Below are 144,179 nucleotides of genomic sequence, written 5' to 3' on the forward strand. Positions count from 1 at the left end.
CTGCAACTCCTCAGGGGCCAGGGATTGGGAGGAGACACTGCTTCCTGCATATGATCGAGCAGGGGACTCCCTCTCTGTGGGTTCCCCACTCTTTTGTGGAACCACTGCTAAGTCCTTTTCCTCCTCCTCATTATCCTTCTCAGGCTCATCACCCTTTTGGTCTCCTGCTGCAGCTTTCAGCCAACATGCTTCCTCAAAGGCATACATGGCATCCTGCAGATGCTGCTTGGTGGACCCCTTCACAGCCAACCCTCTATCTTTGAAGAACGTCCTCAGCTTAGCCTTGCTGAGGGCTTCAGTGGGGCCAAGTCCATTTCATTGTAGTCTGCTAAGAAGTTTGAATCCATTTCCAAACCGTTAAGGTATCACAGGTGCAACAACAAAAATAAACATAAAAGTGAGGCAGGAATCAAATTTGGAAATATGACCAATGGAGAGAAAAAAGGAGAATGTAAAACTTGTAAAGGTATTAGATGTGGAATAGTAGTGTAAAACAATCACTGTATGACACTGCACAGACACAAGTACCATCCTCATGGCTGATCTCCAATGTTAGAAATTCAGGGGTATATTTACTATGATTTTGCACAGTGTTTGTGTCACAAAGTGACACAAATCAATGCAAAATCTTTTTGTACTTATTTACTTACCAGAACAAAACTTGTTTTGCACTGACTGGAAAGTCACTTAAAAGTAACACTAGCAGTGCATAGTTTTGCTTTGCATAACTTAGCACCAAGGGTGCATTCCATGGCTATTGCATTGGCATTCCCATTTTGTACGCAAAACCTTATTTACTGCAAAAAGGAAACGGGTTTTGTGTAAAAAAATAGTGCCCATTCAACTATGTGGTATCACGGAGAAATACTTTTTTTCTCTTTTCTTTTCTGATGTTTCATGGGTGCTGCACTGTACAACACACATACAAAGTGGCATAAGCTTTAAAGTGTGTCTAAGCATAGTATTTTGTGCTGAAAGGCTATCCTTGCAGTCCAAAACCTATGCTAGACTCATGCATACACCATTGTGCTATGGTGTGAAGGTGTGTGTGCGTGACGCATGGCAGCAGATTTCAGTGCCAGCTCTAGGTAGAGGGGAGAAGAGTGCTATATCTCTGTAAATATGGCACTCTCCTGCTCTCTTTCTCACGCAGCACAGCATTTTTCCCTGATGCACTGTGTTGCATGTCATTTTGATAAATCTGGGCCTGGGTTTTTGGTTGGCAAAGGTATGCACCCTGTCCAAGCAGGCACCACAATTCTGGTAGGTCAGACACACCATACATTATTCTTTGCTCAAACCCTGGTGGCTTGGCATAGAGCAGTCAGGCTTAACTTAAGAAGCATTCTATAAAGTATTTGTGCAACACTTCAAATAGTAAAACATTGAAAACACCTGTTGGACTTTTGCTTATGCAGGGTCATCCCCAGTCTTTTTACCTCCTGCCTCCTATTTTTTTCTGACCTGTTGCTGTTGGCTTTTCAACTCTGAGCACTTTACCACTGCTAACCAGTGCTAAAGTGCATATGTTCTCCGTGTAAATTGTATGTAATTAGTTTATCCATGATTGGCCTATTTGATTTACTAGTAAGTCCCTAGTAAGGTGCACTAGAGGTGCCAGGGCCTGTAAATCAAATGCTACTAGTGGGCCTGCAGCACTGGTTGTGCCACACACATAAGTAGCTCTGTAATCATGTCTCAGACCTGCCACTGCAGTGTCTGTGTGTGTATTTTTACACTGTAAATTCGACTTGGCAAGTGTACCCACTTGCCAGGCCTAAACCTTCCCTTTTCTTACATGTAAGGCACCCCTATGGTAGGCTCTAGGTAGCCTTAAGGGCAGGGTGCAGTGTATGGATAAGGTAGGACATATAGTAATGTGGTTTATATGTCCTGACAGTGAAATATTGCCAACTTAGTTTTTCACTGTTGCAAGGCCTGTCTCTCTCATAGGATAACATGGGGGCTACCTTTAAATATGATTAAAGTGTAGATTCCCATAGAGAGTAGATGGACATGTGGAGTTTGGGGTCCCTGAACTCACAATTTGAAAATACATCTTTTAGTAAAGTTGATTTTAAGATTGTGCGTTTGAAAATGCCACTTTTAGAAAGTGAGCATTTTCTTGCTTAAACCATTCTGTGACTCTGCCTTGTTTGTGGATTCCCTGTCTGGGTCAGTTTCACAGTTGGGTTGTTTTTCACCTCGCACTAGACAGTGACACAAAGGGGGCTGGGGTGTAACCTGCATTTCCTGATTAGCCATCTCTGCTAGGAGGGAGGGGTGGAGTGGTCACTCTCATCTGAAAGGACTGTCCCTGCCTCTGACAATGCCGGCTCCAACCCCCTGCTGTGTGTCTGATGCCATGCCTGGGCAAGGCAGGATTTCACAAGTAGGTGTGAGTCCCCTTTGAAGAAAGGTGACTTCAAAGACTAAAATGGATATAAGAAGGGCACCCAAATCTACAGACTTGAGAAACACTTCTGGAACCAAGAGGAACCTCTGCCTGGAGAAGAGCTGATAGCTGAGGAAGAAGTGCTGCCCTGCCTGTGACTGTGCTTTGAGGAGCTTTCCTGCAGTGCTGCTTCTGCCAGAGTAAGAGGGCAAAGACTGGACTTTGTGTGCCTTCCATCTTGTGAAGAAATCTCCAAGGGCTTGAGTTAGAGTTTGCCTCCTGTTGTTTGAAGTCTCATGGACAGCAAAGACTTCTCTCTGTCAGCACCAGGAGTCTCTGGAGAGACTCCTGCCCGACAAGTGGTGCCCTATCCAGTCCCTGGGCCCTTGAAAGGAAAGCTGGTGGAATCCAAGGAAATCGACTTCGGACTACTTCGGACCGACGCCGCTGCTGAATCCGGTAACACCGCCTGCACCTGACGCCGTGACCTTCGCTGGAACGCGACGCTCTTCGCAGGCCCGACGCAACAGCAGCTCCGCTGAAGTCCGCGACTCTGTGGAAGTCGCAGCACCACGTCGTGATCGACGCCGCTCGAAGTGCACGGATTCAACGTTTCGCACAGACGCCGCGATTCCCGACTTCGCGCATCGGCTTGTTTTCACTCTTCACCAAAGGTACTGTACTTGGGGGTCTATACGACTCCGTGTCCGGCACCGCTGGTGTCGGCTTGTTGGGAACGACTCCGTCACGACGCCGTGTTAACATCTCATCGAAGCATTTTTGTTTCTAAGCGCTATTTTTGAGTTTCATCTTTAAAAATTCATAACTTGACTTGTGTATGTGGGATTTTTGTCGTTTTGGTCTTGTTTTGTTTAGATAAATATTTCCTATTTTTCTAAACTGGTGTTGTGTCATTTTGTAGTGTTTTCATTAAGTTACTGTGTGTGTTGGTACAAATACTTTACACCTAGCGCTCTGAAGTTAAGCCTACTGCTCTGCCAAGCTACCAAGGGGGTAAGCAGGGGTTAGCTGAGGGTGATTCTCTTTTACCCTGACTAGAGTGATGGTCCTTGCTTGAACAGGGGGTAACCTGACTGTCAACCAAAGACCTAATTTCTAACATTGGTGATCAGCGGTTGGGATTTGGACTTGTATTTGTACTCGACATACAGTGATTAAGTGTACACTACTGTTTTGAGTTCAGGCCACTACGTGACCACATACTACTTGTCTTGTGATTCTGCTTTTTGTTCTCTGATGTCCTCCTGGAAGTATTGCTAATATTTTGGGACTTTGGGTTTTGGTTGTGAAGCCTTTGCAGAATGGAAGTCAATTTCTGGCACCTATTTATGTATAAAAAGTGGCAGCTTAAAGCATTCTGCATGGAAAGGGGACTGGCTGTGAACAATAAATCCAGAAGGGAGGATCTTGAGTCAGCCCTGTTTCAGTATGAATTGAAACGTTGTCAGGCAACACCACCAAATGAGTCTGAGGAGGATAACTACTCTGAGGAGGAGGACTTCTCTGAGGAGGAGGGTAGTGGCCCTGAGGAGGGAACAGAAAGAGATGATTGGCTCCTAGCTCGAATCCGGAGTCTGGAAGAGCTAGATGCAGAGCTTGAGAGGGCTGAGGAGAAGAGAGCCTTAGACCAGGAAAAAGAACGGATTACAGCTCAAGAGCTGAGCTGTGAAGAGCTGAAGCTGGAGGCCATGAGGGCTGAGTCCAGTTCAGATGGTGGCAGCAAAAATCTTGTATCCAGTACTGCTGAAGAAGTGCACATGCCCAGAGATGTGGTGCCCTACTTGAAGGAGGGAGCTAACACACGCCAGGAGGTTCAGGGGTATGAGGTAGCTCCAGTGATGCACAGGGTCCCTGAGGTGGATTGGGGAACTGGCATGGGGAGTCATATTCCTACTGGTGGGAGGGACACTCTACTGACTCTAGGTGAGAGTGACAGGGAGAGGGGTTCCCCCCAGGTAGAAGTCCTGGTTATGGAGTGTGAAGACATCCCAGAAGAGTGTGCGTTGAGTGTCAGGGACAGTCAGGTACTGTCTCACCAGTCTCAGGAGTTTGATGTGGGGTGCTTTTTCAAAGCAGAGTCACTGGATGGTTGGGTGAAGGGTACTTTGGTTAATTCAGGTGAGGGGCTGAGTGATGTAATTGCTGGAGATCATATGTCTAGTCCTTATTTTCCAGAGCTACGCCAACACCAGGTGGAGTGTGAGTTCTCTGACCCCAGGGAGCTTACAATGGAGGCAGACCTCTTGGTGAGTACCAGAGAGTCTGAAGAGGCATTTGGGGGGGCTCCTGAGAGGAGTGGTCTAGGTATTTCCCAACCAGGTGAGGTAGGGAAGGATTGTAGTGTCCCAGGTAGGTCCCAGTGTAGTGGGATGGGTGAGGGACCCCATGTCCAGTCTCTGAGGAGAGGGAATGGGGATGGGCTGAGGTCCAAGGTGCCCGAGATCCGGTCCCAGGTCCTGGAGGTTTCCATGAGGGAACTCCAGGAGGGGAGCCTAGCCTGTACCATAGGGCCATCTGTTGAGGGAGATCCCACAGTGTAAGGAGAACTTGGGGGGGGCGGCTGTAGCCAGCGTCCCACCAGTTCTGGTGTCTGGCAGTTCCACTCCTAGTGAGGGGGTGCAGAAGTCCAGACAGAGGGTTGAGAGAGGGTTGCAGACCCCAGTGGGGAACCTGGAGGGTCAGGGGTCAGCTCTGAGAGCAGAGCCCCCCAGGAATGACCTTGGTGAGACCATTTCTGGGTTGGGGGGAATCCAGACTCTGTCAGATGGGCAGAGGTCAGGAGACCTGCGCCAGCCAGACTCTTGTGTGGCCCTTGGGGACAGTGTGTCCCTTGATGGGGTAAGTGTGCCCCCCTGGATGTCCTGGTGCACCAGGTAGTGGTTCAACCGCAGGGTGGTGACTCTGGGTTGAATGATCAGGTTCAGGAGGTAAACTCTGACCTGGTGGGGGGTAAGTGCTCCCAAGGAAGTCCTGGTGCGCCAGGCAGTGGTTCAACCGCAGGGTGGTGACCCTGGGTTGGATGACCAGGTTCAGAGGGTAAACTCTGACCTGGTGGGGGGTAGGTATGCCCCCCAGGAATTCCTGGGTTGCCAGGCAGTGGTCCAGTCTGTGGGTACAGACCCTGGACTGGAGGATCAGGTGCAGGGGATAACCCTGACCTGAAGGGGGGGGGGTGGTTTGCCCAATCACCCCCTCTGGTGTGATTTCAAGGGGTACTCTCCCTGAGGGGTGGGTGCAGAACCCTGAAAGTAGGGGAAGGGGAGAGAAAGACTCACCCCTGACCCCGGAGCAATCTAAGGGTACAGACCCTGGATTGGAAGGCCAGGTTCAGGGTGTCCCCCCTGACCTGGAGGAAGGGGCTACTGCTAACAGTGCCCCTACCATGTTGTCTTCTGGGGGGCCACTCCTAGTTGGGTGGTTCAGGACCCCAGAAGAGAGGGCAGGGGGAGGGAAGCCTCACCCCTTGCCCTGGTCCAACCTGAAGGTACAGACCCCTGGTTGGAGGATCAGTTGCAGGTTAACATCCCTGCACTGGTGGAAGAATTGTGCAGGACTGCTTCTACAAGCACCCTGACCATTTTTTACTCTGGGGGTGCCGCTCCTGGAGGGAGGGTACAGAGCCCCAGAGGCGAGGACCAGGGTCAGGTTATCTTCTCTGACCTGGTGGAAGGGAGAGTGGTCAAAGGGTGTCAGGCACCTGGGGCTACTGCCCCCCACTCTCCGCAGTCACAATGCTTGGAGAGGCCTGAGGTTGGGCTCTCATCCCTGACAGTTGTCTGGGGCCACTGTGGCTTGCTGTCCTGGTGGACAGAGTTGTCCCTGGGGGGGGACGAGAGTCACACCCCGGGGGTGGAGTGGGCAACACCACTGTGTTGGCCCTGGTGGTACTATCTGCCCATTGCAATACATCTGTGAGCAAAGTAAAGTTAGGTGCTGCACAGATGGTGTCTGTAGATGTGGAGAAGGGTTCCCCATGGGTTAGCTTAGTGGTCCCTGAGAGTATGGACAGAGGGATCCAACTGGAGTCAGGAAGGCGTAGAACTGGAACATGGCCCTGCTGTTGTGGGCCTGGGTCCTTGTTCTATCGCCCCAATCAGGGAAGTACATCAAGGTATTGATTGTTCTCCCCTGGCTTTAGGCTGGTAGGGGGTCGTGTTGGACTTTTGCTTATGCAGGGTCATCCCCAGTCTTTTTGCCTCCTGCCTCCTATTTTTTTCTGACCTGTTGCTGTTGACTTTTCAACTCTGAGCACTTTACCACTGCTAACCAGTGCTAAAGTGCATATGCTCTCCGTGTAAATTGTATGTAATTGGTTTATCCATGATTGGCCTATTTGATTTACTAGTAAGTCCCTAGTAAGGTGCACTAGAGGTGCCAGGGCCTGTAAATCAAATGCTACTAGTGGGCCTGCAGCACTGGTTGTGCCACCCACATAAGCAGCTCTGTAATCATGTCTCAGACCTGCCACTGCAGTGTCTGTGTATGTATATTTACACTGTAAATTCGACTTGGCAAGTGTACCCACTTGCCAGGCCTAAACCTTCCCTTTTCTTACATGTAAGGCACCCCTAAGGTAGGCCCTAGGTAGCCCCAAGGGCAGGGTGCACTGTATGGATAAGGTAGGACATATAGTAATGTGGTTTATATGTCCTGACAGTGAAATATTGCCAACTTCGTTTTTCACTGTTGCAAGGCCTGTCTCTCTCATAGGATAACATGGGGGCTACCTTTAAATATGATTAAAGTGTAGATTCCCCTAGAGAGTAGATGGACATGTGGAGTTTGGGGTCCCTGAACTCACAATTTAAAAATACATCTTTTAGTAAAGTTGATTTTAAGATTGTGCGTTTGAAAATGCCACTTTTAGAAAGTGAGCATTTTCTTGCTTAAACCATTCTGTGACTCTGCCTTGTTTGTGGATTCCCTGTCTGGGTCAGTTTGACAGTTGGGTTGTTTTTCACCTCGCACTAGACAGTGACACAAAGGGGGCTGGGGTGTAACCTGCATTTCCTGATTAGCCATCTCTGCTAGGAGGGAGGGGTGGAGTGTTCAATCTCATCTGAAAGGACTGTGCCTGCCTCTGACAATGCCGGCTCCAACCCCCTGCTGTGTGTCTGATGCCTTGCCTGGGCAAGGCAGGATTTCACAAGTAGGTGTTAGTCATTTTGTAGTGTTTTCATTAAGTTACTGTGTGTGTTGGTACAAATACTTTACACCTAGCGCTCTGAAGTTAAGCCTACTGCTCTGCCAAGCTACCAAGGGGGTAAGCAGGGGTTAGCTGAGGAACACCCCACAAAAACACCCCACATGTGGCTAGAAAAAACAGAAATAAGACCAAAACAATAAAAAAACTTTAAGTAGGAGTTGAGATATAAGTTTTTAAAAATCAAAATGAAATATAGCATAAAGCATAAAGCACCTACAAGTGAGATCTGGTCACGCTAGACCTGATTAAGTCCAAAAGTTGAAGCTGAATGTGATGGAACATAGGTTGGATACATCCCCAGTTAAGTCCCGCTGAATTTTTACCTTTTCGTGAATTTGCCGGTTCGCAAGGAAATATTTCACTGGGAGAAAGGATCAGTAGCAGGGCCTCCGCCCGACTTCTTCCCCTCCCCTCTTCAGCGCCTTGAGACCCTCACAGGTGAGTAGTGCGCTTTACAATTCCCTGATTGATTGATTGAAAGGAGAGAGTCGCTAGTGGTGGTCAGTCAGCGGGAAGAGTCAGCCAGTCGTCGCAGATGGGTAGGATGAAGCCTCACAGTCATGAACGGTGATAGTTGATGTGCAGAGACAAACTTGTGGAAGCTCATGCTGATTCTTCAGGCGAGCAACTAATTTCCAATGCAAGCAGGCCTGTGTGCAAGGAGCCCAAAAGTTTGATTTCAGGTGTCACATAAACACGTCCAGGACTTCTGGGGGTCAGAAGCTTAATGAAGATGGGTCGAGAAGCTGTAGCAGATGAGTTGGAAGTCTTTTGTGTCCCTGAGACTTCAGAAAACAGGAGGGAAGACATCAAGCCCTTTGGTTCTGAGATGTAATGATGCAGGTCCAGTCCTTCTCACTCCCAGGCAAAAGAGCAGCAGGCAGCAGGTCAGCTCAGAAAAGCAGGTGTCCAGCATAGTAGCAGCTCTCCAAAATGGCAATCCTTGTAGCAGCACAGCAGTCCTTCTTCCTGGCAGAGTATCCACAGGTCCAGAAGTGTACTGATTTTGTGGTGCCTGAGGTCCAGTACTTATACCCAGTTGTGCCTTTGAAGTGGGGGAGACTTAAAAGAAAGGTCTTTGAAGTGCACAGATGTCTGCCCTTCCTGACCTGGCTCCAGGCTCCCTACAAGCGGGTATGCAGCTTTTTGTATATAGCAGGACACTGCCCTTTCAGGTGTGTCAGCCTTCCATCCTGCCCAGGATGGCCCATCACACTATGGATGGCCCATCAATCAGATCTAAGCTCCCTTTGTGTGTAGCTGCCTAGAGGGAATGCACAAGCCCAGCTGTCATCCCACACATGTATTTTAAGAGAGACAGCAGACAAAGTAAAGTAATGCCAACTTTCTAAATGTGGCATTTTCAGAATTACAATTTAAAAACCAACTTCACATAAGTTGAGATCTTGAATTGTGATTCCAGAGACACAAACTTGGGGTCAAATATTTTACAATTGGAAATAACATTTATAAAATATAATGAAATGATCCCTGTTGGAAAATGGTTTATTGGTAAGGGCAGGTAGGTACCTACACTTAGCAATAGGCCACCAACCTCCACTTAAGTCCAGTTAGGTCTCCGTAAATTAAACCCAGCTCAACCCTTGGTAGCTTGGCAACGAGCGACCATGCTTCACTTAGGAGACAGAGTGTAAAGCATTCAAATATCACAAAACAGTAATTAAATAAAACACAGGAAACAGTTTAAAAATCCAATACCAATTTATAACAATAGATCATATTTTTATCTTTAAAGTGACACAGAAACGAATAAAATCGGATAAGGGGAACCGGAGTTATGAATTTTTAAAGAATTATTGTTTTTTTAGCGCCTAGAAACAAAAAGCGCCAATCGGGTCATCTGGTTGCACCTCGACCGGGCAAAGTCAAAGTTTAAGGCTGACCGCGATGGGGCCCTGCTCGGCTATAGGCCGAGGGAGGCCTTGGTTAAAAGTTTACCTTCACACTTAGGTGGTCATTACAACCCTGGTGGTCGCTGTTAAAGCGGCGGTAAGATCGCCAACAGGCCGGCGGTAAAACATTTGCAATTACGACCGTGGTGGAAACGGCCAACAAAGACAGCCACTATAACACTCCAACCGCCACGACAGTACAAACAAACAGCGCGGCGGTCACCGCCAACAGACAGGCGGGAGACAATGTACCGCCCACACTATTATGACAGGCCAATCTGCCACCTTTTCAGGGGCGGATTCACAGCGGATAAAAAGACGGCAGAATGCATATCAATACATCACAGTTACACCCCCAAACCCCCAGAAGAATGCAAAGACAATAGAAAATTTGTGTAACCATTGTAATATATTAAAAACAAGTAGGTAGAAATATATATATATATACACCATGTAAATAATATATACCAAGCATAGTAGTCCAGGTAGTGCACTAAGAAAGTCCGTGGAACACTGGGACCACACGGTGTGGGCGAGGCCCACACAAGATCCCCGACCATGATGGAGAGAACATTGCAGGGGCATCAGAGAGCAACTAAACAGGCACCTCAGGGGGAGGGAAAGGAGGGGCACCTAAGCCGCTTGAGTGCACAACTCCAAATCCACGAGAGGGCCACATGCCCATTGTTCAATCCTGGGGAGTGCAAAGCCACAGTCTCTCAAGTCTCTACAGTGTTTGGGTTGCCCACTGCCACATCCTGAGGAGGACAAAGCCACAGTCTCTCAAGTCACTACAGTGGGTGGGTTGCCCAGTGCCATATCCTGGGGAGTGCAAAGCCACAAGTGGATGTCAGTCTCCACTGGGTCTGGAGGGGGCATGGTGCCCAGAGTGCTTCATCCTGCCAAGGATTGGGGTAGTGGATGCTTTTCTCCACTGGTTCTGGAGGGGGCATGGTGCCCAGAGTGCTTCATCCTGCAAAGGATTGGGGTAGTGGATGCTTTTCTCCACTGGTTCTGGAGGGGGCTTGGTGCCCAGAGTGCTTCATCCTGCCAAGGATTGGGGTAGTGGATGCTTTTCTCCACTGATTCTGGAGGGGGCATGGTGCCCAGAGTGCTTCATCATGCCAAGGATTGGGGTAGTGGATGCTTTTCTCCACTGGTTCTGGAGGGGGCATGGGGCCCAGAGTGCTTCATCCTGCAAAGGATTGGGGTAGTAGATGATTTTCTCCACTGGTTCTGGAGTGGGTTTGGTGCCCAGAGTGCTTCATCCTGCCAAGGATTGGGGTAGTGGATGCTTTTCTCCACTGGTTCTGGAGGGGGTTTGGGGTAGTGGATGCTTTTCTCCACTGGTTCTGGAGGGGGTTTGGTGCCCAGAGTGCTTCAACCTGCAAAGGATTGGGGTAGTGGATGCTTTTCTCCACTGGTTCTGGAGGGGGCTTGGTGCCCAGAGTGCTTCATCCTGCAACGGATTGGGGTAGTGGATGCTTTTTTCCACTGGTTCTGGAGGGGGCTTGGTGCCCAGAGTGCTTCATCCTGCCAAGGATTGGTGTATTGGATGCTTTTCTCCACTGGTTCTGGAGGGGGCATGGTGCCCAGAGTGCTTCATCCTGCCAAGGATTGGGGTAGTGGATGCTTTTCTCCACTGGTTCTGGAAGGGGCTTGGTGCTCAGAGTGCTTCATCCTGCCAAGGATTTGGGTAGTGGATGCTTTTCTCCACTGGTTCTGGAGGGGGCATGGTGCCCAGAGTGCTTCATCCTGCAAAGGATTGAGGTAGTGGATGCTTTGCTCCACTGGTTATGGAGGGGGCTTGGTGCCCAGAGTGCTTCATCCTGCCAAGGATTGGGGAAGTGGATGCTTTTCTCCACTGGTTCTGGAGGGGGCATGGTGCCCAGAGTGCTTCATCCTGCAAAGGATTGGGGTAGTGGATGCTTTTCTCCACTGGTTCTGGAGGGGGCTTGGTGCCCAGAGTGCATCATTCACCCCGTGACGGACTCAGTTGTGTCAGTGCCCTTGCCGCTCATGGGCCAACGGTGCTTGAGACGGCGGTGCCCTGTTCAGCAGTGCTTTAAATGGAGGTGCCCTGTGCAGCGGTGGTTGCGATGGCGGTGCCCTGTTCAGCGGTGCTTGAGATGGCGGTGCCCTGTTCAGCGGTGCTTGAGATGGCAGTGCCCTGTGTAGCGGTGGTTGCGATGGCGGTGCCCTGTTCAGCGGTGCTTGAGATGGCGGTGCCCTGTTCAGCGGTGCTTGAGACGCCAGTGCCCTGTTCAGCGGTGCTTGAGATGGCGGTGCCCATTGCAGGGTCTCAGCTGCTGGCAGTCCTTCATGACCCAGCGGGGCTTTTGCTGGCGGTCCTTCATGGCCCAGCGGGGCTTCTGCTGGCGGTCCTTCATAGCCCAGCGGGGCTTTTGCTGGTGATACTTCAAGGCCCAGCGGGGCTAGTGCTGGCGAGGGCCTCCTGAGCAGCTGGGCTGGTGCTGGCGGTGGCCTCCTGGGCAGCAGGGTTGGTGCTGGCGGGGGCCTCCTGGGCAGCTGGGCAGGTGCTGGCAGGGGCCTCCTGGGCAGCTGGGCTGGTGCTGGCGGTGGCCTCCTGGGCAGCTGGGCTGGTGCTGGCAGGGGCCCCATGGGCAGCTGGGCTGGTACTGGCTGTGGCCTCCTGGGCAGCTGGGCTAGTGCTGGCGGTCCTGTCCTGGGCAGCTGGGATTGTACTGGAGGTGGGCTCCTGGGCATCGGGGATGATGGCGGTCTTCTCCGCCGTGCTGCTCTTCCCAGGCTTGCCGGGTTTCTTGTGGCCCTTCCCCAACTTGGAAGGTGTCACAGCTGACTCCACACTCCCACCTGGACCCCTGGGAGCGGCTTTGGTGGCTGGAGTCTTCCCCCTCTCCCGTCGGGCACTGGCCAACTTCTGATTCTTCACAGGTGGGGGACTGTCTGTGCTGTGGCTTCATGCCACACTGGCTGCCCTAGTGGCCGGTGCACTCCAGATTCTGGTGACTACAGGCACCACTGGTCCCGGAGATGTTGTGGCTGAGGTGCTAGTTAGGGACCTAGGAGACGGACGGGGCGGGGGGAGGTGTGGGAAAGAGGTCAAGGTTGGACAGGAAAAGTTTTTGGGACACACTGGGACGGGTAGCTGGAGGGGGTTTGGGAGTGGAGGAAGAGGTGGTGGTTGCAGGAGGTGTATGTTTGGTGACTTTGGGTGAAGGTGCATGCGCTGGAGGCTGTCATGAGGTGGATGGCTGTTGGGTGGGTGTGTGCCTGCGTTTGTGTATCTTGGGAGGAGGCTTCACAGACACACTGGGAGAGGACACAGGGGACTGTGAATGGTAGTGGGGGTGGTGACTGCACGTGAGCGGGGTGTGGTGGTGGGTGTGCTGGAGAGGGACGTAGTGGCTGTAGAGGTAGTGCATGCAGGTGTCAGTGTAGACGAGACTGGGAGGGAGGAGGGAGACGAGGAGGAGGGGGACACAGTGGAGGCAGTGGATGTTGTTGTGTCTGCATGTGTGTGATGCTTGCGTGAGTGCCTGTGGGATATGTGGTGCTTATGTTTGCCTGAGCTTCCCTTGTGTGTTGACATGTGTGCATGTTGGTCTGTAGGTGTGCTTGGGATAGGCTGAGGTACAGGGGATTGGGTCGGGTGGAGGAAGTTGGAGGGGGGAGGCTAGAGACGGGGACAATGGCTGCCATCAGTGCTGAGGCCAGAGTCTGGAAAGCTCGCTGAAGGGCCGCCTGGCCAGAATTATTGCCCTCCAGGAATGCATTGCTTTGTTGCAACTGCCTCTCTACACCCTGGATGACATTCAAAACAGTAGACTGCCCAACAGTGAGGGACCTGAGGAGGTCAATGGTCTCCACACTGAGGGTAGCAGGGGTGACTGGGGCAGGGCCTGAGGTGCCTGGGGCGAAGGTGATGCCCACCCTCCTGAGTGAGCGGGTACGGGGCAAAGTCTGAGGGGCTGCTGGGAGGGCGGTACTGGTAGGGGGGGTGGCGGCTGTACCTGTAGATGCGGGGGGCACAGATGTTGCCGCCACCACAAGGGAGCTCCCATCAGAGGACGAGTTCGTGTCACTGGTGTCAGCTCCTGTCCCTGCCTTGGAGCTCCCCTCTCCCTCCGTCCCACTGGTGAACTCTGAGTCTGTAGTCTCGCCCTCCAGGACCATGTGGGATGCAGCTCCCTCGTGCTCTGGTGCCACTACTCCTCCGCCTGATGATGCTAATGCACTCAAGAACAGGGAGACAACAAAAAGGGGGGGAAGACAGAAGAAAGACATGTTGAGTGCGTGCATTACCGCTACCGTTGGCGGACACGACAGACACAGAAGCCCCCTGCACTACGCCGTGCTCTTGGGCTCCACTGTTCAATTCCTGGGAAATGGCCTACAAGGCTATGGACGACATCTGAACACATAGATGACACAGGGACATGACTAGGTGTACTTGGCACTCTACAGAGGTGGGCTGGGTGCCACATGGCCTGCCTTATGGAGGGGCCTTGCCTACGGAACTCGCCCTGGCCTAGGGAAACTCACAGCCCACCTCCCCTACCCAGACACCTCCACTGCGCGCAAAGTCAGCAGAATGAGAGTGTACTCAACTACTTGTGGCTGCTGTGATGCCCTCAAGCGCCCATCCAACTCCGGGTAGGCCACCACCAGGATCCTGAACATCAGACGGGCACCCCTCCCACGTTGGGAGGCCACCCCCAGCTGAGCCTCCACCGTCTTCTTGCTCCAGCGGCGAATGTCCTCCCATCTTTTCAGGCAGTGGGTGCTCCGTCTGTGGTAGACCCCCAGGGTCCGTACGTCCTTGGCGATGGCACACCAAATATATTTTTTCTGGTTGGCGCTGACCTACAAGAAATGTACAGGGGAAAAAGAGAAGTTATTACCAGCTGCACCGTCAAAGTGATTGGCCCCCATCCCTACCCTTGCCATGTGGCACACGCATTCACCGTCGTTTCATGGACGCAGCACTCTCCCCCCTTCCTTCTTACATCCAGCCCTCTCCACACAGGCATAGCCCATACAACATACTCCCTGTGTACTTACCTGTTTGTCTGGAGGTCCGTAGAGTAGCGTGTACTGGGGGAGGACCCCCATCCACGAGCTTCTCCAACTCCTCCGATGTGAAGGCAGTGGCCCTTTCCCCAGACACTTGAGCCATTGTCTCTTCCAGACCGAGGTCACAGCAGCACTTGCATTGTAGATCCTCTCCTGTCGAAGATCAGGTATCGAGTGATTGAACAGATAGAAAATGGCGGTCACGTCCGCGGCAGTGCCTACCGTCACCGCTGGCGAACATCGTCATTGGCTCCTGGGACCCATAGGGTCCAATGTTAACCAATGCAGCATTGCGCCGCGGTCTTCGACCGCCTACCGCAACAGTGTAGAACGCCAGCGCAGTTACCCCACATCCCATTGTCCCACTTTACAGGTCAGGCAGCCGCCATTTCAGGGCCCCACATGGCTTCATTTCGAACTGCGTCACACATACCTATGCCTAGACTCAACACACATACAGGCCACCTTTTATGTATGATTGGTGTTCTGGGTAAGCTGTGGGTACGTACCTCTGAGTTGTTTGACTCTGTGCTCGCTGTTGTCCTTCATAGGCACCGTCCGCTGGGACATGTGAGGAGATGGCGGCATCCTAAAGTGTACCGACCATTGGTGAACCTGTCCACAATGGAGGAGCGACATGTGATTATCACATACAGGCTTGACCGTGCCACAATCCAGGAACTGTGTACCCAGTTGGAGCCAGACCTGTTGTCAGCAATCCGCCATCCCACAGGAATCCCCCCTCAAGTGCAGGTGCTGTCAGTGCTCCATTTCCTTGCAAGTGGGTCATTTCAAACAACAGTGGCCATAGCATCAGGGATGTCCCAGCCTATGTTTTCCAACGTATTGTCCAGAGTGTTGTCTGCCCTTCTGAAACACATAGGAGCTACATCGTTTTCCCTCAGGTGGAGGATTTGCCTACAGTGAAAGGTGATGTCTATGCCCTGGGATGCATCCCCAACATCATAGGTGCCATTAATGGGACCCATGTGGCTTTGGTCCCCCCCACAGGAGTGAACAGGTGTACAGAAACCGGAAGAGTTATCATTCTATGAATGTACAGATGGTGTGTTTGGCAGACCAGTACATCTCCCATGTGAATGCGAAGTTCCCTGGCTCAGTGCATGACGCCTACATCCTGCGGAATAGCAGCATCCGTTATGTGACGGGTCAACTCCAGAGACACCGTGTATGGCTATTAGGTGAGCACCTGGAGGCAAGTCAGTGGAAATGGTTGTCTGGGTCTGGGGAAATCCCTCCAGGTTAGTGCGTGTCTAACAGTTGTCCCTCACCATTTGCAGGTGACTCTAGTTAACCCAACCTGTCATGACTACTGACCTCAGTGAGGAATCCCAGGACAAGGGCAGAGGAATGCTATAATGAGGCCCATGGGTGAACTAGGAGGGTGATCGAACGGATCTTTGGCCTCCTGAAGGCCAGGTTCAGGTGCCTCCATATGACAGGTGGATCCCTATTCTACTCACCAAAGAAGGTGTGCCAGATCATCGTGGCCTGCTGTATGCTTCACAACTTGGCTTTGGGACAACAGGTGCCTTTTCTGCAGGAGGATGATCCAGATGGCGTGTTTTTGCAGCTGTTGAGCTTGTGGACAGTGAAGACGAGGAAGCAGAGGAAGAAGACATGAACAACAGGGACTCAGTGATCCAGCAATATTTCCAGTGAGACACAGGTAAGAGTACAGACCTGCCTACTACATGTAATTTAACACTACTACCTCTCTACTGTCTGTCGTTTTCACCCAGTGTATGGTCACTGAGTTTTCACTTTCCCTTACGATTTCACAGATGTGGGTCCCACTGTGTGACATCTGCTTAGATTCCTCATGGACTAGAGCTGTGTGACATAGGTATGTTGACATTATAATTGAAAGAGCATTTTGTCACTGCCATTGATAATACACTATTTTGAAATTACAGACAGACTCCAGATTGTTTTGTGCTTTAAGTGTGTTCATTTTAGTGCTCAATATTGGAGGGCGTATTGAAATTGTGAGGGGTGATGGCAGAGGAATGTCCATGGAAGAGTCCAGTCTATTAGTCTCACAGGTGCATTGCCCAAATGGGCATAGGAAGTGGAGCTGGGGCAGTTTAAGGATGGACAGGGTGACAAAGTGGGACAGTAGGATGACAATCAGGGTGGTCTCATTTCTTGGCAGGTGTCTTGGCATTGTGCTCTGTCTTTGTCCTTGATCTCAGGGACCGTTTGCGGGGTGGTTCTCCCTCTGCAGGGGGTGGGGTGCTGGTGTGGTGGTCCTGTGGCGGGGCGTCCTGTCCACTAGCGCCGGCAGAGGTGGTGGGCAGTTCATCGTCCATGCTAGTGTCAGGGGCCCCTTGTAGTGCCACAGTGTCCCTCCTGGTGTTGAGTACTTCCTTCAGCACCCCTACAATGGTGCCCAGGGTGGAGCTGATGGTTCTGAGTTCCTCCCTGAAGCCCAAATACTGTTCCTCCTGCAGGCGCTGGGTCTCCTGAAACTTGGCCAGTACAGTTGCCATCGTCTCCTGGGAGTGGTGGCAGGCTCCCATGATGGAGGAGAGGGCCTCGTGGAGAGTGGGTTCCCTTGGCCTGTCTGCCCCCTGTCGCACAGCAGCCCTCCCAGTTCCCCTCTGTTCCTGGGCCTCCCTCCCCTGGACTGTGTGACCACTACCACTGCCCCCAGGTCCCTGTTGTTGTTGGGATGGTGGGTTATCCTGGGTTCCATGTAGTGGTGGATACACAGCTGATTGACATGTCCTGGGGACGGAGGTATGGGCCCGCTGGGTGGGTGCTGTGCTGGTGTTTCCAGAGGGGGGAAGGTATGTGGTGGCCTGTGCCAGTATGAGGGGAACCGACTGTCCTGAGGTCCCCGATAAGCTGGGCTGGTCATCTAGATCCAGTTGGACAGAGGTGCTATCATCACTGTGGGCCTCTTCTGTTGGTGGTGTGGATGTGTGTGGACCCTCCTGTCCGGTGACGTTGGGTAGGGGTCCTGCAGGGGTATAAAAGGATGGTTATTACATCTGTGTGTGTCATGGTGTGTAATGGGTGGGTGACCGTGTACCCCAGTGCTTGCATTCCTGTGTGGGACCTTGTGTGATAATGGTTTAGGGGGTTGTATGGGTATGTGCAGTGGGCATGCTTTAGTGATGGATGTCCATGCTTTGTTGTTGCATGCAGGGATTGTTGTTTGGATGGGTGGTTTGTGATGTTGGGACATATGTGAGGAGTTGGGGTGCTGGGGGTGAGGGTGGGGGTATGTGATAGCATGCAGGTCGGGTGGGGGATGTAATGATTAAGATTTGTCTTACCAGAGTCCATTCCTCCAGCTACTCCTGCGAGGCCCTCAGGATGCAGAATTGCCAAGACCTGCTCCTCCCATGTTGTTAGTTGTGGGGGAGGAGGGGGGGCTCCGCCGCCAGTCCGCTGAACCGCCTGGTGGTGTCTTGAGACCACGGAACGCACCTTCCCCTGTAGGTCATTCCATCTCTTCCTGCTGTCCTCCCGATTTCTTGGATGCTGTCCCACTGCGTTGACCCTGTCCACTATTCTTCGTCATAGCTCCATCTTCCTTGCAATTGAGGTGTGCTGCACCTGTGCTCCGAATAGCTGTGGCTCTACCCGGACGATTTCCTCCACCATGACCCTGAGCTCCTCCTCCGAGAACCTGGGGTGTCTTTGCCATGCCATGGGGTGGTGTAGGTGTTGTGTGTGGTGATAAGTGTGCTGATATGTAGTGGGGTGTTGTGTGAGGTGCGTGGATGTTCTGTGGGTGATGGTGTTGTGTGCCTGTGGATGCTGTTGTTCTTGCTGGTGGTGTCTCTCTCTGGCCTTCTTTCGGAATTTGTGGTCTTGGGGGTTTGTGGGTGATGTGGGTGTGTGTTTTATATTGTAATGGGTGTGTGGGAGTGGTGTGTGTATGTGTATCAGGTGTGTGTATTTCGAATTGTCCAATGTGGTAGTGTTTTGTAAGAGTGTGTGTATTTTGAGCGCGCCGTTGTGTACCGCCAATGGAATACCACGGTTGAAAGACCGCCACGTGGATTCGTGTGTCGTGATAGTGTGGGCGTATTTCTGTTGGCGTGACGGTGGAGGATTTGTTATCGCCAGTTTATCACTGACCTTTGGTGTGGCGGACTTGTGTGGGTGTCTGAATTTTGCCAGATTCCGAAATGTGGGTCATAATGGCTCTGGTGGAATTCCGCGGCTTTGGCGGTGTGTTGGTGGTCTTCTGCACGGCGGTAAGCGGCTTTTACCGCCAATGTTGTAATGACTGCCTGAGTCTCTTTTCAGAAAATTTTCTTCAGCAGGACGAACCTGCCAGTCCAATCCGACCTCCTGAAGCCCTTCTCCGGATACGCGTTGCGGGAATCCTCGGTGGAGATTTTTACCTTCGGACGTAGTCATTTTTTCGAGGTGAAAATCCTTTGACAGGGGTAAACCTGGATCTTGATCCGATGTCTCTGGAGCCCTCCTCGGATACGCTGGCTGGGAGGTCCTGGTCAACTTTTTACCTTCGGACTTAGTCTTTTTTTTGGAGATTTTCTTTACCAACAAGGTGGCCCAGGTACACAACTGAGCTTTGCCCTGTCTGGCACTTGCTTGCCTTGATAGTCAGGCCTGCTTGAGCAGGGCCTGAAGCACTTCCTTCAGGTGGACCAGGTGGTCCTCCCAGGTGGAACTAAATACAGTTATATCATCAGATAAGCTGCACTGAAAGATTCCAACCCAGACAGGACTCTATTCAACAACCGTTGGAAAGTGGCAGGGGAATTTTCCAGGCCAAAGGGCATCACCTTGAACTGAAAGTGGCCCTCTGGTGTGGAAAATGCTGACCTCTCCTTAGCTCCTGGATTTAAGGCAATCTGCCAGTATCCTGAGGTCAAATCAAACGTGCTCAGGAATTTGGCAGCCTCCAACCTGTCAATGAGCTCATCAGCTCTAGGTATGGGGTGAACATCAGTCCTAGTGACTGCATTTAGACCTCTGTAGTCCACACAAAATCTCAATTCCTTCTTCCCACCTTGGGGATTAGGTTTGGGCACCAGTACCACTGGACTGGACCAAGGACTGTCAGAGGGCTCAATTACCTTGAGCTCCAACATCTTAGCTACTTCAGCTTTGATGTTGGCCTTGACCTGGTCAGACAGCCTGTACAGCTTGTTCTTGACAGGCAAGCTGTCACCAGTGTCAACGTCATGGACAACCCAATTAGTCAGTCCAGGGGTCAGGGAGAACAGACTGGCAAACTGCTCTAAAACCTGTCCGCAGTCTTTTTGTTTCTGGTCTGTCAACTGGGGAGAGAGTACCACTCCCTCCACTGACCCATCTTGTGCATTTGAGGACAGGAGGTCTGGCAGAGGTTCACTCTCCTCCTCCTTCCCTTCATCAGTGACCTTCAGCATGGTCATGTCTGCCCTGTCCTGATGGGGTTTCAACCTGTTAACATGCAGGATCCTATGAGGATTCCTGGGGGTGCCAAGGTCCACCAAGTAGGTGACCTCACCCTTTTTCTCCAGAATTGGATAGGGCCCAGTCCATTTGGCCTGAAGTGCCCTAGGAGCCATGGGCTCCAAAACCCACACCAGCTGTCCTGAGTGATACTCGGGCATGGTAGCCTTCTGATCATGCCAGAGCTTCATGAGCTCCTGGCTGGCCTCCAGGTTTCTGCTTGCCTTCTTCATGTACTCAGCCATGCGTGACCGCAGGCCCAGCACATAATCTAGCACATTCTCCTTGGACTATCTGAGAGGCTTCTCCCAAGACTCTCTCACCAAGCACAATGGGCCTCTTACAGGGTGTCCAAACAGTAACTCAAAGGGGCTGAATGCAACCCCCTTCTGTGGCACCTCTCTGTAGGCAAACAGCAGGCATGGGAGGAGAACATCCCATCTCCTCCTGAGTTTGTCAGACAAATGCCATGGTCATGCCTTCAGGGTCTAGTTAAATCTTTCCACCAGACCGTTGGTCTATGGATGATAGGGGGTGGTGAACTTATAAGTAACACCACACTCATCCCACATGGCTTTCAGATAGGCAGACATAAAGTTTGTGCCCCTATCTGAGACCACCTCCTTTGGGAACCCCACTCTGGTGAACACACCAAGTAAGGCCCTAACCACTGTGGGAACAGTGACTGTCCGGAGGGGTATTGCCTCAGGGTACCTGGTGGCATGGTCCACAACCACCAAAATGTACCTGTTACCAGAGGCAGTTGGTGGGTCTAGGGGACCAACAATGTCAATCCCCACCTTCTCAAAGGGAGTCCCAACCACGGGCAGTGGTATCAAGGGAGCCTTTGACTTGCCTCCTGCCTTGCTACTGGCTTGGCAGGTGATACAGGAGCTGCAAAACCCCTTGACTTTTTCTGACATTTGGGGCCAATAAAAATGGTTGACCAGCCTGTTTCAGGTCTTGGTCTGTCCCAAATGTTCAGCTAGGGGAATATCATGGCTTAAAGTAAGGAGGAATTCTCTATACTTCTGGGGGACCACTACTCTCCTGGTTGCCCCTGGTGTGGGGTCCCTTGCCTCAGTGTAGAGAACTCCATCCTCCCAGTAAACCTTGCGGGTCCCACTGGTATCCCTTTGTTCTTGCCTGGCAGCAGTCTGCCTTAGGCCCACAAGAGTGGGACACTCTCTTTGTCCCTGGCACAACTCTTCTCTGGTGGGCCCACCTGCCCCTTGCAGTTCTGCCAAGACAGGCAGAGTTTGCAGGGGAAGTGGCCCTCCTTCAGAGGTCAGATCCTCCCCCTCAGGTTTGGATTCCTCCTGATCCTCTGTACTTGTAGGGGCTGCAAGCCAGACCTAGTGCCCTTTCTCTTCTTCTTCGAGGCTTGGCCCATTGTTCCAGGGTCCAAGTGTCCAGCACTTCCTTGTTGTGCTGCCTGTGACCGGGTCACAGCACACACCCATTCAGGGAGGTCCAGCATCTGTGCATGGACCCTTCTCTCCACCTCTGACCATTCAGATGCTTCAAGATCATTTCCCAGCAGACACTCTACTGGGAGGGCAGGAGCTACAGCTACCTTCTTAGGGCCAATCACACCTCCCCATCCCAGGCTCACCATGGCCATGGAATGGAGTTGGGTTCTGCTATCTGCATATGTTACTTGGTGGAAGACACCAGGTAAGACCTGCTCTGGAGAAACCAGCTTCTCTGTGACCATTGTCACACTGGCTCCCGCATCTCTCAGAGCTCCCACCTCAGTCCCATTGACTTTAGGCCTCTGCCTATACCTCTCCATGCTGGGTGGTAAGGTGGCAATAGTTGAAATGTCCACCACACCCTCGGATACTAAGGTGACCTCTGTGTACCCTGATCCTAGCCCTGGGCCAACTTCCACCCCCAACCCTACACTAGCAATCCTCTGGGATTGCCCACCAGTGGGGGGCTTCTTGGAGCAGATAGCATCTCCTCTTTTGTGTCCAGGTTGATGACACTCAAAACACTTGCCGACCTTAGCAAGCTCCTGAAACTTTCCTGCTTTAGCAGGATCATAATTCTTCCCCTGATACCCTGTCCCCTTAGAAGTGGAATGCCTCGGGCGCCCCCACCCTGAGAAGTTTTTGGGGACTCTTGTGAGGACTCCTTGGGCTTTTTATCATCTTTCCCTTGGTTCTTCCCCTGAGAAGAACCATGTTCTCCCTTTTTCTGATCACCCCCTGGGGTTTTCTGGTTAACCCTGGTTCTTAACCAGTCACCTGCTGCCTCCCCCAGCTCTCTGGGGTTGGTCAACTTAGAGTCAACTAGATACTGGCGGAGCTTCTCTTGGACACAATTGATTAGGAGGTGCTCCCTCATAATCAAATTGTATAGCCCCTCAAAGGTACTTACCTTGTTGCCCTGTATCCAGCCCTCTAGTGCTTTTACTAAGATGTCCACAAAATCCACTCAGGACTGGGTGCTTGTCTTTTGGGTGTCCCTAAACTTGAGCCTATACTGCTCTGGGGTCAGACCAAACGTTTTAGTCAAGCATCTCTTCATACTGGGGTATGAGTCTGCCTCCTCCCACCTCAAGGATAGGAGCCTATCCCTCCCAGAGTTGGGAACCAACTCCCAAAGAAGTGAACCCCAGTACTGAGGCTTGACTCTCCTCATCTGGTGGGCCCTCTGAAAGGCCCCCAGCCACTTATCTATGTCATCCCACTGTACATAGGCAGGAACCACCCCCTTGGGTAATCTGGGGCAAAACACCCCACCCATGGACACCTAAGCATCTTTGTCGCTGCCACCATCTCTTTTCATTTCCCTTGCCCAATGGGCCTCCAGCTCTCTTTCCTTGAGGGACAGTTTCTCTCCTCCTGAAGGGACCCCCTTCCCCCAACTAGTTTTGGGTCTGCCCCTAGTGACTGTATGTAATGAGGACCAGTCTTCCTCATCCTCACTTAGGCTCAGATGCCCTCCCTCCCCTGAGTGGTTAGAGCTGGCATCCTCCCCTACTTCTCCCTCCTCTGGAGCTTCCTCTGGGTCTACCTCTTGGGCCTCAGCCCATGCTGTCAGGGATTTGATCAGGACATGCTTCCTGAGGTCAGTGGTTGCAGGCAACCCTCTTTCAGTACACAACCCCCTAAGCTGGACTACTGTCAGTGTGGGTAGGCTAGCCAGATCAAGCTCCATGGTTCCCTAGTTTTGTGTCAACAAAAACATCTTGCAAAAATTGGAAACAAGAATTTGGAAAAATCACAAAAATTCAATAATTGAAATTAATCCAAATGAAAAATTAAAAACTAATTTTGCACTAAGACAATTTAAAGGATTTTTAATTTGTTTTCCTTAAAACTGTAATGTGATACTGAACACAAGTACAGGATCCCACCACTGCGCAATGTTGGAAAAAGGGTTATTGGTAAGGGCAGGTAGGTACCTACACTTAGCAATAGGCCACCAACCTCCACTTAGGTCCAGTTAGGTCTCAGTAAATTAAACCCAGCTCAACCCTTGGTAGCTTGGCAACGAGTGACCAGGCTTAACTTAGGAGACAGAGGCCCTCATTCTGACCCTGGCGGTCTTTGACCGCCAGGGCGGAGGACCGCGGGAGCACCGCCGACAGGCCGGCGGTGCTCCAATGGGGATTCCGACCGCGGCGGTAAAGCCGCGGTCGGACCGGCACCACTGGCGGGGTCCCGCCAGTGTACCGCGGCCCCATTGAATCCTCCGCGGCGGCGCAGCTTGCTGCACCGCCGCGGGGATTCCGACCCCCCCTACCGCCATCCAGATCCCGGCGGTCGGACCGCCGAGATCCGGATGGCGGTAGGGGGGGTCGCGGGGCCCCTGGGGGCCCCTGCAGTGCCCATGCCACTGGCATGGGCACTGCAGGGGCCCCCGTAAGAGGGCCCCTAAATGTATTTCACTGTCTGCTGCGCAGACAGTGAAATACGCGACGGGTGCAACTGCACCCGTCGCACAGCTTCCACTCCGCCGGCTCGATTCCGAGCCGGCTTCATCGTGGAAGCCTCTTTCCCGCTGGGCTGGCTGGCGGTCTGAAGGCGACCGCCCGCCAGCCCAGCGGGAAAGTCAGAATTACCGCCGCGGTCTTTCGACCGCGGAACGGTAACCTGACGGCGGGACTTTGGCGGTCGGCCTCCGCCGCCCGCCAAGGTCAGAATGAGGGCCAGAGTGTAAAGCATTCAAATATCACATAACAGTAATTAAATAAAACACAGGAAACAGTTTAAAAATCCAAAACCAATTGATAAAAATATATTATATTTTTATCTTTAAAATGACACAAAAATGAATAAAATCGGATAAGGGGAACCGTAGTTATGAATTTTTAAAGAATTATTGTTTTTTTAGCACCTAGAAACAAAAAGTGCCAATCGGGTCATCTGGTTGCACCTCGACCGGGGCAAAGTCAAAGTTTAAGGCCAACTGTGATGGAGCCCTGCTCGGCTACAGGCCGTGGGAGGTCTTGGTTAAAAGTTTACCTTCACTCTTTTCTGAAGATTTTCTTCAGCGGGACGAACCTGCCAGTCCAATCTGACCTCCTTGAGCCCTTCTCCAGATACGCGTCACGGGAATCCTTGGTGGAGATTTTTACCTTCAGACTTAGTCATTTTTTCGAGGTGAAAATCCTTCGACCGGGGTAAACCTGGATCTTGATCCGACATCCCTGGAGCCCTCCTTAGATACGCTGGCTGGGAGGTCCCGGTCAACTTTTTACCTTCGGACTTAGGCGGTCATTCCTACTTTGGCGGGCGGCAGTCGCCGCCCGCCTGGCGGGAACCGCCAGAAGACCGTACCGCGGTCAAAAGACCGCGGCGGTCATTCTATCTTTCCCGCCGGGCTGGCGGGCGACCGCCAAAAGGCCGCCCGCCCGCCCAGCGGGAAAGCACCAGCAACGAGGAAGCCGGCTCCGAATGGAGCCGGCGGAGTTGCTGGTGTGCGACGGGTGCAGTTGCACCTGTCGCGATTTTCAGTGTCTGCCAAGCAGACATTGAAAATCAATGTGAGGCCCTGTTAGTGGGCCCCTGCAGTGCCCATGCCAGTGGCATGGGCACTGCAGGGGCCCCCAGGGGCCCCACGACACCCGTTCCCGCCAGCCAGGTTCTGGCGGTGAAAACCGCCAGAACCAGGCTGGCGGGAAGGGGGTCGGAATCCCCATGGCGGCGCTGCTTGCAGCGCCGCCGTGGAGGATTCACAGGGGCAGCGGGAAGCCGGCGGGAAACCGCCGGCTTCCCTTTTCTGACCGCGGCTTTACCGCCGCGGTCAGAATAGCCCCAGAAGCACCGCCAGCCTGTTGGCGGTGCTTCCTCCGTCCCCTACCCTGGCGGTCTCGGACTGCCAGGGTAGGAATGACCCCCTTAGTCTCTTTTTTTGGAGATTTTCTTTACCGGGACGAACCTGCACATCAGGCAGGGTCGCAATTGAGGCAAGCCGGGTAGAGTTGCCGCGGCGGGTCGGTCCCTCTATGGAGCTTTTTTTCAAAATTTCTCCAAACTTCTGGGGCTTCTCTCAGAAGGTTCTTTTGGGGTCCACAGCTCACCCCCAGGGTCCAGAAGCTCTGAGATTATCCTTGGGGGTGCAGACTACAACTCACAGAATGCACCTGGCGCAAACTCCTTTTTGGCCACTGGGCAGTGGTCAGCTGGTTGATTTCTTCAGGAGTTGGTGCAGGGGACTCTGGTTAGCAATTTTTCACCTGTAGCAAACAGGGAGTCCCTCCTTGAACCAGTTGAAGCCAGGCAAAGTCCTTCTTGTGGTGAAGCCCAAGTGTGCATCTGGTGCAGTCCTTCTGAGTGCAGGTTCCAGGTGCAGGCCAGGGGTCCAGCAGGGCAGTCCTTCTTCTCCTTTGGTTCTTCCTTGTTGGAATCTGATGGGGATCTGAGGTGTGGGTGCAGGTCTGCCAGTTTTAACCTTGCTCCTGGGTGAAAAACAGGGGTCCTGATTCTCCAATCAGTTGCAGGGTCCTCCCCCCTGTGATGACCACTTCCTGGGAAGTGTGGCAAAAATCAATCCCAGGAGGCAACATTCTTCAAAAATCCATCATGGCTGAATCTGATTTTTGGAGGTTACATCTGGCTGATCCCACCCACTGGTGTGGCTAAAAATCATAAACACACCCCTCTCCTGCCCTCTCCTAATCTAATCAAGGGGGCACCTAGTTGTCTGGGGTTGCAGGATGTGGGGGTGTTGCTGGGTTGTTCCAAATGTCCTTCTATGCCTTTGAAGACCAGTTTGGCAGCCCTCCCCTTTCCTGCCTCACCATCTGCTAAGGGGAAATTCCCTCCCACAGGCACATCCGTTTGTGTGAAGCCAGGCCACTTCACACCTCACCAGGCTGCCAGAGGCTGGCCCATCAGAGCACAGCAGCAAAAACAATGCAGGGCTGAAATTGGCAACTTTTCAGGTAAAATTTAAAACTCTTTACCAGAACAAGTTATATTAAATCCCACAACTGGAAGTTGTGGGATTTATTATAACATTTAATTTGATACCAAACTCTTGGTATCCATCATTTGAGGGGACTTTAAAAATTAAAATAAAGTGTCCCCATTGTAGCCTATGAAGACCATTTACTACAATGAGGGAAAAACAAATTTGGATGTTTTTACCTCACCAGGGCTTATAAAACTATTTTCATAAGGTCCCTGCTTATAGTTACATGGCACCCAGCCCTAGGTGCACATAGGGCACACCTTAGGGGTGACTTATATGTAAAACTAAGGTAGTTTAAGACTTTGGAACTACTTTTAATTCCAAAGTCGAATTTGCATATAACTTTAATTTAAAAGCAGCCAGCAAGGAAGGCCTGCCTTTAAAATGACACTGGGCACCTCAGCAGTGCCCTCAATGGTGCACTACCTATGCTGTGGTCCCTAAACCTTCATGCCCTACCATATACTAGGGACTTATAGGTAGGTTAACTTAGCCAATTATAATTAGGCTAATTTGCCTATCCACTTTACACAGAGCACTGGCCCTTGGACTGGTAAGCAGTACCCACGACACAGCCAAGAGTCAGTAACCACCAGTACCTGTCCAAAAAGTGTGGGGGTGACCAGGGCAAAAAGGAGGACTTTCCTACAATCCCAATGTTATCCTATGGGAGAGCCATTCAGAGTTTTTCACTACCAGGACATGTAAAACTTAAACGTACATATCCAACTGTTTAAATATACTGCACCCTACCCATGGGCTGTCCAGAGCCTACTTTAGGGGTGACTTATATATATGAAAATGTAAGGTTTGGGCCTGGCAGGAGGTTTATCTTGCCAGATCAACATGCCAGTTTAAAGCTGCACACACAGGCTCTGAAACGGGATACCTGACCAATGATTAGGGGGCTACTTATGTGGGTGGCACAATCAATGCTACAGGCCCACTCGTAGCATTTAATTTACAGGCCTTGGGCACATGTAGTGTACTTTGCTAGGGACCTATAAGTATATTAAATATGCCAACTGGGTATGAGCCAATGTTGTCATATTTAGAAGAACGAGCATATGCATGTTAGCACTGGTTAACAGTGATAAAGTGATCAGAGTCCTAAAGCCAACAACAAGGTCAAAAAAAGAGGAGGAAGGCAAACATGTTGGGGTGAGCCAGCAGAGAAGGCCATTGTTGGATAATATTGTTATTATGAAATGCACTTCTTTATCTGATGAGTGTGTGTATTCTTGTTAGACCTGGCATCCTTGGTGTGGTATTCCACAACCCTTTTGCCTTCACTCCCTGAATTTCACTGAACTGGTTTATGTTGGCATTAAGACTCTGTACTCATTACCTATATTTCCCAGTGCTAAGTTGCTTGAGCTCTCTTCTTGAATCATGATAAAATTGCCTTACACCTAATTGGTATTTTAATTCATTATTAAGTCTCCAGTAAGTGGTATCCAGTGTACCCTGGGCCTGTAAGTAAAATACTAGTAGTAGACAATTGCACTGAGTATGCCATTCACTAAAGTAGCAATATGGCCTGTAGTGCAGTTTTAAACTGCTGTTTTGACCTTGCAAAATAGACCTTTAGTCTTTTTAATGTAGGCTTTAACCACCCATATGGGGAAATGTATAGTATTTAAAATGTAGGAAATGTGTGCTTCAGTTTAACATGTCCTACCAGTGAGAAACTCCTAAAATCGGTTTCCACTGTTTTTAAAGCTTATCTGTCCCATTGGCTAAAAATGGGTTAACCTATTAAATTGAATACATGCTAACTTCAGATTGGGAACGAATAAAGATACTTTCTTTACACTCAAATTAATTGGAATTTTAAATCTTCTTTAATAGTAATATTGGATTTTAGACAATAATTTTGATAATGCTACCTTGAAAGTTGGCATTTTCGTGCCCAAAATTTCTGAGGCTTTTCTAAGAGGTTTCAGCTGTCTGGGCTTGTGAATGGTTTTCCTAGTTAAGAATGTGTACTGGTTATAGTGAACAGTTGGACCTGGGTATAGCAGGGCAAGGGTCTTCCTGGCGGTTTGCCCTGCTTACATTTCATTGGACCTTGCCCATAGCATACACAAGGGAGCCTGTTATCAGGCTTGCTCTTGCCTTTGTCCCCTAGGCAGTTTGGAGACAGACCGGGGAAGGGAAATAACTGAGTTTTGTGGGTAGGTTAGGGAAGTCTCCCACACAAAGGCTGGCACCCTATATAAAACTGGGACCTTCTGAATCACCTTTCAGAAAACCCAGGACCTGTGGAAGATTCAGAAGAAGGACTGCCACTTGCCAAAAGGACTGCCCTGCTGCTTGAGGAACTTCGTTGCCCTTTGAAGAAGGAAGATTGGACTTGCGTGCCTTGACCCCAGACTACCCAGAGTGACTCCAATGGTCAGTTGCCTGAGCTCCTGTGTGAGCCCTCCTGCATCTGCCCAGATGACCAGCACCAACTGAACCTCCTTGAGCCCTTCTGATAGCCTCTCATGAAGTGAGTGCTGAACCCCAAGAGGGGCCTCTTAGGTCCTTAACCCTTGGTTTGCATCACCGAGAGCTCCTCCGCAAGTGAAGGTAAAAATCCTGAAGTTTGGGCTCCTCACAACTCTGAATGCGAAGTTCCAGCAACGACTGGGTCTTCGCTCTACAGCGACGACTGTCCGCAACACTCAACTTGCTCTCTACGCTGAGAGCCTCATCCTCTTGGCCTATGCCAAATCAAACTGAACTCTTCACACCAGACTCAAGAAGGCAACACCTTAGCAGGACTAACATAGTGCCTGTATCAGGCCCATGCTCCATCACGGTCAGCCTGAACTTTTTACTTTCTCTTAATCCAATGTGACCAGATAATCATGAGTGGGGCTGTCTGCTTTCAGGCAGTATATTCACCTAAAAATTTACAAAATATATCTCCGGTACTACCTTTTTGTCACCCTGAAATTATTTTTTTATTGTATTATACTTAATATTTCTCAGTTGGTTTGTGTTTTTTCTTGTGTTGTGTTTTCACTTTATTTCTGTTTGCATGCTGCATTCATTCTTTATACATTGCCTCTATTTTTAGGCATGTCTGTTTTTGTGCCAACCTACCAGAGGGTTAAGCAGGGAGTAATTTAGTGATGTTTGTGTTTCACCAGGACAAGTATTGTGGTTAATATCTGAGTAGGACTACCGCCCCCTCAACCAGTACTCCCATTCTTACAATGCTGATGAATTCAGTGATAACAAAGATGTCACTGGGAGAGGTGAGGAAATGAAATGTGATGCTTGTTTACGCAAGGGGTAGTTTTAGATTTGTTTAATTGTTTCCGTGCATGGACAATTTTTTTAAGAAAACCCACATTACCGTTTATGACATAACCACAATGCACCTCTCGAATGATTACACAAAATATGTTTGCCTTCTATTGGTTAGTAAAATTAAACTGTTTGTAATTCCAAAATATTTGAATAGCACTTGTGTAAGTTAGGAGGAAATATTGTTGTTAACCCAATACGATGACTGAAAAAGCTGAAATCACAAAAACATTCATCTAGAGCTTACACAAAAACAGCTGTTGCTTCATGGCTCTTGTGTCCCACATACTAAGAACAAGGTCCCCCTGACAAAAATGATACTGGGGTAGGACAGGGAAAACAAGAAGGAGAATTCAATGCAGAAACCCCACCTCCAAAAGCAGGTTCTACATAAAGAATCCAAGGTTGATAAAGAACAGCAACCTAGAAAAATATAACTCTATGCAATAGTTATTAAGAAAAACAATATTATATCAAAATTAGAACATCATACTCATGCACAATATGCTTAAACATGGTCAATAACAATTGTCTAAATTATAGCCCCCTACCCTACATAAAAACAGCATTCAAGCACCCCATTCACACTCATACCACACATCAAACAACCATAGCCAAATTTGTAATTTAAAAAGGATATGCCGCTGTGATCCCCCACATCAATGTTATACGTGAACCAAAAGATGGCTTATCATAAACTACATCCAGCATGTACAGAAGAATGATACTAAAATATGCGAAGCCACGGTATATAATGATCACTTATATTGTTTAATCATTCTCACAAGCTAACTAGGACAAGGATGACATAAATTAAATGCAAGTTCCACATGGAAATTACCACAGAGATCACCAACATTACTAGATTCTTATTAATTGAAAATGAAAAGAACTTAGTAGGGATCTCAGTGGATAACCATTGTATCTGTGTCTGACAACTGTTGTAATGTCAACATATGTTTCAGTGCCAAGTGGCTCAAAGGCCACGCACCTTCCTCAAGACACAATCAACAAAGGCATTCCAAACACTGAACCCAGGGAGGGCAGGGGGAGAAATCCCTTAATTGGAACTCTATTAAGAAATAACACAAGTTAGAAAGGGGAATGGTAACCAAAAAAGGCGAAATACCAGTGAAAAGACCTCATGCTCCTTTAGCTGTTATATAGATAAAATATGTGAAAAACACACACTGCAGAAGTGCTCACAGCTAAAGGTGAAAAGCCAAGACAAGAAAACATAAACACATACTACGATAGCTACCCTTGAAATAAAAATGTAATGCTGAATAAGGCCACTGCAATTGATTGATATAGAAAAAATGAGAGATGAGACCCAAAATGTGCAACCACAAACCAAAACTAGATTATATTGCATGACCAGAGGATTCACCGACACATTCATATGATTCCTAAAGCTTACTGGCCATCTACCTGTGGATACTGATGAATGGAAACAGCTTAGGTAAAAACTCACTGAAACCTAAGGCTCAATACCTAGCCCAAAAAAATAAAGGAAGAAAGGGCACCAATTATAACTGATAGATTGCTTCGAAAATAATTTATATTATTGATCCAATAAGCAGGAAAACCATACCCATATACAAGGCACTGGTCCTCTTCAGTCAAGAGGTGGAAGATGCACCTAAAAGAAGGGGTAAATCTTCCACGTGTCTCCAAAAGTAGTAACAGCAATAAGATGTTAAACTAGTGAAAAAGTAAAAGGCGTCAAGATTACTGTTGGCAAATAGTCTGATCACCATAACAAAGCAGTACACCTACTACAAAAGGCCCCAAATTAATTACAAATAGGATGCTCCCCCGATGCAAAGGATCACAAAGTCCAAGCATCAGAGGTGGTAGAAGAAAATCTTACTTAATGATAAACATTGATCTTGTCCTAGGCAATGGAAGTGCTGGTGCACAGCAGCTGAAGAGGAATGGCAAACGTTGACCTCCAAACCCAACTGATTTCTAAATTAATACAACCCTGGCAACAAGAAAATGAGACTCTATATAAGCTGACAAATATTGAGACCTGAAGAAAACATATTGGCCCTCATTATGACATTGGCAGTAAATCCCACTTACTGCCACGCTGTCGGCTGCCAACTTACCACTGCTGCGGCGGATATCCATTCATCATATTATGACACACATACACCAATCCATCAGTATTAAGCCACACAGCCACATACACAAATCCGCCAGCCCAAAGGTCAGTGATAACTGGTAGTATCAAAACCCACAGCGTTACGCTAACACAATATGACACATGAATCACTCAAAATGGAAACACACAAACAAAATACCACCATATTGGACAATTCAAACAACACACACCTGACACCTATACACACTACACACACCACACCCACACACCCACACCACTATAAAACACACACCCACATTACCCACAACCCTCTACTATTACAATCCATTGCCAGCAGAGAGACACCAAGACCACTGACACAACTAGAGCCACACACTATTCACACCTATACACTACTAACGCACTCCACATCACACACCCCAACACATTAGCCAACACACCCTCACCAACACACATCACACAACATCCATGGCACCCCGTTTCACAGAGGAGGAGCTAAGGGTCGTGGTGGAGGAAATTGGCAGGGTAGAGCTATTTGGAGCACAGGTGCAGCAGATTTCTATAGCTTGGAAGATGGAGCTAAGGTGGAGAATCGTGGACAGGGTCAACGTCGTGGGATAGCAGCCAAGAACTAGCGATGACATCAGGAAGAGGTGGAACATCCTACGGGAGAAGGTACGTTCCATAGCAGCAAGACACCAGCTCACTATCCAGAGGACTGGCGCTGGACTGGCGCTGGACCGCCACTTCCTCCCCCACAAATCACAGCATGGGAGGAGCAAGTCTTGGCAATACTGCATCCTGAGGGCCTGGCTGGAGTTGGAGGAGGAATGGACTCTGGTAAGTCAACTCTCCACTATTATCACCCCCTACCTGCATGCCATCACATACCCTCACCCTCACCCCATCACTCCACTACATCCCACACACCCCACCATCACAACCCAGCTATCCCAATGCCAAGCCCTGCATGCTGTACCAATGCATGGACACCCCGCACAGCCCTGCATGGGCACTCATCACTAAAGCAGGCACACCATAGAGAATTAACTATCCCACCATACACTAACTTACACAAGTGAAAGCTGGCAGGGCAAATCCAACCATAGAGAGGAAGCCACAGATGTACAATATGTAAGACACAGAAACCACAACACATCATTTACATCCCCACAGGTACCCCAGCCAATGTCAGTGGCGCCAGTGGAGAGGTGGGGCCAGAACTCTCCAGTCCCCCAACTGAAGAGGCCCACAGTGATGACAGCAACTCTGGTCTTCAGGATCTGGATGTCCAACCTGGCCCATCAGGGACCACTGGACAGCCAGTTCCCCAGGCCCATTCACACACCACCACAGAGCCTCCCCCATCAGGAAACACCACCACAGCACCCACCCAGCATACCCATACCTCTGTCCCCAGGACACGTCAATCAGCAGTGTGTCCACCTCTATAGGGACCCCAGGGCACATCTTGCACCCAAGACAATCAGGGACCTGGGGTGAGTGGCAGTGAGCACACGGTTCAGGGGACAGAGGCACAGGCCACCAGGAACACAGGGAGGACTGCTGTGCACCAGGGGCAGGACAGGCTCAGGGAACCGACACTCCAGGAGGCACTTGCCGAGATCCTGGGAGCCTATCAACATTCCCACGACACGATGGGTCAGATCCTGGACAATGTGAAGGAGAACAAGCGGCTGCAGGACGGACAGTATCAGTGGATCAGGGAGAACTTACAGGCCATTAACAACACCCTTATCTCCATGGCAGGGGTGCTGGCAGACATGGATAACATTATGAGGAGGCAGTCTCACACCAGCAGGCCTCTGCCACTAGCCAGACATCTAAACAGCCTTCCACCTCCACTGTTGCTAGTGGCCAGGAGGCCCCACCACAGGACTCACAGACCACCAGAACCCCTCCCCCTGCAGAAGGTGAACCACCCCACAAACATTCCTTTTGATCCGGACAGAAGCCAGAGACACTTGCCAAGACCCCCGCCAGGAAATGCGACTCTCCTGATTGTCACCCTTGTGTCCCACTCTGTCACCCTGTCCACCCTGAACTGCCATTGCCCCCTTTCCATTGTCTCATTGTACAAACAGACTGGAACAATACCCTGGACTTTCCTCCATCATCATCCCATCCCATTGTACTTGCCCCTCTATATATTAGCACTTCAATAAATACCCTTTAAAAAAAAACATTTGGAGTATGTCATGTATATCAAATATGTATTCATTGAAACAGGTACAAACATTGCAAATCAACTGTGCAGAGAATGAGCATATGTTAATGACCCGTAGCTGGCTATAGTGATCACACCAGGAGTATATGTCAGGTCACCATCATCTGCAAAATGAATTGCCAGGGGGAACAGTAAGTAGGCATAAAAGTGGAAAATATCAGCATGCCATTACAACTAAAGTCATTGAAATTTGAAGTAACACTGTCCTACCTGTGTGTCATTGGAAGTATTGTCGGATCACATATGTTCTGTTGTCCTCATCCTCATCCTCTGCCTCCTATCCTCACTGTCCACAGGGTCTACTGCTGGCACACGGGCATCTCCAGCCTCCTCCTCCTGCAGAATGGGACATGCTATCTGAGGGCCAGGTTATGCAGCATGCAGCATGCCACCACTGTCTGGCAGACCTTCTTTGGTGAGTAGCACAGGGAACCACCTGTCAGATGGAGGCACCGGAACCTGGCCTTCAGGAGGCCAAAGGTCCTTTTAATTATCCTTCTGGTTCGCCCTTGTGCCTCATTATAAAGTTCTTCTGCCCTTGTCCTGACATTCCTCACAGGGGTCAGCAGCCATTATAGGTTTGGGTAACCAGAGTCACCTGCAAATATTGAGGGACAACATTTAGCCACACACTATCCTATATGGCCCACACCATACCCACACACCAATATCTATTGGGTGGGAACCAGGGCTCACCTATTAGCCACACCCTGTGCCTCTGTAGTTGGCCCATCACATTTGGGATGTTGCTATTCTTCTGGACAAAGGCATCATGCACCGACCCAGGATACTTATCATTGACGTGGGAGATGTACTGGTCCGCCAAGCACACCATCTGAATATTCATGGAGTGGAAACTCTTACGATTCCTGAACACCTGTTCATTCTGCACGGGGGTGGATGAATGCAATATGTGTTCCATCTAGTGCCCCAATTATGTTGGGGATATGTCCCATTGTATAAAACTCGGCCTTCACAGTAGCCAAATCTTCAACTTGGAGGAATGCAATGTAGCTGCACATGTGTTTTATCAGGGCAGACAACACTCTTGTCAGCACGTTTGAGAACATTGGCTGTCACATTCCTGCTGCCAAGCCCACTGTCACTTGTAAAGAACCAGTTGCCAGGAAATGGAGTACTGATAGCACTTGCACAAGAGGGGGGATCCCAGTGGGGTGACGGATAGCAGATATCAGGTCAGGTTCCAACTGGGCGCACAGCTCTGTGATTGTGGCCCTGTCAAGTCTGTAGGTGAGGATAATGTGCCTGTCCTCCAGTGTTGCCAAGTCCACCAGGGGTCTGTTCACAGGGGTATGTCTCCATCTCCTATTCATCCGCAGTGGTAGGAATCTAAGGGACCAAAGAATGAGGAGCCGGTCACAAACTGAACAATGGAGCTACAACAGTAGTTTGCTTCCTGTAAACATGTAATGGATCAGTGTGATTTATCCAGTATGTGCTAATATCTCTTGTGACGCAGCATTATTCCAGGGCCTGCCCTCCCTGAAATGGTGTCCGCTTGTCCTGTGTGGAGAGAAAAGTGGAAGTGAGGTAATTCTTCTTACGTTGTGTGCCGTTGCGGGAGGCAGTCGGGAACCGCCGTGCAACTCCTCATTGGTTAACATCAGGCCCTATGCTGCTCCCCTCACCAGCAGCACCACCACTGTGCAGCCGTCCGAGGGTGCAGGGGATGAGCAGGAGCCTTCCCCCACCAGCAGCACCACCACTGTGCATCTGTCACCGCCGGCGGACGCATTGTAGTCCTGCCTCCATGGGCTGCTGTGCAGCCTGCCCCCTTCAGAACTAGTGGGCAAGACACCCACTTGACAGAGTGTGGCCCATCACTCCCCAGGATCAAGCATGGGGCAGGTTGCCCCATCCAGAACCAGTGGGCAAGTCACCCACTTGACAGACTGTGGCCTATCACTCCCCAGGAACAAGCACAGGGCAGGTTGCCCCCTCCAGAACCAGTGGGCAAGACACCCACTCGACGGACTGTGGCCCATCACTCCCTAGGATCAAGCACAGGGCATGTGGCCCCATCCAGAACCAGTGAGCAAGACATTTACTCGACAGACTGTGGCCCATCACTCCCCAGGGTGAAGCACAGGGCAGGTTTCCCCCTCCAGAACCAGTGGGAAGACACCCACTCCACGGACTGTGGCCCATCACTCCCCAGGATCAAGCACCCAGAACCAGTGGGCAAGACACCCACTCAACAGACTGCGGCCCATCACTCCCAAGGATCAAGCACAGGGCAGGTTGCCCCCTCAGAACCAGTGGGAAAAACACCCTCTCAACAGACTGTGGCCGATCACTCCCCAGGACCAAGAGCACAGGGCATCTTGCCCCCTCCAGAACCAGTGGACAACACACCCACTCGACAGACTGTGGGCCATCACTCCCCAGGATCAAGCACAGGGCAGGTTGCCCCCTCCAGAATCAGTGGTCTTATTTCATCTCCCGGCTTAGGTGCCCCCCCAACCCCATGAGGTGCCTGCCTATTTACCAACTGATGCCCCTGCAGTGTTCTCTCCGTGTCAAAGCAGGTGACAAGTGGAGCCTTGGACTTTGGCCTGTTGCCATGTGGCCCACGCAAATTGGGACTGGGCTGTGTCCCTTTTTCTGTAAATTTGTATATATCTGTTATATTGCCTAACTTATTATTTCTACTGTGTTAATCTTATTACAAACACTTTGGCGAAATTGTTTTTTCCATGCATTATTCAGACGATTTAGGGGGGTAACTTGTTTTCTTGTGCAGCTGGTTGTGTGTATGGGGTGTGTGTGTGTGTCACTCTTGTTTTCTAGGCAGCTGTACTCACCATCAGTGTCTTCGCCGGCGTTGGTGTTCGTGGTGGAGCAGAACGTAGAATATCATTGAAAAAACCTGTAGTTCCGGTTCCATGGCGGCGTGGTTATTCCCTGTGTCTCCAATGGTGAGTCCTTTCACTTCTGAGCTCAGTTTTCGTCAGGCTTTTAATGTCATTGGTACCGCCCGGAAAAGGTGGTGGTTTGCAGAGTCTTAATATGGTGGCTGTAAGTGGCTACCGCCGTGGTGGCTGTTGTTTCCGCCCTGGCAGTCGGTGTGGTACATTGGCTATCTTTCGGAGATCTTTCCGCCATGGTCATAATTTGGCGGTAGTTACCGCCAGCCTGTTGGTGGGATTACCGCCACTTTATCACCGACCGCCAGGGTCGTAATGAGGGCAACACGTGTGTGAAACAAAGATTTCCATGCAGGTGCTTACCCGGATGCAATGCTGCTGTAGCGAGCGGGCCAAAACCAATGAATGGACATACCGAAGAGCCCGTTCAGCAATCTTAGGATGCTTAAAATCCCACCACAGATGCCCGCACACCCCTCTGGAGGATGGCACCTACTGATGACAACATCACAAGGTGCCTACCCAATGGGATATGTTATCATGGAATCAGAATGGCCATGTTGAAACAATACAATTATCGTAAAGGTCATATTAAAGCAACCAAAGACCAATGAACAACGCAGTCACATCCACAAGATTGGCCACAAAAACCTCCAATGGCACAATATCTGTCACACAAGTGAACCAGTCAGGGTCAAAAATCCCCCAATGCTCTTTCAAAGTCAGAACCACAACCACCTTCAATAAAGAAGATGAGGCCACACAAAATGAGGCTATTGAAGCAACAAATCTAAATCATAAAATTGGGAGGGGCAGTCAATATATTAAGCATTTATTAAAACATTATGGTCGATCTAACCAAACCGATTGGTGCTGACACCTCCCCAGCAGTATACCCTTTACATAGGGTGGGGGGCTGTAATTGGTATTGACCATGCATAAGCATCTTGTGTCGCACATACCTTGAATTGTGGGTTATTATTAAGAGGTGCTGGCTATGTGTCATCTCAGGATGTTGTAATATTCTACTACTCCTTTCTCAAGAAAGCGTTTCATGCTGATGCTGCAGCTGAAGTGTTATTGCTACCTTTTGTGTCACAATGATGATTTATACGTGACAAGCGTGCATTGTAATGTGTGAAGTTCTAACACAGTAACTGTAAAGTGGTGCATTGATAGTCCATGTAAAGATGCATTCGTTGCAGACGAGTGATCTAATGTGGGGCTTTAGAGCTATTTTAATCTAAGAAAATTCATTGAATTTGATTCCATGTGCTTCCCCATGATGTTAAGAAATGGTTTTCTCTGAAATGTTAATGAATTTCTAAAATTAAATCTTTTAAATATCATATGCAAATGTCGAGAATTGTAGTTATTGAAATGTATTAACAAGTTGTTTCACTCTGCAAATTGATTGCGTCATGAATATTGACAAAGCTTATGGATGGTGATTTTAAAATTTCGGCGTTCATATGTGGTTTCATTAAAAAGAATAAAGTATGCCATTTTAATTATATTCTGCTTCAGTTAGCCATATTGGTTTGCTAGGAATCAGACTTTCAGATTGTGAGAAAGATTTTCCTTTTGCTAACATGTCATTCCATTACAGATGTTGTTCCCATAAAATGTTAGTTTAGAAAAAGATGTTCTATTGTTTTACATATAGAGAGCCTGATAAAGTGACCCTGAAATTGAAAAACTAAGACAATGAAAACATGGATATTTCAAAATTGTTACAAAGTTGCCTAGGAGAGCATAAATGGATGTCTTCCCATGACAGTAATAAGAATAATCCCTGCTGTTACAGATGCATATTGCCTGATGGACTATGATTGGACAATTAAACCTTCTGATTCATATGGTGTGATCGATGAACAAATCAACTTGCACTTTGGACTTTAATTTACTGTCTCCATTTGGAGTCCATCAGATTTTCCTTGGGCTTAGAGAGGTGCAGACCTCTTTTGCCCTTGCCCATTACCTTCTTAATGCCCAACTGAGAGAAGAATGTTTTCCTGACCCAATAAATGACCCTTGACCAGGCTTCTGAAAAGCTGACACCTTCCCTTTTCACTCTTTGCCAAATGTAGTTTCATCCTGCCCCAAATGTCGTTTTTTCCAAATTCTTTTTGTCCTTTATTTCCTTTTTACTTTTTATCCACATGTTTGTGACTTGTCTCTTTTATGGATTTCTTTGCTTATTTAGCTTATTTGGATTGTTTTAAATTGTCTTCATGCTTAAAGGAACTGGTTACGTTTACTCTCAGAACATCAGCTTCTGGTGCTTTTATTCTGTATTGCATCAATCTAATTCTTAGTCTTTTGGATTTTAATCCAGCTTTGGCTGTTCCAACGTCTTGGACACCCAATGTTACTTCTGTATCTTTATAGTCTTGTCTTAAATATTGTCTACATTAACCTGAATCAGACCTTGTAATAAAACCCTTTAACTTTATTCCTGACTTGGGTTTTCCTTGTTTGGCCAAATTGGTCATACTGTAAACCCTTAGTTAGAGTGAAAAGATCCATTAACCTCGTTTAGAGCATACCTGAAATGTTCCAGCACTGGGAAAGGTGCCAGTGTTCATTTGCATGCATGTGGTGGAGTGTAAACTTTATTAATAAAATTGTGTCACTAAAACATAATGTGAAATAATGTGTATTAAAAGGCCTAACTGAAAGCTATGTGTAAGAAAATAAAAAAACATGAGCTTTGAAATGTGACCACTTCGGTACCAGCCACAATGAAGTTCAACATGAAATTAAATAATGAAAATGTATTTTGTGTAAATATGATTGAACATACTGACAAGATGATTATTAACATGTACTAAAAGATTTATGGTCTAAAATTATTAGGAAATGTTTTATTCTTCATGCTTAGCACTAGTTTAAAGGCCTCACGTTTTAGTAATTTTCCAGAGGTACAATGTTTAAAATGATTTGCTAACTCTGCAGAATGTTTCTTCAAACATCCTGTGTGACTTGCACAATGGAAATTTCTGTCTTGTTCTGACTGCTGGTGTTGCATGTTTCATTGAGATAAGAACTGTTATTTTAACAAAGAGCCTCAATGCTCAATGCTGTGTTTTTAATATGTCCTGCTTAAGTTTAATTTTTGGCAGGAAGCTCATGTAATGTTTTCACATAGTTTTAAATGTACTTTTTGTACAGAAGCTGATGTCAGGAGAGGAGAGAGGAGTGACAGCGTAATCCAGTCATGGATGCAGGAAACATGAAGAGATACATCTGATGCGCAGATGATGATTATTGGCTGCAAACTAAACTACCCCATAGTCATGTCCAATAGAGGCTTAGTTAGTAACTTTTGAGGCTTTAGTATAGCAATGTTTTAGGTGATGTAAGTCAGTTGCCCATTTTCTGAGCTTCTTGTTAGTTCTATTTTTTCCGAGATTCCATTTAGCTTCAGTTCTGTTTAGATGCTGACTCGTTCTTGCCTATGATTCTAGCAGTTCAGATATACTAGGTCCAACTTTACTGAACTGTTTCCCTTCCATGTTCTGATGCTGACTAATGAAGACCTGATGTTCCTGCATTCTGCTGTAGATTCTACTGATTCTACTGATTGCTGATCCATTTAGGAGATGTATAACCAAGGTGCATTTGTGTTTTCTTTGCAGGTTTTTCTCTTCAGAAAATCCAACCACTTATTTTGGTTAGCGCCATAGTTAGATGTTTTCCAAATTATTTTTTGTCTTTTTTTTTTTTTGCATGAAGCCCATGCATGCTTTTCTAATTATAATACTAGTTGGGGATGCCTGACCTAATGTCTAAATTTGACAGTGTATTAATAGATATTGTCTTTTTCGATTGATGCATCATAAAATATTGGAAGATTGTGGATGATGCTTCCCTGATAATAGATAACAGGGCAGCTATATGAGGATTCATCTCCTTTATAAAATGTCAAGGTATTAAATACTGGATTGCATGAGTGGAACTTACCATTCATTGGAACATGAATGAATGATAAACCATGTGTGTTGCCCCATGTATGGTTGATGTCCTGAGTAAGACCCACAGTTGAGGCAGAGAGCGGGCCCTATATATTTCACCGGGTCAAAACGTCGACAGTACAGATTGAGCCTGGATTTTATTTATTTTGTGATCATTAAGGGGCAATATTGATTTGGACATTTTACCCCTTTGAAGTCGTAATATACAATGTTGTAAAATGGTCAATTAACAGACTCCATTGTAAATAATTTGTATTTTATAAGGGAAGGTGATTTGTGATCTTCTCTTTTTGTTTTGCACGAGCACTTTTTTCTAAACACTATTTTGGGTGTTTCGGGGGCTACTAACTTATTTTAAACATGTTTTGAACATGTAAATAAATTGTATAGATTTTTATATTGATGGTTTAAAAACTAAAAACTAATAAATGATTTGAATCTCAGTATATGAGCGGTATGCTGCATGGTTGTTTATTACTAAATTTGTTTGTGTTAAGTAATTTCCATTTGGACCACTGTGGTTGTGTTATATGATGTACCCAGGTCATTGTGGCTAATAATGGGTTACCCTCTGTGTATTTAATGATCATTTCCTTGATGGCAGTGCTTGAAGTCAACATGTTTATGATGTATTTCCTATTTTGAATATGAAATTGGGCCCTTGTTAATGTGCTGTCATGAGGCATGAGCGAACTATGCTTGAGCATGAGCAAAGAGAGAACTATGGTTGTAAATGTGGTCAGTGAGTGAAGGCATCAGTTGGCATTCGGTATTGGTTGTGGCTAGAACGCAGCCCCGCCCATGTTTATTGTGAGTGGCAGGTGAAGCAGTAATACATTTATTAATCTTTATGCCAACAATTAAAGTATCACCAGGCTCTTCCGTTCTTTCCGTGACTGCTATGATCCCCTCTTTTGCTACTCCACTTGAATGTTCAATAAGAACACATATAAAAAAGCATTGTCATTTACAATTTTTTACGTTGTTGCCAGAAAGTTTTATATTCCTTGTTAAAAAAAAGTTCGGGTTCAGACTGGATCATTCTACTTCAGCAAACGTTTGCCTTACTTTTGGATTGTTTAATGCTGGTTGTTCTGAGGCATCAGTACCTGGTGGAGCTGCACCACATGTGCTGTTCAGATCTGCAGTCAGCACTGTGGATAAAATGATCATTTAAAGAGCCAGGACCTGACCCTCATGCGCTGCTGAGAAAAATGTAGAGAGTGGTCATGAAGCACCAACCATTGCAAATATGCACTGGGGTCAGCAATTATGAGAATAGTAAAATAAAGGACTGCAGCATTCTTTTTATCCCCCTGTGTGCATATAGTTCACAGTCTCCTACTTTTGCACTTCTAATTACCCCACATTACATCTCTCATGACATCTTCTATGACATCATTGATAATATTGCTGCTACATTTGTAAAGAAATGATTGAACAGAAATGGTGCGTGGTGGGTTATAGTAATCTTTGGGCACAATTAAGCTACCACAGCTCAGTAAAACTAGTGAATTTCAGTGGTTTGTACATTTGAAATAATAAGTAATTTATTAGAAAAGTTACATTGTCACTTGAATTGTCACCTAGCTATAATGTTACTGTAACCATTTTTTCAGTGAAAAACAATTGTATATATATATATACATATATATATATATATATATATATATACATATATATATATATATACATGTAGAATGGTTATAGGGATGTTATAGTTAGGTTCTAGATTTATGCAAAACCATAGCAATTCAACAGTTATAGTTATTTTAAGTAACTATAATTCTCGCTTTAAGGTAACTATAACTTACACCCTTGCTATGCACAGTTTTCTTATCAATAATTTTATTGCAAATGTTGCAGTGATAATATCAAAGAGCCCATACAAGATCTCATCAATTATATAATATGTGGAGTAATTAGCTGTGCATGGTGAAGGCGCAAGTTATAGGTACTTTAGGGCACAAGTTATAGCTACTTAAAAGAACTCTAACTATAACTGCTGAGGTTCTATGGTTTGAGTAAATTCAGAAGCTAACTATAACATCCCTGTGACCTTTGATTTTTTCAGTGAGTTTCAATGATTTTTTAACATAAAGCGATTTTAATTACTAATCGTGCGCAGGAGGGATTGGTTACGAAGCCTGGCCTGGGTCCAGGCCTTGCAGCCAAGCCCTTATAACCGCCCAAACCCACTCCACGCACCTCTTTTGGCTGTGGGAGGCGCAGGGTGGCCACAGGGCCTGTCTCTGTGAGTGGTTGCATGAGTGTTTGAGTGGGTCTGAAAATGAGTGAGTGAGTCTGAGTGGGTGCATGAGTGTGTGAGTGGGTGTGTGAGTGGACACATGAGTTTCTGAGTGCATATTTGAGTGAATTAATTAATGTCTGAATTAGTCTATGGTTTTTCATTCAAATGTTTCCATATTTGTGCACAATTTGTGAAAATTCATGAATTTTCGTGAATATTATGCATGGTGACGCAACATTATTTTAAACACTTAATTTGCACCTAAAACATACCTATATCACATGTCAAATCCCTGGTGTCAGGATACATTCTCCCTGACCCCTTATGCCACTTTCAATTTGGATTTTCACCCCAGTGAAATGAAATGGTGGCCGTAATTTGGTAGTCAGGTTGTGGTCAGCCAATTGCAACGCTGCTTTGCGCACATGGATTCTAAAAAAATGTGCACATTTTATGAATTAGTCACAAAGTATTCGTGGACAGAGATATACAAACATATTTTCCCTTTAATATCTCAAAAACTATTGAACGGATTCACACCAAATAAGTGGAAGTGTAATTTGCATACCGACAACTAGCTTTCTGCCAAATTTGGTGTAATTCCGTCCAGTGGTTCGACCTGTAGTTGTGTCTGAAGAATATTGTGGGTATTAACATTGGAAATGCAGCTTTTTTTGAGTCCCCTTTTTCTCTGCCCCAGCTTGACGGATCACCCCAAAACTTTCCATGGACAACAAGACTCACCACCACAGTTTTTTTGAACATTTTCGTGAAGATTTTTCAAACGGTGCCAAAGATAAGTTAAAAACGCTTTTTCTATGGAAACATGGTCCTAACTAAAACTCCCTGGTGGTTGCAGCTACTAGGTGATATATACATCTATCTATCAAAAGAAGGTCCTTTCAGGGTTAGAGCGATGCGTAAATTATGCAAAAAAAGAAGAGAGAACTCTCTGTAGTTCTCAAGATTAGGTGGAGAACAGTCCCAGTAAGAAGCACCCTACAACACCAGCGACACTCTAGATTTGCTCACCTAAAATATCTGTTTATCTAGCAAAGTTTTTAAGCATAGGATCAGCACAGTGCTATCTACGCCAAGCTAGATACGGACAAAGGGGGTCATTCCGACCCTGGCGGTCCATGACCGCCAGGGCCGGGGACCACGGAAGCACCGCCAACAGGCTGGCGGTGCTTCCTGGGCCATTCTGACCGCGGCGGTAAAGCTGCGGTCAGAAAAGGGCAACCGGCGGTTTCCCGCCGGTTTACCCCTGGCCCAAGGAATCCGCCATGGCGGCACTGCTTGCAGCGCCGCCATGGGGATTCCGACCCCCTTCCCGCCATCCTGGTCCTGGCGGTAAATACCGCCAGGAACAGGATGGCGGGAACGGGTGTCGTGGGGCCCCTGGGGGCCCCTGCACTGCCCATGCCACTGTCATGGGCAGTGCAGGGGCCCCCTAACAGGGCCCCACAAAGATTTTCAGTGTCTGCTTTGCAGACACTGAAAATCGCGACGGGTGCCACTGCACCCGTCGCACCCCTTCAACTCCGCCGGCTCCATTCGGAGCCGGCTTCATTGTTGAAGGGGCTTTCCCGCTGGGCCGGCGGGCGGCCTTCTGGCGGTCGCCCGCCGGCCCAGCGGGAAAGTCAGAATGACCGCCGTGGTCATTTAACCGCGGTACGGTCTTCTGGCGGTTCCCGCCAGGCGGGCGGCTTCCGCCGCCCGCCGGGGTCGGAACGACCCCCAAAGTCTTTTGCCATTTGTACAGCAAATTCTTTAAGCATAGGATTGACACAGTGTCATCCTCGCCAGGCTGTAAGATGACAAAAGCTATTTACCACTCCAAGCGCAGTATTACAGCTTTGGACTGGTCAAATACCATCCAAGTAAACCTGAAATTAGTAAAGCAACCCCTGACACATGTTTCGCTCTCATTAGAGCTCTTCAGAGAGGTTTGGCTTTGTCCAGACACAAGAGAACACCCAGTATAAGTCACAACAAGGCCCTTTCAGGGTTAGAGTGATGCATAAATTATGCCAAAAAAATGAAGAGAGAACTCTGGGTAGTTCCCAAGTTTAGGTGGAGAGCAGTTCCAGTAAGGAGCATCGTGCAACACCAGCGACACTCTAGATTTGCTCACCTCAAATCTGTTTATGTAGCAAAGTTTTTAAGCATAGGATCAGCTAGCTAGGGATAAATATAAAACTTAGTGGCAGTCAGAGTAGATAGTTATTGAGTTATTGTTTGGATGTAGTTTCTATCTAAAAAATGTTTTTTTTTACTTACTATCTTTGGGGCCACTTGACGAATCTTCACAAAACATTCAAAAAAATGTGTCAGTTACGTTAGCTGTTGTCTGGAAAGTTTCAGGATGATTTGCCTGGGAGGCGGGGGGAATGGGGGGACAGAGAAAAAAGGAGGAGGGTCCCAAAACACGTTTTTAAACCACCATAGCTTTTAATACGAATATATTTTAAAATTAGCAGACATGGAAAGATAAATGCAACAAAACAGCAGCAATAGCTGTAAAACATTAAACAGCATACTCCAAGAATGATTACCAGCTGATAGCATTAGGATTTCCTAGGGACTAAATAAAAACAACCAATACATTTTGCAGAACTTATAACTCTGCGTGTTGTTATTTTGGAATATGCCAATGGCCAATAAGCAGTGCTCAACTTGAACCAATGGTTTCCAGTGCGGGGCACCGGCACCTATTTTTGAGAGCCAGATCTTATTTTTCTGCCTCAAGAATTTACTGCAAGCAAAAGACACATATAGGAATGACGGAGGAAGAGAAAATCGAAAAAGCGCCACAAATGGAGAAATCATAAAGCTGCATGAGTGAGCTGAAAGGGGCAGGGAATGGCTGTAAATGTTTTAAAGAGGACCAAGATGTCTTCAGGACTATTCTGTCTTTGTATTCCCTGCTCCTACATTTAATTGCAGCAGTCATGTATTTCTGAGGAGAACTTTGGGCACAGCACATTTTTAGTTACAAATTAACGCTGCCAATAGGTACCCCAGAACCATCACACTTTCCACAAAAAGTTTAGCAGCAACACAGACACTATCAGCCCTCTGAGTATCATGTGAAAAATCTAAGGCCTCCTTGGTCCTCTTTATTCTCCACAATAAAAAGAGGGTATCAGCTGTTGTCATGGTGCAAGGGTGCACCATGTTGTGGGGATGATTGTTTTGTGCAGGAAAGGACACCTTCCTGCTCAAAAACAATCAGTGGAGGAGTTTTTCTCTTTCTATGTGTACTGCAGAATGCAACAAACATAGAAAGATGAAGAAAAGGGGATAAATAAAGATATTTTTGCCCTATGCGTCACAGTTATGCCACCCCTGCTGTATTGTAGGCATTTGATGCATTCCCTGGATTACAAAACCTTGTAAATCTGTGAATGTGTCAAAACTCATGGATGTTGCGTGAGAACACCCACACAACACCCATGAAAACACCTCCCTGACACAAAGTGAGGCAATGCAGCATCTTGCACTGTGTTGCCTTACTCCATATCTACAAGGCCATCGAAAGCCTTGTAGATATGGGTCAGCAGCCTGAGCAGCTGATGCATCACTAAAGGTGAGGAACCGGGGTGCAGGCTGCTTGTAAATATGGGCCTTGGTGTTTTTGAGATTGCGACAGGCAATGACACTGAACAAAGCTGATAGGAAATATGGTCATATGTACAAGCAGTTGCCAGAGGATACCTCAGGGACATCTTTGGGACCCCCTGTGGCTAGTCAGAGAAACAAAGACAGCAAACAAATATGCTGGACAATTACAAGCACACTTAGGCCCTGATTTATACTTTTTGACGCAAACCTGCATTAGCGCAGGTTTGTATCAAAAGGTGTACCACCGGCTAACGCCATTCCTGGAAGACAGCTGAGCGTCATATTTAAGGAATGATGCTAGCCGGCGCCAAGGCCCGGTTAGCGTCAAAATAAATGATGCTAACCGGGTGGGGAAGACGTAGGGGAAACAGGAGGTTGTGCGTCAAAGAATGGCGTTAGTTAGGTTAGAGTCAGAAGAATGTCCCGATGGACATGACTCCTGACTAAATAAAGAAAGGAGTCATGCCCCCCCTGCCCAATGGCCATGCCCAGGGGACTTATGTCCCCTGGGCATGGCCATTGGGCACAGTGCCATGTAGGGGGACCCAAGTTAGGCCCCCCATGGCATTATTTAAAAAAAAAACTTACCTGGACTTACCTGGGATGGCTCCCCCCATCCTTAGGTGTCCTCCTATGTTGATGGGGGTGTCCCTGGGGGCAGGGCAGGGCACCTGGAAATGAGCCCACAGGTTCCCTACTGCCTCCCCTGACCCAGGCTTTAAATAATGGGGCTAAGCAGGCTTTGCACCATTATTTAAGGCCCTCCTACTCCAGCGCATGTGCATGATTTTTGAAAGGGAGAATAAATAAGGCGCTAAGGCCTTCGAGTCATATTCTTTTTTTCAGCTAAAAGCCATTAAAGCATCCGTATAAGAATAATATGATATATTCACACAATGGTCGTTAAAAATCAGGTTGAAAAAAGTGCCATACCATACGATGAATATCCCTGCCCCACCCTAAAATGTTAGACTAATATAAACATATATACATTGAATAAAAGCCCATTAAAACACTCAATAGAATCACACAATTAATTGTAGACTTTCTGCTTAGGTCCCTTAAGTTAATCTGCAATTGACCAGGTGTTTTTTCATATTTAGAGATCAGTCAGAGAGGTGTTCTCTTGATCTTACCACCCATGCACATTGGAAATACCTCACGACTGCAAAGACTACCTTATCACTTGTGTCACTTGTCAATATGCGAAGAGATGCCTTATAATTTCTTATCCCAAGAGATCTACATAAAGGGATAATCCACTTTTTCCTAAAGACCAATACGAACACTTTTTCCCATAGACACAGAATGGGTAAAAACCTTTGCTACATCTGGCCCCAAGTATCTAGCGCAATAAAATACAAAATGTGCAAGGGTCTCAGGTTGCATGGGGCAAAAATGGCAGGAACTCGAATTGCTGTCGTCCTTGCTCCAACTCGTGGTAAACGTCTTTAGCGGCAAAGTCCCTAATCTAAATTTAATAAAAAAGCTTTTAATGCAAGGAGGTTTTACGTTGTCTATATAGGTTTTGACCTTTGGGGAACATTTGTGGTCTTGAAACTGTATTGTCCTACTGCCTTGCCCCTGTTTGGACCAAATCTGCATCAGAACCATCTCCCAATAGCATTGCTTCATACGTGGTTTCACATCCTTGGTTAAGCTGCGGGGATCTCTCCACACCTCCTCCATTTTGATACTTTGGCACATATCTCTAACGCATTTAAACCAAGGAATTGACATTGCACCCTCGAGAGTTAGTAACTCTGCAGCGGCTACTTGGAAGGATACCAAATGGTCAGATGTCCAGAGGCGCACCCAATACAAAAGTGGTTTCAAAGTGATTTAGTTATGGATCTCATTTAGAGCTAGATCAAATCTAAGGGGAAAGAGGTGTGCTCATCGGCAGGCGCAACAAATTACGTATGAATCGGTTTTCAACCAATGTCAGACTCCTGGAGTTACAGTGACCCTCAAAGCTCGGCACCATAGGTGGAGGCTGCCACTGCTGCAGCCTTATATACAGTGATAGCCGGTGATATTTCCCCCTCTAAAGAGTTTTTAATTTTCTTCCCTATCACTGCTCACCTCTGCCCAAGGACAGAGGCACTCTTTCCAGTTTGTGCTGACCATTATTTTTCGTCTGCTTATCTGATCCTGTCGAGCCGCCGGGTGCGGCACGAGCTGAACATTCGGCTCAGGCCACGGCACGCGGTCTGAAGACACGCTGCGTCCCCAGCCTGCTGTGCACATTACGAGGCCCCAAATTGGGCATGGGACCACATTCTTTCTTAGCGCAATGCACTTCCAAGCAGGTCTGACCTCCCCCACTCACCTGTTCTTCTTTTCTTCTTCTTTTCCTGTCCTTCATTGTGCCTTCCTTTATGTTTTTTCCCTTTACCCATATTACCCCTCTCTTCCCAGCATGCCTTTGCTCCCTACTCCCTATGGCTCCTAGTCCATTATGTTCTATGTGTTTTTCCCTATCTAAGATGGTGTCCTTGTACTTCTGGTTGGTCGCTTCCTGTTTGTTGGTATTTAAGGGCTGTTATTCTTTCTCTCCTTGCTCTGCAACACTTTCTGTTTGGATGGTGTCTTTGCTCCTGCTTCCTCATATTCGATACTGGCTAACTTCTGTTCCAGTGTTTTTCCTGTACTTTTGCTCTTCATTTGCTTCATTTTCAGGAACCTTTCCTTTTTGGAGGTTTTTTTCCCCTTTCAGGGTTTTTTTCCCTCTGGCACTACTTCTGAAGGACACAGCCTACTCTTGGCGTCTCCATTGCCTGCAGCACCGTGGCTACCAGAAAGAGTCGCCCCTTCCTGGACCAAGGCCGAACGTTCAGGAACAAGATCCTCGCCACTCGTTCTGCGGACTCCAGGTTAAAGCAGCGTGTAAGTTGTGACAGATTGCAGCGCCTAATACTCCCGATATCGTCTAACACCATGGATGATACAGTGGTGGCTGCTGCAGATCCTGATAAATCTCTTCTGGCAACCATTCAGCAGCAGGCTCAGGAACTGCAACAATTACGCAATGAGAATGCTGCTTTACGACAGGCTTTGGCTTTACGCAGTGCAGATGTTCCGGCCGTCTCCACCTCAACTCCTCGTTTCTATGGTGAACCAACTAAACTGCGAGAATTCCTCGATGCATTAACTGTGTATTTCGCCTTCCAACCCACCCAATTCTCCCACAAGACAAAGGTGGGCTATCTTATCAGTGCGCTATCCAGTCCTGCCTTGGCCTGGGCAACCCCAATGGTATCATCCAATGACCCAGTATTGTCTGACTATCCAGCCTTCGTGAATCGGTTCAAACAGATGTTTAGTCGTCCAGGATTGGAGGCCTCTGCTGAACAAGCATTATGTGATATCCAACAAGGCTCACAAGATGTCCTCCAATATATTACCCGCTTACAAAAGCTAGCGGCTGAGACAACCTGGGTGGAACGAACTCTGGTGACTTTATTCCATAGAAGACTTAAAGAGCTGATCAGAGATGAGTTAGTACACTCCACCCGAGTTGAAGATCTTTGTGGTCTGATGGATCTAGCTCTTTCCATTGAATACCGTCTCAAGAACGACGTGAGAAAAAGTAGAGGATCCTCCAAGCCAAGCACTTCACCTGTCTTTTTGCATTGTCCTGAGGAACCTCGTCCTCCAGTCAGAGACACAGAAGTTGAACCTATGGAGGTGGATACTACTCGAGGCTCACTTTCTGTCAGCGAGCGGGAAGAAAGACGTAAGAAAGGATTGTGCCTGTATTGTGGTGCTGCGGGTCACATGCTTCGTACCTGCCCTGTTTGTCCTCTAAGGCCATCGGGAAACGCCACTTCCCGTCCTCTGTAAGAAGGAAGGGGACAGGATCATCTGCTATACCTTCCATCAGTTCATTCAAGGACAATGCCACAACTTTGTTTATGTTACCTGTGAGGTTACAGATACCTGACGGTCGTGAAGAAAGAACAATGGCTTTACTTGATTGAGGTGCTGCATATATATGGATAAGACTTGGGCCACAACACAACAAATACCAACACGACCCAAAGAATCCCGGAACAAGTTCACACAGTGGATGGATCCTTAATATCCTCTTGTCCAGTCGATACTACCACCCTGACACTAAATTTACAATTTGGGAACCACCAAGAACACATCTCATTTGACCTAATATCATCACCCAATCATACTACCATTTTAGGAATTTCGTGGTTCATAAGACATAACCCTTATGTAAATTGGGAAACCCAGACTATTTCCTTGTCCTCACAGCTCACAGTTTTGTCATGAAAACTGCTTTGCTTCAGACACATACTGGTCACCCAAGAGGTTGATGCCTCCTGACATTACTACTGGATGTTCCATCAATACTGTCCAAGGAGTCCCCGATCACTATCTAGAATTTCAAGATGTATTCCATAAACCATCCAGACCTGTGCTACCCCCACATTGAGATTACGATTGTGCTATTCCCTTGGAACCTGGGGAGATCGTTCCTTTTGGGATAATGTATTCACTCACGGAACCCGAAAGGGAAGTTCTCAAGGAGTATCTGCAAGAAAACAACATAGCGGTCTGATTGCACCATCATCCTCTCCGGCAGGGGCTCCTCTCTTTTTTGTACCCAAGAAGATGAAGGATCTACGTCCCTGTCTGGATTTTTTAGGTCTAAATAAGATAATTATAAAAGACCGTTGTCCTTTGCTCCTCATCAAGGATATTCCAGAGGTAGTCAGAGGGGCTCAACGATTTGCCAAACTAGATCTTTATGGAGCCTACCACCTTTTGCGTATCAAAGAAGGAGACGAGTGGAAGACTGCTTTCCAAACCCAATTTGGTCATTATGAGTACAGAGTTATGCCTTTTGGTCTCACTAACGCCCCCTCAATTTTCCAAAGATTTATGGACTCTGTGTTTTCTGATCTCTTGAACCATACGGTCCTCATCTACTTAGACGATATCCTTATTTACTCTAGACGTCCTGAACTTCATTCCACTCATGTGAAACAGGTCCTCCAAAGACTCAGGGAACATCAACTGTCTTGTAAACCATAAAAATGTGAGTTTGACAAGACCAAAGTCAAATATTTGGGATATCACCTTACTCCCACTGGAATAGCAATGGACCAGGAAAAGGTACAAGCCATCCTAGACTGGCCTTCCCCTTCCTCTATTAAGGAAACGCAATGTTTTCTAGGACTGGCTGATTTTTATCAACAGTTTATTTGTGACTTTGCAAAACAAACCAGCCACACAACTCAAACATTAAAGAAGGAGAATTTTAATAAAGGCTTTGTCTGGACAAGGGTGGCTGAAACAGCTTTTCAGAGTCTAAAAAAGACATTCACTCAAGCACCGATACTGAGATACCCAGATACCAACAAACAATTTATTGTTGTTACTGATGCTTCTGAAAGAGCCATTGGAGCTGCCTTACTCCAACAACAAGAAGATGACGGTCTTGAACATCCTGTTTTCTATTTGTCCCATGTACTCTCTGCGTCAGAACAACATTACTCAGTACTAGAAAGGGAGTTTTTAGCCCTGAAAACAGCCTGCCTAGAGTGGAGACAGTTTCTTATGGGTTCCAAAGAGCCCTTAGAGGTGAGAACAGACCATCGTAACCTACAATGTTTACGTAATTTTCTATGCCAGAACAGTCGTCAGGCTCGTTGGGCCTTTTTCTTCAGTCAGTATGACTTTTATGTTACCTATATTCCTGGATCCCAAAACATACTGGCCGATGCTCTGTCTCGCCGTTATCCAGATTGTACTGCTACCCCATCACAATACCTACTTGAGCCCATTAAAATCATCGGTGTAGCTCAATCTTTCCTGGATGAGGTACAACTGGAATATTCCAACCTGTCTAATCAAGAGTTAAAGAACCTAGACCCCCTAATACGTAAACAGAAGGGATATTATTATTATAAGAACCTGTTGTTCCTCCCTACTAACGGAGTAAGAGAAAAGGCGCTACAAATGTGCCATGATTCTCCAGTTGCTGGTCATAGAGGCATCAAGGCCACGCAGGAACTGCTCTCGCTGTCTTTCCGGTGGCCTACCTGGAAATTGGATGTCAAAAGATACATTCAGGCTTGTCCCATATGTGCCCAAGTAAAAATACCCCGTACCAGACCTGCAGGACTACTACAACCCTTACTTGTTCCACCGGCTCCCCGGCACACCATTTCCACTGATTTCATGTGTTCACTACCTCCATCAGCAGGAAACCGGGTTATCATAGTCACAATAGATTCCTTTACAAAGATGGCTCACTTCCCGCTCTGAAGAAATTACCTACCTCTCAAGAACTAAGTCAGATATTTATCCATCATATTTTCCGTCTCCATGGACTCCCATACAGCATTGTATCTAACAGGGGACCTCAGTACATCTCCCGGTTTTGGAAACATTTCTGTAGGATACTGAATATCAATATAGCACTACCATCTGGTTTCCATCCCCAAACCAATGGACAGACCAAGCGTTTCAACCATGGATTGGAGCAGTACCTTCGCTGCTTTTGTAATTCTACCCAGAGCAACTGAAACACTTACCTTCCTATCGCTGAATTCTCTTGCAATAACATTGTCCATAGTGCCTCCAAGGTCACCCCCTTTTTCTGTTCTTATGGCTATCATCCTATCTCTTTTCCTACTACTCCTCAGTCTACCTCTTCTCTTCCTGCTGTCACTTCATTGTCCTGATGACTTTTACAGATCCATAGACTGATTCGATCTAACTTGATGAACACTAAGAGATACATGAAGAAAATAGCAGATAAGAAGCGTAGGAATGCTCCAGTATATCACCTCCAGGATAAAGTCTGGCTTTCTTCAAACTTTTTGCCTTTGCGCCTTTCTCAGAATAAGTTCACGCCTCGTTACTACGGTCCTTTCCGTATTCTTCAGCTGATTAATCCTGTCACTGTCCGTCTTCACTTGCCTCGTACCTGGAGGATTCATCCGGTCTTTCATGTTTCCCAGCTAAAACCCTATGTACCTGATCCTTACTCTTGACGGTTTCCTTGTCCTCCTCCTTTGTTAGTGAATGATGTACCAGAATATGAGGTACAAGAAATTTGTGACTCTCGTATCTTTCACAAACGGCTTCAGTATCTGATTCATTGGAAGGGTTACCCTCTCAGTGAATGCTCTTGGGAAGATGCATCTTCTGTTCATGCCCCTCTTCTGATTCGTCATTTTCATCGCTTGTTTCCGCACAAACCTGGACCTTCGGGGGGGACCTACTGTCACGCCGCCACGTGCGGCACGAGCCGAACATTTGGCTCGGGCCACGGCATGTGGTCTGAAGACGTGCCGCATCCCCAGCCTGCTGTGCACATTACGAGGCCCCAAATTGGGCATGGGCCTCGTTCTTTCTTAGCGCGACGCCCTTCCAGGCAGGTCTGACCTCCCCGACTCACCTGTTCTTCTTTTCTTCTTCTTTTCCTGTCCTTCATTGTGCCTTCCTTTATGTTTTTCCCTTTTCCCATATTACCCTTCTCTTCCCAGCATGCCTTTGTTCCCTACTCTCTATGGTTCCTAGTCCATTATGTTCTATGTGTTTTTCCCTACCTAAGATGGTGTCCTTGTATTTCCTGTTGGTCGCTTCCTGTTTGTTGGTATTTAAGGGCTGTGATTCTTTTTCTCCTTGCGCTGCAACACTTTTTGTTTGGATGGTGTCTTCGCTCCTGCTTCCTCGTATTCGATACTGACTAACGTCTGTTCCAGTGTTTTTCCTGTACTTTTGCTCTTGTATTTACCTATTCATTTGCTACATTTTCAGGAACCTTTCCTTTTGGAGGTTTTTTCCCCTTTCAGGGTTTTTTTCCCTCTGGCACTACTTCTGAAGGATACGGCCTGCTCTTGACGTTTCCATTGCCTACAGCACCATGGCTACCAGAAAGAGTCGCCCCTACCTGGGCCAAGGCCAAACATTCAGGATCAAGATCCTCGCCACTCATTCTGCGGACTCCAGGTTAAAGCAGCGCGTAAATTGTGACAGATCCCCATGTAATCGAACTGGCTGACTCGTTCTACCATACGGTCATTTTTCCCCTGAATTTCTTATGCGAGTTGAAAACCATAAATTTGGACTTATCTGGGTTTATTTCAAGGCCCCTCTTCTCACAGAACATAGAGAAAGCATCCAATTTGTTTTGGAGCCCCATCGGGGTTCTTGAGATCAGTAGAGTGTCATCCGCAAACATTAAAATAGGGACCGGGGCTACTGCTAACTTAGGTGCATCGTGATGACATCTCATCAGCTGATCTACTGCACCATTAATAAAGAGGCTGAACAGGGTAGGGGCTAGTACACAACCTTCCGTGACCCCTTTTGCAATAGCTATAGCTTCTGTCAAGTTACCACCCTGTTACCATCCGACTTGGACATAAGTTCCCTCGTGAAGGTATTTTATCAATCTCAGTAATTCGCTGTTAATATTGTAAGACTCCAGGACATTCCACATCAAGTCACAGATCAAAGGCAGTCTTCAAATCAATAAAAGCTACGTGCAGATGGTCTTTTTTTAGGTTCAGGTATTTCCAACAAAGGAGATTAAATCTAAATATCTGATCTATTGTACTAACTCCTTTCCTGAATCCTGTTTGAAAATCAGAGAGGATCTGGATATCCTCCATCCATGTCTGCAGTCTGGTCAATACCTGCTTACAAAATACCTTCCGGCTCCCATTGATTAAACTTATTGGTCTAAAATTAGCTGGTGATTCCCTGTCTCCCTTTTTGTAAGTAGGGACTATTATTGCTCCTCGCCATGTAGAGGGGAGCTCACCACCCCTCAGGATCGCATTGCTAAGTGTGTTTAGATACAAAGACTAGATTCTAGGTCGAGATAAGTACAAGTCCCCTGGGACAACATCGGGCCAGGGGTCTTTCCTTTACGTAGTGTTTGAAGAGCCAAAGTAGTTTCTTTCAAGGATAAAAAACCCAGATCAAAACTTGACGGGTTAACTTTCCCAAGAGATAGAGTATGGGGGATACAGAGCCCTTCAGGTGTAAGTAGGTGTTCACTGGTACAGTTGTTCGAGTCCGCCCTTTAAAGAATTTCAAAATGTGACACCCAAATCGCTGGCAAAATTGTTGGATAACTCTCCGCTTTTTGAAGATGTTCCTTTCCTACCACCAATTTCCAGAACAATTTTGTATCCCCCTCTTGAAGGGCGCCTACCAGGACATTCCATTCTTTAATTTCCCACTCTTTTTTGGCATTTTTCAACACTATTTTATAGGAAGACCTTGCTGCTCTTATCTCCCGACTATTTCCTTTCTGTAATGCTCCCAACAGCTGTAATTTGGCCTGTCGGCAAGAACTAGAGAACCATCGCAACGATCTATCTGTGGTTTCCCCCCGTTTTCTTACTGCCAGAAAAAGAGGTCTCAGCTGATTGACCAAGGATCAATGCAGGTTAGTCAGGTCCTCCAGTGCAAAGTCAGTGTACTTCAGGGGGAGTAGAGTCACTTTAACTACCTCGTAGATTGAAATCTGGAACTTTATATCATCTGCCACCGCTTCCCATCTTATGTTCTTATAGTCGTTAGACCCTCTTATATTATTGTCCATCACCTGTTTGATTAGATTACTGCTGTTGAATGCAGAGGATGAAAAAGCTGTACAGAGAGCTTGGTGGTCACTATCGACCCTAGGAGTGACAGTCATATCAATAAAGGAATGCCAAAGGATATCATCAATTAAGATATAATCTAGGTGACTCGTATATGATCCTTTTTTGTAAGTGGGCATTGCTGTAGTGTCCGACTTCGTATTCCCATTTACTACTCTTAATCCTGTGGTGTTTATTAAATTCTCAAGTACGGTTACGGCTCCCTCAGGTTTCTTTGTTATGTCTTGTACCAGGCCTGACTTGTCCCAAGGGTCTGCAAACTGACTTCCTTCTCGTAGATAATCATCCTTGCAGTTTAACTGCATATTACAGTCCCCTGCAATAATTATGCCCTGCCCCCCTGACCACTGGTTCAGGAGGTCTGTAAAATGGTTCGACATAGCAATCTGAGTTTTTCGTGAACCAGGTTTAATATAAACATTTATGATCACTATACAGGTGTGTCCCTTTGAATTACTAGATTCGATCTCCACTGCTAGTATGTCTCTAGTGGGGCCCTTTAGTTCCTTCAACTTGGGAAACAGATCTTGTTTCAGACAGATTATTAGCCCTCCTGAGGCCCTCCCAGACGATGATGGGAGTGCGGCCTTCCGGAAGGACCAATATCCTAGTCTGTGGGTCATCGAGGTTGCCCACGTCTCCTGAAGGATGATGTGATGTTGATCTATAAAACTACTCCACTCCGGGTTAGTTGTTTTAGATTGCACACCTGCCACAATCCAGGATAATAATTTAATTAGGGAATCATTACAATCTCCTGTATTCGGCCTTAGTGTCATTTTTTGCCACGGAACACCTGCCTTGCATATGATTGATGCAAGGTAGTTTCCGCAGGCAAAAAAATAGCGTTAACTTCTGTATTTTGATGCTAGATGGGTCTAGCGTTAAAATGTAATTATGGAGTTCAGTTTGCGACGGATTTGCATTAAAAAAAATGACGCAAATCCGGTGCAAACAGAATATAAATATGTCCCTAAAAGAAATGGGACTCCATATATGTTCACCTATGGCTGTCATTGTTCCCCTCCCAGGTGACCCTATCACATTGCAGTCTGAAATGTATAACTGCAGTAGCAGGGAGAACATTTTGTAGTTGATGGCATGGTGATTATAACATTCTGGGAGACATTTTCCTTAAAGAGAAATTAAATATTTTGAGCAGTCTAAATCCAAGCTCTCTCTAAAGGAAAGAGATTGACACATTATCAGGTTAGACACGACATGGTGTGAGACATTTTTTTGTATTATCTTTATATAGTTCTTTCTCATGGGTTCCATTTTAGCGCCTATATTGGGCTTCTTCATTTTAGCTTCAGGCCTGCGACCCGTGCCTTTTTACCTAATTACACATTTTATTTGTGTATTCATTTCATTATATTTTAGCACTGCTTGCTTTTCAGCAGGGTTATTTTTATATTCTAATCAGCTGCTTTTCTGTGAAAGCATTGGTGTAAGTTCCTTTGCACAACATTTAATTCTGTGCCATCTCAAGGTTGTCATTGCACATGATAATTTTCTTAGTATTGATGGTCCAAGACCTATGGAGTCAAGCCTCAAACTCTAGACATATTATCACATCAGGCCTGTTGTCAGAACACAACATGTTTTATTATATAAACACCACACAGAGGCCGACGAAGGGTGGAGGTGATATTCCAACCAGCCATCTTACTCTGTGTGTCACTTTGCCAACAGCTTTGCTGATATTGGCCTTGTTTCTCCACCCAACTGGGAGGACTGTCAACAGACCAAAAGGCAAACCCTTGCTTTGGTTCTAGATATGGGGTCAGGGGCTCCTTCCATGGACTGGTAGGGGAAGAAGGGCTAGAACTGCTGTGCTCTCATATTAGATGCTAGAGAAAGTATTATGATGATGTCAGGATATTGGGACTGTTTTATATTATACTCTGATGGTCACAATCATCACTGTGTGGGTTAATCTTCCTAATAGTTGCAGGCTATCCCTTTTTCAAAGAATGCATTTGCTTCAATAAACCCTTTGAAGTGTATCCTGCATTTCTTTGAGTGCCTTCACATGTATGAGATTTTGTGCAAATGAGAGAAAAGGTTAAGATCTGTTCCATCACGACTTCCCTGAGGTGTCAGAGTGTCATGTTTTTAGGCTGCCACAAATCACTTTTGCTTTCAGGTTTGATTGAGGTCCTGCTAGTTAGCTGAGGTCAGGCCGACTGTTCCAGATGGTGTGAGAGTGACTCAGTCATCCACATGCGCAAAGCTGAAAGGAAATTGGGTCATATGTACCAGGCAGATGGACATCTTTGGGACTTCCTGTTGCTACTCAGAGTAACAAGGATGGCAAATAGAAATGCCTGCTAATTACAAACACATGTGCCAGACACTTACAAGCACACTTAGAGACACAGGACTCCATATAAGTTCACCTATGGCTGTGATCGTTCCCCTCGCTAGCAACTCTATTATATTGCAATCTGAAATGTATAACTGCTCTGACAGGGGACATTTTGTAGAAGAAGGGATGGTGATTGTAGCATTCTGGGAAACATTTTCCTTGAAGAGAATATTCAATATTTTGAACAGTGTAAATCAGAGTTCTCTCTAAAGGAAACAGTTTGACATATTATCAGGTTAGACACCTTATTCTCATCTAAGAGGAAGGCAGCAACCGGATAACCCAAGGACTTTTATAGCCTTGTTCAGAGCACAGCCTGCTGGAAGTTGGGGACATCAAAGGTATATAACTTGCTCCAAGGAAGGGGAAGCACTTATCAGGTCATCTAGGAGTCCACACTGGGAAGAGAGCTAGAATTGGAGGTGTGAGACATTATATTGTATTATCTTTTTGTTAAGCTCAGGCAATTGGTTTTAAAGATGAGCTTTATTGAATGCCACCAACCCACAGCAGATATAAACACGTCCACTCTCACCAACCGTCAGGCTCTCTCCCACGAGATCCAATGACCTCATCTGGAACCTGGATGACACATGGATTCCAGACAGTGGTCAACATTCCTAAACATCCAACATTCCTAGGCATCCACAACACATCCCCTTTACATACATCAAAGATAATTAATAAAGAAAGATAAAAATACACATAACAAAACAGTGTGAAGAAACTCAGAAATACCTACAATACACAGAGGAGTATAATAAAAGATAAAAATTAGCAGGTTACATAATCTTTCAACCACGCTGGTTTGGGACGAAATCTGGAAGGAGCTTTGATGCATGGTGTTGCCTTAGACCTACTTAAGAGATGATCTCCCTCAGAGTCTGTGGAATCTGCCAACCGGTTATTCCATTTCACTAATCTAGACATGCTCCACACATCTCCATTACCAAGGACAACCACATTCTTCCTAACTTCCCTGATGCAGAAAGGGCCTTTGAAACTTGACTTACCCTTGGTTCTGAACCCAGGATCCTTCAGCAACACCATGTCACCAACCTTCCATTTAACATCAGAAACACCATATTTACGATCATATCGCAATTTGTACTTAGACTGGTAATTTTGCCTACGATCAGATGCCTTACTAAGTTTCTCTCGGTCAAAATCTCCTTGACTAAACTTATTTCTATACCAAGCAGGGGACATTTTGGTACACCCAGACCTTCCCCTCATGTACTCAAAAGGGGCGATACCAGAGATACTATTAGGGGTATTACGATATGCCCACCACTGGTCCCTCAGAAGATCCGCCAGAGAAACTCTGGTTTCAATTGCTTCCTGGACACAGGATTTTACCAATCTGTTCATGCGCTCAGCAAGGCCATTTGCTTGAGGAGAATATAAGGCCGTTCTCAAATGCACAACGGCTAGGGAATCCAAAAATAACTTCATTTCCTGAGAAGTTAGCTGTACACCGTTATCTGTGATTAAGTGACTAGGTACACCTTCCCGGGAAAATTCTTCCCTTAAGAACTCAATCACAGTTCTGGTGTCTACAAAATTCACACACTTAGTCACCACCCACTTGGAGGTATAATCCACTAAGAGCATAACATAACGTTCATTAGCAGGTAGGAGATGAAATGGACCCATAAAGTCAAGTCCTAACTTCACCCATGGTTTCTCTGGAACTGCAACTGGGGAAAGTGGAGCTTTCACCACAACTTTGCTTTTGTCATTCCGTGCACAGGTCACACAATCTTTCACCACCGCTTCAACATCCCGGTCTAAACCTGGCCACCAATATACTGTTCTTAACCTCGATTTAGTCAAATTCCTGCCTAAATGGCCTTCATGAGCCAAATTGACAATCTTTCCCCTCAGACTAACAGGAGGTATGGACTTAGTTCCACGGAATAATTCACCTCCACTCAAAGACAGTTCATCTCTCACATTCCAGTACCCCTTTAAAGAATCTGAAATGTTTTTGTACTCAGGCCAACCTCCCACAACGAACTCTATAAGGTCATGTCTGTCAAAATCCTGAGTGGTTGCAGCTTTCCATTCATCTTCACTAACAGCCATCTCCCTCACCCAGTTAACCTCTCCCTCCTCTTCAGACTCATCGTCACCATCAATCGACGCTCGAGACAAGAAATCTGCGACCAAATTCTTGGGCCCAGGCACATATTCAACAGCAAAATTATATTCCATTAATCCTTCAACCCATCTTTTTATCCTTGGTGTCAATTCTTCCCCTTTTTTGGAAGAAAATATTTGGACAAGGGGCCTGTGATCCGTTCTCACAATAAAAGGTAAGCCCCACAAGTAAAATCTGAAATGCTTAACTGCCCACATGCAAGCGAGAGCCTCTCTTTCAATAACAGAATACTGTTGTTCAGCCCCTTTGAGAGATCGGGACGCAAAGGCAATCACCTTATCCTCTTGGTTAACTCTTTGGATCAAAACCGCTCCCAGCCCCCTGATACTGGCATCTGTGTACAAGAAGGTCTTGGCATGTGTATCAAAATGACCTAAAGTGGGCATCTTCCCAATACAATCCTTCACAAAAGTGAAAGCCGCTGCACACTCATCTGACCAAATAAATTCACACCCTTTCTTCAAGAGGGATCTCAGGGGTTGGGTCACACTCGAAAAGTTAGCAATAAATTTAGAGTAATACACTGCTAGACCTAAAAAGGATCTTACTCCATCCCTGTCTCTGGGTTGAGGTGCTCGTATAATGGAATCAACCAATTCCAACTTGGGTTTGATTCCTTCATTGGAAATAGTATGGCCCAGGTATGTTACCGAAGAGACCCTAAACTTGCATTTCTCCCTCTTTACAGTGAGACCTGAACAGGCTATCTTACTCAATACTTGTCTAAGAACCTTGTCATGTTCTTCTACAGTACTGCCATGGACTAAGATATCGTCTTGGAAAAATAATACTTTAGAGACCTCACCTAAGATCTTCTTCATGATCCATTGGAAACAGGCAGCCGCGGAAGCCAACCCAAAGGGCATTCTTAAAAATCGGTAGGCTCCCACAGGCGTCACAAATGACGTGAGGTGTATGGAATCGGGATGTAAAACAATTTGGTGATAGGCTGAGGATAGGTCCAATACACTAAATACCTTCGAGCCACCCAAACCAGACAACTCTTCAGAAATGTTGGGTAAAGGTTGACGATCAACCCATATATGCCTGTTGAGATCTCTAAGATCCACACACATGCAAATCTGTCTCCCATTGTCTTTCGGTGCTAGGACAATGGGAGCCAACCATTTAGACGATTCTATCTCTTCAATTACACCAGCGCACAGAAGCTTATTCAACTCTGCTCTGAGTGGTTCTATCATCAACTTAGGAACTCTCCTCACTCTGTGTACAGAAGGAATAGCACCTTTCTTCAGAATAATTTTGTGTTCAAAATTAATTAAACATCCTAATTTGTCACTAAACACCTGGGGGAATTCCTTGGGAACCTCACAATCGTTATTCTCAACATTCACTACCATAACTTGGCACTCAGAGTTGGCGTCTAACTTAATCCCCATGTCACGCTGATGACGCCACCCTAGTAGATTATTTCCACGCCTTGCCACGTAAACCTTCCCCACAGTGGTTTTGTCCTGAAAATGGATCTCCATCACTTTGTACCCAATTACTTCTATCTTAACACCACCATAACCGACCGGATTGATATCAGGTTTAATTAAAGAATGGAGGTCTTCCCCAAAAATTGCTCGCCAATTCTTGTCCCCCACCATGGTGTACGGAGATCCTGAGTCTGCTAAAACTGTAACTATTCTGCCGTCAAGTTTAATAGCACACTCAGGCATGACGACTGGCCCAACATCCACTACACCACCATCGTTCTCAACATGGTTAATCTCATGATCAATACACAAAATCATATTGTTAGTGTTATCAACAATAGAATCTACGTTACATTTGTCACTATTGCAGACCCTAGCATAGTGGCCTTTTTTCCCGCATTTCCTACATAAAGAGTTCCTTGCAAAACAATTCGAACTGTTCGCCGTGTGTCCAGAGTTGCCACAGCGGTAACAACGCTGAAATTTGGTTTCTTTTCTTTTCTCCTGAATGGGTACAGGTGCTTTGTTGTCGCTGCTGACCCTTAAAACTTCTTCTCGTGCCAAAGATGCTTGTAAGTTGGACAAAATGTCCTCTTCATGGTTATTCATTTCTTTAATCCAATTGCTAGTACTTTCCATCCCTTCAACAATTGCAATGGCTTCTTTCAAATCAGGATTCCTCGTCAACAACTTCTCTTGAACCCTCTTATTGTTTGTACAGCGCACTAACTGGTCGCGAATGAGGGAGTCTGTGATATCGCCAAAATCACAAGTACGTGCTAATGTGCGTAATGCAGCAACAAAGTTTCCCACACTTTCAGATTTTCCTTGGGATCTTGCAAAAAATGTATGCCTCTCCAAAACAATATTGAGCTTGGATTCAAAATGTGACGCCAACATCGCTACTGACATTTCATAAATATCTCTGGGTTCCCCCTCAGCTCCCCCTACAGGTAGGGTTTCAAGACTATCATAAATGTTTCTGCCTTCAATTCCTAAATTGTGCAATAAAATAGCCTGTTTTCTGGCTGGGGAGAATTTTAAATACCTAAAACAAGGTGAATAAGTGTGAGTAACAGCAAGATATGAACAAAATATTGGCAAAATATGGGTAAATATACTAGTGTATCTGAACGTGTTTGAAAAACAAAATTCAGTATTGCAATGTTCAAAACATCTTCGACTTTTAACTTCTCATAGAAGTGAAAATTCCATGAGAAAAATTGTGTAAAGGACGTAATCCGAATACAGTTAATGGTGTAGTGTTCCAAAATGCCCCTCGGGGAGCCTACGCGCCTCCCGTTTCCAAAGAGAAGAGACGTGAAGGTTTCGTGCCGAGAACGAAACTGATTGCTTCTCGAGGCACGCGCCTTCTGTTGCCAGGAAGAGAAAACGCGTTACTACGGCTACGCATACAGTTCCTCGCGCGCCTCCCGTTTCCAAGGAGAAGAGACGCGTCGTGAAGGCTTCGTGCCGAGAACGAAACTGATTGCTTCTCGAGGCATGCGCGTTCCGTTGCCAGGGAGAGAAAACGCGTCACTATGGCACGCGTACAGTTCCTCACGCACCCCGCACGCAGGAAACTGTCAGAGGAGCCGTTGAAAGGCTCGCGCACCAAAAAGGAGAACGTAACCGGGACCAAAAAAAAATTTAAAAAATTGACCCGATTAAAACAAATGTCCACCAGCGCGGGATACAAACCGTGCGCTGCACTCTCCACCAGCGCGGGATACAAAACGTGGCTGCACTCCTCCACGCAAACCAGCAGAAGTGCCAGCACGCCAAAACTCCACCATGGCAGGGCACAGCCTCCAGTCAACATCCGCTGCGGCACCTCCAGGACTCCACCACACCGGATCCCAAATCCAAAATCTCCAAGCCAGGAACCACAGGTGGGCCGATCCTGATGAGGAGTAAACAGAAGATCCCTCAGGTAGGAAAACCGTGGGTCCTGGGTTGGTGGTGACACCTCGTCGCCAGTGTTAAGCTCAGGCAATTGGTTTTAAAGATGAGCTTTATTGAATACCACCAATCCACAGCAAATATAAACACGTCCACTCTCACCAACCGTCAGGCTCTCTCCCACGAGATCCAATGACCTCATCTGGAACCTGGATGACACATGGATTCCAGACAGTGGTCAACATTCCTAAACATCCAACATTCCTAGGCATCCACAACACTTTTATAGTGCTTATTAGCACTATGAGGGCCACCAAAGCTCTTGCCTATGCGTATTTGGTTTAGATAAAAAGCTAAATTGTTTAACAGAATTTTTTCATCAAACCATTATAAGGAAATTTTCCTTCATGAATGTTGACAAAACCAATTAGAAATAACATCATGGGGTAAACATCTTCGTGTTTGGTGTTTTTCTGGGTTTGAAAGTGGTGGTTCCCTCCCTTAAATGGGTCTAAAAGAAAATTAAATAAATGTTTCATAAAGGGTTACTTTCTCCGGGTTGAGTTCCCCTCTCTCCCTCCCTCTCCCTTTTTCTTTTAACCTTAATGCTTCTTTCTTCTACTAATGCTGCAACCCTTTTCAAATTGGCAAATACTTTTAACACAACATAGTATGTGTCCCTGTAATTTTGTCTACCTTATTTCGTTAAACAAAATAGCCTTGTTGTGGAAATTTGTCAAAAAAATGATCTCCCGTACATGGGTAGCATGTTACACCATGTAAAGTGTATGTTTGGAAGGGTATTGTTTTTCCTATCCTAGCTCGATTGTCACACATGGAGACTACTGATATGTGGTTATTGTGTTATGGCATGCTGCACTTAGTCGTATAATGAAGAATAAGGGATCGACGTGCTGTGTGTGATTTTCGGTAAACTGACAATTGTGATAAGCTCTGCAGCACTCTATGGTACAGCATAGCATTGTTTACTCTGAAGTGTTTATGTTTATGGTTTTGGTGAAATTGATCATTTCTATTAAAAACAGATCCTCCAGTGGGTTGGAGAGATGTTGTGTAAATCTATCCAGAAGGACAACAAAATGTAAAGTCACTCACACAGTCCCCTGCTTCATATCACAAGGCACACATAGGAGATATGTTGAAGCTGGAAGTCATCATTGCTAGTCGAGGCAGCTTGTGCTTTCTTTTTCTACAACTCGATGGGAATATGCTGGAGCTGGAAAACGTTGTCTGCCTTGGTAAACATTTTTCCCACCCATGAATTATATAACGTATATTGAATATGGTTGTTCGTAATACGGAAATTATGTTTCTATTTCTAAAATAAAGAAGAAAAGCTTGATTGCAGCGAAGGCCTCTCTCTTATTTGTTAAATGGAGTAGCAGTGCTGCTGACGTTGGGCTTAGCTTTTAAGTTGGCACTGACTTTCACATATATTGAGAATCATTTTACTGATTCCTATTGTCATTTAATGCTATCACTTTGAAAGCCCGTATATGCCTAACAAAACTGAACTCATCCTTCCTTTCCATCACCATGAAGGTAAACATAATTCTATTTACCATGCTGGCTTCTCAGGTCAGCCTCTCCTCCTGCCCTTAATCTGCTTACAGCTCCCTGGTGTTAAACCCTCCCCCTACTGGTAGACTATTTATATTTTTTATTTTGTGTCACATGTGACCTTGAGGGTTTTCTCCCTTTCATATCTCTGTTGATGATATGATCAACTTCACTTCCCCTCCAGTGCATCCAGAAAAAAAGTGGAGATTGTACGAGCATCTTCCCGTGGTGTCTTCACTGGTTGAGCCTGCCTGCTAGGGAGACCAGTAATGTCCCTATGCCAAACAATCTCTGGCTAAGCATCCCACGACGTCAAGTTTAGTTTCCTCTACCACCTTTTTGTAAAGCTAACTCTAATTATGTTCAAATAGTTTCTAATTACACCAAAATCAGCTCGATTTAATAGTAACACCCACTAACGTGGTTTGCATAATCTCCGTTCTTGGGTAGACCACCAGACTCATTTTGTGTAGTCATTTGTTCACAGAGAAGTGGACTTTTAATTCCGGTTTCAACCTGCTCAGGAAAAGGTGATCTATCGTCATAGTTTGTCAGTTGATAAGCAGATGAAGAACTGCCTTTTGAGTAACTGTAGTTTACAGTAGTTTGCCCTTGTATACCATCCAATCTTCAGTAACCTCATATATATGTATTTCCATTTGGATTGCACAAGATTGTGTTGTGTTGTCCATTGGTTGCCAATCAACTGCACCTGGACTGATCAGTTGTACTCCTTCCCACCTGATGCAGAGCTGATGTTGGAGGGTTCAGAATGATCTATTAGAAGCCTGTTGAGTGGAATTATGTGACTTTTATTGCAGCAATACTCGTTTTTCTCTGTGCTGCCTCTAGCCTACACATAGAGCACTGAAGTATTCTACTCCAACCTTCAAACCCAGGGCCAGTTCTCAATTCACCTTATTTAAAACACCATTGACGCGCGTATTACTTCTAAACTTGTCAGCAGAAGAGTTTAAGAATGATAAGCACATCTCTGCACCTCTTTGTTCCCCACTCATGCTCAGGCTCAGCTGAAAGCCCCCCGTAATTAACCTACATCTCTATTCCTCTGGTGTGACAATAAATAAAACTGCTCCTTAAGACTACTAGACTATCAAGCACAGAAATCTGAGACCATCTTATTCTACCTTCTTAAAGTACTGTTGAGCCTAAAGTGGTATCAAACCTTTAAAAGAATAATTCAGTCGAAAATGAAAAAGATGAAAATGTTTTACAACTTATGTTTAACCACAAAAAACACTCTAACAAATACTATCCACACCACATCCACTTCCGCCATAAAACCAATCAATCCCACTCGCAACAAAAAAACATACCCACTAAACCCAACACAGCCTACTTATACCACCACAAGTTAAAACACTCCCTCGCTAAACCCACACCACCCACTTCATGCTCTGCCCCTCCAACATATGCCACCCACAACAACACTCACCCTCTTCCTACAATTCCTTGCACAACTATACACACAACGCAAATAATCAAAAGCAGGCTGCCTGAGGAGTTTGTGAAGTCTGTGTAGGCAGTGTATGCTCTGGTGGCTCTGGTTAGTTCCTGGTTGCTATAGGGTACTGACTGATGGTGTCACAAGTGGTGCCTCCAGCTTTCCTCCCCCAGCTGACGAAGTCCATATCTACAGAGCTATTTCCTCGCAGGCCAGTCGTCATACTGCTGCCTCATTCTCTTTGGCCTAGCCCTTCACAGCAGCAAGCAGTTTTGTTCCTATTGAATGAGTTGAAAATTGATTGACTGGTCATACCAACCACAGTAAGCACATTTGTAAAGACACAAATAGCTGCTAGCGCAGCATGCTGGTCCTTCTAGTCTTGCACCTCTCCCCATTTATTATGATACAAATAGTTCTACAAATATAATTCCTGTGTTCAGGTTATGTGAGTTCTTGGACAAAGGTTAGCGTCTGCTTTTAAAGCATGGAATGGTGAAAGGAAAGGCTGTTTTTCTATAGTTAGTGTTAGAGTGCACGGTGTTATTTGTTGGTCTTAAGTTTAGGTTGGGTTAGCGTTACAACAAAGTAAGCTATACTTGATGGTACAAGAGATGGTCTAAGAACTTTAACAAGGATAGGAGAAGGGGTACAAGACGGGTAATACACACGGTATACCATCTGCCTGTAAAAATGACAGAGATGCAATATGATAATATGTTAAAAAGGTTAGGGACTAGAGATAGGGCAAGGAGAAAATGACAGCAGTTAGACTAACGATTAACGTATATATATTTACAATTAAAAACAGAGAGTCTACGTGGTTATATTTTCTATAGATATACATGTAAACTACAACCACAATTCATACACCGCTCCGTTTTGGAAATGTTAACATTCTAATGTTTACATAAAACAGCCCTTCACCAGAAGAAGCACATCAGAGGAGAACAAGCAGCCTGCCTTGCCTGGCTGATCCTTTCTCCACCGAACTGATCTCACTATGGTTCCATTCCTTCTATAAAAGTGCGTGAAAGTAATTAAATGCTGCTTTGTAAGCTATGCATACAAAATAATTGGAACGTATAGTGGGCTATCCAGTAACCCTATGACCCAGGTAAGATCAATAACACCCAAAAAATGGTCATGAAGGGGGAAGTATGACTCTAGACCTCCACTGCAATACGTACACATTTTAAGTATTACAAATAGAAATTTGATAATTCACAGGAAATAGTCTAATTCAAATCTAATTAAAATCCACCATTTAATTCATATAGGCATTCAATTTATGTGCTCCTAAATGTGGTACAGCGGAGTGAAAGTGATTGAGTGAAAGAAAGTGTGCAAGTGTTGTACAAATATATACAACTGGCTGGCATATGAATGAAAAGATAAAACACTCAAACACATGAGTGTTGAAGTCCTTTGATTGAATATTTTCAGAAAACCAGTCCAATGCAACAGATTGATGAAGTTTCGTCCCAAAAGATCATTTCAATAAGGTCATCATCAGGATGACAGTAAATTGAAGGAGGCACCTTGGTAAGTGGCTCATTCACTTGGGGGCAGATCAGCCTATTTTTCTTAGGCCAATCTGCCCCCAAGGGGGGTAGAAAGCACTAGACACCAGGGATTTTTTTTGTGCCAATTTCACACAAGGGTCGCTCCCCTGGGGGGGGATTTATTCCTGCCCCCCTTATAATTAGGCTGATCTGCCCCCAAGTTGGATAGAAACCACTAGACATCAGGGATTTGCTGTCCCTCTTGGAGGCAGATCGGCCTATTTCTATTATGCCGATCTACCCCAGGGGAGCAGAAACCACTTAAGCACCAGGGATTGGTATGTGTGTGTGTTTTATTTGGGGGGGCTTCCCTTGGACAAGGGTCGCTCCCCAGGGGGGCACATTACTATTGGCCATTGCTGCCCCCCTTGGAAGGCCCATCTAGCCCAGCAGAGACAAGGAAAGTTTTTTTGTTTTTTAAAAGAGGGTGGGGGTATGTCCATACCTCCTCCCCAAATAAATGGGGACAAAGTTGTTCTGCCCACCGGTGGGTAGATGGGGCAATTACCACTGATCCACTTGTCAGGGGGGCAGAAAGCCTACTAGATGACAGGGAATAAAAAAAAAAGTGGGGTGGTGGACACTAACAAGTATGGGCATGGTTATGCTCCCACCCAAACTAAAGGGGATAATAGTCTTTCAGCTCTCCCCCCACACACTAAAAGATCTTATCCCAAGAGCAAGCAAGAGACATTTGATTATTTTGTGTTTTGGTTTTACATTTGGGCCATGAGAGCTTGTCTAACTCTCAAAATCGTCCCACTTGGAATGGTGGGGGCTGCACTTTTTGGACTTTGGGACGTTGCCATGTAGAAAAATCTATGAGACCTAGACACATCTGAAAACTAAACATCTGAGTGAGTCCAGGTGATATGCTTCATATGCACCCCACACCATTTTCCTACCCACAATGCCCCGCAAACCTCCAACCTTCCTTGAAATCACACATTTTCCCCATATTTTTGTGATGGAACCTTCCGGAATCTACAGAAATCCACACAATTCCTACCACCCAGCACTGTTGCATCTATAACGATAAAAATTCTGCCCCACTTGTCAGCCTAAATATGTTTTTTTTTCAAACTACCCTTTTGGACCCGCTTTGGTTCCCCCTCAATTTCAACATGTTTTTGCCTCTTCTCTGTCACAGGCACTTGGCCCATCTACACAAGTGAGGTATCTTTTTTATTGGGAGACTGAGGGGAACGTTGGGTGGTAGGAAATTTGTGCCAGTGTGGTGATTCCACACAGAAGTGTGGGAAAAATGTGAAGGAAGTTTGGGCTCTCCTTAGATTACAGAACTTTGCAGCACCGAAATGTGAGGAAAAAGTGTTTTTTTTGCCAAATTTTGAGATTTGCTAAGGATTTTGGGTTACAGAACCTGGTGAGAAACACCAAGTTACCCTATCCTGGGTTCCCTAGGTGTCTAGTTTTCAGAAATGTCCAGGTTTGCTAGGTTTTCCTAGTTGCTGGATGAGCTAGAGGCCAGAATCCACAGCTATGCACTTTCCAAAAAACACGTCAGTTTTCAATGTAAAAATGTGATGTGTGGTGTTGTGCTTTGGGATATTTGCTGTCGTGGGCACTAGGCCTACCCACACAAGTGAGGTACCATTTTTATTGGGAGACTTGAGGGAATGCAGAGTAGAAGGACATTTGTGACTCCTCTCAGATTCCAGAACTTTCTATCACCGAAATTTGAGGAAAAAGTGTTTTTTTGCAAGATTTTGAGGTTTGCAAAGGAGTTTGGGTAACAGAACCTGGTAAGAGCCCCACAAGTCACCCCCTTCTGAATTTCCCTAGGTGTCTAGTTTTCAAAAATGTATAGGTTTGCTAGGTTTCCCTAGGTGTCGGCTGAGCTAGAGACCAAAATCCACAGATAGGCACTTTGCAAAAAACAGATCAGCTTTCTTTGGGAAAATGTGATGTATCCATGTGTTTTGGTGCATTTCCAGTTGAGGGCACTAGGCCTAACGAGACAAGTGAAGTACCATTTTTATCGGGAGACTTGGGGAATGCTAGGTGAAAGGAACTTTCCATCCCCAAATGCGAGGTAAAAGTGTTTTTTTGCCAAATCTTGAGGTTTTCAAAGAATTCTGGGTAATAAAACCTGGTGAGAGCCCCACAAGTCACCCCATCCTGGATTCCGCTAGGTGTCTAGTTATCAAAAATGCACAGAATGGTATGTTTCCCAAGATGCTGACCGAGCTACAGGGTAAAATCCACAGCTGGGCACTTTCCAAAAAACACTTCAGATTTTAATGTAAAAATGTGATATGTCCATATTGCGTTTCCTGTCGTGGGCATTAGGCCTACCCACACAAGTGAGGTACCATTTTTATCAAGAGACTTGGGGGAACACAGAACAGAAGAACGAGTGTTATTGCCCCTTGTCTTTCTTTACATTTTTTCCTTCCAAATGTAAGACTGTGGATAAAAAAAGACATCTATTTGAGAAATGCCCTGTAATTCACATGCTATTATGGGGACACCAAAATTCAGAGATGTGCAAATAACCACTGCTTCTCACCACCTTATCTTGTGCCCATTTTGGAAATACAAAGGTTTCCTTGATACCTTTTTTTCACTCTTTATATTTCACCACATGAATTGCTGTATACCCGGAGTACAAAGAAAACCCATGGCAAGTTGCAGCTCATTTATTGGCTCTGGGTTCATAGGGTTCTTAATGAACCTACAAGCCCTACATATCCCCACAACCAGAATGGTCCAACGGATTTAACGGTATGTGCTTTTAAGAATCTGCCATAGTTGGAAGAAGTTAAAGATTAAAACATAGACAGAAATCGCAGGTTTATTTTCAATTCAATTTCAATATTTTTTTTATTTCAAATGTTGCTTTCTGTAGGAAAACCTTGAAAGATCTACACAAATGACCAAGTGATGAATTTCAATTTTTCTTTTACTTTTCAGAAATGTATAGTTTTTCAGGATCCACTGGTGGTTTCACACCTATTTCTACCCATAAGTGACAGAAGACCGGCACACAATAAATTGGAAAAAAGGGCTATGTTCCAGTAAAATGTCAAAACTGTGTTGAAAAATTTGTTTTTCTGATTCAAGTCTACCTGTTCCTAGAAGCTGGAAACAAAGGTGATTGTAGTGCCACAGCCCTTTTATTGATGCCATTTGCAGGGAAAAACAGATTATTTCTTCTACAGCACTTTTTCAAATTTTCCCAAAAAGCTCAAAATTTAGATGTATTTTGCCCATTCTCTTTGTACCCTCCAGGGGGATCCACAAACCCTGGGGACCTTTAGAATCCTCAGGATGTTGGAAAAAAGGATGCCAATTTGGCATGGATAGCTTATGTGGACAAAACATTATGGGGCCCTGTTATACTTTTCATCCTTTGCGTTGTTTCCCTTAACTTTTTGCCTCTGTTCCCCAGGTTGTTGATGTGTGCTGGATTCTGATTTAACTGTTTTTGTTACTCTGGGTACTTTACCACTGCTAACTAGTACTAAACTGCAAGTGCTCCTTTAAAAAAATGTGTATGTAATTGGTTTATCCATGACTGGCATATTTGATTTACTAGTAAGTCCCTAGTAGTGTGCACTAGAGGTGCCAGGGCCTGTAAATCAAATGCTACTAGTGGGCCTGCAACACTGGTTGTGCCACCCACATAAGTAGCTCTGTAATCACGTCTCAGACCTGCCACTGCAGTGTCTGTGTGTGCAGTTTTTAACTGTAAATTTCGACTTGGCAAGTGTACTCACTTGCCAGGCCTAAACCTTCCCTTTTCTCACATTTAAGGTACTCCTAAGGTAGGCCCTAGGTAGCCCTAAGTGCAGGGTGCAGTGTATGGTTAAGGTAGGACATATAGGAATGTGTTTTATATGTCCAAACAGTGAAATATTACTAAATTCGTTTTTCACTGATCCAAGGCCTGCCTCTCTCATAGGTTAACATGGAGACTAACTTTAAATCTGATTACAGTTTAGATTCTCTTTGGGAGTGGATGGACATGTGGAGTTTGGGGTCTCTGAGCTCACAATTTAAAAATGCATCTTTTAGTAAAGTTGATTTTAAGATTGTGTGTTTGCAAATGCCACTTTTAGAAAGTGAGCATTTTCTTGCTTATACCATTTCTGTGACTCTGCCTGTTTGTTGATTCCCTGTCTGGGTCAATTTGACAGTTGGGCTGGTTGCACCTCACACTATACAGTGACACAAAGGGAGCTGGGGTGTAGTCTGCATTTCCTGATGAGCCATCTGTACCAGGACGGAGGGGAGGAGTGATCACTCACACCTGAAAGGGCTGTGCCTGCCCACACACAATGCAGTCTCCAACCCCCTGGTGAGTGTCAGGGGCCTGGCCTGGGCAAGGCAGGATTTCACATTCAAAAGACTTCACTTTGAAGTAGGCCTACCTCAAAGGAGAAATTGGGTATAAGAAGGGCACCCAAAACCACAGACTTTAGAGCACTTCTGGAAACCAGGAGGAACCTCTGCCTGGAGAAGAGCTGAAGAAGAAGAGCTGCATGTGACTGTGCTTTGTGGAGCTGTCCTGCAGTTGCTGCTTCTGCCAGAGTAAGAGGGCAAAGACTGGACTTTGAGTGCCTTCCATCTTGTGAAGATCTCCAAGGGCTTGATTTAGAGCTTGCCTCCTGTTTTTTGAAGTCTCAGGGACAGCAAAGACTTCTCTCTGTCAGCACCTAGAATCTCTCGAGAGACTCCTACTCTGCCCTGTGGTGCCCATCTAGGTTCTGGGACCCTGAAAGGAGAAACTGGCAGCCTAAGAGGAGGAAATTCACACACAGAGTGCTGTGAGGGGAAAAGATTGACGCAACTCCGATCTGTGGCAGAAGAAACAACGCATAGTCGGCTCCGCAGCTGAAAATTGATGCTCACCGGAAACGCGACCGAAAAATCGATGCACGGAGCTGAAGTGGTTTTCTGATCATCGTGCGGCTGAATTTCTGACGCAAATACTACTGGGCGCGTTAAAACAACACAAGGCCTGCCCGGACCCGAGAGTGCTGACCGGATCGACGCATCGCTCTCCTGCGGAGAGAAGAAACGATGCACCCGACCCGACGAAAGGAGAAACGTCACAAGGTCTCGCACATGAGTGAAATCGATGCCTTGCAAGCCCTTTTTGACGCACACTCGTCCGTGTGGGGTTATTTCTGACGCACCCAAGGTACATTTTCACGCTAACAGTGTTAGTGTATGTTTTAAACTACATAAAGACTCTTTTTGCTTTTTAGTTGATAACTTGGCTTGTGTATTGTGTATTTTTATCGTTTTGGTCTTGTTTTATTTAGATAAATATTTCCTATTTTTCTAAACCTGTGTTTTGTCATTTTGAAGTGTTTCCATTAAGTTACTGTGTGTGTTGGTACAAATACTTTACACCTAGCACTCTGAAGTTAAGCCTACTGCTCTGACAAGCTACCAAGGGGGTAAGCAGGGGTTAGCTGGCTGTGATTCTCTTTTACCCTCACTAGAGTGAGGGTCCTTGCTTGAACAGGGGGTAACCTGACTGTCAACCAAAGACCCCATTTCTATCATTGGTGATCAGCGGTTGGGATTTAGACTTGTATTTGTACTTGACATACAGTAATTAAGTGTACACTACTGTTGTGAGTGCAGACCACTTCGTGACCCCATACTACTTGTTTGGTGATCTTTGATTTTTGTCTTTTTCTTGGATTTTTTCCTACATCCATTTTTTGTGGTAATCTTTGATTGACTTTTGAACTTCATTTGGGAACTTTTCTGCTTTTTGGAACTTTGCACTTTTGTCGACTTTTCAGCATGTCCCAATCTGGAGATGCATCAGTTGGAGCTGCTTATGACGTGGAGAAATTGGATAGCTATACCAAGGCTCAGCTAAAGCAGTTCTGTAAAAGTTTTGACTGTCCCATTAAGAGCTCATCCAAGAAGGAGAAGCTGCACTGAGGTGACAGCCAAGAGCACTGAAGGGCACACACAGGATGAGGGAGATGAGGAGGAGGAGGAAGAGTGTCCCATACACAATGGTATTGTGGGTGGGCCTGTTATGTCCAGGGAGAGGGTCTCAAGGGCAGGTAGCAGTGTCTCATCTAAGGGTCTGACCCCGGAAGAATTGCAGAACAGACAGGCATAGAGGAAGCACCAGAGGGAGCTGGAGAAAATGAGGATGGCCCTAGAAGAGAAAAATATTTTGTTGGCTCATGAGCGTGGCTTGAGAGAACTGGATCAGAGGAGCCAGTCTAGTAGGGATGGTGGTAGCCACATCACAGTGCAGCCTGAAAGGAGGGTGCCCATTCCTAAAGATCTTGTGAAGGATTACAAGAGGGAGGATGACATATACTTGTGGTTCAAGGGGTATGAGTCTGCTCTCCATATGAACCTGGTCCCTGAAGCTCATTTGGGGGCAGCTCTGTGGAAGCACTTTGAAGTAGAGGGGAGGGATACACTGACAGTCTTAGGGGATGCCCAGAGACTCACCTACACTATCATGAAGGATGCCCTACTCACAAGGTATGGTCTCACCCCTGAGCAGTATAAGGACAAGTTTAGGTCCTCTAAGAAGAAGGAATCCCAAACATCATTGGAATGTGTTGATTCTTATTGCAGGTCACTGGATGGTTGGGTGAAAGCAAGTAAGGTAGCTTCGTATGAGGGGCTTTACAATCTGATTGGTTGGGAGCACTTGTACAGTTTACATTTTCAAGAGCTGCAAGCTGACTGACCCCAGGAAGCTTGCGCAGGAAGCGGACCGCTATGAGAGCACCAGGGTCCAAAAGAGGTATGGGGGAGACCACGCCAAGGGTGGGCAGGGTCCCTCTCAGAAGAAAGGGGGGGATAAGGGTAAACAGGGGGAGTTCTCTAAAGGGCCCCAAACTGATTCCCAGGGTAAGGATTCCCAACCTCCCAGTGAGAAGAAGCCCAAAACCCAGACTGAAGTGAGAGCCTTCTTAGGTCTCACAGGATATTACAGGAGGTTCATCAAGGGGTATGGTACCATTGTTACCCCCTTGACTGAGCTGACTTCTAAGAAGCAACCCAGGAAAGTGATCTGGACAGAGGTTTGCCAGAATGCTTTTGATGCCCTGAAGGCTGCCATGTGCACAGCACCTGTGCTGCAGTCACCTGACTACTTCAAGGAGTTTGTTGTGCAAACAGATGCCTTAGAGCATGGAATTGGAGCAGTATTCTCACAGCTTAATGAGGAGGGCTAGATCAACCCGTAGCCTTCATTAGCAGAAAGTTACTACCCAGGGAACGTAGGTGGAGTGCTATAGAACGTGAAGCATTTGCTGTGATCTGGGCACTGAAGAAGCTAAGAACCTACTTGTTTGGGACTCACTTCCGAGTTCAGACAAACCACAGGCCCCTCAGATGGTTAATACAGATGAGAGGTGAGAATCCAAAACTGTTGAGGTGGTCCATTTCCCTACAGGGGATGGACTTTACGGTGGAACACTGTCCTGGTACAGAGAACGCCAATGCTGATGGTCTTCCAGGTTCTTCCGCCTTAGTGATGAGAACTCCCATGAGGTTGGGTAGTTGCTCCCCACTTTCAGCTGGGGGGGACACGTGTTAGACTTTTCATCCTTGGCGTGGTCTCCCTTAACTTTTTGCCTCTGTTCCCCAGGTTGTTGATGTGTGCTGGACTCTGATTTTACTGTTTTTGTTACTCTGGGCACTTTACCACTGCTAACCAGTGCTAAAGTGGAAGTGCTCCTTTACAAAATGTGTATGTAATTGGTTTGCGCTTAGGCCCTGTTAGAAATGGGGTCTTTGGTTGACAGTCAGGTTACCCCCTGTTCAAGCAAGGACCCTCACTCTAGTCAGGGTAAAAGTTAATCACCCTCAGCTAACCCCTGCTTACCCTCTTGGCAGCTTGGCAGAGCAGTAGGCTTAACTTCAGAGTGCTAGGTGTGAAGTATTTGTACCAACACACACAGTAACTTAATGAAAACACTACAAAATGACACAACACCAGTTTAGAAAAATAGGAAATAGTTATCTAAACAAAACAAGACCAAAACGACAAAGATCCGACATACAAAAGTCAAGTTCTGAATTTTTAAAGCTTAAACTAAAAAAAAGCGCTGAGAAACACAAATGCTTTAATTAAGTGATTACACGGCGTCGTGACGGAGTCGTTCCCAGCAAGCCGACACGGAGTCGCGTAGACCCCCAGGTACAGTACCTTTGGTGAAGAGTGAAAACAAGTCGATGCGCGAAGTCCATCCGCTTCCAAAGGAAATCTACACTTTAATCATATTCAAAGGTAGCCCTCATGTTAACCTGTGAGAGGGACAGGCCTTGCAACAGTGAAAAACAAATTTAGCAATATTTCACTGTCAGGACATATAAAACACATTATTATGGCCCTCATTCCAACCCTGGCGGCCGGTGTTAGAGAGGCGGTAATACCGCCAACAGGCCGGCGGAAAAAAAATGGGAATACGACCGTGGCAGAAACCGCCAACATAGACAGCCACTTTAACACTCTGACCGCCACTGCGGTAGAAACAAACAGCGCAGCAGACACCGCCAACAGACAGGCGGGAGACAAAGTACCGCCCACTGTCTTACAAGAGACCTATCTGCCACCATTTCTGGGGCAGAACCAACGCTATCAAAAGCACGATGGAAACAGTACACAGAAGGGAAAACACTCACCTCTCGACACCCAACGAGGAACCAGGACGCCATGGAGCCCGAACATCATGTGTTACCCATGTTGGTTTACCTCCTCTTCTACCAGGAGTACGAACAGCGGCGGCGACGATGGTGAGTACTGCACATATCACACGGGGGGAGGAATGAGAGTGACACACACACGCAACATGCAACACCCCCACCCTCACCCTCACACACAACAACATACACACAAATACATGCAGCAACATTACATATACACCCTTTCACCCCCTGGAAGAACGCAAGGACAAAAGGAAATTATTGTAACGATTGTAATCATTAAAAATCCATTAGTCAAAAGTCAAAATTCAGTATATACAAATATGTACAGCAACTACACAAGCCCGGATAGTGTACTAATCATCGTCCGTGGACCACTGGGCCCAAAATGCATGGGCGAGGCCCGCACATGATACCTGACTGGAAATGGAGAGAACACTGCTGGGGCATCAGATCGAAAATATACAGGCACCTCAGGGGAGGGGTAGAGGGGGCACCTCAGCCTGATGAACGCACAATGCCACTGCTGCACGGGGGGGCTCCATGCCCATTGATGTGTCCTGGGGAGTGCAAAGCCACAGTCTCTCAAGTCTCTCAAGTGGGTGGTTTGCCCACAGCTTTATCCTGGGGAGTGCAAAGCCACAGTCTCTCAAGTCTCTCAAGTGGGTGGTTTGCCCACTACTTTATCCTGGGGAGTGCAAAGCCACAGTCTCTCAAGTCTCTCAAGTGGGTGGTTTGCCCACTGCTTTATCCTGGGGAGTGCAAAGCCACAGTCTCTCAAGTCTCTCAAGTGGGTGGTTTGCCCACTACTTTATCCTGGGGAGTGCAAAGCAACGGTGTCTCAAGTCTCTCAAGTGGGTGGTTTGCCCACTGCTTTATCCTGGGGAGTGCAAAGCCACAGTCTCTCAAGTCTCTCAAGTGGGTGGTTTGCCCACTGCTTTATCCTGGGGAGTGCAAAGTCACAGTCTCTCAAGTGGATAACAGTCCCCACTGGTTCTGGAGGGGGATTTGTGCCCAGAGTGCTTCATCCTGCCAAGGACAGAGGTAGTGGATATATATCTCCACTGGTTCTGGAGGGGGCTTTGTGCCCAGAGTGCTTCATCCTGCCAAGGACAGAAGTAGTGGATGTATCTCTCCACTGGTTCTGGAGGGGGCTTTGTGCCCAGAGTGCTTCATCCTGCCAAGGACACAGGTAGTGGATGTATCAATCCACTGGTTCTGGAGGGGGCTTTGTTCCCAGAGTGCTTCATCCTGCCAAGGACAGAGGTAGTGGATGTATCTCTCCACTGGTTCTGGAGGGGGCTTTGTGCCCAGAGTGCTCCATGTGCAGTGTGGCCGGTACAATTCCCTCACCTGGGTGTGCGTGTCATGAGATTTGCGACGTTCAGGTAGCATGATACGCCATGGAGGTAGCGACATACTCCGCACTGCTGCGGCTGCGCCTTCCAACTGCAGGTGCAAACAGTGATGGAAGAAATGCCTCATGGAAGCTGCCCAGGGTCCAGGAACTCTCCTCCAGCCTCAGACGACTGACCACTGGGGATGGTAGCCATGTCAGCGGTGGTGCCTGTGTCCGAGGATGCCACGGGCCGGTGGTGGTGGTGGTGGTGCTTGTGGCGGTGTCTGTTGCAGCGGTGCTGGCGGCGGTGCATGGGTCAGCACCTGCTGAGGGACACAGCAGGACGTCTCCTGCAGCCTTGGACGGCTGCCCACTGGGGAAGAGGCTGGGGACTGTTGCTGAGGCTGTAGACGTGCCGGGGGCGGTGCTTGCGGCAGTGTCTGTCGCGGCGGTGCTTTCGGCGGTGTCTGTTGCGGCGGTGCTGGTGGCGGTGCATGGGTCAGCACCTGCTGAGGGTCACAGCAGGACGTCTCCTGCAGCCTCGGACGGCTGCCCACTGGGGAAGAGGCTGGGGACTGTCGTTGAGGCTGTAGACGTGCCGGGGGCGGTGCAGGTGGCGGTGCAGGTGGCGGTTCTGGTGGCGGGGCAGCTAGCGGTGTTCGCTGCCGTACACATTGGCGTGGTTGTGGACAGAAAGTGTGACACTGGTCCCTCAGTCGGTGTCACCATGCCCTCTCCTGACCGTCTCTTCAGCTTTTGGCCCTTCCCCAGCTTTGATGGTGCCGCAATTGTCTTGCCATTATCCCCTTTGTTTTTTGCTGAGCCCTTGGTGGCTGGTACTTTCGGCTTCTCCCTCCAGGATGTGGGCACCTTTTTCACCTTGACAGGTGGCGACATGTCCTTGCCCTCGCTGCGTGGCACACTGGCAGCCCTGATGGGTGGCGCACTCGATGACCCCGCAGTTGCTGGCACCACTGTGCCTGGGGATTTGGTGGCTGAGGTGCTGGGCTGGGACCTGGAAAGCCTGGCCCGAGGGGAAGGACGGGCGGAGGTGAAGGGAAGAGGTCAAGGTTTGCCAGGAAAAGTTATTTAGACACACTGGGACGGGAAGATGGATGGGGTTTGGGAGTGGAGGTAGAGGTAGTGGTTGTAGCAGGTGTACGTCTGATGAATTTGGGTGAAGGTGCATGGGCCGGAGGCTGTTGTGAGGTGGATGGCTGTTGGGTGGGTGTGTGCCTGCATTTGTGTACTTTGGGAGGAGGGCTCACTGACACACTGGGAGAGGACACTGGGAATGTGTGAATGGTAGTGGGGGTGGTGAGTGCACGTGAGCGGTGTGTGGTGATGGTCATGCTCGTGATGGAGGCAGTGGCTGAGGATGTAGTGCATGCAGGTGTGAGTGGAGACGAGACAGGGAGGAAGGAGGAGGACGTGGAGGAGGGGGACACAGTGGAGGCAGTAGATGTTGCTTTGTCTGCATGGGGATGGTGCTTGTGTGAGTGCCTGTCGGATGTGTGGTGCTTATGTTTGCCATGTCCACTCTTGTGTGTTCATGAGTGTGCATGCTGGTCTGATGGTGTGCTTGGGATAGGCTGAGGTACAGGGGATTGGGTCTGGGTGGAGGAAGTTGGAGGTGGGAGGCTGGACACAGGGACAATGGCTGCCATCAGTGCTGAGGCCAGAGCCCGAAATGCTCTCTGTTGGGCTGCCTGGCCAGAATGAATGCCCTCCAGGTATGCATTTGTTTTTTGCAAATGCCTCTCTACACCCTGGATGGCATTCACAATGGTAGATTGCCCAACAGTGAGGGATCTCAGGAGGTCAATAGCATCCTCGCTGAGGGCAGCAGGGCTGACTGGGGCATGGCCTGAGGTGCCTGGGTCGAAGGAGATGCCCACCCTCCTGGATGAGCGGGCACGGGACACACGCTGAGGGGCTGCTGGGAGGGTGGTGCTGGTAGGGGGTGGCGGCTGTACCTGTTGATGCGGTGGGCACAGAGGTGCCCGCTACCGCAAGGGAGCTCCCATCAGAGGAGGAGTTGCTGTCGCTTCTGTCTGCTCCTGTCCCTCCCGTGGAGCTCCCCTCGCCCTCAGTCCCACTGGTGGCTTCAGACTCCATTGTTTCGCCCTCCAGGGCCAAGTGGGTTGCAGCTTCCTCCTGGTCCGGTGCCAATGCTCCTCTGCCTGATGATGCTGTTGCACACAAGAACAGGTACGAGACCTAAGACCAATTGCTGCACACCTGGAAGTCACAGAAGCCTGACTAGGTGTAGATGGCTATTACCACTGGTGGGGTTGAGGTGCCATTTAGCCTACCTCACAAGGGACCTTGCCTACCAAGTTCGGCCTGGCCTAGGGGAACCCACCTCCCCCACCCAGACACCTCGTAATGCACGCAGAGTCAGCTGAATGAGAGTGTCCTCACCCCCTTGTGGCTGCTGTGATGCCCTCAAGTGCCCATCCAACTCCTGATAGGCCACCGCCAGGATCTGGAACATCAGTGGGGTCATGGTGCGACGTTCACCCCTCCCATGTTGGGAGGCCATCCCCAGCTGGTCCTCCCATCTTTTCCGGCAGTGGGTGCTCCGTCAGTGGTAGACCCCCAGGGTCCGGACGTCCTTGGCGATGGCACGCCAAATGCCCTTCTTCTGGTGGGCACTGACCTAGAGGAATGGTAGAGGGGGAAAGGAAATGACTGACCCGTCCGGACCGTCATACTCATTGCCCCCCAGTTCCCACCCTTGCCCTGACGCACATACACTCCCCATCCGCACACGCAGGCCTCAGCCCCTCCAGGTATCTTACATCCACACCACTCAAAACAGGCAGGGGCCCTTTCCCCAGACACATGAGCCATCATCGCTTCCAGATACAGGTCACAGCAGCAATTGCAGTGTAGGTCCTCTCCTGTTGAAGGTCAGGTATCAAGTGAGTGAACAGACAGAAAATGGCAGTCACGTCCGCGGCGGTGTGTATCGTCACCACCGGCATACATGGTCATTGGCTCCTGGGACCCATAGGGCCCAATGTTAACCAATGCAGAATTGCGCCACGGTCTTCGACCACCCACCGTGATGGTGTACAACGCCAGCGCAGTTACCTCATATCCCTTTGCCCCACATTACAGGTCAGGCAGCCGCCATTTCAGGAGGCCACATGGGATGGATGTTAACTGCGTCACACCTATCTAGGCCGGGAATATAGACAGATACTGGCACGTTGCGGATTAATAACTTTTCTGCAAATAACACATTGTGACACCTCAGTGTTGGATGACTCTCTGCTCGCTGTTCTCCTCTATAGGGTACGTCCGCTGGGGCAGGTGATGAGATGGCGGCATCCTTCGGTGTACAGACCCCTGGTGGACCTGTCGACAATAGAAGAGAGACCCATCCTAGTCACATACAGACTTGATCGTGCAACAAGCAAGGAACTGTGTGCCCAGTTGGAGCCGGACCTGATGTCAGCTATCCGCCATCCGAAAGGAATCCCCCCTCTAGTGCAGGTCCTGTCTGTACTCCATTTCCTGGCCAGTGGGTCTTTTCAAACAACAGTGGCCATGGCATCAGGGATGTCCCAGCCAATGTCCTCTAACATGTTGTCCAGAGTGTTGTCTGCCCTGCTGAAACACATGCGCAGCTACATCATGTTCCCTCAGGTGGAGGATTTGCCCACAGAGAAAGGTGACTTTTATGCCCCGGGACATATCCCCAATGTCATTGATGCCATTAATGGTACACATGTGGCATTTGTACCCTTCCCGCAGGAATGAGCAGGTGTACAGAAACCGTAAGAGCTACCATTCTATGAATGTGCAGATGCTGTTTTTGGCAGACCAGTACATCTCCCATGTGAATGCCAAGTATCCTGGCTCAGTCAGTATTTTGATGAATAGCAGCATCCCTTATGTGATGGGCCAACTCCAGAGGCACCGTGTGAGGCTAATAGGTGAGCCTAAAGTCCCCATACAGTTTCATTTGCTGCCTGGGTTTGGGGCTGTCCCTAAGGATTAGTGTGTGTCTAACAGTTGTCCCTCAACATTTGCAGGTGACTCTGGTTACCCCAACCTGTCATGGCTACTGACCCCAGTGAGGAATCACAGGACAAGGGCAGAAGAACACTACAGTGAGGCACATGGGTGAACTAGGAGGGTGATCGAACGCACCTTCGGCCTCCTGAAGGCCAGATTCCAGTGCCTCCATCTGACAGGTGGCTCCCTCTACTACTCACCGAAGAAGGTGTGCCAGATAATCGTGGCCTGCTGTATGCTGCACAACCTGGCTTTGCGAAGCCAGGTGCCTTTTCTGCAGGAGGATGGGCCAGATGGTGGTCTTGTGGCAGCTGGGGACCCTGTGGACAGTGAAGAAGAGGAGGCAGAAGAAGAGGATATCGACAACCGAAACAACATCATCATGCAATACTTCCAGTGAGACACAGGTAAGAAGATGTCACTGCTTCCCACATCTCATTCTATTGTTGGAACTAGCATAAGTGTGTCATTTTCATTTAGTGTATGGACCCTGACTTGTCACTTTGACTTTCCATTTCACAGATCTGGGTCCCACTTTGTGCCCTCTGCTATGTTTACTGCTGGCCTACAGCTGTGTTACACTGGTATGTGAACAAGTAAATTGACATTGCTATATTCCATAGTCATTGCAATTACACATTTATGAAAGCACAGACTCACTTGAGATTGTTTTGTGACTGAAGTGTGTTTATTCCTGTGCTAATAAGTGGAGGGGGTTGTCAAATGGCCTGGGGGGATGGTGGAGGAATGTCCATGGCAGAGTCCAGTCTATTTGTTTCACAGATGCATTGTCCAAAGGGGCATAGGAAGTGGAGCAATGGCAGTTTCGAATTGTCCAATGTGGTTGTGTTTTGTATATGTGTGTGTGTATTTTGAGCGCGGTGGTGTGTACCACCAATGGATTACCGCGGTTGAAAAACCGCCTCGTTGATTCGTGGGTGGTGATAGTGTGGGCGTATTCCTGTTGGCGTGATGGTGTCGGTTTTGTTATTGCCAGTTTATCACTGACCTTTGGTGGGGTGGACTTGTGTGGGTGTCTGTATTGTGGCGGATTCCGAGCTGTGGGTCTTAATACCTGTAGCGGAATTCCGCGGCCGCAGCGGTTTGTTGGCGGTCTTCTGCATGGCGGTAAGCGGGATTTACCACCAGGGTTGTAATGAGGGCCTATATGTCCTACCTCATCCATGCACTGCACCCTGCCCTTGGGGCTACCTAGGGCCTACCTTAAGGGTGTCTGACATGTAAGAAAAGAGATGGTTTAGGCCTGGCAAGTGGGTACACTTGCCAAGTCGAATTTACAGTTAAAACTGCGCACACACACTGCAATGGCAGGTCTGAGACATGATTACAGAGCTACTTATGTGGGTGGCACAACCAGTGCTGTAGGCCCACTAGAAGCATTTGATTTACAGGCCTTGGCACCTCCAGTGCACTTTACTAGGGACTTACTAGTAAATTAAATATGCCAATCATGGATAAGCCAATTACATACAAATTTTGTAAAGGTGCCCAGAGTAACAAAAACAGCAAAATCAAAGTCCAGCACACATCAGCAACCTTGGGAATGGAGGCAAAAAGTTAATGGAGACCACGCAAAGGATGAAAAGTCTAACAAGTATATATATATATATATATATATATATATATATATATATATATATATATATACATATGTAGATAGATATCATACTATATATATATATATATATATATATCATACTGGTGGTATAACATACTGCTGGTCAATTATAGTTAAGAACTAGTTTCCATTGAAAAAGCATTTTTCGACTTGGCTATAACTTTGGCATCATTTACTGAAACTTTATGAATTTTTTTTTAGTGTTGAGGCAGTCTCCCTAAGCTCCATGAATGTGAGTGGTTTTGCTGAGCATACACATAGAATGCCCCAGGGATTGGTGACTCCATGAGCAAAGCCCTACATTCGTGAGGATAACAATGTACTTTTGGAGAGCAGCAATTAACCCACAGAGATGCCTTCCTTATATAACCCTTATGTAAAGGGATTCTCTACCTGCTCATTTTGAACTCCTACATTTTGAACTGCACTGTGGGATGTTTACATGTCTGGTAGTCAGCCACTCAGAATAAAAGTATTAGTGCTTCCTTCAAAGATCAACAGATATTCTGAGGATAAATAGTTACTATATTCAGAAATGTCATCCCACAAAGTCTATTCAAAAGACAATCTGTGATGCAGAAATCTCAAACACAAGATGTACACCAAACCCCAGACATGATCTGTGATGAGCAAATTTTAAGTACCTGTTTGGTGTTATTCTGCTCAGAGATGTTTGCCGTAGAATAGAGCAGACATTCCTAAAATGAAAAATGCTGAATGAAATATAACATATCAAAACTTATCAGTAATGCAGCAATATTGTGCTTATATTTATAGGGCCAGATGTATGAAAAATGTTTGCACTCGCAAACGGTGCGAATCGCAAAAATCGGCCGTTTGTGATTGCAAAAACGTGGTCTGAAAGGCATTCGCAGACCAAAAATAAGAAATCGCTAAAATTTCGATTTTTTGCGGTGCGACCGGGTTTTGCGAGTCTCATTTTGCGATTCGGTATTTCCAGTATGAAAGTGCGAGGTGCAAAATGCGAATCTCAAAATCCAAATCGCAAAGAGATGCATCAAAAAATCGCAATTAGCGATTTTTCGCAGAATGGCATTTTGCACCTGCAAAATACCACTAAGTGAAAGCAGGTGGTAACCAGGTGCAACCTATATAAAGAGGCCCAGAATGCCTCAGACTCTCTACCACAATGGCTGCACTCTACGTCATGGCGAGGAGGATGAGGATCCTGGCAGGTTTGAGGAGAGGGAGGAGGAGACAGGAGCGCATTTTCAGAGTGCGCATTACACTTTTTGACCTGACAGAGGAGGAAATATATGAGAGATATAGGTTGAACTCAGCCATGATACTTGACCTGATAGCTGAGCTACAACCCCTACTGCAGCGCAGAACACTAAGGACACATAGGGGGTTATTCCAACTTTGGAGGAGGTGGTAATCCGTCCCAAATGTGACGGATTTACCACCAGCCGTATTACGAGTTCCATAGGATATAATGGACTCGTAATACGGCTGGTGGTATATCCGTCACTTTACCGTCACTTTTGGGATGGATTACCACTTCCTCCAAAGTTGGAATAACCCCCATAGTATCCCCACCCATGTGCAGGTATTATGCTCCTTACACCTACCCGCCTCAGGGAGATATCAAGGGGTCTTAGCAGCGGCTGGGGGGGTCTCACAGAGCACCCTCTCCAGATTCTTCAATGCATTTATCAATGCCATGCTAAGCAAACTCCAACAGTACATCCGATTCCCCCACACTACACAGGAAATACAGCAGACAAAAATTGACTTTTATCAGATAGCACAGTTCCCCCACGTCCTAGGTGCCATAGATGGCACACATGTGGCAATATGTCCACCTTCTGTCACAGAGTATGTGTATCGAAACCGTAAACACCAACATTCCATGAATATACAGGTGATATGCAATGCCTCCTACATCATAAATGATCTTGTGGCCAGGTACCCAGGGAGCACATATGATTCATACATCTTTTGCCCCAGCGGCATTCACACAAGACTGCTAGCTGGGGAGTTTGTTGAAGGATATCTACTAGGTAATGTCACTCTTTACAATGGCGCATAGATAACAAACCCTTGTCAGATGGCTGAGGTACTCATCAAACCTTCTGTCCCTTTCAGGAGACAGTGCCTATGCAGTGCGCACCTACATGATGACGCCCTACCTCAATCCCATCACACCGGCAGAATGTAGATACAATGCAGCACACAGGGCAACCCGCAATGTGGTGGAGCGCACATTTGGACTCCTGAAGAGTCGCTTCCGTTGCCTCCACAAGAGTGGAGGGCCACTACAGTACAGTCCAGAAACCACATGTAGAATAGTGGCTACTTGTGCAATCTTGCACAATATATCTACAACCAGGGGCATACCTATAGAAATCAGTGACACTGAATCAGATGAGGATGACGATCCCATACCACCTCTACAGCCAGCAGACAGGACCAGTGCAGCAGAGGGATGGCAAAGGCGTGCTGACATCACACACAACCATTTCAGACGTGAGTATGTATAACAAAACTCCACTGACAACTGTAGCTGTAGTGATAGAAATATTTATTACCTTACGTCAGGTTATTAATTGTGATGAAAGAAGTAAAAAGGTGAATGAGAAAAACGAAAATAAATAAATGAACTGAGTCCCACACTGTTACTTCATAGTGGGGACATCAGTGTCAATGCGGCAAGAGTCACTTCCTCCTCCCTCGCACACCACTGGGGTGCCCAGTTGACTCACTGGCACCCTGAATGTCACCCTCAGTGGCAGTGCTGCGCCTGGCACTGCGCCGTCTGGTGTCTGAAGCAGGTACTTGCACACTACTGAGGCTCGAACTGTCCTCCGTGTCCCCCAAGGCAAGCACACTGGGAGTGGCCGACCTCTGTCCCATTACTAGTTCAATCACATTGGTGATTTGGACAAGGCCCTGGACCACATCCCTGCTGGTGTGTGCAGCCTCAACCTGGGCCACCACAGCACCACGGGCGATGAGGGCGGTGGAGTTGGCCTTCCGATTTGAGGACCTGCAGTAGTTCGCAAACATGGTTCAGAAACGGTGATCATGTCTGCGTCGACTCACTCTTTCCTGGTGCAGCTCCTCACACAGGTCACGCACTGCACTGGTCAGCTCCCTAGTGTCCTGGGAGGCCTGCACCTGTCCCTCACGCAGCTGGTTGATATTGTTGTTCATGGTGTCAATTCTCCAATGCAGGACAACCATATGTCTGTTGTGGACTCTAAGGCCCATATTTATACTTTTTGACGCTGAACTGCGCTAACGCAGTTTAGCGTCAAAAATTTTTGCGCCGTCTAACGCCATTCTGAAGCGCTATGCGGGCGCCGTATTTATGGAATGGCGTTAGCCGGCGCAAGCAGACCGGCGCTGCCTGGTTTGCGTGGAAAAAAAACACGTACACCAGACAGCGCCGGCGTAGGGGGAAAATGGCGTATGGGCGTCTTAAAATGGGGCAAGTCAGGTTACGTCGAAAAAATCGTCGTAACTCGACTTGCGCCATTTTTTTTCGACGCCCATCCCCCATCAACATGACTCCTATCATTGTAAAGATAGGAGTCATGCCCCCTTGCCCAATGGCCATGCCCAGGGGACTTATGTCCCCTGGGCATGGTCATTGGGCATAGTGGCATGTAGGGGGGCACAAATCAGGCCCCCCTATGCCACAAAAAATAAAAAATAAAATACTTACCTGAACTTACCTTAATGTCCATGGGATGGGTCCCTCCGTCCTTGGGTGTCCTCCTGGGGTGGGCAAGGGTGGCAGGGGGGGTCCCTGGGGGCAGGGGAGGGCACTCTGGGCTCATTTTGAGCCCACTTGTCCCTTAACGCCATCCCTGACCCAGGCGTTAAAAAGCGGCGCAAATGCGCCGTTTTTGGCCACGCCCACTCCCGGGCGTCATTTTTGCCCGGGAGTATAAATTCCACGTAAAGGCCTGGGAGTCATTTTTTAAGACGGGAACGCCTCCCTTGCATATCATTAACGCAAGGAAGGGGTTCACGCTAAAAAATGACGCTCACTCCGGGCACTTTGGCGCCCGAAGCGTCTAACGCCATAGTATAAATATGCCGTTAGTTGGCGTTAGTTTAGCGTCGAATTTGCGTCGAAAAAAACGACGCAAATTCGGCGCAACCAGAGTATAAATACGGCCCTAAGGTTCCTGTCCAGACTCAGTATTCTCCTGTTTTGCAGGCGCTGTTGCTGCAACATAGCAGCCTCAAGTCCACCAAACAAGGATGTACCCTCAGCTGCCTCCTGCAATTGCTGCTGGGACACTGTGGCACTTCTGCGATGTGCTGAATGACCCCTGTCCTCTGGTATCTGGCTGCGCCTACTGGGTGCAGATGGTGTGCCTGGCCCCTCCTGCTGTACATCGGAGTCACCACTGAGGTCTGGAAGTGGCAATGGCCTGGGCCTGCGGCGCACAGTTGAGACATTGACGGACTCACTGGTGTTGGTGTCAGAGGGCAGCTGTGTGTCCGTCTCCCCTACACACGCAATTTCTGTGGCTGCTGTGCCAGGCCCACCTACAACAATATGCAGCATGTCAGTTCTGTATGCTACATTCTCTGTCCAGAAATGGCAATAAAGCTATAGGTACTTCTCTACATGGTGTAGTGTGTGTTGTGTTACCTTGGGTGTCACTATGCTTGCTTACATTGTCATGCCACTGTCTGCACTAGTTTCGGGACCACAACTCCCATAATGCATTGTTGTGCTGCTACTAAGATGTGGAGTGGACTACTTCACACAGTACTTCACATTACATGCTAATTCCTAAGGGGCTTTTATGCATGCACATATTGGGTTCACACGACAACATTGCACTTACCTTGGCTGGTACTTGGTTGAGCGGAGGTGTCTATATCTGTGACCCCTGTCACTGCTTCCGGTAGGAGTGTCGATTCCATCAGGTCCTCCAGTGGTGTGGCAGGTGGCTCGATTGGTGGTCCTCCTCCTGTGCTCCTGGCCTCTGCAAGTCGCCTTGCCACCCTCTCCTTTGCCCGGGACCGCAGGGCATACCAGCGTTTCTTGATCTCCTCAATGGAGCGATGTGCCACTCCAATTGCGCAGATTTTACTTTGGATCTCATTCCAAAGTCTTCTCTTCTCACTCTCTGGCACCTGGAGGGATGATTTGCCAAACAGGTGGTCATGGCTCCTCACCACTTCTTCTGTTAAGACCTCCAGCTCCTGCTCACTGAACCTCAGTTTGCGCTTCCTCTCCTGCTTCTCAAGTCCTGGACCTTGGGGCGCCATTGTGGCTCAGGTGATGCTGCTCCTTCAGAGTGCTGCTCAATGTGGCTGGGCTGCTCTCACTCAGGATGCTGGTTTGGGTGTGGCACCTGTAACTGCCTGGGATGACTCATTTCCTGCTGGTGATGTCATCAGGCTCCTCCAGGTGTGCATTCTCGAACTTTCTCGCATTTTGCGATTTTTTTACCGAATCGCAAAAAAATCACAAATTGCGAGAATGCTAATTGCGATTCGGTAAATGGGCCTCTCAAACCCCAAATTGCGATTTTTAAGAAATCGCTAATTCCGAATCGCAATTTTGTTACATGGCCAATTGCGACTCGGAAATAGCGATTTCTTAAAAATCACATTTTGCGATTCGCAGACCCCAGTTTTCATACATCTGGCCCCTGGTGATTTGTCTAACAGTGTCAGCGTTGATTGCTAAGCAGAAAGGACTTTTTAATGGTTAGTGAATGATGGGGGTCTTTTTTCAGCTGACGACTGATTTTTAGAGGAAGACATGCCTTCTTGACTTCGACATGATATGAGTTCTTTATCTCGGAACTGAGAAGATAGAAGAATCCCAGCTTCATCTGCTGAAGAAAATATTAGGAGAGTTTTTTCCAACCTTCACTTGAACATATAACTGAATTATGTTATCAGAGGAAAAATAAAACATTATCTTGAACATTCTTTCAGAACCACTGAACCAGCTGTGGTCTGAATATTATTTTGGAGTTAGCCTTCTTGGCTCATGAAAGTACCTGGAATTTGAAGAGTTCCTAAACATAGATGTGAGTGCAGTCTACTTGAAGACAGCCTTACTGAGGACTGTAAGGATTTTAGGGCAAGATTTTCAACTTAGAACAGCCCACTGAAGCAGCGTGTCAGAATACTGAAGTTGCTCTAACCAGTTGCAAAGATTTCCAAAATAGCACCTACTTCATACTGCTACTAAACCTGTAACATCACTAGAGAGAAACAGTGTGCATCAAACCAGGCGACTGACTTCATGCCAGCCTCCTCTGTGAGCACTGGTGGATGAGGTCTGCACATAAATATTGTTGAGGACTCCTACCCTTTACTGGCAACTTTGTATAATAATGTTTTTCTAATTATTTTTCTAAACATGACATCCAATTTAAATTGTTAGAACCTTCTCAAACCAAATGGATTTTTAGTAATGCTGCTACAGTTTGATCTTGCTCCCAAGTAGTCTTCTAGTCTGCTAGTTGGATTCACTGTTATATCTAACAACATTGTTATGAGAGCCATTAGTGTGAACAAGAGATTCTAAATCTATGTATTTATTGCTACACAGTACCGACAGTAGGTAAAAAAGGAATTCCAGGATGCTGTCAAATGCCTTTCTGAGAGCCCGTCAGAGCAGCACTGGCTTTCTGGTCTGATGGAGTGCAGATGGCACAGCTTTGGGAGGGAAGGTTTGAGAGGTCAATGAATGGGGTGGCTTTGGTGGCTGGAGACCGAGTATTTAATTAAATGTGGGCCATGAAGAAGAAAACAAGTTATGCAAGGCTCCCTAGTATCCCTCTGCCTCTGTTTAGACAGTTAAAAATAAGGGGACCATACATAACACAAACATCTACATGGGTAAAAAGTAAAAAAATAGGGATGTTTTCACCTCGGGTATCCAGGGACATCAGAGACAACTCAAACTATGCTCTTATTGAATAGTTGATGTCTCTAAAAACTCCTCGGTGAAAAACATCCTGATTATTTACTCTTACATATCTAAAATTCTACATAGAGGGCATCAGGAAACAAATTGCATTCTTATGAATTATGAGGTTTGTCAAAATCACTTTCTTAGGGCACCACCATGCCCATTTTGAAAGGCAGTATACAGATAGCGAAGGTGCTAATGATATCCTACTAATCTCACTGACCTGCACTGACTTCAGAAGCAGTTTCATGTAAAATTCTAATTGTCCAATAAAATATATAACAGCTGCAGATTAGTACTGCTAACGTTATAATGAATGTATGATATGCAGTAAGATCAAAGTGCACAAAGGAACTCCTCACTTTGGCAGATTTCCTGTTAAGCGCTCAGACAGGCCTTCGAGTAGGGTTGCAAAGTTTTTCCTTTAAATCTTCCTGTTGCTCTTGCAAACACTGTAATTTCTTCCAGTGGGTTGAAGACGTTGTCTGCACCAGAACTTTCAAACCTCTTTTAGGATGGACAACATTCCAAAATAATCGTAAACTTAAGTTGTGAGAAAATGGCAGGAAAATATTGTAAATTTGTGAGGAAAAACTAGACCAGTGCTTACTTGTGCCAATGTTTATGAGAGTACGCCTGATATGGCGGTTCTCTCAGTCTATGCTTTTAGCTCACCACTATCTAGCTCAGTGTAGCTGTTCAATGTATTAAAAAATTGAAGACTTGGACTTCCAGGTCATCCCTATACCGTGGAGTGACCTACAGTAATACAAAGTCCGATACATTTTTTGAAGTGTGATGGTCAGAAGGTATTGCTGTCCCTGACATTCGGCAACACGGCGTGGAATTTTGTGCGAAAAGGCAAAATTATGCATGTAATTCCCCATTTTTGAGCAGGGAAATGTTCATTTAGAATTATAGCTATTGGTAAATTATGAACCACGGGTTATCGGTTTCACCTGGTGCAGTAATTACTTGCGCTTCATCCTTGGCAATTGTAATTAGGACCTAAGCAGCGCCAAGTTCATTGGTCTAACGCAGTGGTTCCCAACCTGTGGTCCGGGGACCCCTGGGGCCCCGGCAAAGCTGCCTCATGGGGTCCGCGACTGCTTAGAAAATTAAATAATATTAACAGATTAGGTCTCTAGCTTTCAGTACTGACTCAGTGGTGGGTGCCCGGATTCCAATAATGATTCAGTGGGGGTCCCTGGGATCCAGTAATAGTAAAGTGGGGGTCCACAGAAGTCCAAAGGTTGGGAACCCCTGGTCAACAGAACCCTTGCATTAACAGTGTGTACCACTGAAAAATTAAATTGGCCATTTCCGGCAATGAGTAGTCGTGCGCTGATGAGACAGAGCAGAATACTTTTTTCGCTGGTCAGTTGGTAACATTTCTGTGCAAAAAAGCCTCATCACCATTCTAAAATTCACAGTCAGCGGTACGGTGCATGTAATCTCGCCCGATACTATTGTAGTTTTAACTATTAGAAGGAGAAAGGCTTGTGGAAGACTTTTCAACAAAACATATAAAGACACAAACTAGTAGCCCAACTAAAGAGTATTTAGTAAAAAAGAACGCAATACTGTATTTCTTAGAGCACTTGACAGCTGAAATGACAGCAATGTGTTATAAAAAAATAGATTCTCGCTTATAAGAAGTACGATATTTCGGGATCGACTTTTCCCGCTACATTTAAAGCTATCGTCTTCCCTCAGCTGGAGTCACAGAGATCGGTCAGCAAATTTCGACATATCTGAAGATAACATTTTGATGGTTCTCTTGTTGCCGACTGGTACTGAGATGTTTTCAATTAACTCCAGAATGCTGACCCCAGTCATTAATGGCAGAAACACATTAATTATAGGATAAAATACAGACGTTGACGAAAATGTGCCAATCCTTTAAATGCTTTGGAATTTTAAGCATCTTTTTTTCTACTGTGAACTTACAAAAGTGGCACAATAATTCAGGTGTGAAGAATGTGAATGTTACAGATATCTTTTACCGACATTTTGAACAAAGTATTAAGGAAAACATGGGAAAAATAACATCTGATTAGCCATTATTTTATGTGTCTTGTTGTATCACTCATGGCATACCTTAATGCGATGAATGCATCCCACCAGTATCTGTAGAGGACTCGGCCCCTGGTGATTAAATATGTATTTTGACCATCGATCTGCAGGTACGTTTCTTTTCGTCTCGCTCTGTAATATAAAAGAGGAGCCTGTCAAGTTGTGGTCCAAATATGGTGTGTTTTTCAGGTTAGACCTGAACTCGAACAGGCGATGAATAGGAATAGCTGGAGGACAAAAAAGGGAGGTGACCAGGGAAAGGACGTGGATAGGAACTAGCTGTGACTAAATGTGACCATATATGAGTCACATATAAGGTATGAAAAGGAAAATTAAGATATATTTCCTCGTTACAGTTTTTACCAGTGAGCACTCGGCATTCAATGGACAGAATGCACCCAAAGAAGTAAAAACCAATATAGATGGGTTGAGCCTGAAACACATCCTGTTTTTTTTATTCTTTGCGAGTGTGAAGTTCATCAATTATAAGTAAGGGATACCTAATATTGTTCTTTATTTTTATTTGTTTAAATGTGTTTATTTTTATTTCGGTCTGCTATAGCTGCTGTTATTTTTCTATTGCGATGTGCTACCTCCCCCACTGGGTGACTGGGAGGAAGATGCTGTTGCCTGTATGGGCTGCCTCACGCATGGAGCAGCATGGTCAACTACTATGGTCAACTACTATGTTCCTCATCATAAATTCAGGATGGTGAGTTTACAGAGAGTTTTGCTTCTTATTTCTCCTTTCTGTCTTCCCTGGCGCTTTCGAATGCTTAGTTTCACTTTCCCAGTCATCCACGTTCACAGAAGTTCATGAGGTTTTATGCATTAGAACACCCTGTTTCAGTCCCCTGTCCTTCATTTTGTTTTGGCTTCTGCTCCCTGATCGTTTCTAAATCTCTAGCACCCTTGGTGGCAATCCTTCATTATTTGGGTATTTTTTCCATTCCCTTACTTGGATAACTGGCTGATTTCTGTGTCATTTTTTCTAAAGGACCTGGAAGCTGTTTGGATGGTCCGGTCATGGCTGTAAGATCATGAATTCATTTTCAACTTCAATCAAATCCATCTTTTAACACAAGAGCTTCAATTCATAGGCTCTCTTCAACACAAGGTTGAGGAACATTTTCTTGCCTCTTCTGGGGCAAAAATGGCTCATGCCCCTTCTTCAGAATCTGCTTCAAATTTCCACAGCTCCAACAAGAGAATGACTAAGAGTCCAAGGGGATATTACAGTGGCTCTTTATCTGGTTCCTGGGGCTCAGAGACACCTCTTTATCTGGTTTTTCAACATGTCTCACTGGAGTACGGGCTCTCAGGAATATGAGGTATTTGTTCTGGTTTTGGATCCACTTGTTGGGATATTCCAGAGAGAGGTCCAACAATCAAACATCAGTAAAAGTTGTTCTCTTAGAAACTCCTCTTCCTTTGACGTTGACTACAAATGCCAGTCACTGGGGCTAGGGTGTGACACTGGAGGAACATTCAAACCAGGGTTTGAGCTCAGTTGCAGAGACCAGGATGACCTCAAATTAGAAAGAACTGGCAGCTGTCCATAAACCTCTGACAATCTTTGCACCTCTTTTATGGGGGAAACCTCTGCAAATCAGGACAATGGGTGAAGGACACATCCAGCGATCTATTTTTCCAGGGAGAGACAATTTGCGTGTGGATCAGCTGAGTCGCCGACTCTCTTCCTTGGTCTCAGTGTGTCTATCTGCCCAGGTGTTTCACAAAATTGTGGTCCGGTTTGAGGTCCCATGGATGGACCACTTAACCCCTCCCCAATGCTCTTCTGCCCGGTGGAGGTGATGGGTTTTCCTTCGCTCTGAGGTTTGCTTTTTGCATATCCCCCTTTGCCCTGATCAGGAAGGTCCTGGTAAAGAACAAAAGGGAGGAAATAGAGGTTCTGTTGAAGGTCCCAAATTGATACCAGTACCCATATAATCCATTCTCTTGTTCCTTCATGGGACTTGCCTTTGGTGCTTCAGGCCTTACCAAATGATCCATTTGATCCTCCTTCTGTCTCTTTGGTGTTTGTGACGCTCAAAGTTTCTTTCTTAGCTGCAATCACCTTAGGAAGGCATTTGGAAGAGATTGGTGCACTGCTGTCCCATCCTCCGGATCTAAGATTTTTTGAGGGCAAGATAATTCTGCAGACCCTTTCTGGCCAAGGATCCACTATCTTTTCATATCTCTCAAGATATCATCACCCCTGAATTTTTCTTTCCCCTTCAACAGACAAGGAAACCCTTCTACATTTTCTTGACTTGACTTGTCAAGGGTTACTTTCATTTATCTTGAGAGAGTTGCAGCTTTTAGGAAGGCTAACTTTCATTTTGTAACGTTTTGTGTAGCCATTAAGGGTCATTGTCCTATGATTTCCACTCCCTCTCAATGGGAACGGATGACAATTTCTCTGTCTTATAGAAATCAGTGGTGTCTCTCCCTCCGGCGGTTCAAGGTAGATCAACCAGAGGGGTGGCCTCCTTCTCAGCAGCTTTCAAGCTGGCCTCTGTGAAGGATATCTGTGCTCCAGTTATGTAGACCACTTCACATACATTTATTTCTCATTACAAGTTGACAACTGGGGATGTGATTGTTTCAGATTTTGGGTTGGCAGTTTTATCTGCTATTCACATATTGATGTTGGTTTCTTTCTGAGTACAAACATTTTTTTCTTAAATAAAATATGTGCATCCACAACTATTTTGGCAATTATTTCTCAGAATCTATATTATACGCTCACTGGTAAGGAATGTGATCAGGAAGAGAAGAGAGGTAGGTAATGACTTGGTCACTTACTGGTAATTTTCATTACTCCAAGTCATAGTCTTACTTGCCACAGTCCTAAATCCCTCCCTCCTGCCCTTGGGAAAATGAGGAGAAATGCTGCTGGGATTTTTTTGGCTTGGTATTTAAGGATGTCTTTGAGCCTCAATCCACCTTTAAGTGGACCATGACAGGAACTTCTCATGAGGCCATTTTGAGTGGGGAGGATTTGTTGTTTTTACTTCCTTGGATGAATTCTGTCCACTTCACACAGGTTGCTCACTGGTAAGGACTGGGTCAAGAAAGTCTATGACCTCAATGTATTGAAAATGACTCATGAGAAATCAAGTAATTAAAATATATTTCTTGCAACATATTATTGGCAGCCATTGTGGGACAGCAACTGCAGCCTGTGCAGCATTTGTTTGAGGCAGGATGCATTCACAACAGTATTGTGAGTAAGACACTTAAATCAAACACACCCTAGGTGATGGCTGGAGAAAAGTGTGGGGGGGGGTCATTGCTATTCTTTCCTGTTTCTCTAAACAATCTAACTTGCTGATGCTGGTACTGTCCTGGTAAACAGTTCCTTTTATCAAGCTGATATCCAAAGGCGTGCTAAGGTTATACCGTTAACAGGAGAGTCTGCAATTTGCATCTCAAAGACTAGGGGGGTGATTACGAGTTTTGAGGGGCAAAAAAGGCCACCCGCCAAACTCCAGTGGTCATGTTTGGCCTTCCCATGGGCCCCATTACAAGTTCCCAGCTGGTCCACTGGGAAACAGCCCACAACATTGACACTGGCTCATAATTGAGCCGGCGGCAATGTTGTGGTGCGTAGGGTGCAACAGCACCTGTTGCACTTTTCACTGTCTGCTGTGAAAAGCACAACAAGGCTGTCCATGGAGGCCCCTGCACTGCCCATGCCAAATGCATAGGCAATGCAAGGGCTTCCAGGGGGCACCCTGCACCCGATCTCCACCAACTTTTACATGATAGTGCAACCGCCATGTAAATGCTGGCAGAGAGGGGGGTCGTAATCCCCAGGGTGGTGTTGCATGCAGAGCTGCCCTGGAAGATTAGGACCCCCAGTCCCTCCAGTAGAGGGAAACTGGCAGTGCTGGCGGTACATAACCACTGCTTTGGCGGCAGTCAGACTGCCACCGCGGCCCTGGCCATCTAAGGACCGCTTGGGGCGTCATTAGGCCCTATGTCTGCCCTCTCACCCACTTGGCTTTTAAACCCGAGGTTGCCCAAAAGAAAAAAGACAGAAAGTCGGGAACTAAACGTTATTTTGCAATTCACAACTCTGTGCTTTGGCACTACATATCACCTATTATTTCAGCTAACTTCATGTTGTGTTAGGTTTATAGTATTGCTTCAAGTATTTTCATTGTGGGATCAAAACCCCAGCATACACGTGTTGTTGCCTGAAATGCCAAAATAGGCGGGAGGAATCATACATGACATGGAGTCACTTGTCAGCTATCTTTGAAAACTTTACAAATTTGCCATCTGAAAATGCTTGTTTCATGTGTAAACTGAAAAGTGCTCACATATTTTGTCACGGTTTATTCCTTTACTCCCATCGTGCATTTAAACAAGCATTGGCAATGTATACAGTTATTTTTCCTATATGGAGTGGAAAGTTTTATACCAAACTTCACCAAAAAGTACAACATGGACAACCACAATAAACCTTCCTGTGACGGGCCGACGCTTCGGCCGGACACGTCGTAACCGTGAGGTACCGACTCTATGGGGATTCCTTACCCGGATGTCCTCCGGGCGGGAACCAATCAGCAGACGCTTCCGGATGACGGCGAGCAGCAGCAGCCACTTTGTGCCATCACCAGGATAGAAAAGGCTGCTGGCGGTGATTTAGAAGAGTGAGAGGAAGACGGAGATGGAGAAGATCACGGCAGCGAGGCGAACCAAGGCGGAGACGAATTCGGAGGAAGTGGCAGTGGCGGAAGGAACAGCAGGAGCTGGTCAGAGGAAACTTTTCCCCGTGACGAACAAGGGAGACCCCAAGACCACCTCCAGCACCAAGGACGCAACAGAGGACCAGGAGGCAGTGTGCCTGAACTCCGGCCACGCTCAGGGGAGAGCGTGGCCTCTGCAGGTGCGCGGACAGGACTTACCTGCCGGGGAGGGGAGGTGGCGGGAGGGAAGGAGGTGACATATTAAGGTTCTTTTCAAAGTGAATGGGCCTGTAGTGGTGTGTATATTTTCCCTGTGTTTCTGTATTTATTTTGTTTTGGCACCCAGGATTATAGGAGAGAGAAAGGTGCAGACAGAACAGGAACAGGGAAAATGGGACACCGTGAACCCAAAATAGGCAGAACTAAGAACTTCACCCAATAGAAGTTTGTTTATTTATTTATTTATCTATTTATTTATTTATTTATTTTTGTTCAGTTATTTTGTTGTATCTATATAGACCCTACGGACAGGAAGGGAAGAAAAAGGGAAGAAATACGGGAAAATCAGAGGAAATGAAAGAAAACAGACTCAGAGTGAAAACAGCCAAAAAGGCAAAACTACAGGGAAAGCAAAGAACAAACAGAAGAGAGGGAAAAGGAGAACAAACTAATAACACAGTATAAAGAGAGGAAAAATAAATAAATAAACAGTACTCACCAGGGAACTTACCATTCTCTCTCCATTTCTTCCCACATTTGCCTCCTGCAAGCCCACCTGTAAAGAAAGAAGGCGAAGGTTAACATCGGAGAAAGAACAGCTGAAGCACGTACTTCTAGCACAGAACACCCCTTAACCATAAATAAAGATAGCTTATAAAAAATGTGACCACGGGCTGATTGTCATCATTGCGTTACCCCATTACACTTCCCTAACACATTAAACAATAAGTTAAGCACAGGTGACAGCAGCAGAAAGAACATCATACAATTCTCTTACGCAATCAGGACAGGTACACCACAGGTAGCTAATGCACTAAAGAGTGAGTGAGAGGCATCAAAGGATTGTTCTATAATTTTCGTAAACAGACATAAACATACAGACATACAGAAAGTAAAAAAACCCTTATGGAGTTGCCATACATTCATGTACTCATATAGGTTGAACCCTCACCTACCTTGTGCAGTGTTAATCAGTAGTTTCATTGTCATACAATGGGACGCATTCAAGAGTACTATTGTTCACTGATTATACAGTCTCCTAGTTATTGGGTTATCTAGTTTGGGTGAGGTTATGTCACTTATGTCCACATTTATTTTCTCCCTTTGTTAAATTGTTAGACCTATCCTAAATTTCTAGAGGGGGATTGCAAAATAATTTTACTTAATTACTAGCAGGAGGTTAAGCATCAGACACTTCTCTTTTCCATTTACTTATTTTGGTGTTTGAATTTTGCACCTGTGGGGTCAGGTGTCTTTCCTGGGAATATTGGTATCTCACATCAATCTGAAATAACCTTTGCCCCATAAGACATGTTCACCGGTGTGAGGGGTGATGGTACAGGCCTCGGAACGGACTGTGTGAGGTCGTCCGCATCATGCTGTTTAGCCACACTTGCAACTGGTTGTGTGTGGGCAGGGGGAGTGCATATGCCTTGAGACCACAAACTGTATGCCCAAAACTAAAGCATCTCCAGCCTTGCTTCTAGCACCAATAGTACAGGGATAGTGAGGTGGTGCCCACTGGGCCCCATAATTCTCTGTAGCCTCATCAGTGTTGCATCCTGTCTGAAAAAGCAGTGTCAGGGAGGCTTAAGGGATCGACTGTTGGTTAGGCCTGGTCCTCTCACTCCCCTGCATATGTTATTGACTGCCACGTTAATTATAGCAGGGGTGCTTATTTTTGTATAAAAAATGTACTTTGGATTGTTTCGCTTTAACGCCTGAGAATATATCATTGCTCTGAGTGGTCTCTATTAAAATTGGTGGCAGACAGAAGCCATGTGAGGAACACCGTGAGAGACAAGTCAGTTTTCTTGTTTTCTCCTTTATAATCCTTTTAATTTTATAGAAGGAACAACATTATGTTCTGTTACACCATACAGAAGAGAGGTTGTTGTTCGGTGTGCATCCTGAACTATTTTAAGGTGCTCTCAAATGTGGTGATCATTGAAAAGGAGGCACAGTAGAGAAAATGAATTGCCTCTGGACACACTGTTTAGTCAAGCTGGGAAGCTGGGATAGAAACTAGGCTTTCTAATTAGACATTGTGCATTTACATCTTGTATGGAAATTGCATTCTTTCAGATATCACAAAAAGTTGTGATGGCTAATGGTATAGAATCAAATTGGTCTATGTCAAAGGTATTCCAAGACAAGTACAGACATTTCCTTTCAAGATGCCAATTATTCTGCAAGAGGAAGCCTTCCCCACTCTTTGTGGCAAGCTTCATCATAGGCGACCTCATCCCACCCCAGTAGGATAATACCACCAGGGTAGACTCAACATCAAATAAGAAGGAGTTCTTAGATAATATTAGCTAGATAAAAAGTGATCCATATTATCTAAAAACACCTGAAGGTAAAACCATGTTGTCACCTTTATTCACAGGTACCCCCGGTATATCTAAAAACAATATGAGTATGATGTGTCGGCATAATGGCCCCAGCATCCTTTGTAATTCAACATGTTTCTGCCCTGTTACACACCAGTACTGGCCAGGGGCATTCTTAACGGCAAATGGGGATCACTACCACTACACCTCATGCTAAGTCATTGAATGTAAACAAGAAAAGGGTCAAAATGTGTCCTAACTCGACATCCCAGGAGATGCATTCAAAAAAATGTATAAACAAACATAAGTTAAAGATTTAGAGAAATACATTGTCACTCAAATAGAAAAGTGCATGTGGATACAAGCACACGCATCAGTATGAAAAAATTGTGACACTGCACTGCAAATGGATAATATACACGTGTATAGTGGACACATGCACAAACCTGGTTATATGTTGCTTACTCTAACTTAAGAGATGCTTTTCTACAATGCCCGGATGGAGCTGGTACCCTCTATAGTCACACACTAAAGATACATCAAATAGTTTATTCACTTGTTTAAACAATTCCTGAATATATAGGCACTATTGTCTTCTTTGCTACATTTGTTATCTCATAGTGGTAGACATTGGTGACTTGATATTGTCCTCAGCATCATGCTCGCAGCTCACAGAAGGCCAACAGTCCCTAGGGTAATAAGTATAAGTAGATCTATTGCTTATGGCAAATGGATTGTTTTATTGATCATAAAGGCAATATTGAAAGATAGCTTTTATGCATGCAATCCCCACCACCAAAACCATTTGTTGCCCTGCCCAAGTTGCGCCTGAATGATAATTTAGCCAAAATGTGTATTTGATTCCTTCTGTATTTCACACCACTTAGGAATTCATTGGTGTCAGTGGGAGCTAGTTATCATATAAAATTACTCAAGCTTACATCAATCTGAATAACCTTTCCTGAAGAAAAAGGTACACTTCATGCCACTTACACCCACTTACGGCCATAAAGGAGGAATGTAATACCCACAAGATGCCCCTTGTTAGAAATGGGGTTTTTGGTTGGCAGTCAGGTTACCCTCTGTCCAAGCAAAAGCCCTCACTCTAGTCAGGGTAAGTCACACACTATCCAAGATTATCCTGTGCCCACCCTCTGGTAGCTTGGCACGAGCAGTCAGGCTTAACTTAGAAGGCAATGTGTAAAGTATTTGTGCAATAAATCATACAATACCACCATATAGAACCACAAAAATACACCACACAGTGTTTAGAAAAATATATAATATTTATCAGGATGATTGTAGGTCAAAAAGAATAAAGTTGCAATGGAAAATTGTAGAAATATCACAGTACAGTGATATAAAGTGTCTTAAGTCTTTAGAATGTAAACAAAGTCTCTTTTAAGCACAAGTACCTGGTTGGGAGTGGAAAAGTCTCCTCAGAGGGCCACAAGAGAAGAGGTGCGTGGAAAAAGGGTGTGTGCGTCGATTTCTCCCCAGCACACACGGACTTGCGTCGTTATTTTCCACGCGGGGAAGTCGGCGTCGTTTTCCGGCGCTCGGACAGGCTCTTTCTGTCGATCGCGGGGATTACCAGATGTCCCGGGTCTGTGCGTGGATTTTCCTGCTTGTTCTCCGGCTGCGCGTCGGTCTGCGGGGCTGCGCGTCGAAACTACGATCTCACGGCAGGCGTCGCGTCGATTTCTCCTCTGGATGTCGATCTGCGGGGCTGCGCGTTGAAATTACGATCTCACGGCAGGCGTCGCGTCGATTTCTCCTCTAGAGGTCGGGCGGCGTTGTCCTTGCGAGGCCGTGCGTCGGATTTTCGATCGTCCCAAGAGCGTCGCGTTGATCAGCGTCGGTGTGCGGCGTTTTTCTCGCCGCGGAACCAGTGGTGCGTTGAAATTTTCAGCGCACGGAGCGTCCAAGTAAAAGAGAGAAGTCTTTTTGGTCCTGAGACTTCAGGGAACAGGAGGCAAGCTCTATCCAAGCCCTTGGAGAGCACTTTCACAGCCAGACAAGAGTTCAACAAGGCAGCAGGGCAACAGCAAGGCAGCAGTCCTTTGTAGAAAGCAGACAGGTGAGTCCTTTGAGCAGCCAGGCAGTTCTTCTTGGCAGGATGTAGTTTCTGGTTCAGGTTTCTTCTCCAGCAAGTGTCTCATGAGGTAAGGCAGAGGCCCTGTTTTATACCCAAATGTGCCTTTGAAGTGGGGGAGACTTCAAAGAGTGGCTAAGAAGTGCACCAGGTCCCCTTTCAGTTTAATCCTGTCTGCCAGGGTCCCAGTAGGGTGTGTGGCAGTCCTTTGTGTGAGAGCAGGCCCTCCACCCTCCCAGCCCAGGAAGACCCATTCAAAATGCAGATGTATGCAAGTGAGGCTGAGTACCCTGTGTTTGGGGTGTGTCTGAGTGAATGCACAAGGAGCTATCAACCAAGCCCAGCCAGACGTGGATTGTAAGGCACAGAAGGATTTAAGTGCAAAGAAATGCTCACTTTCTAAAAGTGGCATTTCTAGAATAGTAATATTAAATCCGACTTCACCAGTCAGTAGGACTTTGTATTACCATTCTGGCCATACTAAATATGACCTTCCTGCTCCTTTCAGATCAGCAGCTGCCACTTCAACAGTGTATGAGGGCAGCCCTAATGTTAGCCTATGAAGGGAGCAGGCCTCACAGTAGTGTGAAAACGAATTTAGGAGTTTTACACTACCAGGACATGTAACTACACAGGTACATGTCCTGCCTTTTACCTACACAGCACCCTGCCCTAGGGGTTACCTAGGGCACACATTAAGGGTGACTTATATGTAGAAAAAGGGGAGTTCTAGGCTTGGCAAGTACTTTTAAATGCCAAGTCGAGGTGGCAGTGAAACTGCACACACAGGCCTTGCAATGGCAGGCCTGAGACAAGAAAAAGGGGCTACTTAAGTGGGTGGCACAACCAGTGCTGCAGGCCCACTAGTAGCATTTAATTTACCAGCCCTATGCACATAAAGTGCACCTTACTAGGGACTTATAAGTAAATTAATAGTCCAATCAGGTATGATTCAAGGTTACCATGTTTTATGGGAGAGAGCATATGCACTTTAGCACTGGTTAGCAGTGGTAAAGTGCGCAGAGTCTATAAACCAGTAAAAACAGTGTCCAAAAAGTGGAGGGAGGCAGGCAAAAAGTTAGGGGTGACTACCCTAAGGCTGTCAGGTCTAACACCCCTGCATTATCTCTAATTTACCACTTTAAGTCCTTATCAGTATGTCCTCTCTCACAGTCCTACTAACCTCGTTGGAACCATATAACATGCAGTCACCAGCTTAAAAGGAAGCACATCTTTCTGTCCATATGTTGTTCACGCTTGAACTTTTAAAAGGACCACCCCATTATAGTTTTACCTTTCTTTGTATTCCATTCATTAAATAGGGTGCAACCAGTGAATATTACTGTTATTTGTAGACAGGCAGTATCTGCACATTTACCTGAACATGGGCTCATCAATGGTGGGCGAGTTGTTACCTTCCTGGTTGAGACACATGAAGCTTACAAATGCAAAGTTTTTTTATTCCTGAGTTACTTTTCCTGCACGGACATACAAAGAGGCAGCAGTTCCGGCTGCATACACATCTTATGAAATACGTTAACAGATCATGAACATCAAAACTGGTTTCAAGGTGCCCTCCTACACAGACTACATGTAAGAGATGATCCACTACGCAATGATGGGACAACTGGCCAGCCTTAGCCAGCTACACATCATATCAACATATAGGAACATTAAATAATGTTGAAATGTGTGGTTTATAAACACATTTAGTTAGACTATATCGACGTCTAGTGCAGTTTGTTATGCATACAATATTTACTGCTCCAGCAAGGTTTGTTCAAGCTTGTCAGCCCGAGTTAACGGTGCCTGCTATCTGTCTAGTTACTATTAATGTTATCATCGATAAAATACCCAATAAACCGAAGCAAATTGCATATTTGATTGTGCAGAGAAAAACCCATCTTAAAGAAGTGTTCCCCCATACAGGACCCCAAGCCAAATTTAGAATTCTCACTATGTGTCTTCCGTATGGTATGATTCCCACAGGTGAAGATTGTGCTACTGGGATACTGCCTTTGCTGCCATATATACTACAACAAATGGTACCCCATCAATTGCTGTTTAGTTGAAGTGGTAAAGCAAATTCCAAATGAACATGGGGCGGCCCTAGTCCTGGACTTTGGGATGAAATTAATTGGCAATTTCGCAACAGTATCCTCAATGATTTTAAGTAACATTAAGGGGAGGCAGCATTTTTGGCAATACACCAACATCTTGTGTCAGTTCCCGTTGATGATCAACAACCCGAGCTACTTAAATTTCTGAGACCTGTGCACCTTTAGGTTGTGAGAATTTGGGAACAAAGGGCCACATGAACAACGCTATGTAGTAGTCCAATTTTCAGATTTGGGCCATTTGTGAGTGCTAAAATGCCTTTTTCTATGTACCCACCCTATTTTGTGAGTCAGTAACCTACTACCAAATAACAAAATATGGTTTGCGATGTGATATTAGGAAGGAGTGTCCCTTCCTAATAGCGACTCGCACTGGCATGTACAAATGTTTTGCGACTTAAATGCGGTCACAAAATATTCAGTTTTCCACAAAATATCAAGTTGGTGGTAACCCATTCACAACTGGGAAGGGGCTACCAAGAGCCCCCTTACCTGTTATGAAAGAGCAAGCAGTGGTCCCACGCAAAAATAAAACTTTTGATAATTTTTTTTTTTTAAATGCATCTCCTTAAGGAAAATGGGATGCATTTAAAAAACAAAATGTTTTATGGAAAAAAGCAATCACAGACATGGTGATCTGCTGAACCCAGGCAGCAATCTTTCCTGTGATTTCAGGCCTTTTCCAATGGGTCGCAATTTGAGACTTGCCTCATAAATATTGTTGAGTTAGGTCCATTTGTGACCCAGTGGAAATCGCGAAATGCATCTGAGACACATTAATACATCACTGTTTGTGACTTCCTAATTGTGATTCTTCATACATGTGGCCGTCAGCCTGGTAAGCCACAACTTCAAATAAAATCTGATACAGATACCACCAAGCAGATACCTGAGCCTTCTAAAAAGCACTGGAATAAAAACAAAAATGATAAAACAAAAACATGGAGTGAATCTCCACAACAGGAGTTCATGGAGAAACGTTACAATTTACATAACCATGTTACAATTACACAGCCTGAAAGGTATCAGTGTTCTGATACACGTCCTTATTGTTCCCTTCAGTACTCTTCAGAGAGAAAGTCAGAGAGAGTGGGACGAGGTGAACACAGACAAGAAGAGTACGCAAAACCAAAAATGGACTCACAATGCTGTTCCAAAGTAATCACAAAAAAAGAGAAAATTCCACGACAAAAAACACAGTTAAAACCGAAGAAAGGGGCAGGAATTTCTGTGAAATATGCCACAAGACATGGGTGAAAACAGTGCTCAATAGGACAGCAGAGACTCTTCAAGTGCTTCTGATGGTGAGACCGACTAATGATTTCATACTAGTTGAAACTCCAGATCAGCGACTAAGCCCTTCCGATAGACTGTAGGATTTGGACTCCCAAATAGAGGGTGACATACTTCATTGTATTAGAGTAATATGGTGGCAGAACCTGTCTAACGTTTATGACATTCTCTTGGCTGAGGTAGATTGGCCAACAGAGTTTGTTAGAAAAATCTCACAAGGGGAAGATGTAATATTGTCATCCTTTTCAGTCTTTTCCCTGAAGAAGTTAAAGAAGCATATGCTGCTGAAATGGCTCTTGCACAAGCCCTCACACTATATCACAATCACACTGTCTCAGATAAAGACTTACCTAACCACATTATAGCTATAACGTCCAGTCTGCAAGTGCAACCACGATACCCTAGTAAACACAAAGCAAAATGCCCTGTTAGAGAAATTCCATTTCAAGGAGAATATCAAGGTGACATTGAACCTTGTATCTCTTCTATGAACAATGATTTATTTCTTGTAGCTAAACCAGATCATTCCTATGGTACCGTCTTTGACTATAGCAATTTAAACAGTCATACTTGCAATATTGCAAAATTCTCCTAGCACAGCTTTGATGAACAACAGTATTAGTGAAAAATACAAACTACATTGGACATTGCTAGTGGCTTTTTCTGTCAAGATATAGATTTTGAAAGCAGAGATTTCATGGTATTTACTACCTTAAGGAACCAGGGAAGATTCTATAGGCTCCCTCGGGTGTATAAGAATAGTCCAGGTCATTTTGTTGCCAGTGTAATGTCAATTTTACAAGAAATTGACTCAGAAGCGTTGTCTTACTTTGATGATATTTACCTCACTGATGGCGAGTTAAATAAAAATTTTGACAGAGTGGATCACATAGTCCAAGGAGGTGAAGACCATGGCTATAAATTCAGTTTTCCCAAATCTAAATTTGCTTATCTTAGTGGCCTGTCTTTAGGATATGAATTATCTAATGAAGGCAATACCTTTTCGCCACACTTCTTAGAGAAGCGAGCAATTTTACAACCACCAAATGCCTTAAAAAAGTGAAATCACTTTTAGACTTTCTAGATTTTGGTACAATATACATACCAGATTATGCACAACAGATTAAGGCGTTGCATGTTTTAATTTGTTATGATTTATCAGACAAATATTGGACTACAGAATATACTACTGTTCTCAGAATATTGGAAACATGCTTGCATCCAAACACCTACATATTCATGTAAACACCACTAATTTAGTTATCCACATAACTGCAACTTCTACTGGTTACACATATGTTACCTATAATAAAGATGAAACGGTACCGATTGCACATAAATTGCATTTATATTCTAATGCAGAAATGCATTTTGCATTGATAGAAGAAAGTCTAACTGCAGTTCAAACAGCTGTCCTAAAAGAATGTCCATTGCCTCAGGGAAATAGCACAATCGTGGTTTCTGCTATTCCAGCCTCAGAGGCTGTTACAAAGGTGAGTATTCCTAACATTAAAGCCTTGCATTCACAATTGATTCAGTGGACCACTTCCTTGACAGCTACTGATGTAGATTATGTTTTCAACCCTAGGTTACGAACACGGGAATTACTCCAGTATGAGCTGAATATCCCATGTCGAATTAAACTTTGCCTCTAAATCAGTGTGATTTCATAATATATTCTGATGGTTCAGCCCAGCCCATGGTGGTACTAAGCATAAGTACTGCTGTGAAGGGTGTCATGAAAGATGGAGACTTTGAGGTACAAAAACTTACACAGAAACTTTGGGTGATGGTATCACTCAGCTGGATGAACTGAAAGCTTTAATTCCGGCATTTCAGAATACAGATCCTGAATTTCTGACACTTATAGTGTGTGATTTCTATTACTGCATCCAGCTTATTATTATAATTTACATTATTGGCACTTGAATGAATTCAGAGACTTTAAAGGTAACACTATCAAGCATAAATTGCTTTAGAAAAAAGTAGTAGCTCTTCAAAATGCTTTCCCGTGAGCTCATGTAATACACACTTTGAGTCATCAATGTGTTGGATTACACGTTGTAGAGAATTCATTGGTCGATGAAGCATGGTACGGCAGCTGTTCAGACTGTACAAGTAGCTTCAATTACCCATTCACATATGAGAATTGATGAAGACACCATTGCTGTGATCACTGCTTTGGCTGGTGGCACACTTTTACACAAAAACATTCCAGCAAAATATTCTCATCTGTTGAGTGCCCAAAATATTTATTTTGCAAGCAACTCCCAGGGTGGGTGATTGAATGATACCTAACCAGGACTGTGGGTTAGAATTACTAATAGCTGTTCATGAAAGGTTAGCAAATGCTGATGTGGCAGTTATAGTTTCCTTGTTACAGAAACATTATTGGTGGCAGGGTCTTTTAAACAGACTACAAAATATTTTCGTTGTAGTGATATTTGCCAACAAATTTAAAGTTCCACCCTGGTCCACTTATTGCAAACACCCTTTCTAGTTTCAAATAAACCACTACCATATGTCTATTTAGGTAATTGAAGAACTCTACATACCAATGGTATGTATACATTTATTTAATGGGTGTGGCCACAGTGATACGGCAGCCACTCAAACTTTAATTAAAGATTTGCAAGTCTTTATTGGTACATATGCAGTAGCAGCATTCAACTAAGACCAGTGTCTGGCTTTTGTCTCTAAGGCTTACCAGGACACTACGGGAACCGGCTGATGCTGTTCATTATTCTGCCCCTATTATCCTGAGGAAAATTCAACAGTGGAACCTTCTGACTTGATACAGTCCTTAACAGCTAGAATATTAGGTTCAGTTCGTAGTTGGTATCATCACCTGTATGGAGTCCACAGAGCGTTAAATAATTCGCCTACAAGATCTTTTGGTTGATGTATCTAACTTCATTATTAGGAACAGCTGTTCAAGGCTGTAGACCCAGACTCAGAAAAATATCTTGTATTGGCACTAGTAACTGGCACCAAGGAAAGTCAGCATCAAAAGTCCCCTGCTGGGGAGTAGTAAGATTAGGGCTACTTAATGTACGTAGAGGGCTCTCTTGCAGGATAGGGAGAGGAGAAAGGGAACTACCCAGATACACTTGTGGCCTACTGTGGGAACTGGCCTTGATTACCCAATTGTTTCATTACTTTCTAATGAAAGTTGCTTGATTCTGAGTGACCCAGGTTACAGTAGAATGAAGTCAGGTGTCCCTTATATTGGAACGGTTTCCAAGGTTGTGGCTTGCTGTATGAATTAATTGTATCCTCCTACATACACAACTGGGGAAATAACCTTGTGTCCAGCAGTCCCTATTTCTAACATTAAGTTTAATAAGTTAAGACGACTGAAAGGTAGTCTCCTTTCTCACCAAGGGCAAGTTGTTGCATGTCGAGTGTTAGGTCTCCAGTTTAGTTTTGTGTTTTTAGCTGGACATCTTTTTCTAATGGCGACTTTTCACATACTTACTTACTAACACACAAATGTGCTGCTCATGCATTTATTCCTGGTAGGCATAGTCTGCATATTCAGTCCAGAGACATACAATCAGTACACAATGCCTTTGTTTTCCTTTTCTGTGCTCATTGGGAGACAACCCATTTTGCCAGGCAAACCAAAGTGGCTGTTCTGCATCTCTGTCGCAGTGGAATAGCGAGAGAGTTTTATTATATAAACGGTGTCCGTGCTATATTTGTTGAGAGGAGCACTTCATACCAGATGGTCATGGAACCTCTTTAAATTGTGACTGAGATATATCCCTGCTGAATCCTACCTCCATCCTGTTATGCAATATAACCCATATACTTAGACTGGCTTCCTGCCACTTAAGAGCAAGGTATGGAGATTAGGCTATAGATTAGGCTATCCCAGATGTTTTGGCAGAAGAGTACTTCCTCTATGATCTCTTTAGTATTGTATTAGAAACAGGTAGGAGTGAACCAACATTAATAACAACTAACATCTTTGTATTGTTTGCCATTCTAACAATGCTGATTACAGTAACGTGTCTCCCCTTTTTTAATAGTCATAGCTCATGATTTCTATGCTAGAATAAGAGAATTTCAATAACTATTTTGAAAATGCAATTTTTATCTATCTTTTGTTTTTTCTTTGGGCATTTGAGAGGGATCAATTGAAAGGGTAGATCTGTTTTCACTGATTCCTTTGGAAACAGAGTGTCATGTTCAAGGTTACCACTAACATCTATTACCCTGGTTAGTTTAGGGATTTGGATGTGGTACTGTGAGCTAGACGAAAGAAATCAACACTTAATGATGATATATGTAAACTAAAGGCATGGTTTAGATCTTGGTGGACGGGGTTACTCTGTCACAATTGTAACTGATATCCCGTTCCCTCTATTACAATTCCATTATATCCTATGGAAATCGAAATACGGCAGGCAGAATAAATGTCATGTTTGTGACAGAGTAGCTCATCCACCAAGATCTAAATCAGGCCCGAAGGGCCTCATTACGATCCTTGCAGTCTTAAGACCACCCGGGTCGCGGTGGCATTTGGACCACTGCCAACGTGGCGGTCCAACCGCCACATTATGACCGTGGCAGTACTGCCAATGTCAGACTGCCAGCACTGCCAGTTTTCCTCCATATGAGGGACCGGCAGAGCTGGTGGTCCTAATCCGCCAGGGCTGTGCTGCAAGCAGCGCTGTCCTGGGAATCCCAACAGTTACATGGCAGTTACATGGCAGTAACACGGGGTGCAGGGGGGTCCAGGGGGATCACTGCGATGCCCATGCACTTGGCATGGGAAGTGCAGGGGCTCCCTTGTCCAGACCCATCGTGATGTTCACTGTCGGCTTTAAAGACAGTGAACATCGCGACAGGTGCTGGTGTACCCTATGCACTACAGCATTGCCACTGGCTCTATTATGAGCCAGCGTCAATGTTGTAGGTTGTTTCCTGATAGGTTAGAGAGCGGAAACATTGTACCACCAGGACTAAAGGCTGAGATGATGGGCATGTGGTAAGGTGAAGTAATAGTGTCTTTTTTGTTTTTTTCAGTGTCTTCACAGAATCTACTGATTGAGAGAGTAAGTGAAGGTAAGGTGACTGACATTTACTGTTGCACACCTCACACACATACACCCACCAACAATTTTATGCGTAGGCTAGTAATTTAGAGGGACTGTTTAACCAGTAGAAGAGATGGGGTCTTGTTGGATGACTGCTGCTCAAACCCTAACTCAGGTTATGGAGGACAGCTCTGAGGCCGGGTCAGAGACTGAGAAAGCAGGTACTAAGACAGCATCTGAGGGAGAGGACAATGGTGCAGAATCTGGGAATGATTTTTCAGTCAGCGGAGTCTCATACGATGACTCTTCCAGTGAGCCTGAGGGAGATGATGAGGATAGTCGCACTGTCCCTTCACAAGCACTGTCTGTGCAGCGGGACCAGAAGAGGTTAGCAAAACCCAGAGAGCAGGTGTTGCAGCAGCAAACACAGACAGAGAGCTCTGTTGGCAGCCCCCCAATTTCGTTCAACCCCAAATTTCACCTTTTACTGGTGACGCTGGATGTAAAGTTGATACTGCAACTTTTTGTCAATTGACTACATCCATCTCTTTTTAGATTTGACTTACTTCAGCAAATTGTGCAGCAAACAAATGTGTGTGCCGAACAGAGTACCCTATGCGGCAAAATGTTAAAGGCTTGACTGAATTTTGAAATGCTTCTTAGAGAACTTATGTATGCTACACAAGGACCACCCCTATTGCCAAAGGCAACCAGAGTAAGTGTAATAAGTCAAACAAATGCCCTGTGGGACATATTCAACACAATTTCTACTTGTTTGAAAGTGTGCAAACTCAATTTGTAGCTTCACTTTCAAAGCAAAAGTAGGAGTGTTGGTGGATGAGTCCCACTGGATATTTGTTTGACCTTTTACTTTAGAGCCATTAGGTAGTATTCACCATCATGTCTGCCTTAGATTCAACTGTAGATATGCTCGCTCAGTTCAAGGAATAGGCCTCGCAAGGCATACTCAGACACTCCCAACTTGCATCCACAAACTGAATGGAGTTGGATTTAGCACAGTGAGTGTGCTAAAGATACATGAAAGACATGTTTTCTTGAGCTTCGAGTAGCTAGGGATGGAAGGCATTAGTATAGTTCACTTGGCAATTATACAGGATTAGTCATGTCTCTGATGAGGACAGAGACATGAATGGATAAGAAAAGCATACATTAGGTGTGCTTTCCCAGGTGTATTGCATAGGTAGAAGGCAGATAGTAAAGGTAGTACAGATACATATCATCCACACCTATGGATTCAAACTCACTGGTGCCCATCTCGAACTAAAACACTATGACATGTATGGGTCAGTGTTTGACCTGCTTGCCATGTTGATCCTCCATCAGAACTTAGTAGATGTTCGATTTGCTGCATGATAAGTTCCTTAACATCACAGCACTGCAAATAACGGTGGCTGGGACATATGCTACATTCTCACGTACTACCCTGTGTGCCAAACATTACCCTTCTTCATAGTTTATGATATTTTCTTTAGGGAACTTCGTGAAAATTTCCCAGCATGTCTGCCTTAGTTTAAAAGGTATATCTGTTCGCTAAGTTTGAGAAATAGGCCTCGCAAGGCATACTCAGATGCCCCCAACTTGCATCCACAAACTGTGTGCTAAAGACGCATGAAAGACATGTCTTTCTGTGCCTCATGTGGCTGTCATGGGAAAAGGTTCCTTATACATCCTGGTTAAAAAAACTTTGGGGAATCTGCACAAGCAATACCTGTTCAGAAATGTCTGGGTTTGATGGGTTTCTCTAAATGGTTCCCGATCCCAGGACTAATTAGTACACTCACATCAGTTATCATTATTGCCACAATACGTTTTGGGCCTTACCCTGTCGAGGGCACTTGGCCTACCGACACAAGTGAGGTACTGTTCTTATCAGGGGACCTGAGGTAATGCTCGGTGGAAAGACTTTTGTGGCTCCCCTCAGATTTCAGGACTTTGCAGCATTAAAATGTGAGTAAAACTGTGTTTTTAGACAACATTTGAGGTTTGCAAAGGATTCTGGGTGACAGAACCCAGCAAGAGCCCGACACGTCACCACATCATGGATTCTCCTAGGTGTCTAGTTTTCAAAAAATTTTATTAGCTAGGTTTTCCTAAGTGCCGACTCAGCTATAGCCCAAAATCCACAGCAAGGCATTTTGCAAAAAACGCATCAGTTGTGCTTTGGGGTGTTTCCTGACGCAGGGACTAGGCCCACCGACACACGAGTGAGACACCATTTTTATCGGGAGACTTGGGAAAAATGCAGAATAGAAGACCAAGTGCTATTGCCAATTGTCTTTCTCTACATTTGTGCCTTTCAAATGTAAGATGGTGTGTAAGAAAGAAGTCATTTTGAGAAATGCCCTGTAATTTACATGCTAGCATGGGTACCTCCAAATTCAGAGATGTGCAAATAACCACTGCTTCTAAACTCCATATCTTGTGTCAATTTCGGTCATACCTATTTTTCACTCTTTATATTTTACTAAATGAATTGCTGTATGACCCAATATACAATGAAAGCCCATTGCAAGGTGCGGCTCATTTTTTGGCTCTTGGTATCTTGGAATGTTGATGAACTTACAAGGCCTACATATCTCCGCAACCAGTATATTGCTTTAAAAAATCTGCCATAGCTGGAAAAAGTTACAGAAAGAAAACATTGACAGAAATGGCTGGTTTTTTTCAACTCAATTTCAATTTTTCTTTATTGCAACTGTTGCTTTCTAAAGGAAAACCTTGAAGGATCAACACAAATGACCCCTTGCTTAGTTCTGAATTTTGTCTACTTGCACCATTGGTTTTACACCCATTTCAGTTACTAACTGGAAAGAGGTTGAAAGCACAAAAAAATAGGAAAAATTAGTAATGTCCCAGTAAAATGCCAAAACTGTGTTGAAAAATTAGTTTTTTCTATTTCTAGTGTTCCTGTTCCTGAAAGCAGAGAAAATGGTGATTTTAGCACTGCAAACCTGTTATTGATGCCATTTGCCGGGAAAAAAAGATGCTTCCTTCTGGAGCACTTCTTCCCATTTTTCCAAAAAAAAACATATTTTAGCTGTATTTTGGCTAATTTCTCTGTCTTCACCGGGGGAATCGACAAACCCACGGTACCTTTAGAATTCCCAGGGTGTAAGAAAAAACGACAGAAACTTTATTTGCCCATCAGTAAATATTCCTGCCCAGGCACCCTTGAAGATAATGACATTATGAGCTAGGCAAGGTAACTAAGTGCCCCTGTATGGAACGTTGTACAATATGTTCGTTACAGTAGTGGTAAAATATTGAAAATACAGCTACAACTACGCCTTGAAAAAAAACTTACGAAAAAAGGGAACATTATCCGTATCATACCAGCCAAAACCAAAAAACCTGAAGGGACAATACGTTATTTTCTTTATAACTCGAACCCTTGAGTGAAACAGTGAGAAAAATCTTTTTTGTTTTTTAATTGTTAACCAATTTTAATTTAGGGAGTATTCAACACCAAAAAAAACAACGTTGTATTCAATGTGCTTATCTACTAATAGCTTGAAAAATTGAAAAAAAACATGTATTTTTGCTTAGCAATTTATCAGTTTTTACCACACAATAAATATCGACCCGTCCCAGTTGAAGTTTTAATAGTTAGGAACAATGGCGGTCATTCCTACCCTGGCGGTCCGAGACCGCCAGGGTAGGGGACCGCGGATGCACCGCCAACAGGCTGGCGGTGCATCCAGGCCCATTCTGACCGCGGCGGTAAAGCCGAGGTCAGAAAAGGGAAACCAGCAGTTTCCCGCCGGTTTTCCCCTGGCCTGCAGAATCCCCCATGGCGGCGCTGCAGGCAGCGCCGCCATGGGGATTCTGACCCCCTTCCCGCCAGCCTGGTTCTGGCGGTTTTGACCGCCAGAACCAGGCTGGCGGGAACGGGTGTCGTGGGGCCCCCTAACAGGGCCCCACATTGATTTCCAGTGTCTGCATAGCAGACACTGGAAATAGCGACGGGTGCAACTGCACCCGTCGCACAAAAGCAACTCCGCCTGCTCCATTCGGAGCCGGCTTCATCGTTGCTGTGGGTTTCCCGCTGGGCGGGCGGGCGGCCTTTTGGCGGTCGCCCGCCCGCCCAACGGGAAAGCCAGAATGACCGCCGCGGTCTTTTGACCGCGGTACGGTCTTCTGGCGGTTCCCACTTGGCGGGCGGCGACCGCCGCCCGCCAAACTAGGAATCACCCCCATTATGTCCTAAAGTTTTGCATCTTTATTTATGGACGCAAAATACATTCTCAAGGCCTCAGGAGTGTTAGTTGTTACTGTATTTTCCAAAATTTTTGGTCTTGTATTGTTATTGTGGACGAACTGTCGTATTTATTGCGAACTTTACTCAGTTTGTACCACAATATTTTGTCGAATTTGCATCTATTTTTACAACGGAATAATGGATTTTTGTGTAGAACTTCGTTACCATTACAACTTAACGTGTCTTTTTGAGTTTGTATTCACATTAAAGTACTTAGACATGTTTTAATGAAACTTTCGATTGATACGGAACAATTACAAGTGTTTGTCACTATTTACCTGCCACATGTTCTGTTTAGTAGTTTCGACTGGCAAAGCACAGGAGCATGTTCACAAGCCAGAATTAAAAAGTAATTCAGTTACACTATCTGCCTCCTAAGATGATAAAGTAAAAGATGGTGACCAGTATTCAATCGCACAAACGTGAAAAGAAAGGAGAGTCATTTGCCAAAATGGTGGGTATACGCTCAGAGCAATTCTTCATGCATATAGTTTGGAAGAGCGTGTGCTTAAAACCGGTGGGAACTATGTAAGGTATGCCACAAAATGTGTATATCTCTTCCTCAGACGATCAAATGTATGTCAACGTTGTACTTTTGTGCTACAAGCTCTATTCAATTTTGTGTTGCTAAACACATTCTACAGAAAAAGAGACAATTTGGTGGTATGCTGCGCATTTTCATTTGATGTTTCCTAAAACGAATGTAGATTTAATCTTAGAAGACGATATCTATTAGGGGCATATCATGCTTGTTCTGTTTATTGACTGTACGCACATCAGATCACTTCTATTGAAAGATGGATTGCACATTGCTCTCAACTTGAGGACGGCGCCCCTTGAACATTCAGATGACAGACAACGTGGATGTGACGGTGACTTCATTTTGTACAACAGCTGCTTTCGAAGAACGCCTGGGACAATACAAAATAATAAGAGCATATTTTTTGGTGAGTTGTGAAGAAAAAATTGAAGATGTTCAATAAAGTTTGCTGGTGTAAAGCTTTACAGAAACACCTAAACAATTCTGACAGGTTCTCTATTCTTGTCTACAGATGACAGTGTGCAACCTCTCTATCCATGATTTATTAATTCAATAGTACATCACTTGTGTGAGTCAAACCTATTGCAATATCCGCATAATAATGCAACACTATAATTTATGGCATTCCTTACAATTTTATGTTTCTAGGAACCATAAATAAAGGGTAGGCATTATGTTTCACTAACAAATTAACCAGCATATTAACTAGTATACATGCTGTAGGCATATTAAACCATCGGTATATCAGTTACATAGGAACGCAGATGATATATTCATTAGTTTCAGTGAACTCACAATTCTAGTGGACGTAACGAGAGCGAGGAGGCTGAGCCACGTGGATCACTTCCCAAGTAGATGATACTTAATATAAAGAATCTGGTAATGGAAGGCTCATCTTAAGTGTACTAGGTGGCGGATACACATGTATGAGTTATAAGTCAACCCTGACAAAGCTAATTGGGACCAAACACAGTACTTGCTGGATAACACCAAACTAACTTGGGCCAAGGCAGGATTGTGGCTGGAATGACCACCTTATTAAAGTTATTGATTAAAAAGAGAAGCAATGGAGGTTATTGATGATAATTCATTCAATAGCCCTAGATTGTCATCATAAGGTCTCTTACCTCAGTGGCACCTTCATACAACAGCGAATTATAGACATACTTTAAACAACTATATCCAGGCCTCCAATATTGTACTTAGACTAGATATTCGTTAGTGTAACCACTGTTGCAATGAGCAATCTGAGCTAAAACCATGCAAGTAACGAGTGTACAATCAGACAAGTGCACAGAGAGGCTAGAGCAAGGAAGTATGAGGAAGGAGGTTACAAAATGTATAAAGGGCTCCTTTTGGAATTAATTTTAATCACAGGAGAAATACCTGGCTCATGAGTAAGTCAGCAGCTACTTTAGCCTACTATGGAAGTTGACAGGTTTTGCCACATTCTAAGTATCTGCAGATCTCTCATATTCACCAGGACTTGAATACTCACAAATAATCAGTACTCACAAAATGGCAATTGTGTAACACACTGCAACGGTCCCATCTCTGGACTTTGAAGGGATCCAATGTTTACCAAGGTTCCTATAAAAAACAAGACTAAGCTTAGTCCTTTCTGTTCCGAGTTGGAGCTTAAAACCAGAGATATGACAGACTCTTGTAAAGCACAGCTTATCACCCATGGGGTCTACAGGCGCCGTTTCCGGGCATGCTGCTCACTCGAAGAGTCAAGTCTTGAGATCTTCCTGGACTGCTTCAGCGAGGCAGCCTGTCTGCGGTTGAGTGGGAGCATGTTCCATGTTCGTGCTGTGAAGTAAGAGAAGGGCTTCCTCCACTGTGCTCTTCCTGATTCTAGGGATGGCAGCGAGGGTGAGTTGGGAGGATCGGAGCTGCATGGCGGGGTGTAGAAGGTCAGACGGTGGTTGAGGTAGGCCGGTCTGATGTAGTGTAATGCCTTGTAGGTGTGTGGCAGTAGCTTGTAATTGATGCGTTTGTCGACCAGGAGCCAGTTCAGGTCTCTGAGGTGGGCAGAGATGTGGCTGTGGAAGGGGATGTCCAGGATGAGTCTGGCTGCTGCATTCTGGATTCTCTGAAGTCTTGTTTGAAGCTTCTTTGTGATGCTGGCATAGAGTGCATTACCATAGTGCAGTTTGCTGCTGACAAGCGCGTGGGTGACCATCCTTCTTTTCTCAGTGGGGATCCACTTGAATATCTTCTGAAGGAGGCACAGGTTGTGGAAGCCTTACAATGAGACAGCATTGACTTGACAGGTCATGGAAAGCGTGGAGTCCAGAATGATGCCCAGGTTGAGTGCGTGGTCGGTGAGGGTGTTCTGCTTCCCAAGGTGGTAGGCCACCGGGAGTCATCCCAGGTGGAGGAGGTGGAGCCACATACGAGGATTTCTGTCTTATCCGAATTGAGTTTGAGGCAGCCGGTGTCCATCCTGGCGGTGACTGCTTTCATTCCATTATGGACATTTCTCTTGGCTGTTGATGGGTCATTGGTCAAGGAGAGGATCAGTTGGGTATTGTCGGCATAGGAGGTGATGTTTAGGCCATGCTGTCTAACTTTTTAGTGAGCAGGGCCATGTAGATGTTGAAGAGGGTCGGGGTTAGTGAGGATCCCTGGGGTACTCTGCAGCATTTTATTTGGGTGCTGAGGTGAACGGCGAGATTCTGACACTCTGGGAATCCATTCCAGGTATAGGCTGTAACCTAGTTGAGCACTGAGAAAGTGATACTAAGCTTAATTAGAGCACTGAGCAATATGGGATGAGAGCCAGTAACAATTGTTATGAAAACATTAAGGAGTCACAACTTTCATATTAAAACGAAGCCTAAAGTAGAGATGCAGTGGTTATCTTGGTTTAATTTTATTCTTTCTGTCTCCAAAGGAGATAAAAGTCCCTTACCATGACTTGTTTGGTACTTAGGCAGTCAATCTCATTCTTGATTTGAGCTGTTATCTACCACTCATCCTAAATAATGCCTCACTACCTTCCCAAGTGATCAGTTCAAATGTGCCCATGTATGATAACATCTCTGGCCAAGCTTTTATCCTGGGTCACCTGAACATTTCGACCAATGATGCATCCATTGTGTGCAGCTAGACTGTTATTAAATATATGCACACCCTCGAAAACGTTATAAGGAGATGATACCTCTGGGTATGTCCTCTAGTTTTTTGTAACCCTCAATAGGCTACTTTGAAAATTGCCTGTCCTTATTCAACCACATAACTGATATTGCTAAGGATATGCATTGCCACAATCAATCCGCAGGTTATTGATCTTTGCCCACCTGTTTCCTGCCTGGGTATCCAAATATATGTAGGTTAGCACCTGCCATTGAATCTGACTTAAGTAAACTTTTAGGCCCATATTTATACTTTTTTAGCGCCACATTTACGTCATTTTTTTACGCTGAAGCGGCGCAAACTTGCAAAATACAATTGTATTTTGTTAGTTTACGCCATTTTTGCATCAAAAAGTGCCGCAAATGCGGCGCTAAAAAAGTATAAATATGGGCCTAAGTCTCTTTTAAAACATTCTCATTATACTCATTTAATGAGACTTCTTATGCTTGTCCTCTTGCCTTTTATGATTGATCAAGCCATCATGTTTATCCACAGTGGTAGGAATTCTGACAGCATCTATACGGGTACGAGTGGAAAAGTGACAGAAAATGAAAGTGCTATGGAAGAGAAGTGTCCCAGTTGTAGTCAGGATCCCTACAATGTATCCTCAGGTGAATCAGTTTCCAAGTTGGCAGCCCATTAATAACTTAGTCCTCACAGCACTTACACTGCTCATTTATACGTTATTTTTTTATAGGTAATATACAATTTATAGTTTAATCAACACCTCCCTCTCCAGTGAGCCATCCCTTAGGCCCTAAACCCACAGCTATCAAATTTTACCACCTGAAGAAACCTGTCAGTAACTCTGAGCTATAGAGCGGTCTCAGGCTCATCTTGTGTTACAAATGCACTATACATCATCATCATCCTTTTACCTGTAGCCATACAGCCTCTTAAATTACTTTCATTCATACTTCTGACTGGGCACAGAGACCACCAATTACATATCTGAGAAGAATTACTCTACTCGTGTGAGCAGGATTGCCAGGTGCTTCGTGATAGATGGCTATATCAGCAGGTACAACACTGTCATTGTTTGCAAAGCCATACCCAGCAAGAGTAACTGGGTACATTCACCTACAGAACAGCTAACATCACATGAGGGTAGCTGCAGGGCAATAATACCTTGTAAATGACACTATTAAACACTAATATGACTCCTTGTTGCCATCTGAAACATCTACATATACCACAATATACCATATATACGCTTACAACAGTTGGTTTGACATCATGCTTGATGATAAACCTAACCTTCTAAACTGTCCAAATATATTTTTCTGGTTTATTACTGGATGCAGATAAACAGGCTGTGTTTGAATGGTGAGAAACCTAAAATTCTGTTCATGGGCCCTGTAATCCAGGCACTTCTCCTTTTTCCTGGCCCTAGCGACTGTGAACCCCCATTGAAGTGAATAAAGCACACAATCTGGGGCTGCACCCTCAAAGTGGTCTAGTCTTTGCAACCAAATAAATGCCGGCAGCGGAACATTATTCCATCAGCTATGTTTTCTCAACTCTAATTATTAACAAGTCTCAAAAAGCCACCCTAATTCTTTCTGGGGTATATCCTCCCTGGATTGCTACAACAGTGCACATGCTAGTTTAGCCATTAGGCGACTCTTTTATCTCTAGATCTAATTTTACACAGCTCAATTGCTATTTGGCCTGAAACAATTCGAAGTCCTTCCATTTGCTCCCAGTAAAAAACATCTTTCAATTGAAACTCTTTGATTCACCCACAAAGCACTTCATGATGATTCACTAAATCACCATGCCAAACTGTTTATCCTACACCTACCTAGCAAGAGCGATACAGCTGACAATTTATATCAGCCAACAATCTGTCTAAATAGATGTAAGCAATTCAAAGGCAATTCGTACATGTGCAGAGTTCTTCCCTGTGGAATTCCCTACTGATGCAACTTACATTAGAAAATGAGTACTTCACATGAAGAATATCTTTAAAACACACCTCTTGAACTTGGTCTTTAGTAAGTCCGGTTATTCACAACTAAAACGTGCATCTCAAATTAGTCTCACTATCTTGAAAATTAAGATGTCTCAGAGCAATTTCTAAGGACTCTCAACATAAACATAGCATGTTAATTTGTAAATGACATTTTCATCTACCGACATATTGGCACTGAATACTTTGTCTATATAACCCAAATGACCACGTGTGCACTGGTGTAAGTCAGAAAATCAAGAAATTATTTTGATAGGAATTGAGTTGTCACTAACACCACATAACATTTGGCAATAAATGCAAAATATTCATGATGGTTGAAAATATTTAAAGGATGAAAACAAAAGCCTTGAAGATAAGTGATCTTGCTACCAAGCACATACTTGTTTTCTGGCCCAAAAGCCGTAGATCACAATTTAACAACAGGAACAGCTTTGAAAACTGTTCAATTTAGCAATCCCGTTCCAGAGCCAATTCAATACTGTCAATGAGAAAAGCCATTTCTTACCCTCTAATGTAGACTAAAACATGGCAGTAAGGGCCAGATGTAGGAAGCATTTTGCATGGTGCAAACTGCGAAAATCGCAGTTTGCGCCATGCAAAATGCTCATCGCGATGCTCATTCACAATTTGCGAGTCGGTACCGACTCGTAAATTGTGAATGCGACTCGCAAATAGGAAGGGGTGTCCACTTCCTATTTGCGACTCGCATCGCGATGCTAAATTGCTTTGTGACCGCGAATGCGGTTGCAAAGCAATTCGCAGTTACCACCAGTGTCACACTGGTAGTAACCCATTTGCAAAAGGGAAGGGATCCCCATGGGACCCCTTTCCCTTTGTGAATGTTGCCAAAAAGGTTTTTTCAGAGCAGGCAGTGGTCCAATGGACCACTGCCTACTCTGAAAAAACGAAACCAAATTGTTTCGTTATTTTTTTTATTTTGCAACTCGTTTTCCTTTAAGAAAAACGGGCTACGAAATAAAAAAAATAAAAAACTGCTTTATTTAAAAAGCAGTCACAGACATGGAGGTCTGCTGTCTTCAGCAGGCCACCATCCCTGTGAGTGCAGGGACTCGCTTTGGAGTCGCAAAATGCGACCCACCTCATTAATATTAATAAGGTGGGTCTTTGCGACCCCATAGCGAATCGCAGACGGTGTCTGAGACACTGTTCTGCATCCGATTTTGCGAATCGGAAATTGCGAGTCAATTTCCGATTCGCAAAATCGGAACTTTAAGTACCTATGGGCTAATAAATTGGGATACCAAAATTAGTACGGAATTGAGGAAGTCACCACTCCTCAAACCAACTATTCAAATGCATAAGAGTTGGAATTCTTAACATTGAGTGATAATAAGTTAAGTAGCTGAGGCCCTATGTTGAACAGAGCAATGTTCAATGAATGATCTAGTTATTGTATAGCTTAAGTGGTAGTCCAACCTCAGTGGAAAGTGTGCAAAGCAGCTAAGCAGCATCAACTTAATATTGAAGCCAGTAAATCAAAGAGTAAAATACCCTAACTTATTTAGTAAAAAGAGGAAAAAAAACTACTGAGGCAAAACAACTTTAGCAAACAATGGGAAGTTGAAAACCAATTTCCAGCTATGAACCTCACCACAGAAAACTACTAGAGGCTACTCTTGCACCAAAACTAAATTAGTTATCAGCAATCTTTGCTGCCTCACACTGGGTATACTCTAATTCTCCAAAAAAATAGAAGCTCGTCTTGAGGGTGGGGAAGTTAACATTCCATAGGAGATTCTATGTAGATTCCAGCCATTCTCATTTGTGCCCACAGACAAAACTACTGTCCCAACTTTGGCACCCATTGCAGAAATTCTTCCTGTACTACTAGAGCTCCCAATGGACATGGGCAGTGCAGGAGCCCCCCTGTGGCCCCCTGCACTTGTTCTCTGCCAGTCGTTTCATGGTGGGGAAACCGCTATGAAAAGGCTGGCAAAGGGGAAGGTTGTAATCAACCAGGCCACCCTGGCTGACTACAACCAAGACCGCCATCAGCCCACCTGGAACAATGTTCCCGCGAGGTCGCGGACCCCTGATGGGTCCATCTACCAGGGTTGTAATTGGGGGCTTGGACCATCAACTCAAGTGTGGTGGTCATCAGACCGCCACGCTTGTAATGAGGCCCTGTGACTGGATGTGTGCCCAGGTCAGTTCCTGCGGGGACATGAACCAACCTGCCTTGGGGCATGCAGCCATTAAATCCAAGCTTTTAAATAAAGTCCTGTTAGTATGAGCATGCTATTATCAGAGTTCTTGGTTCCACTTTCAGTGGACCATCTTGTATATCTCTTCACTCTCCCCCACTCACATCCAAGGAAAATGTGGGTCAATGCTCCTATACCACTAGTTTCAGTAGGCTTCAAGAAGGACTTTTCCAATAATTTCCTAAGCCAACTTATTTGAGAAATAAAAGAGCCCAGAGGCCATATTTCTTAGTCACTCATGTGGGTGGTTCTGAGCTGCACTACAGTCCATGCGCAATCTCTGACTTTTACTCCATTGTTATGCTTTCTCTACCGTCTTATTGTGATCTTCCTAAAAAGTCAGATATGCATATGCCAATTGAAATTAACTAGTATCAAGTTTGAGGGCAAACCACATAGACTCAGAGATATTTAGAACCCTCTTATTGACCAGTGCCAAATATTCCAGTAAAACTTACCACATGGAAGCTAAATAAACATGCGGAACACCTAGGAATGTTAAAGTCCACATACAACTCCACAAGAGTGTCCTATAAACCTCTCATTTTACTCTTATACATTGTTCTCTTACTACACTCCCAAATATACACACATTTCCTCCACTGCGTTTTACATGTTTAAAGCTTGAAACAATACATTTCATATCAGGCATGACAACTCTTGCAAATGAAGGCTACTAAAAATCACAATCTTCTGTTTTCTAGCTCAAGAAGCTGAAATTACGACAGTAGTTCTGAGCCTTTAGGAGAAAATACTGTTTTTATCTTTCCTGGTCCTTTCGGACCGACCATAAGTGCACCATCTGCATCTGTGATCTGTTTTGTGCCACGATGTGATTGTCCTTTTCTGTTTTCATTTATCACTGTCTTTTCCTGCTGTGTGCCGATCAGTCACCCAGCATGGTAACCAATGGGGGAAAGACTACTTTGCAACACAAAAATCATAGTTATTATTTACATTCGTGTCTCCATGACACCGTCAAAAGAGAAAATGTTCTTGGGGTTATAAAATATGTGCTTAAAAACACAATACACTGCATGGGAAATATTAGAGTTTCTTTTGAAAATGCATATTTGCACAAATAGATCCATTATACAAGATTTCATCCTTCTTGATTTTATATGTTGACATATATTGAAAATTATGATATTGATTTGACACTGAGCATTGTATTTTAGTTTATATTAGTCCTGTCAGCCTCAGGATGGTCGTCCCCAAACGTTTTGCGATTGCCCTCCACATTTTGCTGAAAGTAGTTTTTGTTGGCTCTAGGACACTGTGTACTTCACCATTGCTAGGCAATGCTAAAGTGCTTGTGCTCGCTCCCCTAAGCATGGTAAAATTGGCTTACACCTCATTGCCATATTTAATGTACTTATAAGTTCCTTGTGGAGTAGCACACCACATTTTGAGGGCCTGTAAACTAAATGCTACAAGTCGGCCTGCAGCACTTGTTGTGGCATCCACTCAAGCAGCCCCTTAAAATGTGCCAGGCTTGCCATTGCAGCATGAATGCAGTTTTAAACTACCAATTTAACTTGCCAATATAACCAGATGCCAAGCCTTAAACCCACTTTTTATTGAACATAAGTCACTCCTAAGGTAGGCCATAGGTAGCTCATAAGACAGTGTGCATTGTGACTAAACGGTTGGGCGTGCACTTTTCAGTTGTATATGTCCTGGTAATGAAAGACTTCTAACTTTGTTTTTCACTACTGTGAGACCTGTCTCTCCCAAAGGATACCATTATGTTGCCTTATTACATTCAATACGTTTTAACATTTGATTGGGAACAGGTGAACGTTGCACGTTTGGTGTCTGAGAAATTATCATTAAAATACTCTTTAATGGTAAAGTCAGATTTTAAGAGACAATTTTGAAAATGCCAATTTTAGAAAGTTGACACTTTCCTGCATTAAATATTTGGTACCTGCAGCCTGTTACTGGGGCACATGACTAGGTATGGTTGGCAGCTGGACTTTGTTTAGTCCTCCCTGGTAGCCACACAATAAAGGGAGTATGTGTGCCTGGATGGGTCATCAACTGGCAGGATGGGAGGCAGAGCTGGGCACAGCCCACCTGCAGCTGAATTGGCCTGTGCTCTGCCTTCACATAGGGGACTTCTCACCCCTGCATTGTTCATGCAGCCAGCTCGAAGTTAGGGCAGGGGAAACAAGAACCTTTAAACACTTCAAAGGGAATTCTCTAAAAACATCTCTTACTTCATAGAAGGCAATTGATTTAAAAATAGCACCCTCAGACCCACCCCTCTGTACACTCCTTCACCTGTGGGCACTACAGAAGGACTGCTATCCTGCTTTGTTGCCAGAAGGACTTTCACTCTGTTGCTCTGATACTCTGCTGCCCAGCTGCCTGGCTGCCTGCTGCCGTGCTAGATGAGAAAGAAGACTGGGCATGCACCTTTTATCCCAGGTTGAAGGGACCCCAGGGGTTACCTGACTGATCTCCTGTTCTGAGCTACAGGGAATAACAGGCTCCAGAGGCCTTCCTGCACCTGCCTGGCTGACCTGCTGCATGGACCTGCAACAGGACCTGTCTGAGCTTTGCTGGCCTCTGCTGGAGTGAGTTCCTGATCTCCAAGGGGTGCCTCTCAGCTCTTGGACCCTTGGTGTGCCATCCGTGAAGCTCTTTCCCCAAGAAAAGAAGAAATCCTGAGGGTTTGGGCTCTTCGCGACCAAGAACCAGTCTGTTTGTGCCAAGATGATGCCGCCCATGTGCCATCAATGCAAATCTCTGACTCTTCGCACCACATTAACCTCCAGCAATGCTCAACATCCCGAGATCTGCACTTCACAGTATAGCATCGACAGCTTGCTGTGACAGCCAACGTGAATCTCCAGAAATGACCATACTCAATGCTTCACAAGATCTTTATGCTTTGGAGATGACCATCCACGATGCCCAGCCTGGTCTTTGCACTACAGCGACTACTATCCACAATGCTCTCCTTCCCACTCGCAGCCTCCTCCACCACAAACTGGAATTCTTGTGCTGGATTTTGAGGGTAAATCTTTCAGCAGGGCTCACCTGGTCCCTACATCTGACCTCTGATCCATCACAGTCAGCCTGAATTTGTGACTTTCACCAAGTTTTGCATGACCAGAAAGATTAGAGTGGGGCTTTGTGCTTTTAGGCACTAAACTTGCCTTAAATGTTTAAAATTGCAGGTCTTGGGTTCTACTGATTGGATTTTTAGCATTTTATTGTCAAATAATGTATTACAATTTACTGTATTATTCTAAATTGATGTGCAGTTTTTCTTGCATTGTGTTTTCACTTTATTACATATGTATGCATCAATACTTTACACATTGCTTCTAAGTTAAGTCTGACTGCTTTTGTGCCAAGCTACCAGAGTGTTAATCACCGGTTAATTTATTGACTTCTGTTGTTCACCCTGACTGGGATTGTGACAGTTGCTTGGGCAGAGTTAACACCCATTCAATCAACAACCAAATTTCACACAGTTTACAATCAGCTTGCACTGCCTTCGAGAACAAGGGCCACAATTTACACCCATGAAAATCATTATTGCCTACATTTATATACTTGCAGATGCTTGTCTGAGGCGTATGTGCCTAATCCTGTTTGCCCACTTGTCCTCTGTTGTGTTCTTGCAGATGTGATTATTATGCTTTTCATCTTTTAGTGCAAATCTTTTTACATTGTTTATAACTGATAATATATAGCAAACATTTTTTTTCCTTTAATATAATGCAGGGCTCTACAATCAGGTAAACATACGAGTGTTACAGTTTGCAAAACGTTTGTGTTTTACATATTAAAAAAATAACAGATAGCAGCATTCTGAATATTAACTGTTTGAAAGTCACAGTTTTTTAACGGAGCTTCAGGACAAAGAGTTTCATTATAAAGTGTTGTGAAGGTCCTGGTTCCTAATAGTATTGAGTGCAAGCTAGCAGTTTCCCAGCTTATTTCTAACATTTAACCTTACAAAGTGTTGCTGTGCATTACGAGTCAGTTTCCCCCTAAATGAGTCCAGTAAAGCTGGAAGATATATATAGATCTTTTTACTGCAGGTTTATTGTGTCAAAGGATTTTAAATGTGCAATGGAAATGATATGCACAGTGACAAATGATTGCAGATTGTCTCTATCTCAAATTCCATTTACATCACAGATGACATCCTAAATTAGATCATTGAGTGATGGAATATGTGAGGTCATAAGCAGTGCACGACGGAGGCATAAGTTATAGTTTGCTCACTAAACTATGAGAGTAATCCCATTAAAGTCAGTAGACAGGTGTCCCCATATGTAGTGTGTTTAATCTCGTCAAGTCTGCAAACCCTCTTTTCGGTAGCTTAGTAGTTTTTTAATGGGAGTATTTCATAAGTTTTTTTGGTTTTTAAAAATCAGTGTGTATTTTATTTAAAAAACTAAGTATAACATCACTTTCAACTTTATTTTTGTAAGAATTGCTAGGGCTTTTGAACATCAGTATAAATTTATGTATAAATATCTCTCTCTCTCTCTATATATATATATATATATATACACATATATATATATATATATATATGTGTGTGTGTATTACCTAGTGGAGGTGGCCAGTACATTATTATAGTTACGATCTAGTTTCTATATAAAAAGCATTGTTGCCTATATCTTTGGCACGGCTTGGCAAATCTTCATGAAACTTTCCAGTCCTGTCAGCTACTGCCTGGAGAGATTCGGGGTGCTCCGTTCATGGGGGCCGAGAAAAAAGGGGGGTCCCAAAACACATTTTCCCCATTCACTTTTCCATAGGGATTTTGAATAGCAATAACGCAAAACCTACTGGACGGAATTACACCAAATTTGGCAGGAAGGTAGGTCCTGGTCCGGAAAGAGTGCTTTTTTGATTGGGTGTAATTACATTTAGTCGTTTTTGAGGAATTAAGGAGAAAACAAATTTTTATATCTAGGGATGCAAAGGATTCGTGACCCCTTTCGATCTCGTGCAGAGATCTGATTGGCTGATAACACTTCAAATACAGAAGCTGTTGAAGTGTTGTTAGCCATCTTGGGAATCGGCTTCAGCTGAGTACCAAAATAAAAGTGAAAAAAAAGAAACATGGCCAAGGTATGAACACCCTGACCTCTTGCTCTGATGGTGAGGTCCCAAAGGGATCCCCCTGGGCTAAAAAGCATTGCTTTTTTTGTTTTACAAGCAGAGACTCAGTGGATCCCTGATCCCACTGGTAAAATAAAATAAGAAAACAACAAAGGGCAGTCTCCCATGTTTCATTAGTTTAATGCTTCCAGGTGGGCCAAGTCCCAGGGATTTAAAAAAAAAAAAAAAGAAAAGCTGGGGGATCCTCCTGGCCCCCTCCTGATGTCCTGGGGACCTCTACCTCCCCGGGTCTTATTTGTTTTTTTATGAGGGGGGCCTGTAGCCCCCAGCTTCCCTGGGGATTGCCACCTCCCAGGGTTCTTTCAGTATGAAGGAGGATGATTCCTGGCCCCCTCCTGCTGTTCCAGGGACCGCCACCTCCCAGTGGCTACATTTTTTTTGGAGTGGGGTGTGCCCCCCCTGCTCCAGGGATCACCACCCCCCGGGACAATGCTATATTTGGAGTGGGGGGCCATGTGGCTCCACCATGCCCCGGGGTCCACCCCCGAGGCTAAGTTCTTGTTGCACGGGGGCTTCACAGCCCTCCTTGTAGAGCTACTGATGGCCCTGAGGACCGCCACCACCCAGGGCTGGCTCCTGCTATGTTCTGGGGTACCTACCCCCCGGACATAGCCTGCTTGCTGTTGCTTGCCTGCAGCCAAACCATAGCAAACACTTTGAGTTTTGACAGCAGGACCTTTTCAGCAGGTCCCGCTGTCAAAACCCAAAGTTTCATCCGTGTCCCCTGCACACGTGCAGAGGACAGAGATGAAATGCTTCAGCAAGCACGGAGCTGCTGTCAAAGCAGGTCTGTGTTTATGAAGCATAGGCACTGCAGGAAAAATGTATAAAATGAAATAATAAAAAAGTAAGGACCACAGGGCAGGCCTTGAGGGCTCCCACATAGCCCGAAAGGGCTTTTTAATCAAAAAATGTTTTTTAGAAAAAAATCTATAAACAAATATAAAAGTTGGGACCATGTGGGAGCCCTGTAGGGCTTCCTCGCAGTCCCACCTAGCCCGTAAAGGGCTTTATAACAAAAATATTTAAACAAATAAATAAATAAATAAGTAGGGGCCATGGGAGAGCCTGTGAGGGCTCCCTAGATGCCACATAGCCCATAAAGGGCTAAATAAAAGTTTTAAAAAAAAAAAAACTCCCATAGCTCAGTGTAAAGGTCTAGCTGCACTCATTTTGTTAAACAAAATCCAACAAAAATATGTCATTCTAAGTATATGAGATATTAAAGCCTAAAAAAACTCTCTCTTTGTCTTTCAATCAATTTCTCCCAGTCACACACTGTAGGAAAGTACAATCTTGCCTGGCATGTTACCCCCATATTTCACTGTATATATGTTGTTTTAGTCTATGTGTCACTGGGACCCTGCCAGGCAGGGCCCCAGTGCTCATAAGTATGTTCCCTGTATGTGTTCCCTGTGTCATGCCTAACTGTCTCACTGAGGCTCTGCTAACCAGAACCTCAGTGGTTATGCTCTCTCTGCTTTCCAAATTTGTCACTAACAGGCTAGTGATTAAATTTGCCAATTCACATTGGCATACTGGTACGCCCATATAATTCCCTTGTATATGGTACTGAGGTACCCAGGGTATTGGGGGTTCCAGGAGATCCCTATGGGCTGCAGCATTTCTTCTGCAACCCATAGGGAGCTCTGACAATTCTTACACAGGCCTGCCACTGTAGCCTGAGTGAAATAACGTCCACGTTATTTCACAGCCATTTACCACTGCACATAAGTAACTTATAAGTCACCTATATGTCTAACCTTCACTTAGTGAAGGTTGGGTGCAAAGTTACTTAGTGTGTGGGCACCCTGGCACTAGGTGCCCCCACATCATTCAGGGCAAATTCCCCGGACTTTGTGAGTGCGGGGACACCATTACACGTGTGCACTATACATAGGTCACTACCTATGTATAGCGTCACAATGGTAACTGCGAACATGGCCATGTAACATGTCTAAGATCATGGAATTGTCACCCCAATACCATTCTGGTATTGGGGTGACAATTCCATGATCCCCCGGGTCTCTAGCACAGAACCCGGGTACTGCCAAACTGCCTTTCCGGGGTCTCCATTGCAGCTGCTGCTGCTGCCAACCCCTCAGACAGGTTTGTGCCCTCCTGGGGTCCAGGCAGCCCTGGCCCAGGAAGGCAGAACAAAGGATTTCCTCTGAGAGAGGGTGTTACACCCTCTACCTTTGGAAATAGATGTGAAGGGCTGGGGAGGAGTAGCCTCCCCCAGCCTCTGGAAATGGTTTGATGGGCACAGATGGTGCCCATCTCTGCATAAGCCAGTCTACATCGGTTCAGGGATCCCCCAGCCCTGCTCTAGCACGGAACTGGACAAAGGAAAGGGGAGTGACCACTCCCCTGACCAGTACCTCCCTGGGGAGGTGCCCAGAGCTCCTCCACTGTGTTCCAGACCTCTGCCATCTTGGAAACGGAGGTGTTGGGGGCACACTGGACTGCTCTGAGTGGCCAGTGCCAGCAGGTGATGTCAGTGGCTCCTTCTGATAGGCTCTTACCTCTCTTGGTAGCCAATCCTCCTAACTTGGTAGCCAAACCTCCTTTTCTGGCTATTTAGGGTCTCTGTTTTGGGGAATTCTTCAGATAACGAATGCAAGAGCTAACCAGAGTTCCTCTGCATCTCTCTCTTCACCTTCTACCAAGGATCGACCGCTGACTGCTCTAGGACGCCTTCAAAACCGCAACAAAGTAGCAAGATGACAACCAGCAACATTGTAGTGCCTAAACCTGCCGGCTTTCTCGACTGTTTCCTGGTGGTGCATGCTCTGGGGGTAGCCTTCCTTCACCCTGCACCAGAAGCTCCGAAGAAATCTTCCGTGGGTCGACGGAATGTTACCCCTGCTAACGCAGGCACCAAAAGACTGCATCACTGGTCCTCTGGGGTCCCCTCTCATCCTGATGAGCGTGGTCCCTGGAACACAGCAACTGTGTCCAAGTGACTCCCACAGTCCAGTGACTCTTCAGTCCAAGTTTGGTGGAGGTAAGTCCTTGCCTCCTCACACTAGACTGCAAAGCTGTGTACAGCGTGATTTGCAGCTGCTCTGGCTTTCCTTCGTGCACAGCCTAGCCTGGGTCCCCAGCACCAAATTGGGTGAAAAGTAATGCAAACAGTGTAGAATTACAATAGGTTGCAATAGGAGCACATTTTGGTTTGTGTACATATAACTTGTGTATATTACCTACCTTCTTACTGAGGGTACTCACTGAGATACTTTTGGCATATTGTCATAAAAATAAAGTACCTTTATTTTTAGTAACTCTGTGTATTGTGTTTTCTTATGATATTGTGCATATGATATAAGTGGTATAGTAGGAGATTTGCATGTCTCCTATTCAGCCTAAGCTGCTTTGCCATAGCTACCTTCTATCAGTCAAAGCTGCTAGAAACACCTTGTCTACACTAATAAGGGATAACTGGACCTGGCACAAGGTGTAAGTACCTCTGGTACCCACTACACGCCAGGCCAGCCTCCTACACACACTCACTTAGACACTTACACACTGTTGGACCTGGCCCTTTTACAGGGTCATTCCCCAGACTTTTTGCTTTTTGCCTCCTTATTTTTCTGACCTTTGTTGGCTGACGTTTTGACTCTGAGCACTTTTTCACTGCCAACCAGTGCTAAAGTGCATGTGGTTTCCCTTGCAAAATTGGTATGATTGGATTATACCCAATTGGCATATTTAATTTACCTATAAGTCCCTTGTAAAGTGGTATCCCTATACCCAGGGCCTGTAAATTAAATGCTACTAGTGGGCCTGCAGCGCTGCTTGCGCCACCCACTGAAGTAGCCTGTCAAACCTATCTAAGGCCTGCTAGCGCAGAGCCTGTGTGCGCAGTTTTCTGCCACAGGGACCTGGCATCTAAATTTTCTTGCCAGGCCCAGATCTCCCCTTTTACTACATGTAAGCACCCCTAAGGTACGTCCTAGCTAGCCCTTTGGGCAGGGTGCCATGTATGTAGAAGGCAGGACATGTGCCATGTTGCGTGGCCTGTCCTGGTAGAGACAAACAGCCTAACTTGGTGTCTCACTGCTGTGAGTGCTGCCTTCTCCTAGGATTACATTGGAAATGCCCTGCCTTAGGTGTAGGGGGTATTGTCTGATTTATGAGGGGTAGCGTAGGCATGTTCGGTATGGTTGTGATAGTGGTGAGAAATGCTGCTTACTGGTGTAGGTGTATTTTTTATTACTATCACAGAAATGCCACTTCTAGAAAGTGCGCATTCATCTGTGCTTAAGACTTTAGTGTTTTGCAGCTTGCCTCCAATCCACGTCTGGGCAGACTGACAGTTGGGGCTTTGTGCATACTTCTCAGACAGCCTGAACACAGGGAGGGTGGAGGTGTCACAGAGGTGCATCTACATATTGTAAAGCCTTCCTGGGCTAAGAGAAGGGGGAGGCGGGGCACACCTGCATTTGTAAAGGCTGTGCCCTGGCCTCACACAATAGGGTCATTTACCCCCCACTTATGTTTGGAGCTTGTGCTGAAAGGAGAGAGGGGGCACTCCCAGAACCAGTTGTAACTGGCGGGAACCTCCTCTCCCTACCATTGTAAAACACACTGTAAACCCAGTATAAGTACAGGGGAATTTCCCCCAGAATTTGAACATTCTTGGGACTTGAAACTGGACACAGAATGCTGATGAATGGACTCACCAGGAAACCACCTTGGACTGCTGCTGCTGTGCTGACCTGTGACCTGCCTGGTCACTAGGAGGAACTGCCACCATCTGCACCTCTTGTGCTGGCCTGTAGCTGGGCCCACCAGCCCTGTGCTTCCTTGTGCTCTTGCTTGTTCCCAGGGGCAGGGTGCTGTGGCCCCTGACCCCTGACCCCTGCAACGATCCCTACAGACTTTGCCGAAGCGCTTTGAAAAAGCGCTCTCTTAATTCCTGAAGAAAAATCACCGCCGCAGCCCGGGCTGCAGATTTTGCCATAGCACTTCGAAAAGTGCTTTATTTGGATACCCGAATCACCGCCGCAACCCGGGCTTTGGATTTTCATTTAGCGCGGGGTCCGTGCTGTTTGTAGTGCCCCCGGGGACCGTAAAGAAGTAAACGAAGCAAGCGTGCTCCTCTCGGCGCCCCCGAAGCACGTCCAGCTCCTTGGAGCACCCCCGGGGCACCATCCGCCTCCGATCCTTGAGGAATCACCGCGGCGGCCCCGGAACCCCTTTCAAACGATCCCGCACTGCATCGGGTGCGGGCGAGTGACTTCTAGGGTCCCCAGTGGGGTCCGAACTTCCCAAAGCTTTGTAGCAGGACTCGAAGGGAAGGCGAGGGGAGCGCCCCCCTTTCTCCGGTCTCTGCGTTAGGAGCAGGACGCTCCTTTTCCTGACAGTTCCTCTTGGCTGCACTCGGGAAGGGAGGCCTCGACGGAGGTCCATTCCCGCCTTTGCCCTTGATTGTTGTCAGGCCCCGCCTGGCCCCCACCCCGAGGACAGGGTGTGAGGAGGCCGAGGCAGGCCCCCACCTAAAACGCGGACCCCCAGAGGGGCCCGTTTTATTCAGAGGAGAGGGTGCTGACTGCCCCTCTCCCCCCAGGAGCACCACGTGGCTCCCGTTGTGCACACAGGAGTGCCGGGGGTCCCCCTCATGCTCTGCTAGGCACTGGGAGTGCCTCTTCATATCGAACAGGTACTGTGGGACACATATTTTGCTTTAGTAGCATGGTATGGACTATGGGGGACTCATAAGTTACCTACCTGCTTGTATGACGTCACATATATTTGCTACTGTTCCTTTTATGGGCATGTCTAGTTGATATATATTTTTATGACTTGTGATGTGTTCTCTAATGTTCCTTCTATGGGTATTTAGGAATTATTCATGACAAGTGCATATAACTCTTATTGTATTTCCTGACTACTGCTTATGTTGCAGAATCCTGAGTACTTACGTGTTCTAATGTGACCACTGCATATTCTTGCAGAGTATTAGTAACTTGTGTAACGATCTGACAACTGCTAAGGTAGCAGGGTATTACTGACGTGTAATGTTGGTCTAATTATGTTTTGTGCAATACATATTATTTCTACATAGCTCAGTGTTGTGTTTACTTTGTGGTGTACGTTTTGCATCACGTGTGTTGTATGTGTTGTGCAAACGCTTTACACATTGCCTCTGGGACAGGCCTGACTGCTCTTGCCAGGCTACCAAGTGGGTGAGCAGGGGTTATCTTAGACGTGTAACTCCCTTGCCCTGACTAGGGTGGGTAGGTTCTGCCCGGCTGAGGTGCATACCTTAGCCAACTAGAAACCCCATTTCTAACACACACCCAGTCACAGACCCACTCAGACACTCATGCACCCACTCACAGACCCATTGACACCCTCATGCACCCACTCACAGACCCACGCACACATTGATGCACCCACTAAAATACTGATGTACACACTTTCACACGCAGACAGACAATCTGACAGCCACTCTCACCTCCAGATACACACTCTCACACCTATTCTCATACCCAGAGAAGCTGTCACTAACTCTTGCTGCGCACATCAAAAAGGCTGTGCACAATGTGGATTTGGGTGGTTAGGTGGTGTTGGCTGCACGGTCTGGCTGCTGGCCAGGTCTTGTAGGCAACCTCCCCTGCCCATGGGTGAAGGACATGCATGGTTGTGTACTTATAGGGGATTGTCCTCAGGGCCTGGTCACAGGCTAGGCCCTGCAGCCAACCACCTCCACGCATGACTGAAGCCCGTGCGTGGCGGTGGTTGGATTTAAGTCTAGTGATGAAAATTACTTTACGTTAGAAAAACCATAGAAATTAACTGAAAAAAACGTTTCAGTTAGGAAATTCACTTAAAAAAACAAAGGTTAAAGGGACGTTATAATTAGGCTCACATTTGAAGGGTACGAAACCAAAAAAATTCACCAGTTGTAGTTATAGTTATCTGAAGTAACTATAACTCATGCCCTAAGATAACTATAGTTCATGCCCTTGCCATGCACTGCTAATTACCCCACAAATGATGGCACTCATGACATCTTTAATAACATAATTGATAATATCAATGTAATATTTGCAGTAAAATGTTTGATGAAAAACCTTTTGCATAATGAGGGGTCCCCAGGGCATAAACTTCTCCAGTGTGGGCCACACACTCCTTCCCCTTTTCGATTGGCTTTGGCCCTGAGAGATTGGACCACCGTATTACGACTTTGGCGGTCATACAAACAGAAGACCGCCAGCAGTCTGCCACCATCAACAGGCAGCACAGACAACCATGGTCACCTGGAAGCACAAACAGGCCAGGGGGGCCCATGTATCCACTGGACCCATTACGGGGTTGCAAACCGCCAATGCAATTGTGGCAGTCCAACCACCATGTAAAGCAGACACAATAAAAGGAGTCACTTACCTGCAGACAGCTACTCATGTCCGTAGTGACCATGGAGCCCTTCAAAAACATCATGCCACTGTTCCTGCTCACTGAAAGACAATGAAATAAACAGCACAGTGGACGACAGCAACCGTAAGTGCATACATCTGCCCCTAACATTAACCCTTCAAAAACAGCATGCTGCATCAGCAAACACATCATAGGGGGAGGTACGCCACAGGCAGCAGCTACACTTTTCATACAACACATTCTCACTGACATATCAACAAGGATATACACATACAATACACACACTTCGGCCAGCACACATATTGCACATGAACACTTCACAATTACACATGGCCACACAGCTCAGACACAGGGACACTGAAGGCATACACTCACATCCAACAACGGCCAGGGACTGTCTACCAATACAACACACATATCCGTCAATGTGCCATGGAACACATACAGGACCACCATGAAACAACCCTGCAATGGACTCATAGATTACACACATCATACGATAGTGCAAGCACAATGGCATTCTCAATACACGGAGAGACAAATGGGGAAAATAGACAGGGCACACCACAACAACAAAACCTGCACAGCTGGAATGCGAGCATTAGGACCACACGTGGAAGGAGGATGCACTGGAGGACATTTCACATTGAATAGGGCCCTGAAGCCACATGCGCACAGGAAATAGCCATACGTGGATCTCAGGGACAAGCAATGGCAATAGCAACTGTCATGCACAGCTAAACAATGGGGAAGGACAATTCAACAAAGCACAAACTACTCCCACTCCATAGGACATACCCTTCCATAAACCAGCAGCAACGGAGGTATGCTTGTGTGTGGTGTCTGTTGGGTGGGTGTCTGTTGGGTGGGTGAGTGAAGGTGTTTATATCTCTTTGGCTGAGAGGGGTGGAGGTGCTGGGGATGCTGTGGTAGGTGGGTGGCTCTCTGCTGGGGTGGTGACTGCAGATATGGTAGATTTGGAGCATGAAGGTGTGTCTGTAGATGTGATGTCTGGATGTGTGGTGAATGGGGTGGCTGTCTCATGGTCTGCAGGGATGGTGTATGCGGGTAGGATGGGTGTAGTGGCAGTGTCAGTGAATGTTGATGTTGTTCTTGTAGGTATGCTTGATGTTGTGTGTGAGATACTGGGTGCCTGACCCACTCCCACAGACTGTACAGTTGTCTCCCTTTTAGGAAAGTGTCATTCAGGTTGGAGTAGCAGGACAATGCAATTTTGAGTGTGGTACAATGTTCTGATTTTGGTAATGGTAGAACAGTGTCTTCTTGGAATAGGGGTGCTGTCATTCCCTTTGCTGCACACAGTATACAGAGGTATGGTTACCCCAGGTAAGTCTAGTTCCCATGTGAGATCGCAGAAAGTCATCTTTAGACAGCTGGTGACTTGGCTGGTAAGTGGGTTGACAGAGAAAGAGGCAAGGTGATCAGCGAGCATGCATGACAATCTATTTTTGTGCCATTTTTGTTGTTGTGACCTGACTCGACTACCCCAGGTATTCCTGTCGAGCCCTCAGGATGCAGGATGGCCAAAACCTTCTCCTCCCATGATCTGAGCTGTAGGGGAGGAGGTGGGGGACCGCCGCCAGTCTTCAAGACCTCAACTTGGTGCCTGGACACCATGGAACCGGCCTTGCCCCTGAGGTCGTTCAACCTCATCCTGATGTTGCACCTTATGCGTGGGAGCTGCCTATGGAATTCACTCTATCAACAATCCTTTGCCACATTTCCATTTTCCTCATGATAGTAGTTTGCTGGACTTCAGCTCCAAATAATTGTGGCAGAATTCTAAATATTTCATCCACCATCACTCTTAATTTATCTGGGGTGACATAGTGGTGATGAAAAAAAAAATGGGTGGGTGCTTACCAGGTGATGGAAAGTGCTTAGATTGGGGAGATGCAACTAGATGTGATGCTTGTGTGTTGACGAGGTGGGATATGTGGTTGTGATACGAGGGGTGCCTAATCTATGGCTTGGAATATCTCTTTTTTTGTGCTGTCTTGTTGGGTCTTGCTGTGGGAGTTGCAAAGGATTGTGGTGTGTGAAGAGGTGTGTTTTATAGTGTTGTTTGCAGCTGTGCCAGGTGTGTGAATGTGTGTCAGCTGTGCTGTTTTCAAATCCATCCAATTTGGTGTAGTGTATTACTGTGGTGACCGCCAACTGCTGTGGCTCGGACCGCCATTGTGATTTTTGACTTGTAATAGGTTCAGTGGTTGTTTGATGGGCTGGCGAAGCTGGTGGTCGGACCGCCTATTTCCTGCCCTCCAGAGACCTGGCAGGGTCAATTTTTGGCTGATTTTTGGCGGTGCTGGCTGTGCAACCCGTAATACAGCGGTCTGGGTGACGGAGTCCTGTTATGTTATGGGTATATGTAAAGTGCACTATCATCCACGAGGGAATCCTGGCACTGCATCCTTGATTTTAAGTGTAGATAAAACTCAGTAAAACTAGGTCCGTTCTTTCCAGGTTCGGGATTGCCAGCTTTACAAAGAGCAGGCTACTTGCAGTTACCTGTTCCCTTCTGGAGACACCGCTACAGGAAACTCTTAATGATGTTCTAAGTATATAGAATCAGATGTCAAATTACATCAGCATCATTTCTCTTACAACACATTAGAGCAGTGAAATATGTAAATCATCACCCATCATGAAATCATTCTTTGGACATGCTGATGCATTATGGAATGTAACTTAATTCTATCTACCCCAAACGACGCTGGGATATGTGCACTGCATAGAAAATGGTTTTCAAAATAAGTGTGCAAAAGCTTTTTCTAACTCAGGGGATTTGTGATTAGTATAATTATAAATGATAGTACGTAATTGAAAAAATTGCAGACATTCAAAGATGCCACAGCTCTGCCCCTTCAGACTGGCGAGAGAAGCAATGCCTGAACGGTTAAAAAAAGCTTCATCTGGGAATGAAGGTACAAGGGTACTCCTAATAGTAGAGTCTGATTCATGGGAGGTCGTTTGGTACTTCGAGATGAGTTAACTAAGGAAGAAATATAGTTTTAAATCGAGTAGGACAGTAGAGGCCCAAAGCAGAGAGTAGGATAAGTTACAGAGAACGGAGGGTAGTTGGATGAGGGAAAGTAGGTAGAAGTGAATGTAGTGGAAAAATGAAAAAAAGATAGGTGGGGAAGTAGAGGTTGAAGGCGAAAAGAGGAAGAAGTCTGAATGAAAAAATATTAAATAGAGAAAATTATAGAGCAACGCACTATCTTGCTTCACCCTAAGTACGTAGATTTGTCCATGGTATACAATTCATCTTTGTTAGAAATTTTATCCAGAGTTCTCGAAATGCATGGCAGAAATAGATTTCGTACTCTTCAGCCGGGCCAGTCTAAATGACTTTTTTGGCTCTCTTAGTTTAACACTGGGAGCAGAGGGTGATGACATGTTGAGTTTGTTGACTACATACTTGTCACAGAAACTGTTCTGTTTTCTGACTGTGAGGTCTGTGAATCACAGCTTGAGGTAATGATCTATCTTGCATGTGTTAAAAAAGAAAAGCGCATTTTACATCCAAGAGCCTCGTAAGGTCAAAAACAGATATGTTGTGTGTGGTAGAAGAGCAGTTTGATAAATGTGTGAATGTGGAAATATGCGAAGAGTTAATTCGGGCGACAGAAATGTGCTTGAATTATACCATGTATTTTAGAGGCTGCAGTTAATGGGTGTCTATTGTCACTTCCTTTATGGGACGGAAAGAGATTAATTATTGATGGGCTAATTAGATAACAAGCAGGCGTTTAATTTCTGTGCTCGTATCTTTCAGATCTGTCCTTATTTGCATCATCCCTGTGGCAGGTGAGTGTTACTTTCATTCACTTTTAATCTTCTGTCACTTCTCTGGGGGTACGTTGTGTGACCCGTGGAGAATTCTCTTAACTTTTTCTCTATTTACTTCCTCTACAGACAGCTAATTATGTCTTAATTACACAACTGTGAATATGTTGCCAGGCCAACATGGCCGAATGCTTTGCTGGCATGCTCAGAACAGCTACATGAAAACCTAAACTTCTAGTCACTCTCTTCAATCACATTTTCTCTAATAATGTAGACAAACAAAATACTAAGGGTTATTGTAGGTAAAGGTAGCAGTAGCACCATAGCGGATTTTAGGAATGCTTTGCTGCTGAATGCGAGCCAGCCGAGTATACATGCAGAGAATTCCCAGCAAGGCATCTATCTCATTTCCCAGCTGCTTGTCTGAGTTGTGCATGTGCTTGACAGTGATTGAGTGAGCACTCTCTCCTCTACAATGAAACACAGATGACAAATGGCTTCCCTGTGTTCTTTTGCGTATCTGTGCTAGTCAACATGATAAGAGGGCCCAGGAAAGCAGCAAGGTTTCAAAAGGACGCCTCCTTGTGCTGAAAAGCTGTTTGGTTTTTTGACATTTTGCAATATGTCAATAATATCCGTGGCAGATTCTAGTATAATTGATGAGATGCGTAAGGGCTTTGCCACAACTTGACTTTCAAACCCACAAATAACCAAAAATTGTTCAGGGCACAAAGGAAAAGATGTACATTTTACAAATCTAAGTTCTTTTAGTGTAAGAAAGACAAAGCTAAATAAGCCTGGGATGAATTTTAAATATGCCACTGGAACATGGGCTCAGATTGCCCATTCTGTGCCATAGCATTAGATTCAGGGAAAGCCTTTGATAAAGTATCAAGGACCTTTCTCCAAGCCTCACTCACCTCCTTCACCTTTGGACCTGTCTCTCAAAAATGATTTTAGCTCTATGCAAAGAACTGAAAGCTAGAATAAACATCAATGGAAAGTTGTCTAATCCCTTTTACTTTCAGCAAGGGACCAGGCAAGGATGCGCTCTCCCCCCTCTACTATTTCTACCAATGCTAGAACCCCTACTTGCATTGATCAGAGAAAATGCATTCATCCTCGGTATCCCTTTCTCATCAGGCCCAGAAAATCTAGCCACCTATGTGGATGAAATTCTCCTTTTTACCACCCAGGCATACTCAGCCTTTCCACACATCATATCCACCAGCAACGACTACTCTAAGATGTCAGGCTACTGACTCAACAAGAATAAGACAGAGGTTCTTCCTCTCAATGTGTACTGATACAGCTCAGACTTCAGCCTCTTTGGACTCAAATGGGCCCCAGACAAGATAAAATACCTGGGTATATGGTTCACCCATAACCTTAAAGACTCCATCAATCTCAATGAGAAAAAGATGCTAGAAAACATCAAAGATCAGCATGTCCCCGATGTACCCATCAGGCATTGCTTACGGAATACCCCTGGAAGTCTAAAAAGCCCAGAATTGCCCTAGAGAAGCTGAGACTTACTAAAAAACGTGGTGGCCTAAACTTACCCGTCTACCAGAGATACCAACATGCCTTGCTAGCAAAACAGGGAAGCCGCTGACTTCTAACCACCATCAACTCCTTGCTGTCATGGATCCCTAATGAAATCACCCTTACTAAACCTGCATTCCTCGCTTCATTTCTTTACATCAAAAAAATGAAAACACACCACTATATAAACATTCTATCCAGCACATGCACACTGAACAATTGACAACAATCTGCCCAACAAAATTAAACACTCATGTCTATCCTTGCTATGGCACAATGAAAACTTAAAATTAGAAGGGGGAATAATGTATATAGAGAAATGGGCAGGAAAATATATTTTCCCAGTGAGAGATATCGGCACCCCCTCAGAACCTATACCGTTCTCTCAAATTAAAGACAAATGACTTAAGTGACCTAGACTTCTACCATTTCCTTAAAATAAAATCACTTATAGCCGAACAGAAACCTAAAGCTCACCATGACCTAGCCAACACATTAGAAAAAATTACCAAAGACAGTCACCTAGCTTCCAAACTGTACTCCCTCCTATCCCCCACAAAAAGCTCACTAAATAAACCAACACAAGACAAGTGGTAAACTCTACTGTCGGACTCCAAAGGTCTCATGGGACTGACCATCTACCTAGAGTAACCTCACTTCCAACATAATAACTCCATCAACAGCACAAAGCAGATATTGGATTGCCAACATGGTCCACTGGACTCCGGCCAAACTTGATAATCTAGGCCTTCGATCTGCCGACACATGCTGGAGCTATGAGAAGGAAACAGGAGACTTAAAGCACATGCTAATGGAGTGGACCTCCACCAAAAAGTTGTGGCAGGGCTTCAGTATCAAATACTTCATACAAAATGGACTCCTACGATAGCCCCTATTGCACTGAGCATCGTCCCCACTGAGATTAAACAGGTATTAAACAAAGATAACCGTCCCCTATCGGTCATTACTGTCACAACTGGCCTTAACGTTATCCTCAATGAATGGAAAGACTCCTCCAAACTATCCCCCCACTCAATATGAGAATCGGTCCAATTTACAAGAACTGTCTGTAACTCATTAAACATATACTTGAAGACAATACCAATGAAGAATGGAAAACTCTGGTGCAAACTAGACAACTTTATATCTCACTCGTCTATGTAACCACGATCACCTGACCACACAATCATTCATACACTCACTCATTCTCCCACCCTCCCCATCCTCTTCCCACTCTCCTACCCCCTTTTATCCCATGACCCTCCCCCCTTCCCTTCACCCTCTTCTTCTCTTCTCTCATCTCCACTTTTTTACTCTGTCTCATCCATGTACAAGTGAGGTACTTTAATTATTCAACATAACCTAACAAACCGCTCTGTCACCATACATACACTGATTAACCTCACCTCACCATTGCAGACAAATACACTTATCTCTACCCTCTACTTTTATAAATGTGGGCCTACTCCTTATGCTATATCCTAAACTACTGTTCCCACTTGATTTGATGGTACTATACAATGTATTGTTTTTTTTTCATGTATGTAATTTAATTTTCTATTGTATAAAATCCAAATACAAACACTCTTGAAATAAAAACAGAACATGGACTTTGATTGTTTCATTAAAGATTTCATATAACTCCCAGGCTCTAAATCTGTGGTCTTCAAACCAATCAATGCCGCGCCCTCACCCATGAAAAAAAAAAATCGGGCACTCCCTCTGAATTTTTCAAAATGATTCTATTAAATTATCAATGTTCTACTATGTATAGACTTATTTACACTTTGCAGTTAAGTTCTGTTACTGTTTTAAAAATGCAGTCAAATATATGTTGCCAAACATACTATTCTGGTCTAGCAGGGCTTACTAATGTGTAAAAGCATTCACAGTGTGATTATTAGGAGTGGGGGTGAGGACTTCGAAGAGTATTTGGAGTCCTTTCCCATTTGACACATACTCCCAGCTTGGATGTAAATGACAAGTACAGAGCTGTTTATTGCTGCTCATTTTTTTCAGCTCAAAACAAAGCTCTGTTATCAACATAATACTTATTTTGGCTAGAGTCTTGTGCCCCCCTGGGATCATTTGAGGCTCCCTAGGGGCCCCTCTCCTTCCACGTTTTTTAGACTCCTGCTCTAAATTATTTCTCCCATGGAATAAAGGATTGCATTGAAACCAAGAGCCAGCTTTACAAGGCCCTTTTAGTGACCCTCCAGTGGCGCTGTACAGTGCACCACATTTACAAGGTGGCACTAAGCCACCTTTTGTGGCTTAATGCCGCCTTGTAAATGTGGGCCCCTCCAATGCAGTTTTCTGCATCAGTGGGGCGTGCAATGGGTGTTGCGGTGGGTGTTCCACCACAACACCCATTGCTTTTGATGCTCCCACAGATTTACTAGAAGGCCTAAATCTGTGGCACTGACAAAAACTAACGCTACCTCAGGGGTGGCGTTAGTATAGCACAACAAGGAGGAATACTTTAATTCCACTTCAATTTTTGCTTTTGCCATGTGTGCTGCATTCTGCAGCAAACATAGAAAGAGCATAAGGCCCTGAATGGTGGTTTATGTGCAAGAAAGTATTCCTTCCTGCACATAAACAAAAATAAAAAAATGAAGATTTGGTACTTCTTGTTGTT

This window comes from Pleurodeles waltl, chromosome 1_2 (assembly GCF_031143425.1).
Source record: "Pleurodeles waltl isolate 20211129_DDA chromosome 1_2, aPleWal1.hap1.20221129, whole genome shotgun sequence".
NCBI lineage: Eukaryota > Metazoa > Chordata > Amphibia > Caudata > Salamandridae > Pleurodeles > Pleurodeles waltl.